At 47.1% G+C, this 117,353-nt stretch overlaps 9 protein-coding genes across 9 annotated transcripts in view; 3 read left to right on the plus strand and 6 right to left on the minus strand.

Annotated features, from left to right (window-relative positions):
- Window positions 1-5,706: 5,706 nt before the first annotated feature.
- Window positions 5,707-44,747, minus strand: LOC128721489 (homeobox protein Hmx). Its single transcript, XM_053815246.1, has 7 exons — window positions 44,744-44,747; window positions 40,329-41,387; window positions 39,963-40,247; window positions 39,686-39,874; window positions 34,840-34,842; window positions 28,524-28,711; window positions 5,707-5,910 (listed from the first exon to the last, which is right to left on the minus strand). Exons 1-7 carry the CDS (start codon window positions 44,745-44,747, stop codon window positions 5,707-5,709), a joined length of 1,932 nt encoding a protein of 643 aa, XP_053671221.1.
- Window positions 44,748-51,771: 7,024 nt separating this feature from the next.
- LOC128721493 (general odorant-binding protein 69-like) lies at window positions 51,772-52,437 on the plus strand. The gene has a single exon (XM_053815249.1). It carries the CDS (start codon window positions 51,772-51,774, stop codon window positions 52,435-52,437), a length of 666 nt encoding a protein of 221 aa, XP_053671224.1.
- A 3,981-nt stretch (window positions 52,438-56,418) lies between these two features.
- Window positions 56,419-58,589, minus strand: LOC128731354 (zinc finger protein 287-like). Its single transcript, XM_053824470.1, has 3 exons — window positions 58,443-58,589; window positions 58,254-58,372; window positions 56,419-58,179 (listed from the first exon to the last, which is right to left on the minus strand). Exons 1-3 carry the CDS (start codon window positions 58,587-58,589, stop codon window positions 56,448-56,450), a joined length of 1,998 nt encoding a protein of 665 aa, XP_053680445.1. The 3' UTR covers window positions 56,419-56,447.
- Window positions 58,590-59,845: 1,256 nt separating this feature from the next.
- LOC128721844 (centrosomin) lies at window positions 59,846-79,624 on the plus strand. Its single transcript, XM_053815641.1, has 8 exons — window positions 59,846-59,937; window positions 73,174-73,214; window positions 73,634-73,896; window positions 74,012-74,593; window positions 75,567-75,758; window positions 75,866-75,901; window positions 76,459-78,658; window positions 78,732-79,624. The coding sequence occupies exons 1-8, from the start codon at window positions 59,846-59,848 to the stop codon at window positions 79,013-79,015; spliced, it is 3,690 nt and encodes a 1,229-aa protein (XP_053671616.1). The 3' UTR covers window positions 79,016-79,624.
- A 121-nt stretch (window positions 79,625-79,745) lies between these two features.
- Window positions 79,746-83,220, minus strand: LOC128731723 (ubiquitin-associated domain-containing protein 1). Its single transcript, XM_053824856.1, has 8 exons — window positions 82,916-83,220; window positions 82,216-82,514; window positions 81,982-82,142; window positions 81,706-81,911; window positions 81,296-81,626; window positions 81,021-81,185; window positions 80,815-80,953; window positions 79,746-80,731 (listed from the first exon to the last, which is right to left on the minus strand). Exons 1-8 carry the CDS (start codon window positions 83,218-83,220, stop codon window positions 80,553-80,555), a joined length of 1,785 nt encoding a protein of 594 aa, XP_053680831.1. The 3' UTR covers window positions 79,746-80,552.
- A 1,285-nt stretch (window positions 83,221-84,505) lies between these two features.
- Window positions 84,506-86,157, minus strand: LOC128721318 (40S ribosomal protein S8). The gene is made up of 4 exons (XM_053815060.1): window positions 86,122-86,157; window positions 85,716-85,822; window positions 85,228-85,627; window positions 84,506-84,895 (listed from the first exon to the last, which is right to left on the minus strand). The coding sequence occupies exons 1-4, from the start codon at window positions 86,123-86,125 to the stop codon at window positions 84,786-84,788; spliced, it is 621 nt and encodes a 206-aa protein (XP_053671035.1). The 5' UTR covers window positions 86,126-86,157; the 3' UTR covers window positions 84,506-84,785.
- An 849-nt stretch (window positions 86,158-87,006) lies between these two features.
- Window positions 87,007-103,391, minus strand: LOC128721655 (tyrosine-protein phosphatase corkscrew). The gene is made up of 10 exons (XM_053815430.1): window positions 102,653-103,391; window positions 97,213-97,375; window positions 95,127-95,454; window positions 92,456-92,772; window positions 91,896-92,378; window positions 91,726-91,816; window positions 91,470-91,659; window positions 90,041-90,160; window positions 89,638-89,702; window positions 87,007-89,576 (listed from the first exon to the last, which is right to left on the minus strand). The coding sequence occupies exons 1-10, from the start codon at window positions 103,159-103,161 to the stop codon at window positions 89,512-89,514; spliced, it is 2,331 nt and encodes a 776-aa protein (XP_053671405.1). The 5' UTR covers window positions 103,162-103,391; the 3' UTR covers window positions 87,007-89,511.
- A 13,194-nt stretch (window positions 103,392-116,585) lies between these two features.
- Window positions 116,586-117,100, plus strand: LOC128720309 (uncharacterized). The gene is made up of 2 exons (XM_053813974.1): window positions 116,586-116,611; window positions 116,683-117,100. The coding sequence occupies exon 2, from the start codon at window positions 116,697-116,699 to the stop codon at window positions 116,919-116,921; it is 225 nt and encodes a 74-aa protein (XP_053669949.1). The 5' UTR covers window positions 116,586-116,611; window positions 116,683-116,696; the 3' UTR covers window positions 116,922-117,100.
- Window positions 117,101-117,160: 60 nt separating this feature from the next.
- Window positions 117,161-117,353, minus strand: part of LOC128731931 (cdc42 homolog) — a 7,021-nt gene continuing 6,828 nt past the window's right edge. Inside the window, exon 5 of the mRNA XM_053825089.1 lies at window positions 117,161-117,353. This exon is cut by the window's right edge and continues 2,774 nt beyond it. The gene's annotated coding sequence lies outside the window, so the exon portion shown is untranslated.

The following is a 117,353-nucleotide window of genomic DNA, read 5'->3' on the forward strand; positions in this document are numbered from 1 at the left end:
CCGGTTACCCTTTTCCAAGCGAAAGAGCCCACAGTCCCGGGAGGGCAGATTAATTCTAAACGGTAGCAGCTCGCCTGTCCAACGCCGGCTGTCCAACACTCGCTTGTCCACATCAAACCTGGAACCCGCCGGGACCCGGACCGGCTATCAACTCGTTTACGCGCCTTTGGACATAATTAAAATTGATATTCGCCGCGAGAAATTAAATAATTTCATCTGATGAATTACAAAGTCCCGCACCTCGCTTGGGTCAGGCTCGGGAAGCCAGCAAAAACCCTACCCCGATACGCTTTCAGATTTCCGATTTTTTAATACGCTCGGTGAGTGACTTTGATTCCTGCCGGGTTGGTTGGATTTTGAGCCTGCGTCCTCGGTGTGTGCTGGTGTCGGGTGGCTTCAAAGGTCGAGCGTCACGTTTTTCCGTCAAGGTTCGAGGGCGTCCGAGGGCATTCCATTCCTTTCTGGTGGCCGTACATAATGGCAATGTGATCGCTCCTTCGTCCGATCGCTGCGAGCTCCGAGTCGCGGCATGTCTGTCGAGCGTTACATTTTCTCACGTTTAATTGCATTAGCAGTTAATCTTGTTGCCCGATTGATCGATTAGGCGGATTGGTTTCAAAAGGTCCCTTGGTGGGGTTTCAAAAGGAGGTGAGGTCGATTGGTAGTGAAGGGAGTGATCGCGCCAACAATCGCGATCGAACGAATGTCGGCTTGTGGTGGATGAAACGCGGCAAACCAAACACGTTCCAGTGGACAATGTTTGTTTAGCGCTTTTTTTTTCAATCGTGAAGTTCAATAAACGAAAGGTGTACCGTTATGTACAACCAAAAGAATCGGTTGCCTAAGCATAACGAGTAGCATAAAATCACACCACAGCAACGCCATCTTTTTAACATTATTTTAAAATCCAACTCCGGAACCTGGGGAGGGCTAAATTAATTAACCACTCCCGGACAAAAGTTGTTCTACAACTCCAAAATCACACGAACACGAATCAATCAGCGAACCTTCTCGCGGATGCCCGGTTGTGTCGATTCCTCCTAATGCCGACCATAAATCGGATGATTCCTAAGCAATTTGTATGTTTACACCAAAAGCCTGAGCCGCCCGGACACGCGTCCTCAGAACACGGCTTGAAACACGCGGCCATTACATCCCTCTTGCTCGGAAGCGCCTTCGAAACGTTCGCATAAGGCTCGCTCTACGCCGGAAGCCCGACGGCTGTCTCTGAGATGAGTGATTGGGCCGGGAAAAAGATAAATCGGTGATGAATTGGGGTGTAATTAGAGTGACAGCTTATTAAATCGCCCGAATGCGGAAGCCGTCGAGGCGAAAGATTCCCTTCCGTCGGAGGGATGAGACACGGCGCACTTAATCGCAGCCCACAACCCGATGGGGTGTGGAAATCCTCGGCCACAGCGCTGGAAAAACTGTCTTTCGACGTGGGTTTGGGCGCCGAAAACCACCGCTTCGGTTGCGGGAAATCAAAGTTTTCCGCAAATTAATTGAATACATTTACCGGGACTCGGGGTCTAGAATAAAAAAAAAATGTATATACCCCAGAAGGCCATGAGCCACATGTTGGAGAAGCAATGGGCGTTTCCATCCAAGCAGCCCAGTCCAAAACCGAGCGGCATAAATAGGAGGCCAATTATTTTCTGTTTAAAAATCGATTATAATTTAAATGAAATGACGAATTTGCTCTTGTTCGGTGTGACTCATTGAGCGATTGGGGTCGGGGAATTATGATTTTTATTCATTTTTTCTCCGCCCCTTCGCTCGGCAGTTTTTCTCGCTCCGTGGGCTTAGGCGGCTTTGAAGGGCGGACGTATTTTAAACGGGCACCCGGGTCTGTTCCAGTGCACCGTACTCCGTATAATTTACTCCACACACGACAAACGAGCCACCCCAAGGTAGCGCACCCTTCTGTGCGTGAGTCAGAAACAAAGATGGCCGTTTTTTCGCCGTGCAGCTAACAAACGCTCGAATGGGGCTGATTTCACCAGTGTGAGAGAAAGAGAAAGCGATAGCAGAGGAGAATGTTTTAACTTTGGGTAATCCCATTCGCGTCGTAATTAGGCCCCCACTGCCACCGGGCGGGTGACGAGTTTGTCGTGTTGGAGTCTTTTCATCGACGGCCCTCAACGGCCATTTTGGAAAGAAATACGCAAACAATTGGGCGATCGTTTCCCGGCAAAACATTAAGCACCTGCAACAATGGCACCTCAAGCGCAACTGGAGTTGACATTTAGGGCTTCAGATGATTGCATTTTTTTTTCTATCGTAGCCTAGCCCTGCCAGGCCGTTTTGGGCCGTAAATCCAACCCATCAGCTAATCGATTTACGGCATTGAAGCAAGGCTTAAGAGCCACTCTCTCTCTCTCTCTATCGGTGGGTGGTTTTGGCTTTTGGGGGGTCACTAATCTGGCTGTTTTAAAATAAGTATCATCGAATCAGCTTCTCCCACCGAACGGGAAGCAATCGTTGGAGATTACCGTTCACCAGCAATTGAAATTAGATGGCGATTTAATGGGCTAATGGATGGCTTACCGTGCGTAGCTAAAGTTTTTGGCAGTTTTCGAAATTGCTTTGCTTTCTTCTTTTTGTGTGTGTGTGTGCGTCTAAATTAGCTTCTTTACATGGCTAGAAGCATCAATGGGGCGAAATGCAAACAAAACAATAAGAGCAATAACTCATTGCGTGGAATTGTCGGACACGAAAGTACGATGAAGAGATTTTAACGTCGTTTGGAGACATTTGCTGGTGACGTTGAGAATATAAATGCAATATTTTCGACCGTATTTACCTTCAAGAGCTTCAAATAACATAATTCTCAAAACACCTTGCGGGGCCTTCTTGATTATTCCACCCCCAATCAACCCCTCAGTGGTGGATTGAACGCGACAGGAACATAATTTAAATGCGTGTTCGATCGCAGATGGCTCGACCAATAGCTTTTGCATCAAAAAGTTCGATCGCCAATGGCTCCGGGGCACACAAAAACTACACTAAATGGACAGCCAGTAGGGAAAGAAATAAATCACCACACCGATTTGCATTTGAACGGGGGAAGTGCAAGAAATAAAATAAAATCAGAATAATCAGAAAAAAAAACAGCAAACCCGCACCCAATCGAGAACATGTTCGAATGATAAGTCAACAGCCGGTGGAAGCAACAATGTGTTGCAACATATTATCATGGCGAGCGGAGAGATCAAAATATGTATATACATATATATCTCCACATGGGTGCAACTTTTCGATGCGTTCCATATTTATCAGCCGTCTCGAGCCCGCCATGAGATCCATCATCCGGAAGAGGGTTCCCTGCTCAAGATGACCACTTCACATTCCGTCACGTTTCTGGCCGGCAACGCTTCGGTTTCGTGTCACTTGAGAAAAGCGGCCCGGGAAAACAAAACCAACCCCGTCTGCTATGGAAATGAGGAACTCGTGACGTGCCGGAGAGCGATCCTACTGCCAACAACGGAAAGAAGATTAAAATGTGAGCTCAACAGACCTGAAGCTGAACCGGCGCCGATCGATTATCCTTCGAATCGGGATATTGATGTTCGATATGCGAACGGATGGCAGATGTGTTGAGTGATACGAGGCGACTCACACAAAAAGTCAATCAGGATATAAATATATATACATGTACATACACATTTTTCGGTGGAAACTCGTAAAAACGGGGACAAATCAAACCCAGCGGTCCCTTTTCGCAAACGTCATAATGAGATTCGACAAATCCGTCCGCCACCTTTTGGTCCTTTTGTTGCGAAACACAAGCTTTGGGATTTTGGGGTGAAATTTGGGATTTTTCGGTGATACTCTTTTTTTTCTTCTTTCGCTTGCCCTCCTCTTGCAATCCTTCGATCCCATCGGTATCGGTGTGGCTTGGGTCCGCTCATCCACAACAGCCATTTGTAGCACTTATTAGTGCAGTTTAGCAAAAAAGATTAATTTATAGCGTCCCTCGGTGTTACGGGTTAGGAGTTACAGGAGTCAACAGCGGAAAGGCTCTTGCATTTCTTGCACTTTTTTTGGTTGGCAACAATATCGAACAGATCGTTGATGCGGATATTGATGCGATCGACTTGGATTTAAATTGCTCTGAATTTGCTGGCGAGGGAAAACGTGACATTTTTTTCTCGTGTCTTTACATCGCATAACAATTAATTAATGTTTGTGACAACGGAGCAATTTATTGGGTAACGGTTAAGTGTAATTACATTAATCATTGCCATTGAATGCATCTGCCTTGCAAAACCGTGTATTTTAGCTCAATTGGATGCAATGAACAACGCTGCTTGAACCATAATAATCGAGGGCACTCGTAAGTGCTGCGAACGATAATAATGTTTTCAGCCCCTAAGCATATGAAACTGAAATTGGTTGCTCAAGGATTTGAATTATGAGGATATTTTTAACTGGCCCGTGTATCTGGTATTTCTGTAGATTTTTACGCTTTCAAAAATGTATAGTTTCGTTGATGAAGAAAAGTTTCGGAATCATCGGTAAAAGAAGCAAACAAACTCCAATGCATGTTCATTATCGTCCAGTGTCTTTATTAAACTTTTGCGGAAATTTATTATCGACGTACTGCGTACAGTTTTGCTTTGCTTAAACCAATCGATCCTGCTCTTGACTCGATCCGTCACTAGATTCCTTGAGTAGAGCCCTCGTGCCGTTTGTCGACTAACGAGTGATTCCGGAGCAATGCACTACGGTTTGGCCTTTTAAGGATGTCCTTGCCATTGTTTCTTCAGCCAAAATTGCTTTCCTCGGTTTCGTTAACGGTTATAGGGTTACATAAGAGCGATAGAGTGTAAAATTATGACTATTACTTTTTACACTGGCTGCTTAGCGTGCGTTACGAGGCGTATTTTTTATTCATCTTTCGCTCGTCAAGGAATGATCATCGTGCCGATATTTAAATGAAAGCCCCAAACAAACAAATCAAACCACCCGAAATCGAAGGTTCTCGAGGTTCTCAAAGTTAGGTGAAGGGCAATGTTTGCTCAATTTGCAAATGCGTTTATTAACGGTAATGGTTACTCCTCGATCACGGTCGCTAGTGCAGCCGGGAAAGCTACTGTGGCTGAACTAACTAAGAGCGATCTATAATGCCTCACGAATTTGTACACTTCGAACCGCTACGGTTCGCTCATAAATAATGTGGAATGCCTCGTTGCGTTATTATTACACGAAACCTAAAGTACGGAATGTGCCCTATCCTACGCAAAAAGCAGCGTCTGGTTAATTACTTTACGCGCGTAAACGTGCGAAACATGCGGTTCCATTCGCCATTCCCGCTTCGTTCCGGGCTGTCCTTGCGTTCTAAAACTACTTCTACTTTTGTACACTAAACCCCACGTGGATGGGGAGGATGTGCTTAGGAAAAGACCTACGGGAATAGCTATGGTTTCACTTTAAGTACATTTACATACAGTCCCACCCACCACGCACGATCCCGCACACACCGAACAGTCATACAAATACATGTACATAACGCGCGCCGAACTGCCGAACTCAAAAGGATATCACCTCCGCCGTGCCGGATCCGGTGTCCGATCGCCACGTGTGGCAAACAAACTAACGTGTAATAAATTCGATTTTCCACTTCCACGCGCTAGTTCGCGCTGCAATTCCGCTTCCACTTCTGCTTCGACGGGGCTACGAAGAGCTGGTTTTGCCTCCTCGCTAATGGCGCATTTCGTCCTCCATTCGGCAGCGCTTCCGTTGGCTGCTTCCGGTGTCGACTAGATCGAGGCTCTCGGAGTCGGAGTCCATCGGTTCGCTGCAGTCCCCGTCACCATCGCCGAGTTCCTCCTGTTTTCGCTTGGCCGTTGCCATTTCGGCCGCGTGCTTTTTGCGCCACTTCGTACGACGATTCTGGAACCACACCTGGCGGGAGAAAGGCAAACAAAAAAAGAAAAACCAAATGCATTACTCAAAACTGCGATCATTTTTGCAAGCAATCGTTGCGATGCAATCAGATGATTCGTACACGTTAATTAAAAATCTTCCGGAGACCGTTTACGAGATCAGGACTGAAAAAAAGCGCCAATCCTCAAGATCATTTCCCTCACATTCAGAGCTCTTTTTCTCTCGCTCACCCATGGCACGATGCTGCCGGAAGTCTTAAACACCCGCAAGAAGCCCCTGACGGGCATGATGCCCAAAGTGTAGCAATGACGCACCGTTTCTTAAAGCTTTCCCCCGTCCAATGATCATTATCGGCCTCATCAGCGTCATGTTTTGATAATCCGCTTAACGTGTCCGGAGCAGGCGCGAAACATTTGCAGCCGCAGCCGAAAAGAGGAGCAAAGTGAAGAAAAAGCTCGTTTTCTTCTCGTGCTACTGCCGTGAACCGACAAGAGAAGGCAAAAGTAACATAAATCTTCGATCAACACCGATGCTTCCGTCGACCAGTCGGCCCGATGAAGGGCAAATTCCGGCAGTAAAGTGAACCAGAACGTTCATTGAACGATGGTCCCGAGCCGTTGGAATTGGGAAAATTTCGACTCAAAACGGCTCATCTTCATGGCACTTTGTGCGATAGGAATTAAGCCCGATAACACAGATAAAAGAAACAGCAATTTTATAATAACCATCATCAAACCTGCATGATTGTCGATCGCAAATGGCGGAATGATTGCGCATGAAACACGGTAAAATAGCATCTGTCAATCGAAACGATAAAAAAAACTGCACTAAAAGTGCGCCCGCGTCGTGTTGAAAGGATCAGTTTTAGCTAGAATGTTGCGGCCCCATATATGCGCCGAATGCAATGGAGCCGGAGATTGCACGGATGCAACAGTCATCGATCAAACGCCCGATAAGCCGCTTTTGGTGTTCTCTCGCTCGAGCTCCTGTGAAGTGACAAAAACGTCAAAAGCGAGGGATGAATAAAAAAACCCCTCTCGTGAGGAACATAACCTCAAAACGGGGTCCAACCGGCGTGTGTGTGCGAACCCGTGTGGGTAAATAAATGCTCATTAATAATAAATTTTATCCCACAAGAGGAGGTCATCGTCTCCCCTTTTCCCCCACCCGAAAAACCCGGTCAACCCGTTGACAGATGACACAGCGACGCTGACACAAGGAGCAGCGCTCGTAATGACAGTGACAATCGGGTTGATCCGCGCGTTTTCAGCTCACAGCCTGCTGCGATGATTCCAGCGGCAGGTGCGTAAGCTGCCGTACATATGTATCGGTTACGGGAGCGTATGCAAGGCCGTGTATCCAGCGGATGGGGGTTGGCATAAAAAGGGGGCAGCATAATTAATCATTCTTCGTGAAAAGCCCGGTTCGGAAGCGTCGCCCACGGGAAATTAAGTAAACGGTGGACTATAAGGGAGGAAACGAATGGCAGCATCGGAATGGTCAGGCTCATCGATTGACAGCGAGGCATTAGCGGTTTGGACCCTTTGGGGTGGCTCAGATCGAACGGCAGAGCAGGACCGAATAAAAAAACGAGTGAAAAAAGCCACGTCCAGAGCAACTGATTTCAATGAACAAACCGACAAATGAGTTCACGTGTTCCCCCGACCGGAAATGGGAGGATGGGCGTGAGTCTGCCATCGGGGTGGATTTCTACAATTTAAACACAGAGTAAACAATAATTAATGGTATTTTGCTGTAGCCCGGCATTGGCTATTGGTGGTAAAAAGTGGAAATGTACTTTTCCAATTCCAGTGTGTGGGGTTTATTGGGAGGAGAAAGGCACCACCGATGTTGAGTGATTTTTATGCGCAACCTTTGCACATAACCTAGCTTTTTCCTAGTGCAAGGTTTCCCCGCACTCATGAAGAATTTTTAGCAGTACTTTACATTCGTGCCTTCGGTTCTCCAGCATCCTCTCTGCAACGTAGTAAGGCGCAGTATTTTATTTCACTCGTCATTGTCGTTGTCTTGTTGCGATATGGTCCGTCCCAAAAGGCAGCCGGAACGAATGGCTTAATTTAATTAAATCCAACACGTTCGCCGGCGCACCATCGATGAGGCAATGTTCCGTTGGCTTCCAAAAGGTTGGAGGTCACTTCGTGCAATGCGCCATCGCTATTTGACGGGTGGAATTCTGGAAAATATTTCACACATTCCAGCCTAAAGCCAGCTCTCACGTCATCTACACGCGCAACCCAATGTACAGTGGAACGTATCATCTTTTATGACCCCGGACCTCGCAGCGTTAAACCCTTACTGGCATAAACCACAGCGGCTTGTACCATCCGTCCACCCGGAGCAGTGAGTGATTGATCGTCCCGGAAGTGAACCGTCCCGGTAGTGAACCGTCCCGGGCAGATACGGGACAACGCGTGCAGTAATGTTGCGGCATCTTGGACCTTTTTCGGACCCATCCCAGGACGCTGTGATCCTGATCCCCAAACCACCCAAAAGCAGCCGGTACAGCTGCCGGAGGATGCCGTCAGTTTTATGATTTAATCAAGTGCGATGCATGGTGCGTATTATTTTGATCTCGCTCGCATATCTACGTCATCCGCCATTGTAGGGTCTCTTTGCGACGCATGTCCTGCGAGTCGCGCTTCAAGCGATACGAACGAATAAAAGCAAAAAAAGCACGTTAAATGCCTCGGGAAGCTATCCACCCAAACCCATGGTTCCACTAAATTATTCCCCATCCTTTCTCTCTTTCTCGCTCTCTCTCCACGACCGAGACATTCCCTGGACGATGGTGCAACATAGCCCACTACTAATTTTCTACCATTAAATCTAGATTATATCGTGCACCTTGGGAATTTGGCACGGCTCACGCCCACCGACCTGGTGGAGTTGGCTGTAAATGACCATTAGCAGAGCACGCGGAGACCTGGGAAGGATGTTTATGCTTGCGGTTGACCATCCAGCCGGATCCTAGCCAGTGGACGTCACCGAGACACACCTAATTAGTATGCAATACTCGCAAATGGCACAAGCACCGGTGTTCCGGTCACACTGAACGCCTTACGAGCTCGCCCACACCTTCCCCGTGTATGTGTGTGTGATTGTGAGTGGGTGTGAGTTTTAATTTACTAGCTGTAACACGTGCAATTATGTGGGCCCGATGTTCGATGGTGGCCAGGGGCAATAGTAGTCTCGCATTCAAAGAACATTACGCCCGTGATACCGGTGCCTGGGACGGGTGAGAGGTTGGAAAAATATAAAGATGTTGGCGGAAAAACCCAGCTGAATGCCGTTGGATTGTTTGGTCATTTGGCCTCCTGCACCGGATCTCGGCCAGGATCTGCGTCATATGTACGTCGCCTTTTTTTCTCTCTCTCTCTCTCTCTGCTTCGTTCTCCGTGATGGTGCACCGTCTGTGCAAATCCAAAACCCCGAAATGGAGCCCGAGGAATGGTTCTAACACCCCCACCACAACGGGCACTGATTTATATTAATATAATCTTCCATTTCCCATTCCCATCTGCGAAATGCGGGTCCACGGAAAAAGACAACCCAACCAGCACATGTGTCTAAACCGAGCCAACCTGCTGCTGCCCGGTGTACGTAGAACCACTCCACACGGAAAGCTGGCGGGATGAGTTTGGGCGTCGGGAAAAACAACCAAACAGAACAATACATCCGGAAAATAGACCGCTTGTTGGGGCGAACCTGTGAGAAAACGCCCCGCCGGCTGGCTGCACAGTTGATCATCGGTTTCCTCTCGCTCGTAATTAAAGCTAATATAATTAATTTCCTTTCCTTTCAGTGGATAGGTCGACTCGCGGAACCGAACAAATGAGACGCGGTCTTGCAAAAAAGAAAGAAACTCCATCTCGGAACGACAGAAAGGACACATGATCGGAGCTTGTAAGGCATAATTATTACTTTTAAATGTGTGTTTATTAATGAAGATTCATTAATAATCGTCAGGCGGAATTAATGGGCCTCCTGTGCGAAGGTTGGAAAGGACTCGAAGGAGCCGAGGAACGCGCGATGTAACAGCGAAAGGGTTCATGTTGGGGCTGATAAAAGTTGAACAAATTGATTACAAACGCTCGCGGGAAGAAGCACCCATGGTTGTAGAGGGATTTTATCGTTCTTCGTGCCGCAACCATGCTAGATGAATTGAGAATGGATTTTTTCCTTGTTCCCAATTTCATAATTTCAATAACCAAAAGCTCTCTCCAACACCCACAAAAAAAGCCACATTTGTCACAACACGAGCGCAATCGAATGTAATGGTAGCAACAAAGCAGGCCATGCCACGCCTGAAATGCCACGTGCCAAATGGAAAAAAAGAACAACAAAAGAAGGTTGTTTAATTAAAACAAAGTTGCGTTTCATTATTCAGACAATTGTACTGCGTAACGAGGCGGCCTGAGGGCGGCGTTATATTAATTACGGGCGCGTTGTTCTATTTCTGATTTTTGCCTCTTTCCCACCACGGGACTGAAGGCTACAAACTTGCCAAAGTTATGCATTAACCGTTGGTGGCCACATCGAATGGGGGCGGCCCGAAGCATAATCATCACGGAAAGCATAAAACAACACCACGACAACGAGCCCACCCGCGTCTGTTTCTTTTTTTATGTTTTGTTTTATACGATATGACATCGCCTCTTGCGTGATGTTTTTCTTTTAATTATGGAACAATTAATTTCGCTCCATATTTTTTTGTTGTGGTGTTTCCGCCCCTTCCAACTGCTGTTGCCGGTTGTTGCCGATGTTTTCGAGGCCAGGTGCCGCGTTGGGTGGGACTTCTGCGCCAGTACCATTAAACCCTGATGGTAGCATTTTTCTCATTAAGTTTCACGCTGTCTCCAGCCAGCGAAAGCGAGTGAGAGAGAGTGCAATTGAAAACTGAAACAAAAAATGATCTCCATCTCATTAACTCTGGGGCGAAAAGAAAAAGCTTTTCCCCCACTTATGGCTTTGATTACTCGTTCAACTACTTGCACCATTTGATGGCCGCTCGATCACGAAGTGATTAATACGCGGCAAAACCCCATCACGATGAACTCGTTTATGAAGATCAAACCAATAAAAATGGGCTACATGGACGCGCTTATCTCGCGATGCGCTAAAGGGCACACGTGTGCGATCGTAAAGACGATTCAATTGAAATGCGAACAGCGCCCTTTTGGTCGTATTGGCCAACGATTCTGCTGCCGTTTCGCATCGCATCCCTTCCGGCACTCGGACACAGCTCGAGCTCGTAAATAGAATGCAATTTCTTCTTGGGGAACTACCCTCTGGCTGGGTAGACTGGTAAGAGCCCCAAACCCAGCACACCGTTCGCTTCCACTCCAGGGAATGCTATCAATTTAAAGCAAACATGCTAACCCGCGGTGGCACCGGTGCCGATACCGTTTGGTGTCCCTTTATCTTTTTTTTTTGCTCCCAAAGCTCAGGAAAAGAAACGAAAACATCCCGGAACCGTCCAGCGTGCACTATCGGATCATAAAAGCGATGCATGCGCGGTACATACGAGCCACGAGTCACCAACCGGACACGGGTTCAAGTTGGGGAAAAACGTCCGATGGAACACCGTGCGATGACCAATGGGGAAATGGTTGTCAGTCTGATGTGAGGATAAAATGCACGAGTCGCAAAAAAATACTCACACACACACATACGTTGAGGAGTGGCGCACATTTTTCCCAACCCGGAGCCTCGACCGGAGGGGGCCATTTGGAAAAATCTTCCTTTTCATTGCGCCGAGTCGAGGCGGTTTTATTTCTTCACCCGGTGGACTATGTACGAGCCACTCGGGAGGCCATTGCAATAGATGACTTCTGTCTGCCGAGTTCTGGTCCCAGTCCCGATCCCGGCGGTCCCCCTATCCCTGCCACCCATCAAACCCATTAGGGACGCTCGGGCAACTGTTTCAATTTATTCTGCTGGCAAATTTCGATCAAGATATGCACCGAATTTTAATTGGTTTATTGCTCTTCATTCCCGGGAAGACCCGTTTTTGTTCGTTTTCCTCTGATCCCATCCACAACTGGAGGAGGTGCAGGTGCAGGGAAGAAGGAGAGCCACTCTTTTCCACCCTCAGAATCGTGCTCCTTGCAGCGTTATTGCAGGTCCTGGTCGTCCTGCTGCCCAACACCAATCGCTCGCCTGTGTCTCGCCGGGTGTTTCTAAATCGTTATTCATTTTTATTAACGACGACTTATTCGATCACCGATATGCGAACGGACACGCCCGGATGCCATTTTGGGTCGTTTTGTGCTTTTTTTCTTCTTCTTCTTTTCGCTTGCTCCTTTACCTGCCATTCCGTTCCTGTTTGGGGCCGTTTATTGTGCCGTTTTTTAGCTGTCCAGTGAGCAGTTGATTGCAATTTGCATATTCGTAATCGAAAGGAGAAATTTGGCTCGTGTACAATATTATGCAATTGTAAAAATCGATTACTTCCCATGGCGCCACAAGATGGAATAAATCGTTCAGCAATGCAATAACACGCTCATGTTGGGGAGAGGAGGCTTTTTCCGTCCTTTCTTTGGCATCCTTTTGTGGCACTATGGAGAGATTAATTCACTGGTGTGGTATGGTTCTTTTTGCCGGACGCTTCCACGTGGATTATTTCGTTCGATTTTCCCATGTTCTCATGGTCGACAGCTTTCAGCAGAACGTGATTTCAATGTTCCTCTTTTTCATGCGATAAATTCCTCTCTACCTACCAATATTATCTCACTTTTTGAGAACTGACAATCAAATACTCTGGTTAAGCCTGTGAAACGTGTTTTTAAACAGGAACTGGAACATTTTAATTTCGTCCTTCACGAATGCAACGCCGATTATTATTTTTAAACGTACTCAAATATGTATACATGTCTGCATCCCGAAAGGCTCAGAAATCATTCAAATTTTAATTACGGTCGCGTAGAAAGACCTCTCCGTAATGCCGTAAAAAATGACGACAAATGTAACGCAAAAAAAATCAGTATCTTTACGTCCCACCTACTGTGGGCTCTAATGGTGATTTTTGTTTTATGAAATGTGCCGAATGAGATTAAGAGTAGAAAATTAAATAAAAAGATTCCCTGAGATGGTGAAGGCGCTTCGAAATGATAAACCATCCCGCTTCCTTCACGGTCAGTCACCAAACAAAGGAAAAAAAGCGTGTCTTATGTGTTCGAGAGTAAGCGCTCAAAAAAAAAATACCCACAACGGTGGAACACGAAAAAAAACTAATCTTCATAACCCCTTTTCTCTTATACGCCCAGATACGCCTTTTTTACGAGTCCGCTATCATTACGCAGTCGGACGGTCGTTTTTTTATCGTCCACTCGTTGGCTTGAGGAGGTGTGTTTTTTTTCTCCTCTCCTTTGTTCGTCCATATCTTAACTCCTTGAATAGCTCGGTATCTCATAAAGCAAAAGGATTCCAACCGGAGTCCACTTCGCCATCGGGTGCCATCGTGAAACAAATTATGACTGCCGAAAGGAGGATAATAAAAGCAGGGGCGAATGCCGCCATTCCGGTCGAGGCCATCGCAAGGAGGCGTGCGAGCGAACAGTTGGACGGGTTTTAATTAAAACATCCTTCTATCCTGTCACCACTGGTCAGCGCTACCGGCTTCTTCAGGGGGCGACAGATCCGTGACAGTCCCAATTTCAAGATTGTGGTTTCGAAGAAGAAGAACCCTCCGAAGGACCTCTCCAAGGAGCGCCCATGCAAAAGTCTTTGTTTATCTTTAAGCTCGAGGTTTGGCTTCAACAGGAGTGTATGAAACCAGCACATCCTGCGGTTTGATCCTAGCGACCTGCGGCCTAATTAGCAACCAATAATCCACCGCCCAAAGCCCACAAACTGGTGGCGAATTTAGCGACCAAACAACCCACTCTGGCTCGGCTACATTTCGCAGTCGCGGTCGTACTCGCGATGCCTTGAAGTTTCACCTGAAATCCTGAAGCTCTTTGTTCGCTCGGACACACGGAAACAGGATGAAAAAATCTCGAAATAATCGAACCAAACGGATGACTTTAGATGCATTTGAATGGCGTCCTGATTCGAAGCGAAATATTTAACGACAAGTGAAATGTCGCTTCCATTCACTCTTTCTCTCTCTCTCTCTCTCTTTCTCTTACAACCACTCGAGCGTATTTATTGCCACCCAATAACACGGAAATAAACCGATCCCCTCGACTCGAACAACGTCACAACCCGCCTATCTCTATCCCCAACGAGCTCGCCATTTCTCACACCAGGAACGCATCATCCATCCCGATTGCGCACAACCACCACCACAACTACCATCAACAAACAACACCAGGCAACCAGAGCCTCCTGCCATCAGGGATTTTCCAACTCATCCGCAACGGTTTCCAGCGCCTCCTTCGATCCGAGCGTACTTTCCGGTGCGAGTGTGCGCGTGCTCACACTTGTAAAACATCGCAATCTTACAAATTTGGCCCTTTGTACAACATCCTGTCTACATCCGTCTTGGCACGTCCTGCCGACAGGGGGGACCGTTGCCATTCTTCCTGAATCCTGTGCCCGATCGCACGGAATGGCGGCTGCCGTGTTGCATCTCGCTCACTCACTCGCGTGTGTTTTTCACTCTCTTTCGCTTTTCATCTCCCTCGCCCGAGGAAGAAAGAAATCGCGCGCGGGCGCAAAATGGAAACGGGACGGTTTTTCTCTCCCGCTGCGAAGGCGTACGAATTGATGAACGTATTTCCACGCGAGATGTAAGGGGTGGGAAAACTCGCGGCTATATCGACTCGTTCGTGGTCCCCCCTGCATCGTAATGATGTGATAAGGATGAACACTCGGCACATTCGCTTTCGGTGGCCAGGATACGCGAACTGGGCGTATTTCACGGCTTCACGGCTCACCTCACGAGAAGGGAAGAAAGAAAAACCAAACGCACCTGTTCGAGTGCGCAGGAAAAATCATTTACCGAGCACGATTTGCAAAACGTCAAAGCTCGAGCCACTTTTCCGGGTGACCCCGGGACCGATACACCAGCTGGTGTCGAATTACATAATTTGTCTCCAGGAACAGCGGCAACCGTACAGGGCAAGGACATTTGCCAGGCTCTAGTGGCAGAAATATGACTCCGATGGCAGACTGTGGCTCGATTTGTTTGGCGCACTTTTCACACCGAACGCGTGATATTATTCTCGCATCACCGATGGAACCCGGCATTTGCTTCGAACCCCTAAATGGACCCCAAATAGAAGCGAGCGAGCTGACAAAGAACAGTATGTTTTGCCGGTGAAAATGCATGCCAAGACGCGGGTGTCCATTTAAAGCTGCTCGATTCTTCCCCATCGCTGCCAGCTTGCGGAAATGATGCGGCAAAACTTTCCCAATCGCCCAAAACCGCTCCATTGGACGCCAGAGGACGATTAAGCCCGGTCGCCGGTCCATTCCGAGTTGTCCCCCGAGACGCGTGGTCCTGTGGAACAAAATTAGTTCCCATCCAGGCGAAAAGAAGCCCCCTTGGAAAACCGATGAAATGTAATTGAAAAGACACAAACTTTTCCTCCAGTTTTCCACCAGAACACACGCCGGTGGCCGATGACGCGTTCGAGATCATCGTCATCTTCATCGTTTCGTTCGCTTCCGGTTCCGGCAGGACGGTGGGCACAATTTTAAACGCAATATAATGTACCGCGCTTCCGTTTTCCTCGCTCACCGACCGTTCGATATCACTCCTGGGGCACATGAAGCCTGGGCATGCGGAACAAAAAGAACCCGAAAAAATGGCCAAAACCATCCATTCGAAATCCATCGTTAAACCGAGCCCGCTTCGGCATAAAAAGCCAATTTTAAAACATTGACTTTTTATTGCCATCCAGAGATGTCGGTTCCACCGACGGACGCTTATCGCATTCGGCCCGGAGTTTATCCCTCCTGTTGATAATAATCGTGCCCGCCAATGGTTAGGATAAATTTCTTCCGCACGACGACGAGCCAACTAAAACCAAAAATATGTATATATTATATGCAGAACCGAAACCGGGCCGGGCCTTGCCGTCGCTCCTCGTTAAGGGATGTGGGTTGAGGGTCCATCGTTGTTTTTTTTTCTTTGGGTTTCCAACCAGTTTCCCTCCTCCCAGACGCAGCGACGTGCCAAATTGAGCCGGGACTATCAGCTCGCAAATAAATCGTCCTCAGCGCCACCACTAACTACATCTATTCGAATGGTTGTTTTCGTGGTTGTTTTTTTCTTCGTCCCTCAAGCTGATCTGTAGTGTACGAAACGTTTCCAACGCATGGCTTACCGATAAGACCGCTTTAAAGATCATTTCCCATGTTGCTAGCCGAGCCGAGCCGAGTGGGGTTTAACGCATTTTAAAATAACAACATTGACACGCGACCGAGAGGGTGGTGGCTTTTTTCAACTCCCAAAAACCCGTGCCTAAGGGCTTCAAACTAGCGAACGTTACCACGTGTTAACGAGCCCGACCACACGCCTTCGGAAGGGAATTGCGTAGATCGAGGGCCAACCCTGGGTGAATGTGGTGAATGACTTGTAAGGATGCATGCAATCTGGAGCTTATCTCATAATTCTCATCGTAAATTTACAACAACAACAAAACACCACCAGCTCGTTCGCATGTGGCCACGTTTGATAACAATAATTCACATTTCCCACCCGAAACTGACGGACCATTTGGCCTCTGAACTTCTCCGACGATGAAACCGGATGTGCAGACACACACACACACACATGTGCCATCATGAACGAGTGATGACCAGCGTGGAAATAATGGCCAAATCCGAGCACAAAACGACGTCAGATACGACGAGCGACGACGACGACGATGATACGGTTGATTATTATTTCCTACCATCGTGCACAGAACGCAGGCTGGGAAAATGCCCCGGAAAAAGCGGACGTTCCGTGACGAAACGTCACGACCCAGCTAATTTTCCCCAGCCATCGGCCAGGCGGTTTCGATTCACCTAATGATGACGACTAATGATCTCGTCGGTCTGTCTTTGGTGACTTTTTATCGGACCCTAGCCCTAGTCCTGACCGTGGGAGTTGAATTCTTCGCCGGGCTGGGGTTTGATTTCATCGAAAACTCTCGGTCGTCGAATTTGCATTTGGTGTTTGGGTAACTCACAAAAACCCGTGTCCACACGGTCGAGTCGGACTGCGGAACGAACGTTCGTTTTTCCGAAACCCAGTTCCACCTCCCATCTGCTGAGGGAAAGCTAATTATTGCGTCAAGCGGTCGTACGATTCGCCGGATGAACCGTTTCGACGACTGCATCAATGCAACTGCATCCCGAATCAATGCAGCGCGACTCCAGCGATCTTGGGTCGTCCTTTCGCGTACGATTCCAGCGCCATCGAGGGCTTTGGTCGGAAAAATGGCGCTAGCTCTTTAGCTGGCTGACCTAACGGATGGATGCAATAGTGCTTTGAATAGTGATGAAATTTTATTGAGTAAACCAACTCCGGGCGCATTTTCCAGCATCGGTTTCTTGCACTGGCCACAGTGATTTATGGCTTCGATGGCGATTGAGTGGTGAAAAGACGACATTATCAACTCCCGACTCGAGCACGAACTCGGAGTCGATAATCAGCCTCGCCGATCGGTTGTTTCGGTGCTGTCTTATCAATTATAAATCATGGCTCTCTTGGCTTTCGGGGTTTGATTTTCCGAAACCACCCACCATCGGGATCCTGCGACGTCATTTGGCACATGACACAGGATTGCATTCACCCGCGCAAATAGCGCACTTTCCGCTGATCGCTTCATTTATCCTAATTAAATCGTTACGGAATCGAGCTACGGGCACAAAGATCGCAAGGTTCACATTCATGGAATGACAATCCGAACGTTCGGAGCGCATCCTTTTCACAGGTCCACGAACCCTTCTCGGGGGCTAATTCAATTGACTGCTCGCCTAATTCGATAAAGAACCTTGAAAAATCACTTCCAACCCTCGTAACGCGCAGGGGAGAGCACTTTCCACGCATTCCATGCCATTAGACCGACCCTCACCCACACTGAGGGCCCTTTCACCAGCACCGGCACAATTTAATAAAGGAACCGTTTAGCTAAATTAAATCCGGCACCAACGGCACCCCAGGCGAACGCGCGGTCGACTCATCTCGAGCGGAGCCCGAGGACCAATGATGAGCATCGGTTACATTTTGCATCTCGCCGGGAAATGCTTCATTTCCCGCGAAACAGGTTCCTCGAATGTTTGGCTCAAGCTCGAGAGGGAAAATTGCCCAACACACTCGACGCCACACGCACACCCCCTACTACAAAAGGACACACACTTCGTGCCGGAGTCGGCGGCAGTAAGCCGTCAATTTTTCACGAGCCTTACCGACCGTCCTCGGGAAAATCCGGGGCCGTTTGTTGTCATTGCCGGCGACACGGAACGGACAAAACAAACGGCGAATCGGGCGTCCCCTGCGATTTTCCGGGCGATTTTCTGGGCGATTTTTTTTTTTGATCATCCCCTTTCTTACGGACCACATGGACGCGCGCTAGGACGACACCCGGTCGGAATCGGTGTGTTTGTATGTCATAAATTAAAAACGATTTATCGGAAATTAGGGCGATAACAAGGGCGAACGCGAGCAAAAGTCACTCGGCGACGATAGAACGAGCGCCGCGCAAATAGAATCCTTTTCATCTACTTAATTAAACACACCCACACAGCCCAACGCCCCAAGCCGGAGCCCTAGGGGATGTGCTCGAATACGGGATCCAAAACACCGTTGTTCGAAAGATCGACTCGAGCCACCAACCGATGGGCCGTGAATCTCCGTCGTGGGCAAATAGTTTAATCATTATTTATGAGTGACTCCATTTCTTTATCCTTTCGCTGCCGGTCCGAAGCTGGACACCGCGAACCGAGGGGTTTTCGCGTCCTTCGGGCGAAGCCAATTTTTCCGCCCCATTTTCCCCGGAACCTCCGGATCCGATGCGATCGTTGAAGGGAATTTATTAGACGTCGAAATGCCAGCTGCAAACACCATGAAGCATGTTTGCGAGTTGTATCGTAAACACACACACACACGCAAACACATGCGCGTGTGCTAATCGGAATGCATCGCAAGTGGACGTTTTATTGAGTTGGGCGGCACATTGTACAACTTTTCCCTGCCAACGGTACGTGGGGGAAATGATTTCGATTTTAACGGCCAGCCCGTCCAGCTGCATATGCTTTCGCGGTGGCTCAGCAAAAGGATCGCTTCCAGCCGTGCTTTGGTTCGTTTTCTCCATACCACACCACACCACAGCGAGTGCCATCAGCCTGAAATCGCCCTTTCGCTGCCAAACGGTGGCCATTTCTAAATTGATCTCCATCCATCCCTTGTGCGCACCCACGCCCGGGCACGCGAAAGTATTTACATAAATGCTTACAAAGTACTTCGAATGAAACACATTGGAACACAAAGTGCGCACAGATGCAACGGTGCCGGTTTCGCTGGCAACGCGACTGCACGATGGTGTGGCTTTTATTGGAACCGTTCGATTGGAATGCCCGGAAGCCGAACGACGTGGCCAATCCAATCCCCGCATCCGGCGCTCATTGTAGCGAGGATCGGAAAAACAATCGTTAAATCATGAGCGGAAAATGTAATGACCATCTCAGCCCGGTGTGCTCGATTTGATAATGTTTTTAAAGCGAATTCTCATGGGGCTGGAAACAACACGAAACAAAACGACAACTAAAACGATCGCGAAATAATTCATGCAATCATAATTCGAGTAAGCCAACGCGGTGAAAGTCGAACGTCGGTGTTGGAAATTTATGCCTACTTCGATGGATTTGCTATGCGCAGCTGTACGGGCTGGCGACGGATCGCTCGTCGATACCCACGTTAAAACAAGTCCCCGATTATTATCCTTTCACAATCACACCCTTCGGTGGAAGGGGAAGGAGATACAGAAGAAAAAAAAACAATCTAATGAAAATGCACACAAATTGATCAGGAAAAAATCGCCTCCCTCCTCTCTCTCTCTCTCTCGGGAGAATCTCCCTCTCGGTCTGACAAGCGGGATTAATAAGGAAAATCGTAACAGACACCTCGGAGTTTCGGTAGCTCAAAACAAAAATCCCATCCGAAATGGAACCGGAAAACCGACTACCGAAAACCCAACGACTACCACAGTCGCTGCCTAACGAGGCTTAAATTGAATTCTGCATTCTAATATTCAAGATTTATGTGGAATTATTTCCGGATTATGAACGCATATGTTACAATAAACACCCTCTCTTGATGATGATGATACCCGATGCGTCGTCCGGTTTCGGCCGAGAAACGGCCCAAGATGGAGTGAACCTGTGTTGGAGTGGTTCTGGGTGTTTGTGTGTGAAAGGGAACGGGAAAGGAAAAAGAGAAGCTTCCGCCCAGGGCCCGGACTAAATCACGCTGTTAGATGAAAAATGTTACTTTATTATTTTGCCTCTCACTTTATCCTGCCTGGAATTAGCGCAGCGTTATGTTTCGGTTGCTCCTTTTTTTATTCTGCGAAAAGTTGCCCACTTTTGCACCCAGTTTAAAAGGCAAAGGGAAGGCATGTGCTGTTGCTTCGGCACACGGACAATAACACAAACACGCACACATACACACAATCTCACCCCAAAACCTCCCTCCCATCAGCTGCTCGAGGCAGGAAGTTTATCCAAAAGATTTTATGCCGCTCCTTCGCAGGCAGCAAATTTTCAGCATCATCATTAATATCGGGCCCAACGGGCATTCCGCTGCCGACATAATCGTCGTAATAATCCCCACTGCGTTCACGGTGCGGCCGGAAGGGCCGGAGAAATAATTATTGAAAGTTTTAATACACAATTTACAAATTATAATATTGAAGTGATTGAAGTGAATATATTTGCCCGACTCCCGCCGGGGTTTGTGGCATCAGATGTTAAACAAAACCCAGCAATTCGACAACCCATCTCTTTCTCGGCCTTCTAGGACGTCTTGTGTAGTCATGGCGACGAAAGCATGCCCAAGCCTGACACGGCACGAGAATGACAGGTTGGCGCTGATATTGTTTCGTGTTTTTACGCTCACTTTCAGGGAACTGTTCCGAGATTCATTAGCACGTAATGGCGCGCTCGTACAATATTGTTTTTGACAGCCCTTAAGAAGGCTTAAGCCGCCGGGGACTTCGCTGCGATGGCAATAAATTTTATGCGCCTAGAGCCCGTACATTGTCGCCCATAAACAAGCTGATTATGGTGCGCATATTGATCGTTAAAACACTCGGTCTGTTTTTGAGGACGAAATTAAGAGCCCCTGTCCACTGCGGGCTGATGCAAAGGTAGGATGGATTTAATTATTTGTTTAAAGTGCGACACGGTTCGGAAATGAGAGTGGGAGGTTGTAAAGTCGTTGCGATAATTTCACTCACCAGGCTGCACTTTCTCCCCCAAGAAAAGACCTTTATCAAGCAGCCAATGTTGACGGAATCAGGCTCGTTTAGCTGTAAATTAAGGACATCACCCCCCGGGAACGAGGGTCACTTTCGAAACAAATCGGACTCAATCGATGGTTCTCGCTTCCTGCAAGGACCTGCAGCACCTTGACGACTTTTCATTTCGATTCCAGTTTATCGTTTCGGGCCGTATCAAAGGTGACCTATTCGGCCATCGACCAATCGAGCCACTGGTGGCATATGTTACAATTAACATCCGAGAGCGCCATTTCGTCACCTCATCAATTTTACACCAAAGCTAATGTGCGCACCGCATGGCGTCCAGCTGCACATTGGAGGGTGGCTTTTAATTGTGTTCCATTTCCGGCCTACTTTTAAATATGACAATACGAAGCTGCCTGTAGGGATTTCAGACTCATAGCCACAGACTCACAGACAACAAATAGCCATACGGTATGATTTCTCTTGCGCATATTATCTGCTAAACGGAAGTGATAGGAAGCACCGCACGTACCGAACGGATCGATAACACCGATATACCCCGAGCACGGGAAAAAACCAATCGATAACAGCCATTGGTAACGCTTCATTTCGACTTTATCAGCAGAAAAGTAATAGATTATCATGGGATATTGATTCAATTTTCTCCGATTTTTATAGCGCCATCCAGAAATTGGGATGATGCCGTCGGGATGCCTCTTCGTTCTTGTCCTGAAGCCGAGTGCAAAACACTAAAAGACGCTCACCAACACTCGCATCCTTGCGAATGGTGGGTGAGAGACAAAAAAAAGCCCTCCACCAAACTGTTCCTTCCTTCCCGACATCGCTTGGGCTGAGAGATGCTACATTTTTTGTGTTTTCATTGTATTTTGTTACGCCTTGTTTCATCGCTTTTTTTGCGTGTGCAATTTCCATCCCTCCGTTTACATGGATTACACCGATAGGGTGAATTCGCCTGTGGCCACCCTGACGAGAGAGCACATCCTCCCAGAGGGCCTCCGGTTTGGAGATTTTTCCTTTGGCCTTTCGGTATTTTTGTGCCGCTTTATGTTTAGTCGATTTTATGAATTGCCATCGAAACGATATCTTTGATCATGAACATTTACAGCCTCACGATTGTCCCCGTGGCGTGCTTCATGTTTGTCGCACTTGAGCTAAGCCTCGGACGCTGGTGTGGCTTGTAAAATCATCGCCAAGCACGCATCCCTGGACTTCGGAGCTCCCTTTTTGGCACATTAAAATCTTCTTAAACCAACCGGCCCAGAACGGATTGCGACCCGCCAGATCCCGACGTTGGTGAGGAATTTTTACAACACCCAACTCAAACTCCGCTCAAGGCCGGTTTATGAGCCACCGAACCCGGGAAGGATGGTCCCGGTGGAGTCTCGCGGACACCTCGAGGGTCTCTCCCCGAGGGACTTCAACGAGCGTCGATTTATGACGGGTTTCAAATTGATTTTTCCACTATCATCGCACCGAGTGCTGGCTGTGGACGACGAGCGTCGAGTCCGAGCTTTATGGCCTTTTATTGCACGCCCTGGTCACGGCTGCCGCGAGCCTGGACCGGTGCAAAGGGTGATTTTGCTGGAAAATGTATTCCCGTGGTCCATGGACGGAGCAGACGATCACACACAACGCAACATTACTGGCCGGATCGTTTCGGATGCGTTTGATTGATATATGATGAGAATCATCGTCGGTGATGGCCATAAAATCACCGCACCATCCGACTCGCTCCATTCGGTCGAAGAAATGCCCTCTACCCCGTCGAGACCTCGATCGATCGAAGTTTATGGCATCGCTTTAAGATGAACCCATAGAACGAGCGAGGGCTGGCGAACGACGACAAGACGATTAAGCAGAGATCGAAGAGAGATCGATCGGATGGAAAGTGCGCGATGTAGCCTGATAAATAATCTTCCTATGGTGGTGTTTTCTTCCCCGGATCGAGCCGCTAATGGGTTTTGTTTTTTCGCTTTCCATCTCGACTAATTTGCTTATTGATTTGTCGTGTTTCATCAGTGTTTGATCGCCTATCGGCTGCTGACTCGCGGTAGAATCACCGCATCCTTACCGCAGCACTGCGAAACGATCGATTCACTCGACCTGGCGCCAAACCGTGCTTCATCACCACCCAGTTGAAGACGCGTGGAAACAGGTTAATTGACTAAATGCATCATGATTTTTATGGCACGTTCATAAAATGCTTAAAACAACAGCTCAAAGCACCCAAGAAGGTGGATGATGAAACACCGATTGGCTTTCGATTTCATCGTCTGTCCGATAAGGATGCAACCAAGAGCTGAAACGTTTCATTACAAGCACGGATGGCATTATCAATCAGCAGAAGATTGAAAGCCAAATGAGCCTCATAAAATCGCGCTTTCAAACATGGTGACATCGATTTAAAAAAGCATCCGTAAAACGTGTGTTCAGTACTGCGAAATAAATGCGATCTGAGGCCTGATGGCTTTTTCTCCCGGCATCTAGCGGAGGCAAACCCTTTTGCCAACCCTTTTCGATGGTCTCCATTCCAAAGCTTCGAAAGAAACGGAGACCCGGAAGCGTAAGCCCTGTTCTTGTAACGAAATTATCATTTTAATTGCCATTAAATCCTTCTCTGTTACAATTCCCGGCCTGGGCTTAGCATTTCCCGTTTGGAATAAAACGAGTCAACTCCGAAAAAAACATTGAGCTCACCAAAAGTAAGGGGGAAACTCCATCAAAATCCATCCTCCTGTCTGTCGGAGGAGTCTTTGGAGTGTCTTGGAAATCCATTTTTTATCCCACAACCATGCAACTGTGGTGGTTTTATCGTGACGTCTCGTGCGAATGATATCCGACAACGACGACGATTTCAGAACCTCCGGAACCGAAGGTTTTAATGGCGTTTTGATTGAATCTATTAAACTTTTGTCGCGCCACCGATTCGCGGTACACCCTGTGCCAAGCATTGGACGCTACAAAGGGGTGGGAATTGAGTGTGACTTTTCTCAACCCCTGCCACAGGCTAAACGCGACTGGCCTCGTAATAGACCGTAGCAAATCTCATTGCACCCCTAGCAAGGGGTTGAACGGTGCGTCAGGCTGTGGTTACCGCACTTTGGCATCATCGGCGGTCCTGAGCTAGGCTGAGGAAATTTGCATCACAAAGCGACCGGAATCCGGTCCGTCCCCTGGCGCATCCCTTCACGCTCACACTCTATTTGATGTCCCTTTTTCGTGTCACGTTCGCAAACGGCAAGGACATTACTAAGTGATTAGCTATGTTTTGAGTCAGATCATGCTCCGGAGCAACCCTAGGGTTTGCTTCCGGAAAAAGCGACTAAATGACTAATTATGGACGCTGTTATCCTTACGTCTAAGCGTTAGGCCCGAAATTGATGGATTGGGCGCTTTTGTGCGACCGTCAGGAGTCAGGATGTAACTGAATGGATATAAAAATAAACACCCAGAGAGATGCACAATGCACGACACACCTAGCGTGTTTGGCCGTGCCGAATAAAAATGAGTTCGAGCGTTCGTCCCTTCGAGAGCGCTAAACCCGCAATACCCGTGATCCAGTTCCCTAGCATGGGGTGGCATTCAAAGGCGACGAGTACCAATCGAAACGTTGTTCTTTAATACGCAATCCCACCGGTTTCTTTCCGCTTTTTGTCCCTTGGAATAGCAGAAGTAGAACAATCATCCTCAAGCTACCATCGGCACACTTAATCGTAGCAAAACATGTGTACGTTAATTAATTTTCAACTGGAAACCATAAGCCACCTGCAGCAGCGAAACCCTTTTTCAGTGTCTGGAAGGGTGGTAAAAGTATTTCAACGCCATCGTACCACCCCCGGATCGTACGTGGGGATATCGACGGGGATTATCTTTGCGGTGCACGTATGCTGTTCATAATTTAATTAGAACGCCCCCGGTCGGAGCCCCGGTGAGCATGCAAATGAACAGCACACCACACGCCATTCCCGCGTCGATCTAAAGATTGCATTTTGCGATCAATTAATTCGAGATCAAAAAGAAAACGAAGGTTCAATTGACGAAAAGATCCTGAAAGGCGCATAAGGTTCGTTTAAACACTTTGGCGTTAAACACTGGAACAAAAGCTCGAAAGCGTTCGATCTCAGAAGGCTATGAAAAAGGATGTTACTCGCTCACACTCGCACACACACGTGCTTCTCGCTCGCACACTTTGAACAACATCGTGTCGTGTTTTTTAGGCGTTCCGTTGAGCGAAACGATCCCACTGCGACAACTACGTTGGAAGCTAGCGTACGGCACACACTGTGACGCAGGGTCATTTTCCACCAGCAAGAAAAGGCACCGTCGTACACCGAACAAGACTCGATTTTCCACCATACATGACCCTCGGGTACAAGTTTCCCCGTCCCACGAGTGGCGCGTTTCGCGCACGGGTTCGGGTTTTTCGCCGGAACACATGTAGTTAAATTAAGAGGGTATTTAGGGAAGATGATACGGTTTAAACGTTTTCCCTGCGCTCCCTTTCGTTCGCCCTGTTTCGTTCGGAAGGGTTGCCGGTCGACCCTCTCATTGCCCTCGATTGCTCGAAGAAAAGGAAACGTCGTCTTAAGCCCGCCGTCGAAACCTCGAACCTTCGAAGGACACCCGTGTTCCCCAGGGGGCGGGGGCGATGGGTGGGGGTTTTTCCTTCGCTCGGCCCCCCAATTAGGGAAATTGCACGATTATATAGCGGCAGATACAACCGCCTCGGGAGCAAAACACCCCATCGACGGAGCCCGTCAATGTGCGAGCATGTGAGGACAGATTTGCATTGCGTTTTCCACGCTCGTTGGGGGTGGATGGGAAGGTGGGTGGACGTAGGGGTTGAACAAAGGATTTTCATTTGTTCATTTCTCATCCCAGCACGTGTCGCGGGACCGATGTTGGGATGATGATTCTCGTTATTTTCGCACCACGTTCCAGCCCCTGAGCCACGCTCGACATGCCGTTTTGTTTGTTTTCGGGTTTTCTTTGGAGTGGTTTTGGTTCTGTTCTGTTTTTTTTTCTCTTGTCCTTTGACGACTCTCACTGCGGGATACTTTTACCGCCGTCTCCGGGGAGTGGTAGAAATATGCAGCAACGTTTGCTCAAGAAAGCACATTTAAAGCGTTTAACTCGACTCCGAGGGCTTTCGACTTTATTTTACGAAATAACGCGGAATTTTTTAGTAGAAAAACGGTGCATTCTACGGCGAATGGTAAATCACTCGCATATCAAACACACCAAATATTCAATATCTTCAGACCCAATGCGGCTTGATCTATTTCGAGCCACCGATTTCGCCTGGCCACGTGATTTGACTCTGCCTTACGCACGCTCGCCACCCAAAATCCCTCGTAATGCGTACCCTAATCCCCTATTTTGCAGAAATCCTTACAAATCGAACCGGTCCAACACCCGACCGACCGGCTGACAAAAATTGTACCACCGGAGAAGGCTGTACAAATTGTGCGCCACCGATGTAACCGATGCGCCCAATCCCTTGCCCGCGTGGCACGGGAAAACCAAAAGCCTCAGCCTCAGCCTGTCAATCAAAGGTGCTAAAACCTCAATTGAAAAACATCCTCACCCAATTACCCAATTTGTAAACACGGACCCGGTCGTCGTACCGGCCAATCGGAAGGACAATCCCCTTTTTAGGCGCTTGGGGTTGGTGTCGAAGAACCCTTCCTTAGTGGCTGCTACGGCACGGTTTCATCCCTTTTCGATTTCAACCGATTGCCAAGGGCCACAGCGAGCACGAACAAAAGCGAAAAAAAGGCCCAAAACCCCATCTAGGGTAGCCTTGAGAGAAAGCGAAGGTTTTAATTCAATTGACCACCGTACGGCCGCAGACAGCGTCACTCGTCCTCGCCGAAGGACTCGGCAAGGGTGTTGGTTTGACTCTTCGGAAGAAGAACAAAAAGTATATCGACAGACCGACCCTCGGACGGGACCAGACGGAACGATCAAAATCCCATCGATTATCCTTTCGAGCCTTTCCGTGCCATGGCACAGTGGTGTGGTTTTGTGAAGGTGGTGATGGTTGTGGTTCTGGTTGCGACAGTGCGGCGACTTCACCAGCGACCGGCTATCGAACGATTCCCGTACGGGTTTATCCCTCGACGCTGCACTTTTATAAATGTATCTTCTGGTTCCGTGCGAGAATCGTCCTTCGAATGGCCGAAGAACAGATAGCTTTTGGAACAACCCCTTTAGTCAGCCGACACGACGACGAACCACACGTACTCAAGACTTTTGCTTCAGACTCTAGCATTCAAGCACCGTGTCTAATGAAATCGTGCCCCTAAGGTATGGATAAGTTTAGTGATTTTTTGCGAATAAAAATACTCCCACGTGGTAAACAAAACTGGTCGCAGTACGAGCTGACACCGTTTCTATGGTGTTCATTTAGAGCAATCGCGTAGGCACTGCTTTTAAGTCCACTAGAATCCGCAAGATTCCAAAAAAGGACAGCCAAAAACACGGCTCTAACATCGTCCAGATTCTGCCATAAAAATAATAAACATTTTCCATCGATCAAGCACAGGAAATGAATACAAACGGGCCAGATTTGATTGTCCACTCCGCGGTGGATTAAACCATGATTTGGGGGCTTTCAAAAAACTTACAAAAAAAAGAGTAAGCCATGAAAATTCCGATACCCGATTTCAACCACCGGCACCACATTCACATGCAATAAAACACGCGCGCAAGCTGGAGGGCTCCGGAGCACCGTAATAGCAAACCGAATCCAATCCGCCGATCTAATATCAATGATTTATCGCCCGCACCGTACGGTTTATAGGCTGTAAAATTGGGTGATTGAAAATCCGGCAGCTGCGGTGGGAAACCCGCACTCGAATCGAGTCAACATTTCAAAACCGCTAGAAACACAAACGCACGGGTGGGCAGTGCGCTTGGACAAGGGTTAAGAGCATCCCTTTCCGTTCAGACACTTTTGCGCAAGGGATTGCGGTTGTGGCCGCCATCAGAAAAATGTGTTACCTTCTTCTCGGGTGCCGCCTCACGAGCGACAAGGGCCAAACGGCCGGAATTCCTTTGGCCAATGTAAGCGAAGGGTGGTACGCTGCGTACCACGCAGGACCCGGGACACGGGAGGCAAGTTATGATTTTTATGAGCTGCAATAGATGTCCGAAAAAAGGGGGAAAACCACCGGAAAAGCCACCTACCTTCACTTGTGACTCGGTCATGCCGAGGGCGTACGCCAGCTTGGCCCGCTCCGGACCGGCCAAGTACTTCGTCTGCTCGAACGTCTTCTCGAGGGCAAATATCTGCTGACCGCTGAACGTTGGCCGGGTGTGTTTCTTCTTGCCGTCCTTATCCTGGCCGTGGTGTGACTGGGACAGGCTGGCGGACACTGTGGAGAAAACACCGGTGAGGAGAATGAAAATGGAAAATAAAATGTCAGCAAAAGTGTCGGGTCGAGAGCCAATACCAGAAATTGAAGATAATTAGACGTGTGTGTCCGAACCGAACCCAGTTGGGGTTGAACTGGGTAGAGCGTTCCGAGGAAAAACTCCCCAGCTCCCAAAATCTAGCATGCGCGGTTTGCATCCGGCCCAGGAACAGCAACACGCCGGCATCGAAGCAGCTGTCACCGACCGACGGCGCCAACCGGCGGAGTTTACGTGCGCCGCATACGCAAGCAACCCGGGCGCCTTGTTAGCAAGGTCGTTACAAGCTTCTCGGTATTTTAAGATTATTGCCCACCACTACGGGTGGCATATTTTGGAGCATTTTATAACTTCATCTCGGGCGACGATGAAGCAAACCAAAGGACCCACAACACGCCACAATGACAGCCCGCGGTGCGTCTACATGTGCAATTTCGGTACTTCGCGTCGTGGTATCGTGGAAAAGTTATTAGCAAATGTTACCGATTCCGGCGTGATTTGTTGTGCATTCGCAATCGCAATGATTTTCGGGCCCACTTCTATTCCCAGCGACGCCGACCGGCTCCCAATGCCACCTGTTTCCAGGGGATGAACATTATTTTATCACATCATTACTTTGCAGTCCCTCTCGAGCGGAGGGAAAACTCGTCACTCGCGCCCCTCCTTGGCGGGCGTTTGTAAGCCGGGCTTTATCTTTGCCACACTTTTTTCGTTCGTAATCGATCGGAGAGGACATTCGCCGTGCAACCCTGTGGATCGTGGACGGATGGAAATCCCTTTGGTTCGCGAAAAAAGCCACGACACTCGGGAGTGGCATAACGTCTGCGAAAATCGTTAAATTAAAGCCGCCTGCAAATCCTTTAAATCTCATTTTTCACCACGCGTTTTCACCACCGGAAACGGGCCGCGTAATGATATGCAACGGCTCGCAATCCGCGCCCCACGTCTGTCATTTAGGGCGTGTGTATGTTTTGGCCCGTCGGATAGGGGAACACAAAAAAAAAACGCTTGTAAAGCTGGTGGAGAAAGGAAAAAAAGTCAGCTCCGTCGAGCAGCGACGTTTGGCACACGGGTGAAAAGCAAAAATAAATTGGCTAACAACGAGAGAATTCTACCGATGATAAGCGGACGGCAGCCGACTCCACCGTGTTTGGCAGCCGTAGGCCTTGATGAGGATAAAGACGACGACGATGATGATGATGATGATGATGCTGTTGTGGAAAGACCGTCGGTGGTCGGTCGTACCGAGCCGCCTAGAGAGAACCACGCGTTTACGTTTTTCCACCGCATACAGGGCACGAGCCAAGTGGTCACATCTGGCGACCGGAAATAGGCAACACTCAGCTAGGTTGTGGCCTTGGTTCGCAGGGGAAAAGCTCGTGAAAATCGTGCCACATAATACCGGATGAAATAATACGCGAACATGAGCATGGGATTTTTATGGTAAAGAAAATCATCTTCATCCTTGCGTGGGGGTTTGAATAGCTGAGAAACATCGTTGATCAATATTTTTTATGCAGCTTGATGTGGTCGTAAAGAAAATCCCACTTCGATGCATTCAATACAATGCAATTCATCGCAATCGCTTCTCCAGCATTCAAGCGTTTTCCAATCCCTATCGCTATCCTATTAGCGTCCTATTAAGTCTCTGTCAGGCGAGAACAACGCAACAAGCGCACGATCGATCGGTGGCACCATGTTTGAGCTTCTAAATGGTAATGATATTCGAACCCCGATTTGAATATTGCCGAAATGATGTCGATCTGGCGTAACGTATGCCGTGCGGCTGAATGGAGTGATAGAAGCCCCCTCGACGAGCCTGTTCCAGTGTTCCTCCATCAGCCACTCACTCTCGCAGCCAACCCAGCCCACTGACAATGATACATTGTAAATGACGATCCCGGCCGGAGCGTGTTGCAGTGGAACAGCGTGGCGGACGAAATAGAGAATTAATATCTAAAACTAATGAAACTCTAATTAATGTCCCCAAGAGTTTTCCACCACCGGCTGGTGTCAGCCCCGACGGTGGCCTCGAACCAGCAAAATGGCCGCGGAAAATTGTCTCTCGAAATGGCGATTTGGAAATGACATCCGCCGGCTGGATCTCCCCCAGTTCCAGTGCTCTCCGTGCCACTCTGGTCGCGATCGGGTTCCAGCGCCGATAGCGCGCGAGGATGGAATATAATTAAAGCGAAATAATTATGCCTATGACATATGAATGGGTGGCCAAGATAATGAGAATCCGCGCCGGGTTTGGGAGGGCTTGAACACGCGGAATTATTGCGCCATCGGTCGCGTCATTCGATGGGGTGTCCTTTTGTGGTTTCGCCCGCAGTATCTGATCAAATCGGCAGTGATGGCGGTGGTGCGAGTACGTGGACGATTGTTTCGTGTCACGGAAACGCATAAAACATGACCCTCGGATATAATTATAAAATAAACGTAACATTTATTACAATTAAAACAACATAGATAGCAGTGGCATGGTTGCGATAGTAATTAATTGATTAGTGCATTCGGAAGGGATCGCAACTCTCCACCGGGTACCGACGAATCGGGTTATCACCGTATCGGGAAAACGTCGGGACATTGGTGATAAGGATTTATTGGGCGTTTGGGAAACTCGTAATATATAATTTTATGCCACCATACGGTTGGTGCCGAAATTAGTCGTACATCGAAAGTCTCAAGAATTTGGTAGCATAAATTATGAACCTGAAACGATTTGCACGATCATTTGATCAGCAGCAATGTACATTCAGCATATGATCTCTCGGAGGACTCTCGAGCTCGTGTAAATCGTTTTCAACACAAACGTACCGCGGAGATTATTAATTTCCTAAAGCAGATAATTAAACAACACTGCTCGGAATGAAATAGTGGACGTTCTTTATGCAGCTTTCGCGTTTCCTACCCAGAAGGTCGACTCGCAACGAAATCACGCCTCGCCAGAATGCCGTAGCTTAAAAAAGGGGTTCCCGAAAATTATTTTCATTCAAAGTCCCTCCGACACGCAAGGGTAGAGCACACGGATGGATCGGCGCGTATGGGGCTGGATTAATTATTCATATTTCCACCATTTTAACCAACCATTTGTATGTAAATTTTTGTGTACCTTCTTTCCGAAGCCAGCTTCCTGAGCCAGCCTGGGGTGGCAGGATTTTACAAACCAATCTACGAACAGGCACCGAAAGGACTCTCGGAGGCGCTGGGATTGAGGTGTCGGGTTTTCCCGGGAAGCCATTTCCCACCGGGAAAAAGGATGCGCCTTGAACGGGGGCAATTAAAACGGCAATCATAATTAAAGTAATGAGTGCGATAAATATTTTACCATCGCGCCTGTGCCCTTTCCACCTCCAGTGTGGCGAAAGTTATGCTACCGACCCCACTGAAGGATGTCACGTAAATGGAGGACGCGCTCCGAAAGGACCCTTTCTTTACGCCGTGGAAAATTAATTCCACTCCGCGTCAAACCCCAGACTGGCGTAACGACGCTACGGATCGGTTTTTGGGTAGCGCAAATTTATCGTTTTACGATCCGCGCGAGTTTGGCCGCCCTCACCATAAACGCCCTAAAACTAACGTCGTCTTCGACCCTAGACGGACGACACTGGACACTGTCCATTGGCGAACGAAGGACCGTGGGCCAATCAAATCCTCGACTCTTAGGCGGAACCAAAAACCCCATCGGCTTGATGGACTGACCTACCAGCGTACGCGAGCGCCACGGTGCTGCTGACCAAACCGAACAAACCATTACAAATGGGTGATAATTCTTTTACGACCATTACGGCCCACTCTTAATAGGGCACTTTTATTGGCTTTTGAACGGGCACGACGCAGCGCAATAATTAGCGAGCAGCGAGAAAGGTCCCCCGGCGTCGTGAGGCTTCCCATTTCGAGGCTTTATGGATGGATTGCTCGCATGATCTCTTGGGTTATGATGATGATACTACTGCTGCTGCTCCTGCCATTGTTTCACCAGTTAGCAAACTATTAACTCGGCCGATGGTCAGCAGGAAAAACAAATCAATTTTATGGGCCCTCCGCGGGAATGGTTGCGTCGTTTCCACAGGAGCTTTTCCCACCATCGGCAGTATAATGGAGTGGGGCAATATTTGGGAGACCACAGGCCAGGAAACACTGGATGTGTAAATATTTGTGGGACCCACCAATGAAGCCTGTCCGAGCAACAGCAATAAATATTTGGCACTATTATTTTCATCAAGTACAATGCTGTTGACGTTGGAATATATTGCCTCATGATTATTTACAAAGCCGTTTGCTCGAGTTATGGGTTTGGTTTAGTGTCAACAAATCAGCTTCTTGTGGTTGGTATACAAGATCACACAATTGGTGTTGTGATAGTTAAACTCAAGATCCATTCGTTTTGTTCTTTCGAACATGTATGTTGTTCTTCCAGAATCACAAGCATTAAAAACCATCCGCGGTGTGTGCATGTTGGTGTAATGACAATTAAAACGAAAAGAACACCCGAAAGACTCTTCGAAGCACAACCTCGGAGGTATTTCGCCTGGAAATCGCCCAAACACAACCACATCGTCGCGACTAAACCAACAAACAACATCTTCGCTGGCCAAACATCATTAAACAGTGTAAAGTAACTGGAACGATAATGATAACGATAATCACCACCAAAGCACTGCTCACGGTAGCAACCCACGAAACCGGTGTCCGATTCCCGGTGCTTCGAGCCCGAGGGCCCATTAAAGCTCGCGAAAGCCGCCACATCGCGGTGAAGTGAGCCATAAACATAAAAATGCGCCTCTCAAATCCGAGCCAACAAACACCTTCGCACCACGCACCAAGAGGGGTGATATCAGCTCCCTGTCGAACGGCTCGGCACAATATGTTGAACCAAGCCGCAGCAAGTGGTATCACGGAAGGAAGGAAAGCGCCATTGCTTCAAGGAAAAACACCCCACCCACAAGGACCTTCGCTCAGCAGTCGGTAGCATCAGCCGAGCGGCACCATTCTGCTGCATAATGGCCAGCAAATGACGAAAATACTGCGGAATTATAACATTTAATGATCATTAGTCTGGAAGGTGGAGCGTCCTGGTATCCTTCCAACCTGACAGCCGCGCTGTAGAGCGTGTCGTTGCACAGGCGAACACAGAAAAACGCCACCCGAAACGGCTGCGTCAACTTCATCATCAGCGCAGGACGATCGTCGAAGAATGGCACGCTTTTTTTGTTCGTGCTACCGTCCATCAGGACATTCCACTCCCTGGCCCTTGCTGGCAGCGCGTCATTATCGACAGATGGCGCTTATTATATTAACGACACATCACGTGATGTACTCCCGACGTTACATCCCCCGCGAAAGCCGGTCGAACGAGGATTTGCTAACGTTTGCTGACGAGTATGATGGTTTTGGGGTTCCTTTAAACGTTGGGTCCTCGTTAGGTTGCGAATCCTACAGCAAGGATATCACGCAAGGTTTATCACGTTCATACGTGTGTTCATGGCGACTTTTAAATCAATTCTTAAACGAAACGATGATGGTGAAAGAAACGTTAAACACCTCTCATACAGAGAAACATCATACAGTGAAGGAATTTAAAATAGTATTTGGAAGTGTAATTTTACTTCCTCATTTTCAAAATCCATGTACGCCAAAAACCAACGACTCCGGTTGTAAGGAAAAAGGACCTCTATCTGCTGCATTTCCATCAGCTCTAGTGTTTTGTTTTTTTTTGTAAATAAAGCATCTCTGCAAGCCTTTACAGCTAGGAGGGGAAAATGCTCACTCATACACACATACACAAATTTCCCAAACGAGATGAAAACTGCCATTGCCGCCCGATCCAAGCAAGCGCCATCCTCAACACAAACGCACACGTCCACGCGAGATGCAGTCATCTCGCTCACACTCCTTCGGCAAGGACGACGCTCTTGCCGCTCCACAATCATAATCATCATCGAGGCGTCCACGGACACACACACAGGGTGCAGGGTGCGCATGTATGAGTGGCATTTCCCGCGAAACTCTACCGCCCGTCGAAGGATATGCGTGTATGGTGGCACATCCAGATTTGTGCTCCTGAAGTTCGTGTTTCTTGCACCACTTGCTCGCATCCTTCGGTGTGGTGGGGATGGTTTTTTGAAGACTCCGTGATTGGATGATTATGGAGCAACATCATTATGGAAACAAAGGCGCCCTCCCCGGCAGCTGTGGAAGTGTGTCAGCATCGATCGGCTCGGTGTTGGCGTCTCAACAAGAACAAGTCGGCGAGGCACACCGACCTCCGAGAACGCGGCGAACGGAGATACTGAATCTTCGCCACTATTCACCGCCGGTTTTATGTATATTTATGAGTGCGCCTCGTCGGAAAATGAGATCTTTTTTCCCGGCCCGAAAAAGGCGGACCAGCTGCCATGTCGATGTGTATGTGTGCGTGTGTGTGTGTGTGCGAGCTTGCTCTCGTTTTTGGTGTGCACATGTCGGAATGGATCCAAGTAGCCATAGCCCTAGCCCAGGGTTGCTCAGCATTGATACAGTGATAGCAGTGGCTGCCTAGGATGGTGGAGGCGCCTTTTTTCCTGCAGCTAGGCGTATGGTGGAAATGCTTCATCCGTCCATGAATGTATTCCATTTTCTTCAGCCCATTCGCACCGTGTTTCGCTTTCCGGATGGGCTCTCCGGATGAAGCTGTGGGGAGTTGTTTTGTCTCTCTTTTTTTCCGATGCCCTCCATTCGCGTTTGTTCATATATTTTTCCACGCGTGGCATTTTTCACAGCTCGAACACAAAACGACCACACACTCGCAGCGCTGCCGAATACATGGCTCGCCTTCATTTTCACCAATAGAACACACATTTCGGGGCGGACTAAACGGCGTCGTATAATATGCGTTTATGGTCATCAAATTTAAATCGAATCTCATCAACAAGCCGGGCTGCTGGGTGGAGCTTTTCAGGCCGTGGCCATAGCAAAGGGAACCCGTGGGAGGCGGAGGAATGATTTGAGGGCTCGCCGGCGAAAGGCTCGCAGGTCGGAACCAAGGGTCGCCCAGGGTCCGTGCATAAATAAGCCAGGACGTTTGTTCAAAAAATAATCAACAAGGTATTTATGAACAAATCGGCACCGTATGCGTGTTTGGAAATGATGATGATGATGTCCTGGAACGAGTACGGTCATGAAAATCGAACGCAGTTTTCTCACGGTACGATCTGATAGATGTTGCGAATGTTTGTGTGTTGTGCCAGCGTGTAGCAAAATTGCAAGAAAGCTACAGTTTTATACAACCCAACAAAACATCCCATCTTAATGATGTTGTCTTTTTTCTCTCTCGAATATCGAAAAAACGAATCGAAGTACATTATAAACAGAAAGCAGATTCCTTTAATTAACATATTCCAAACGATCGAGTGACGGGGGCTCTCTTCGTAAACCACGAGAACAACGAGCACTGCGCTTGTATAAAATTTCCACATTTTCTCCCATTTACCCCGAGTTTCCATTTTTCACAAAAAAAGGAAAAATAAATGCCCTTTCTTCCTAACAAAGAGGAACGGCTACAGTCCAAGCCGCGAAACCCAACAAGGCGAGCCATTTTTCCCCACCAATGCACCAACGTGGTCGGTGGCACTTATGCATGTGTTTGTCGGCGCATAAACGAAAATCCGCTCCATCCGGCGGGACCGTTATCCTTTCGCAGTTTCAACCGTAGCCGTGTACACCACACCGGGTGGTACATACTGCGGTCGCTAGTGGTCGTGAGTGCTGCAGCCATTTTTATTTAAATCCCCACACAAAGTGCATCGATTTTTTAGCCAACCAACTCCGCTGGTGGAGCACTGCTTTCGTTTCGTGAAGGTCCTTTTGTGCGAGATTGCAGCTAGTCGCATGTAAGGATGCTAAGCTTTTTTAATTGCCACCGGAATGGAGTTCGTCGAACTTCGTCGATGTCGTATCTCGAGCGTAGAACAAAGGACGAAGGACGACGAAGGCACCGGAATAAACAAACCGTTTCGATTATCAACACCACATTACAATGCACTCGCCGTCACCGTCATTGCGCCCATTCCATATGCCGTGCGCGAATGTAATCGTAATTACTACAGATGTTACAATGCGCCGTGTCGCGTGTGGTTTTTCACCAACTCGACGACCCCTCGGAACGGGAAAAGCTCCGGTGGAAATTATAATCCATTTCTCGATCCACAATCGCGGGGTTAAAGAGTTTCCTCCCAGTTTCGGGGTGAATTTTCCATGGCCTACTTCCTACATCGAGACATCACCTAGGCAACCGTGGCACGTTCGATCGTTAATTGCATGTAATAGAAATGTTTGCTCGTCACCAAATACTTTCCTAATCGCACGTCACACCGGCCGTATGCCGCCGAACTCGTTCCACTCTTACGCAGGACCACAACACATGCAACACATTGGCCGGATTCCTCGTAACGAGAGAACGGCTGGGTGGGAAAACCGCGACGAAGCAACGGTACGGTTTAATTAAATGCAATAAAATTCCTCCCGTCGTGAAACGGGGAACGCTCGCTGCATGCCTAAACAAACCGATTGGGTCACGTGCCGGTTACGTGAAGAGAAGGTGTTCCAAGCGAACGAAGCGGTAATCGTTGATAGGCGACGACTCTGATAAGCAGATGCCGGTGTAGCCTGATCGGTGTTTGCGCGTCACGCGTGGGAATTGAATGTTCGTGGGCTTATGATTTCATATTTCCCTACTCCGATGGGATCCCTTTTTCACCCTTGCAATTACATTCAGTAAACTTCTGCAACTTCTTCAACCATCCGGAGCCGAGGTGGATCTGTAAATCACGCAATTATTCCACCGGCTGACTCATAAAACGGGTCTCCTACGCGTCGTCGTTTAATTTGATCGATTTGAACAATATTTATTTTTATGACCTGCCATCACTATTGACAAGATACCGGGCCCGATATCGCGCCTGATAAAGCAATATTTATTTGCCAACTCCCCGAGCTCCGGTGCTGCAGTTAACCTTCCCAGCTAACCGCCCCAAGTGCAACGATTTGTGGAAATGAACCCTACCACACGGAATCGACTCAAATGCTCGAGTGTAGAAAGCCCTTTTTTTACGCACTCACCAATCGTGATTTTACATCGTTGAGTGGTAATCAGATAATGAATCCAGAGCCTTCAACACCATGCCAGTAGGTTGAAAATGGTCATTTAAGACGAAGAACAGGTGCACCTTCGCCTACCGATGGCACAGACACACACCAAAATGAATCATTCGGACAATTCCACCCATCGTACCGTAAGTACTCCAGATCCAGAAGTCAACCCACCGCCCCATTCAAAGTCCAACGTCGCATTGAGAAAATCAATAAAGAAACAATTTAACAGCTGTCTATCGGTCAATTATCTCTGTCAAAGCATCGCCACCCACCATTCCCGGATCCTTATTTCCCTCCGGAACGCGTCGCGACGATTAGACGAAGCACCGACAGACAGGACCTTCGGGCTTCCAGGACAGCCAGCCAACCAGCCTGCTGCTGATGCTGCTGCTGGTGGACATGTTTCGAATAATTGATGATACATGCGCCCCACGGGAGCTATGGTATGGAAAAACTGCCGTCCACCGGAACAACCGGCTTCAGTGCAGGTTGGTTAGGCTCGGTTTGAATCACTCCACTCCAGAGGCATCAGAGGCCTCCGAGAGGGCTTCTCGTAATTTCCACATCGTTCCAAGAAGCGACCGGTACACCGGCTGTCCGGAACTGGAACCGCTTGCCTGCGTCGCAATAAACGGCTGCATGCGACTCCCAGAGAAGGATCCTACCAGGTTCCAGGATCATCATTATCCGGCTATTGACATGCAATGGACGACTTATAATAGAGAGCCAAAAGTCTGTTAACGTGTGTGCCACTGTGGGGTGCACTCCGGGAGCAGCCTCTTCGGACGTTTTGGACATCGCTGACCATTAGCCTACAGCTGACGGTTGTCCGCAGTTGAGTCCGGTGTGTCCGGTCTTCAGAAGGACGGCCATTCCACCATCGGAGCACCTAAATTCAGGCCAAACGGCTGCTAATGCGCTCTCGATCCTACCACAGGACGGTCTTTGGGCAGATTTATAAACCGAGCCTTCGAGGGGATCCGATTTGGCCCCAATCGAGGCTGATGGTGGTATAATGCTCTCGACGACGAGTCTTTGGCGAACCGTGCCTAATAAGTCCGATACGCCGGTGATTGGAATCGCAGTGACCTCTTTGGTGGAATCGCGATGGGGATGTGCCCAATGGATTCTCGGGTCGAAGCGATCGGTCGTCCTGGAATAATGGCCCAAGTTGGAACGGTGCCCGATGCGTGTCCCGTCGTTGGACGATGCGAACGAGATTGTCACCCAAAAAAGAAGGCGAACACGGAAACAGCCCTTTTTTTATGGACAGACCACACACTCACACGTGCATAAAGTGCACCTCGTTGCAGGATTTCCGCCAGTCGTGAAAGCAGAAGATGTGGAGTGTTCCATCCTGTGCCTTAAGGACATACATCGAAGCACGTACTAACGGTCTACTCATTAATCCCCGACATGTCGCATTTCATGAGCTGGAATACCCGTTCCCAGATAACGCACAAACCCACACTCCCACGGACACTAGAGCCCTACGCCTACAGGTAATTGATGCCCCGAAAAACAGGCCAAAAACGCACCCACCAACGCACCTCGTATCGCGTCAAAAAGCACCCACCATTAGGGAAGAGGCCCAATTACGCACGCACATTGCAGCTTGTAATCGGGCACCGTATGGCGCACCGGTTGACACGCAGCCGACGGCATTTTACGACATTCAATCATCGTTTTTACGGCGATCCATCAAATTTTCGATGATTAATTGGATCGCCGTCGGGAGGTCGGTCACCTAAGGAGCGAAAAGGGGTTTCGCAATGGACATCGCGGAAAAAGGGAATACTCACTGGAACCGAGTCGGTCACGCCACGCCATCGGATTGGCCACGAGACCCTGCAGTCCGGGCCAGTAAAGGTGCGTCCGGTCGACGAGTGGCCCTGCGTGAGCCTTCATAGGACCGTTGGCGTGGTTCTGGGACAGATATTGCGCCATGTTGGCTGCCGCAGCTACGGCCGCTGTAAAACGGGGCATTCCTCCTGCAAAATAAAACGATGGACGATGGCCACAAAAGGACGTTCAGCTCGTACGTTTGTCAAAAGACCCTCATCATCTCAGCGTACTCACCTCCTAAGGCATTCAATTGAGCGGTGGTAACTGGCGGTGGTCGGGAAAGGATTGTGTCAATTCCGTGTGGGTTGCTGACCGCCGGTGACTGTGAAACGGCCGTTTGCGAGAGTCGATCGGGGCTGCCAGGATGCGTGGTGGTGTGAGGACCCGATCCCGGGGGTTGTTGTCCTGTGGGGGCGTGTGAGTGTTGGTGCTGCTGGTGTTGAGCCGCTTTCATCTCCGTCATGGAGTGCAGCGCCGCCAGTGGCGGACCCAGGAAGCTCAACTGTAACTTATGATCCAACATGTCCGAGATCGTGTGTGTTGGTTTACCCTTTGAACCCACCGGAAGCGGTTGGTTGTGGTTTATCGCCCCACTGCTGTTGTTGTTGTTGTTGTTGTTATGGTGTGGGTGATGCGGGTGAAGCTGGTGATGCAGCGGGTGTTGCTGAAGATGTTGCTGATGCTGGTGATGATGGTGCTGTTGATGCGCTGCCAATTGCTGCCCGACGGAAAGTGCAAATGAAGCCGCACTTCCGGACGAGCCGGCGACGATTCCGGAGTTCGACGATTGGGGATGACACGCGTTGGCCGAACCGGAAGGACCGTGGGAGAGGTTTTCGGGGCTACGCGAGGATCCCACACTATCGTGGGGTGAACCGGACAAAGGATATCCTCCTAACCCACCGAGATCACCCTCTTTCGTTTGGCTCGAGTACGATCGGGCACTTCCGAGCGGACTGCCACAGGACTCGTCCGCCGGTGGTCGATGTTTGTGTCCTGTCGGCTCCGGACTGGCCGGTTCTGAGGTGTACCCACTGCCGTTAAGCCGCCCACTCACGGGACTGTGGCCACGAGGACTCCCCGGAAGAACGTGGATCTCGTCGTCCTGATCTGCCCGATCCGAATCCGTTCCGTAAGCCGCTCCGAGGCCAGCCAAATGCTCAGAAAGATGCGCCGGAAGTCCTGTGGCACCGTCCGTCGCAGGATGATACGGTCGCCCGTACGGACTGTCCGGAGGAGCAGGCTGGTCGTGGGAGTTATCTCTCGAAGATGGACCTCCTCCGGTACCGAGAAACAGATTCACCGGACTACCGCCGGTGTCACCGTGCTGCGGATGGAGCTGGTGGTGATGCGACCGGAAGTGACCACCGGCGGATGTGGCGTGCTGGGAGAGATTCAGCAACGAACCGGCCGCAAGATGGGCAGGAGGCCCGTCAAACGAGGACGCCGCCGTTGGTGACGTGGCCGAAGGATCACGGAAGCCGAAGTTGCCGCCAAAGCCAAAGCCATGCGTTCCGAGCAACCCGGGAGATCGGAAGGCCGCCAGGGTCAGCGCTTGGTACCCGGTGCGCACCGGGTCGTCGGAACCGTACGACTCCGTGTCCTCGAAACGTGGTAGGCGCTGGTCAACTTCAGCGCCACCGAATCCCGAACCGAATCCTGAAACGTGTGGTTCCGCGAATCAAAGGTCGTATCGAGTTGGGCTTATCTCCGTGCCATATTGCGGCGGATAGAAACGAAAGGACACACGCGAAAGGACACACTCGACACAAACGAACTAGAGATAACGTCAATCGAAAGCTCACACTTTACACTTGGGCGACATTTTCATGTTCAGATCACAACCATCGCCAGACGACAAATTCACACTTTTTGGGTAACGTTTTTCTTAGAATCCTCTCTTCAAGCGGATTTAGAAACCGAAACAACAACACTTGATCGCACAATCCCTACGCACTCACGCATCAGTACTTTGCTCGAGTAATTTTATCTCGTTACTTGTTTCTTTGTACACGTGTTTCGTTCATTTAACCACGACTCACGAATCACTTCACTTCGCAGGAGCATTCATCACAGAAGCCTTTTCACACATGCGTCACAAAAATACGCACTAATGTTCACGCAACCACTTACGCCAGGATCATCACGTGTCCGGTTGTCACGACGCAACGTGCTTGAATGCCGCAACTCTTGCATCAAGGTAGGCTGTTCACATCAAAGCCTGTTTATCAACTCGCCACGGGGCACTATCAACACTTGTGCACGCGCACACACACGCACACTGATCGGTTGTGAAGGACTCGCTTCGAGGTCCTTGCCACTGTTCACTCGCTGTAACTACGTCGTCGACGTCGTCGTCGTCGTCGTCGTCGTCGTCGTCGTCGTCGTTTGGGAAGGCTTTCCGTTTTAGACGAGCGGCGAACGTGTTCACCGTTCCGGCCAGTTGCTCAACATCTTCTCTCGATAGCAGCACAGCATCCCTCCGGTTCAACCTCAGCGAAGGGTCGATCGCTCCGCCCATCGATTAAAAAGGGATAAAAAGGTGGAGCACCGAAGCCGTAAACGGTGCGTTGAAGCTGCCACACTCATACACGCTGTCACGCGACGCCATGCTTCTACCTGGCTGTGAGAGCGAGAGAGAGAGAGAGAGAGCCAGAGAGTGAAAGGATGGCGTGCAAGAGAACGACAGAGTCCAGAGCGAGATGAAACGAAGAAAACTCGTTTTCCTTTCTCGTTGCGCCGGCGCACTTACGCACTTACCCACACAACCACATCGCGAGCAGGACAGCGTGCATGTTCTCGCTCTCTCTCTCTCGCTCTCTCGCACTCTTGCATACGTCAAACAAAATGCCCACTCACGGGGATGGACGATGGCGCATCCAAAGCAGGGTTGCTGTAGTGAGGCAGGGTTCGCCAGTCGCAGTCAATGCACAAGTTCATTAATTCTTCGCTCTATCTCGCTCGCACCTCGTGTGGGGGAAATTCGTGCTCTTTCGTGCACTCGCGCTCCTTGGCGAAAGTGAACGGAAAAAAGGACTCCCATTTCACACCAGCCCACGCACGAACTCACACACACACGCGCTCTCTGGTGCAACGTAAACAATGTGTCGGGGAAGCGCGCGCGTTCACCGTCGCTAGTTCATATGTGCAGCTAATCCTTTTTTCGTCTTCTTTATCGCCCTCGCCCTTACCACGCCCCGGGCCAGGACAAAGGAGGGAGATCCTTTTGGCCGGTGGGGAGTTAATGTGCCTCGCTGCCTCCACATTTTCGATTCGTTTTTACTCATTTTCTATACAACACAATAATGATGTTCAGATTACATTGCTGGCTTACGGACACGAAACGAGGCATCGGGGGCCAGAGACGGGGTTATAATTTCGTAATTTTTAGCGTGTGGTTTGGCGGCGAGGGTGATGAAGAGAGCCACCAGCTCCCCCGGTTCCGGTTCCGGTTGCAGCTGCTCACTTGCTGACGGGGAAAGATTATGCCCAAAGGTGACATTCGGCAGGGACGATTGCGCATAGGGCACAGCAGATCACCCAGTGGTCCTAGACGCGTAGGATCATTGTTATCCTTTCCTCACTCCATTTGCATAGGTCATTACATGCTGGCTGCTAGTTTGATAACTAGAAGAGGGTTTGATTCAAAGAGTTTGATCTCCGGAAAATGGATCCTTATGCACTAATGATGTCGTGTGTTTAATGCGTAATAAGCAACAGGAGTTTCGAAATAAAAATGTTCAGTTACCTCATGCCTCGAATTCCAACACGATCAGGATCGTTGAAATATTTTTCCAATTAGCATCAACGGCAGCATAACCGAATTGTTAATATACCAAGCTCATGCAACGAGTGCAACATGGTGCATGTCGGTTACAAGCCAGGATTGTGTGTGTGTGTGTGTGTGTTTATGCGGAAGGAAAAACCTCAAACACGCAGCGGAAAATAAACTTTGGTTACCGGTGTTGCCTTATGCCAATATTTTTTTTTCTTCCTCGTTTTATTTCGCTTCCAGTTTCCCATACCTGTGCTGATAAATTTGAAGCGAAAATGTTTGCGCAGAAAAGTTTCGTGACGGGCAGTTTGCAGCTGCCGTTGCAATTGGAATTATTATGGGAGTTTCCGCCCGAAAGTTGCATTATTGCCAAATGCCTCCTCACCGGGTCGATGTGCAGCGATGTACCGGGTTTATATATTTATTTATTTTCCTGCGTTATTTCCATTCTTTGACAGGTGATATTTTAGGCAGCTATCCGAAAAATGTTGTATTTTTGTTTGCTTTCGGAGCTGATAATTCGATGCTCAATATCTTATTTCCCAAAACAAAAAACACCAGCAAATGAAACGATTCACAGAAGAGAATATGGCGTTTAACACAACGCACTTCATGATGGGATCATTTTGGAGCATAATCACAAGGCTCACCTAGTCCATTAGTTTTTTCTCCGGTTTATCGAAATGGCTCATCGTTTCGAATCGGCCACGGTTATAATGGAACGCAATAAACGTCCCAACGGGATGCGTTCGTCCCTCGGTGTCCTTTGAAGCACGCACGTCCCAAAAGCGCAACCGCATCACAAATTAAACTGCCGTAAAATTATCACACCTTTCGGATTGAATCGGGTGCACAGTTTACGGGTTCCGGAGGCCGGAAAAACGGCCGGACGCCCGGAGGGCTCCGGGATCTGTACGAATCCCTTTTCATCAACAATGGCCTCGTCGGATAGGTGACAGAGTCAGCACTGGGACGTTTTGTGTGCGCGTCGAGTTGACTTTGTGCCTTGCCCGTTTTTCTAAACATCGAAGGGAGTCCTTTTTCGAGCCAAATGAGGATATCCGGTGAGCTTGGCTTCGAACCATGAGAAGTCAAAATTCTCTACCATTGCTCATCATTTTACACAGGACATGTACACAAATTTCATATTACTCCACTGTTAATGCATGTAAAGTCTTTATACTACATTGTTACAAGAGTTGCTTAGCTTACAAATGTAAGGAATAATTTAACTTCTTACCCATGTGGATTGTTACATTCCACTTTCGCCTACCTGTATTCAGGCACTTCCTCTCGGATCCTTGCTTTTCCTTCACCAAATTTCTTTTTTGTTTGCATAGCTGTGAATCGTGTCTCATGAGATTGATTTTCCCAATACTGCATTCTATGCCCATTGTGTCCTATCACGTACCTGATGCTCGTTCAATATGTCACATGTTTGTATGCACACGCACGGGTGTTCGTATGTGCTTGTGTTTGTTTCCGTTCCGTTTTCCCACAACCAGGACCCTTTGCAATCGATGCTCGATCGGGCTCGTCGTAGTCTATAATATTCAGCTAAAATTTTCTACGCCTCATCCTCACTCTATTGCCTCAACCATGAATGGCCGGACACGTTGTTTATGAGGCTACGTGAGCCACAGAGAAATAGGAAAAGAACCAAACGTTTGAGCAAGTCAATGGAATGGTTTGTCACAGAAGCTGGCATAGAAATGGCACATGGGCCTTTTGACAGAGGTCGTAGTTGAAACACATGAATTGGAAAGAAAGTATCGCGACTAAATGAACTAGAAGCTTAACGCAAGTCAAAGATATTCGCTAAAACAACAGTTTTATTACGCATAGCTGCTTGAGGCTTACGGAAGTAGTAGAATAAATGAACCTATTACGCCATTTCGATCATTTAAGCGCTTATCTACGACGACGTCACTTCCGCACACTCGCACACCGACAAATACATCATCAACAATGAAAATGAACTCGCCGAAACGAGTTGTGGCATAATTTATGAGCTTCCAAGTAGCACCTCCTGGCCATCTTTCCTCTGGCCCAACACCCAAATGAACGCCAACAGGGATTCAAAGGGATAGTTTTTCATCGGTTACGGTTGCAGTTTAACTTTTTGTTGTGATAACTTTTAATGATTCTCCATTTCCCGCGCGCCAGCCATGGCCGTTTTTCAGCCCAAACGCAATCGGAACCTCAAGCCTTTTTATCCCTCCGATATTGCGGCACTCTCGGGCGCGAATGCTGCCATCACAATCGAGTTGAATTCCCTCGAGGGCAATCTTCCGGCATTCGAGGTGATGCCCGCCGGAATTGGTTTCCAGTTTGGAACTATTTTCCCCCTTTTTTTCTCGCATTTTTCCCCGCTTGTCCCCATACGCGCCATCATCGGTTTCGTTGCGATGGTCCTTTACCGCCAATTATTACCCCCGGTGAGCCGTTCCGGATTCGCTCCGCCCGTTCCTTCGACCCCTCGACCTAGCCGGAAGTCCGCTTTTCTCAGGACTCTATATCAACACACACACACACGACCATTCTCATGCATGCATGCGTACGGGGCATCACCGGTTGGGATAATAGATTAATAGACGTTATTTATGGGCATTTAATTGCTACAAATAAGTGACACTGCAGTGAAAAATTATTATTGCTCCTATTTTAAGCGAAGTGCGCACCGTTTAGTGAACCCTCCTGCTGGGACCCTCCTTTCGGGTCTCTGCCTTTCTTTCTGGGGTCCTCCTGCCAATGCCCTTTTTAGAATAGGCTGCCGAGAGGCATTCGGTGCGGGGCGCATTTTCTTTACCTGCCTTTAAAGCATCCACGAGACAGGAAAAATGGAAAAGGTGTGTCCTGGCGGATGCTCCGCTACCGATGTTGTGTCATCAATCTGGCCAATGTTGCAACCCAAGGTCGGCCCTCAGAAAAGCTGCAGCATTTGCTCGGTTCAGGTCGGATCGATCGACGCAGTCGGAAGAGTCCCTGAGTCCTCATCGGTCAATTATGTTGTCCAGGTTAGAGCGACGAACGGTCAGCGGCTGGCAAATGGCGAAACTGCGTCCTTTGAGTGGGCCATAAATCACGCTCCTGTACCATCGCAGGACACCATGGGATGTTTCAATTCAAGCGCCATCGTTACACGGATCAAAGCAACCCATTGTCCGTGGCTACTTGATTATTTTACCAACAGCAACAACCCTATGTTTGGAGCAGCATTCAGCTGGTCATTTTTTTGTGTCCTCAATCTATCCTACAATCCCATGATTCATATCTTAATCGGTTTTTATTTCCAACAATTTTTGAATGCCATTTTATGAAGCACGCCCTAGAGCATGATGAATAATACATCCGTTCTACTGCACAAAACAGCACACAGCGAGCGAATGCAATCATTTGCGTAATGCTTATTGAGCTTTATATTGACCACGCGAGCTTTCTCACAAACCGCACCTCACAACAACAGCATTCGTCCTTCCTATGACCCAGATTTGCGAAAGTACTATTGCTAGCTTTTTCTGTAATAAAATCCACCCTTTCTTCATCCACCACACGCCCTTCCCAGCCCAACAGACAACAAGCGCGAATAATTGAATCTGGAAAATATGGTAATAAAGGTGTATCCTTCTTTTTACTACCCCACCATGTGTGAGCAGGCCCACTGGCCACTGTCGTGCTGTCGATGCCATAAACCGCAAGACCTTGCGTTGTGAGCGTGGTGGAGGAGTATTTTGCCCTCGATGTTTTTTCCTCGATTTCGTGTTCGCTTCATAGTGTCACCCTTTGCCGTTTGTCCCGACCGACAGGCGTTTTGGCTTTTATTTTCCACGCCGTAATCCTTTCACCCGATCACGAGCTCGTGCACCCGAATCCGCGTGTAAAAGAGCGCCAGCTAGCGCACGTTGTCCATTCGATTCACGGAGCCGAGGAAAGCTATCAAAAGCCATCCAAAATCAAAGCCACCTTCGAGGCCACGTACCACGGTAGTTTGTGCGATCGATCCAATTTTGCGATGCCAAAGGACGATGGGACGGTGCTGGGGTTTTATTGGGAGGCAAAAAAAAAGAAATGCACGACACAAGCATCATTGCAGAAAGAATCGGACCTTTCGAATCGGGGCTGGGTCTAATCGATTGTGTGGTCGAGATGCGGAACTAAGCCTTTTTCGACACTATTTTGGACAAAGTTGGAAAAAGTCTATGTTACTGCAGGTCTATAAATGCACTCTGAAACACGATATCACTCATTCTTTGACAATGAAAGGAAACCCACGGTATCAGAAACATCGACAACAACAATTCTCCATCCCTCTCAAATCATTCCGAGCTTTTTCCACACCTAAGATAGGAAAAAGAGGAACAAACACTTTCGCCTACAAAACTATTGCCATCGATGTGCTCGCAGGACGCAAGGACAATTGCAAAATCGGGGCGCGGTTTGGAAAACGTCGTAAAAACTCCGGCGTATCCAAAAATCAAAAAACCGCATCCACTTTTATGTGCGTCGTATGAAAAGCTGCCACTGCGGCTGGTTCGGGATAGGAAGCCATAAAAAAGGTATTTCAAAAAACCTTTTGGCCACGAAAAAATAAAACATCAACGCCACCCAAAAACCAGCGCAGACCATCGCAATCTTCGATGCTGGTGGCAGCTCCAAGGGGTACAATTTTCCCGTGCCCTCGAGTGTCAACCCTTCCCGGCGGAAGAAGGTAAAAGCAAAAAAAAAATACACACACCCACACTTCCGCCCACTACTGCGGTTACCACTTGCGCTGCAACGAAAGCAATCAAGCGGCTGTGGAATCGGTTGTTATTGTTATTATGATTGCCGCACATCGCAATATTAAGCCCTTTCCTTCGCAAAAGGGCACTGGAGTCGCGGATCTACGGAGCGCACCTGAGAAACCGGGAGGCATTCGCAAACAACCCCAAACCCAAAAATGGTGAGGGAACTTTTCGAAAACATCACACGAACGCGGCTTAAGGGCGAACGAAGGTTGGAGGTCAAATAACGAACCTGAGCTACAAACATCGAGGAATATATTATTTATATATGAACACCCTTTCCTGGGCTCGTCGTTGCGGGAGGATGCCGAATCGGGGGCGCATCGAAATTGCCATATTGGAAACGGCTAAAGGTGCCTGCGGACGACGTTTTTATGACCGATGAAGCTGTTGTCGTGATTGCAAAGGCCGTTTCCGCGCACGGCAGGGCTAAATAGAATTGCGATTTTTGAACGAGCAGTCGAATGTCTTCGTTAGGACAAACGTGTCGGAGTCATGGTAGCTTCTCATCCAAGTAACCGGAGAAGTGTCACTAGTGGTTCGAATTTTGAAACAACGCATTTGTAACCTCAGCAATCCATGCTTGAATTAGCCAACAAGCATTCAAAATGTCTAAAATCAAGACTAATGCTATCACGATGATCCCAATCATCGTTGATTGAATTAAATGCCGAGGAGGATTCGATCAATTTTCCCGATTGAATTTAGCGTTCTAACCCATCAAATCTCGGTTGCTCTACGTCCACACATCCACCGACAGCGCTAGAACGTGCCGTTTTGCTCCTCCGGACGCATCTTCGGGAAGATAATCTGGTGAATTATTATGAATTTGCAACATCTGCATGCAATAGCATCAGAAAGTCAGCCGCTGGTAGTCGCGGAAACTCCCGTTTCACGGCAGCTATCGTCCGCGTGAGATCTGATTTATTTATCACCACATACATTGGCACCCCTAGTGCATCCGGGACTCGCGTGGCAGCGTGGAAATTTATCGATATCCAGTTTTCCCAGTTTTCCACTGGAACCCTCGCGATCGAGTCTCCTTCCCGAGGGCTTTGCTCCTAATGCGTGACCTTGCTCAATCAATTTTTACCGCCCATTCGATTAACTCTCCTGCCCAAATGCCGCCGAGCGATAGATTTTCGATCGTAAAATTTATATTTAAATTTTGCACAAAACTTACACTTGCAACGGTGCGTCCCCTTTTTGCGAGCACCAGGTTTCGGCCGGTGACCAATTTTTCATGCAACACATGCCAAACCTATAACAAATTATTATACACATCCCGATTCGGGTGTAGCTCGGAGAGATGGAATTGAATCGTAAAAAAAACAAGAAACAACCGCTCACTGTCGGTGCAATATTTTAGCACGCAAAAACCCAAAAGTTATAGTTCGCCAAGCCAAATAAGCACGACACCCGCCCACGAAGGTGACACGGTGTGCGCATTTGGCGTTAACATACGGATTAGCATATTTTTTTAATTAATCAAAGTACAATCGTTAATTAAAATGTCCACCGGTGCGCGAAAAGCGAAAAGGAAACAAATATTCCTCATTACAGGATGAGGGCCGCGAGGGAACCATCGCGTGAAAACTTCGCCTCCTTGGCCGCGGTTCGGCCAGTAACGGCTTCGAGGAAAAACTGTCACCAGCCTACCGGGCGAGCCCAGCTAGGGGTGCGCGAAAATTAAGACCAGAGGCGGTGGAATGGAAAAAAATGTTATTAAAAAAGAAATCACTGCCCCAACGTGGCTCTGGGTGCAAAAGAAAAAGGGAGCACAAAAAAAGGCACGTCCTGCCAGCGCCATTTGTCAGGGCGCTCCCGTTTGACAAGGAAATGAAAATTAAAACACTCGCCCAACGGATGCAGGACGTCTTTTTTCACTTCTCTCCACCAGCCGGGGTTCTGGGTGGAAGTAAAAAAAAAACAGGAGGCATCAATCCCCCCGCCGAGGACTAAAAACTAAAACACGGCACAAATATTTCTTTTCCGGTTTTCCCCGGCAAACGAAATCCAACGGCGCGAACTCGTTGGGTAAGATCTCGGTGACGAAAATAACAACCAGTCTCCGGAAAAGCGAAAACAACCGACCAACGGATGGAGGAAAAACCAGCGACGAACGAACGAACGAACGAAGCATAATATCGGGGAAATCTGTTTTTCAACGCTAATGTATACTTGCTGTATTCATAATTTATCATCCAATAATGACCCATCGTTTCGCATCGCAAATGGAACCGCCACTCGGAACCGGGGGCCCCATCTTGGAGCAGGACTCGGGCGCTCTCGAGACGGCCTCTCGAGATTGCAGTCCTTTTTTCTGCCCGAGCGCCAATCAAAAGGCCACTTTCGTCCATTATTCAAATTCGATTTTCGATTCCCCACGCCAACCATCCCATTTTCCCGCTCTCGACGCGCAATTGCTACAAGAAAAATCGTCCTCGGGTCTTCCATTTCGGTTCTTTTTTCTTTGCCCCAGCCAATTGGGTTTCATTTTGAATTGACTTTTCCTTCTTCGTCGCGCACGCCAACCACAGCGCCACCCTGCGGAACCGTGAGCGGGTCCGTTGATAAATTTCCCATCGAAGATGGCGGGGAAAAAGCGGCCGCTGCCAAACTGTCAATTGATGGAATTGATTTCGCTGGTGCAATTTTCATTCCCGCCGGCCGTTGATGGCCAAAGTTTTGCAAATCTTATTTCCCGGCTCCACCGGCCGATGTCGGTAGTGGAAATGGAGCCGAAAAGTAAAGGTCGATCGACGATAATTCTTCATTACATTTGGGCACGTTTGGGGCTGTAAGGCGGGTTTTCACATATTTTTTTTGCTCTGCTTTCTGGTTACGCCTGCTATGTTTGCAAAAAAACGCGTTACGAGTTTCACCCAATGCGCCAAAATGGGCGCCTGTTCGCCACCCATTGCTGCCTGTCGACGAAATATGAATCGTGCCAATTATGAGATTAAAACGCATTTATCATTTCCCGATTCCTTGCACACGGGTGAACGGGGGGGGGGGGGGGCGGGATTTCCTTCGATGGGTGGGATTTTCTTATGAACTCACGCAGAAGTACTACAGGAACATTACGTAAGCGCGTCGACGTGTCGAGAGGCTTCGTTATGTTTCATAAGACTTATCAAAATGCGCATCGAACGATGCCGTTTAAAACAAAGCGAAACGTTTACATGATTGTATTTACATGATTGTAGCGTGTCGCTTAATAAAAAATTACCAAAAACCGGCCCGGTGAGTACATGGGAATGAAACTGTCTTTCACAAACCACCGATGTTATCGAGCGATGCACGGATTGTGCCGGCAAACTTTATCCAAACCATACCTTCCCGGTAAGGGTACTCGTCGATTTTTCATCAGCACTACCAAACGCCCTTAAAGTTCGAGGGTATAAGAGCGCATACTTCAACCGAACGGGAGTCACACGATCCGCACTCGATTCGCGCAAACGTGCACGCAAGCGAAAATACGATGAACCACGTGGTGTTTGCGTTGTGCGTTGGCGCTGTGTTGGCACTGCAAGCCGGGGCGTTTAGGCATCACATACTATCCAAAAGCTGGGACGATGCACAAGCCGACTGTTTCGAGTATCTGCGTATAGGAAAACCACGTTCGGAGCTCTATCTTGCGCATCGATACGAGGACGATCAGCCCACAAAGAAGCTGCTGTTCTGCATCGCACTCAACCTGCGTGTGTACGATCCGGTTCAAAACTCACTGCATCTCGAGGCGTTCCGACGATTCTTCAAGCCAGATTCAGATGACAAGGGCTACGTTAATCGTACGAACGAGTGCTTGCTGAGGGTTAGTGCACCTCCTACAGAAACGAACAGCATATCCCAGTGTTCCCGACCGTATTCCGGAGCGCTCGATTCGGTTTACGGAACGTTCCGGTGCTTCTATCATTACTACGGGAATCTCCATCGAAACACCACCGAACTGTCTCCGACGGTGCTCGAACTCGACCAGGTACTGCAGGAATGCGCCCTGATCACCGGTCTCTCGCTTAAGGAGCTGAATAGCGTATCATCCTTGAAGGATCACCCGTCGTATCACAACCTGGCACGGTGCGTCGTCCTGCGGTGCGGATTTGCGGCCTTCGAGCATGGTGGAAGCAAACTTCTGTCGTTTGATTAACTGCCTCTGGCTGCCCTTCACATCGGTTTATAATTGTATTGCGTTATTTATTTTATTATTTGTGTAACAAAAGCATGTTTTAAACGACAGAAGCAGATAAAATAATCCTTGCTTTTGTGAGATAAACAACAGACACATATTGTTGAAGGGTTTCATACTATTCTACAACAAGTTCTTCAAAACCGATTCTCCCGTAAAAAGTCAAAACTCCCACACCATCTCGCTCGCAAAAGCACATTCTAGTCGGCGGCATTAAACATAGCTTAGCATTTATTTGAAAATGATAATTCGGCTTCATGTTTTCCAATCGAAGGTGGAAGGTACGATTGCAGTGCGGTTAGAACCTAATCTCACCTTTACCAGGCAACCTCCCATCGTCCTCCATGAAAGGTTAGGCACCTCGGAAAAATGAGAAGAAAAAAAGGCACCGCTTGCAGCTCGAGGGAGTTTCATTTTTTCCTACCCACACTCAGCGAGGACGTGTCAGTTTGGAAGTGCAACATGCCACTGCGTTGGAATCGTCCAGGGGAGGCTCTAATTTGGTTGCAACTGCTAAACACCGCTCCCCAAACAATGGTTTGGTCATTTAAATTTATCAAAAATAGTTTTGCAAGCCGGCCACAAAGTGCAAACTAATGCCGCGGGGGACAATGTCGGCAATAGAAATCGACATTTTTCCGACCCACCGCCGGATGGTAGGGAGGTGATTGGAAAATTCCTGCTTGTGCCGCATCAATCTAATTGCAGTCTGTCGCAATTCGATTGATTTGCTTTGCAGGAGGTGCCTTCCCATTCCTTCCAATCGGTTGATGATTGATGCTCGGTGTCACAGAGCGAGAGAGAGAGAGAGAGAGAGAGAGAGAGAGAGAGAGAGAGAGCCAAGGGATTATGTGATAATGCAGCTTAGCGAAGCAGGTCTTTTTGATTAAACAACACACTTTTACTAACTACACGCCAGTGGAAGCAAAAGGGAGTAAATTTAAAAATGTTTTCAAAAACATTGTTACCAACCATTTACAGTACAGTTAGGAGCGTAAAGGAGTAGTTTAAAATATTGTTATTATTTAAAAGTCTACGACAAACGACGGTCTCGCTCGTTTAGCGTTGTTTTGCACCCACTTCTCGCTCAACGAACGCCCCTTTTAAGAGGGGAAGCAACGACTTTGCTCAACATTTCGTGATGATATAGCATTTTAATTGGATAATTAAATGGTGTAAACTTCTTGTAAACATCGCGCCCAATCGCATAAAATCCGACCGGCGTCAGAGTAACGCCTCCACGCCACGTGCCCGACACGTGCCTCGGCAGCTGTCCTGTCTCGCGTGAACAGTATCGAAAGTCTTTCAGAGTCTGTTGCCGGAACTCGATTAGTCGGTGGGCTCTCGAGACTAAATTAACCATGACCGGCCACAAGAACAAGTGTCGCCGGGCGTAAATGTGCTGGGGCACCCTTTCGGAAGCGCGTTTTGCGAGGCCATTCGGTGCATCGGCGCGTGTGTAATGCCGGGATTTGGCCGTCGTAAATCTGCATCAACAACGCATTAGAAGAAACCGACACGCTCGGTACCGGGTCCCCTTCTCGCTATCGCTATTGCTGTTGTTGTTATGGGTTTTCCCAACCCGTTTCACTAACGGAGACACAAACAATGGTTGTGCTTTGAAAAAACACCACCAACCGCAACGCAAACAAACAAACAGCGAGCCCGAAGTGGTTGCGGTGATGGCACACAACTAACGAATTCGATTTCACTCGTTTACAGCGGTCAGACGATTACGGACCCTTCGCAAGGACCAACAAGGACCTTGTGCAGAAGACGTTTGCTGCGGGAGGAATGAGGAACTTAATTAAATTATAAACACATTTCCCACCAAACCGATGGGAAATGGCAAACGACAAAGTTTTCCAACGCCAGCCAGCAAGAGGGTTATCTGCATGGCGGCTTCTTGACCGCGTGTACTCTCGAATCGTCGAGCGGTTCGAGAGATTTTCTTCCAATCCGGACGATTTTTCACGCATTCCGCATGGGCAAGAAGGGTCGTTTGGATTTGGCGGAATGCAAGCGCAAAAAGAAAAAAATGGCAAGTCAAATGGGACACTTCCTTTCCGCGTGGTGCTGTTAATGCATCCTTGCACAAATTGGAATTTATTTTGTCTCATACGTGGAAGAAACCACAACCAGTTGGCATTAGCCTAGGGCCAGGGTGTTTGAATTTTGCTGCGGTTTTTCCCCAGTCACCAGGACCGGCCGGAGATTTCGATTTACGGGGTTGTCTTTCCGGGCAAATTTATGAACGGTTTTTCGCTCTCCCTGTTAAGCCAGCCAGAGCAGGCGGCCCGAGGATGCGCTTAAAAGTCACCCAGCCGCCGAAGGGTAAATGGTGTCCATTACCGGAATGGAAAGAAATTGCGGTTCCCATTGAAAGACGTCGGCGCGGCGAACTATTTTGCTTGGAAGCGGGTTTTGCGGTCAGAATATGCTAACCGGGAACGTTATGACTCATGTATCAATTGGCGTTTGGCAAATCCTGCTACCAATGAATCACAACCGAATGCGTAGCAGTGGCAATGTTACATGCCTTCAGCTAGCGTAACGAAATTACCATGCTTAACATCACATGTAATAGGTGTGTTTCTACGCGAGGAAAATCGCAAGAAGTACTTCACTATTTCCCCGCTGTTTTCCACGTTTTTTGTACAATAAACCCAACATTCTTACGCTTCCACGAACCTAACGATTGTTACCCTAAATGCCGGTTTGTGCTGTTCCACCCGACCGGAGCGAAGGACGTCCATTCTACACCTCATCAAAATGTACATACATGATCAAATGTTGCTCAATATATTCAGCAAAAATATTTATTATGTCATGTGTGTGCCGCCAACGAAAGAAATCGCAAACGGATCGGTACCACGGGGTATCCTTCGGGCGCATAAATATGCTCGCTACAGTCAGTGGGCATGCCGTAACGTTAGCAACCGGTGAGCGGCATCGCCTACGCTATACGTTCGCAACAACCCTCGATTCGGATTCGTCGAGAAAATCCCCATGGGTTGCATGGTAGAAGCGGTATAAATTACATCGTTCTAGCGAGTTTATACGGACGTTCGACGAGTGAGATGGGCACAATTTGTATCGGCATTCGGAAGCAGCCCTTGCGGCATGCCAGGTGTTGCGAGAGTGAGAAATATACCCAAATTTGCAAGCCCATATAAGATCGCTTCCAACGATCGATCCTTTGACGATGACACGTGGTGGAACACGTGGAAAGCACGGAAACATTACCAATCTTTTGCTCATATTGTTCCCATCTATTGTGCACATTGTTTAAATGACATATTCTAAAAAATTTAAGCAAATAACATATCTTTGAATGTTCCGTGTTTGTAATACATCAGTGGAAGTAGTACACAACAAAAAATACTTCAAAACTATTGAAGGATGTTAGATATTTCAGTAACTTCATTTATGAAATAACAGAATTAATGAAAATAGATAATTGCCATTATCAAGAACGTCTAGCATAAACGGAATTGCAACATGTATAATGAGTATTGAACAACAAACGAACAAAACGACACCAGACGACACCAAACGACACAACGCATCAACACCATCATTCCAATTCACTTCATTGGCATCTTCAGCACAAATGGGCGGCTGTAAGAATTTAACAGTTTCTCTCTAAATCCTAAAAAATCTCTGGTACGCCGATAAGAAAGCTTCAGATTCCGATTCCAATAAAGTCCCATGTTTCAAAGGCATCCAGCTGATGTATTGCTTGGTATGCGTAATTTTGCACATTTAATTAAACTAAAATTCAGCAATAAACACTCCATAAAAAATTAAAGTAAAATGTATTTCTACTTTTATCTTATGCCTATCGCAAGGACCTTTCCAAGCCAATCCTTCATCGATATAAATTTATATACTTAGAATGATCCGAGTAACGGCATGAGGAGTGACTGGAACTAACCCGATTTGATAGCATTCTTTAGCCCACTGTTTTTTCACTCAGCAGCCTTTGCGTGGACCCGTTGCCGATGCTTGATCAGCGTGCTGGAATCAATGAACCGCAGATCGCACGGTGTGCATAGGTACGGCTTCTCGCCAGTGTGTATCCGTCGATGAATCACTAGCGTGGTGTTACGCTTGAACGTTTTCTGGCAGAATTCACATGCGAACTCCTTCACATCGCTATGAACCAGGGCGTGACGATCCAGACTATGTTTGTGGATAAAACGCTTGTCACATATCTCGCACTTATACGCCGGTGCCCCAAGATGTTTAGTTTCATGGTCTTTCAGGGTCAGCTTCTTTTCGAACTTTTGCCCACAGTGCGAGCACACGTACAGTGTTTTATTCTCGCGATGACTATTGTATTGATGCTTTCGCAGCTTCAACTCCGTCGAGAACTTGCGCCCGCATTGATCGCACTGGAACAACTCCAACGATAGGGAATGCACTTCTGCGAGATGGCGTAGGTATAGATAATCAACGCGAAACTCCTTGTTGCAGATGGTACAGACGTTTTCGGACTTCTCCTTCTTGTCGGGCTTCGATTTCGCCTTCGAGCTACGATGGAAGGACCGATGACGAACGCATTTCTCATATGCCGTGAATTTCTTCGGACAAATATCACATGTATACAGGGGGAAATTGAACTCGGCATGCTCTCGGTCCATATGTCGGGCTAGATTTGAATTGCTCTCAAACTTTTTACTGCACACCTGACAGACGAGAAGGCTTTTCATCCGGTCATCCCAACTGTGTTCTGATCCACTGTGCTGATTCTTACGATCTTCTGCAGATCTTCGACCACGTTTACGCCTAGGACTCATCTCAGATGAACCACAGGGATGAGATCTTAGGTGCCGCTGTAAGTTACACGCTTGCGTGAACGTTCGCTTGCAGGTCTTGCATTGGTTCATCGCCCGAATCTGAGCCATATGAAGCTTTTTGTGAGCGGTCAATTCCGTCATCATCTCAAACTCCGCCATACAGAACGGACAGCGATGCGCGCGACAGGTTTTGTTGTGGTTTAAAAGTAATGCCTCACTACAATACTTCTGAGGACAGTATAAACAAACGAAGGGATATTGGTGAGATATGAGATGCTGATTTACCGCCTCGATGGCATCGAAATATGCCAAGCATTTGTCGCAATGAAATGGTAACAAATTTTTATGCAACATCTCCAAATGACTTTGCAGCTGCTCTAGCGTTTCCATCGTTTCCATACAGATGTAGCACCGATTGAGCGTTTTGTCGAAGTACCCTTCGTCGTCCTGGAATGTTTCTTCCGTATCTGCAGCTTCATTACTTTCGTCAATTGGGAGTTCCATCTCATCCTCTGTCCCATCGGGCAGCTGCTCGTCATCTTGTTCCACTATATGCTCTTCAATCATTTCCTCTTCAAGCTCATCTTCTAACATTTCCTTGTCTTCTACTATGAGTTCTTGTTCATCGAGTTCGTTTTCGTCTAGCGTCATTTCCTCGTACACCAGTTCTTCCATCACAGGTTCTTCCGCTTCGAAGTCTTCCTGCTTAACCAGAGTAACGGAATGATCGACTTCTGATTTAAGCAAAACATCCGGTGGTACAATTTCTACCTCGGTTTTCTCCACCAGTACTCCACTAATGATGAAATCGGAGTTAACATTGCCTGCTTCGTCCTCAACAACGTTCACGCTGTCTGCGGCCGCGACAGAACTGTTTCGTAGATATATACGTTTGTATTGCCTGAGTAGGATAAAAAAAAGAGTTATTCATTAAATTTGGCATACAATATTCAAAAAAAACGTTCGTTTACTAACGTCCATAACACGTCGAATATGCGATTTTTCTGGTCAAAGCTAGAGCGTATGCTTTCAATCAGTCGTATCTTCATGATACACTTATGGCATGCATTTTGAAATGGCCAATTTTCATCCAACTGAAAGATAGAAACATTTTTGTATGAAAATATCTGAACAGTGAAACACACATTCTCACAGGAAACTTACATCGATTTTCAGAAACTCATAGATGACGTTGATGAGCTCGTTTGCCGTCAGAGAACACTCCAACGGCATCAGTTTATCTACATTTCCCAGGCATAGGCGACATGTTTGGTTTGTTAGCTCGATAGTGGGACTAGCTTCAGGAGGCATTTTGATGTAATTTGGGTAATTCACTTTCTCCATATATTTTTGAGATGCTTCTAGTTATCGATATTTCAGCATTAATATTGATCTTCTTAGTCTTCTTACTCTTTTTCGTCTAGAAGAAAAGATAAGGGTTTTTTAAACTGCAAAACACAGCGCTTCGATGTAAACACATTGAGGCACGTAACATTCGATTCACCTTGCATAATTCATATAATAATTAACAAAGTTCCATTCAATTTTAAAATAAAATAGCTTAGTTTGCCAGCGACAACAATTGCGACCAAAATAATCACACACACACACTTTTTGACATACCAAACATCAGATGTCATTTCGATGCCACAGTACAAATTAACCACAGCATGAGTTAGCCGTTGATGTAATTTAAAAATTAATATGATTTAAGCTGTATATTCATTACAGAAAAGTTCATGCTGGAAAAAGTAAGCCCAAACATTTTTAATTCTTCTAGTTTGATCTATTTACTTTTAACGCAAAAGAGCTTATATTGAAAATGCAGTTGATTTCACCACATTACATTTTGCCGCTAGATGTCGCGTGGTTCTTTATTGTTTATATTTCAAAAACTACTTTTAAAATTGAGACTTTTACAAATATTTTATCATAGCAATAGCACAAATATTTAATGCGCGATGGTTTGTTTTTGAAGAAAGAAATTGTTTTTTTCTTTAAAAAACATCAATGATCCTTCACTAAAATTGATTCAATTCGAACTTACTGCTAAACACCAAACTGAGTATTTCTTCCACTTGCTTGTATTTTTTATCGTTCCTACATGTTTATTTAATAATTTGTACCACAATTCATTGATTTACAGAATCAGACGCTATAGGAATCGAATAAAATGAATTATTTAAATGATTTTATATTATATCGATCAACTGTCAAATTATTTCAGTTCTTCCTAACGTTTAGGTCAGTTAAATTCAAACGAAAACATAAACATCACCACGAAGCCAAATAAACCGCCATTCTGTCTGATCTTTTTGTTGCTGTAGTTCGTAATCTGTGCAAAGTAATTTATTTTTCGTGCCAAGTTTTCTAGTACGTGACGAATCAAAATTGAGTACATTACGCTTGAGACTTGAATGCGTTTTTGAGGATAGTTTTATTTTCGGATTTAAGCATTAGTGTGAGATTAGACCCGTGTTAGCGCACAGTTTGCCTACGGTCCCGGCACGCCATTTCGGTTAGCAGTGCGGTTTACCCCGTTGATCCAGCGCAGTTCCTGCACTAAGATGAGCTCTGATCGGGCCAAACTTAGCACCTCACTGGACGAAAGTCAACTAAGCCAGGTTCGGGAGTGTCTGGCTAGCTTCACTGAAAACACGTAAGTACAGCACATTCGTACTAGTTGCTCCATCCATTACATTTATATGTATTATATGCTATCATCAATTCGGTCAAATAGAGTGTAGTTTGGGGAAATACGTTCGGTTTTAATATCGTGCTCGCCCAACAGCTGGTCGCACCGAGAGCAATGCAAATACTCATTGCTTGGCTCGGAAAGAAACCACGACAGACAGCACAGCGGCCAGCTGTACAAGAAACACGACGCTATCGTTGAAGACCAGGTCACGCTATTTAAATGCGAACGAACTACCGGTATCTGCTGAGCACCACAATTTGGGCAGCAGATCGGTTGACCTCCCGGGCGCCAACTATTCAATGAGGTTTGATAAAAGACCGATCGTTGCGATGCGAATAAGTCCCTCGAAGGTTTCACAGGTTTCATCGTCAAATGATCGCTATCTTCCGCTTCAGTACTACAGGAACTTCCATGCGATTCGGTGTGCCATGAAGCAATATGAACATGTCGTATTAATTCCTCTGTTTCTGAACCAGAATCGTCTGAAGATGAGCAGCTCTCTTGTTTTTTGCTCCTTGCAGTTGCTTGAGTTTTATTCGAAACCGGGGAATTTGATGGGTTTGTCTTTTCTTGAAAACGTTCCATTTCTGGATGGTCGTGTTGCAGGTGTTCCAATAGCTTAAATGTGTCTTCGTGCTTACAATCAATTATCAAGCCACATAAAACGCACCTTACTTTCAGCGTGGACATCTCCTCGTCTGCTATTGACAGCTGGTAATTTCATACGTACGTGTCCTTTTTTTAGGCTTGGCAATATTCGAGCTAGTAGTAGGCTATGAAAGTGTATTTTAATCAATTCGTTATGATGATTTGCCACCCGTACAATCCAAGACAGTTTGCTTCAATCTATACTGATTTGTAAAACCTAATGCAATGCGTCGGCATTTTTCTAAACAATGACTCACAAAATGCAAAGACGCTAGTCGAAAACATCTGTTGTGCAAAGGCATCACATCGGTGTTCAGTGGAGAGTAATTTCCGGATGGATGCGCTACCTGAACCGAACAACAAAATCCCTTTTCTTTCGGTCTCTTCTTTTTAAACGCTTCCAGCGCACGCTTGGATTCTCAACGATCCTTTGGCTATTATCGTGGAAAGCATCCGATGTCGGCAGGATGCGTGTCCTATTACCACGTGCCGCCTGCAAAGTCCGCGTGTCATGTCAAGGCAACGCACAAAATATTGCTCACGAAAGAGACACCCCCGTAAACGCACATGTTTGTCTATGCTCTTTCACTCTTATCGGAAGGAACCGCGTTTCCTCCTGCAGTATGCTTCGATGTCAGGATCCCCGTGGTATGAGTGCGCTGCACGTCCCTATGCTCGATCACATCTGTTGCATTGTTGCATCGGCGCCCTTTGCTGTGTTAGGCTGTGTGGGGTTTTTTGATGTTTGAACATAGCACATTGGAGTGTAATGCTCTCTCATATCCCATCGATATAGAGCATAGATAGCATGCTGCCTCATAAACGCACTCACACGCGGACGTCGAAAGTGGCCAAGATGCGCCATGCTGTGGTGTTGTACACCCTATGCCACTCGGGAAGAGACGTCTCGTTCTTACTGGCGGTATCGCCATCCCAGTCATTCCTTTACACGCCCGTGCTCCGTCACATGGCGATGCTGGTCTATGCGGTACCGCGTGCATCGGATCAGTTTAGTATTCTCGTGAAATCTCTCCGTGGTAGTACGCGTCCCGGAGCGAAACACGCGCGTGCAGCTCGCGCTACAACCAGAAGAAGGCACCCTTTGGGAAACGCTCCCTCTGCCACGGGCCTCGCTTTTCGCGGATTATTTTAATTTCGTGTGCTCCGCTCGCTTCCCAAAACGTTGGTGTGAGCAGTTAGTTGGCTTGAATTTATTACGTCGCGGCATTGCATGGTGGGATGATTTTTACAGCCTGTTCGTGTTGTTGCATTGTTGTGATCTGCCTGTGTTGTGTGGTCGAATTTGAGAAGTACATAAATGTGGTGGCCTCAATGGCATATGCTCATTGTGTCGCCGCTAATCAGGCGGAAATTGTGGATGTGGTTTGATTGTGAATTCAGATAAATCGTTTTCCGCGCTCATATGTTGTCCACGAACGAATGCTGCCACGCGAATTCGAGGGGCCTTCAGATGATGCTCAAGAATCTAATGCAACGCTCCAATTCGTGCGAGTTTTCCAACAGAGCAGCTCATTGTTTCCGTGGAGTCACTCGAAGAATGAAGAACTTGTGCGAAACGAATCGCTGCAGATGGACAACAGCTCCTCCCTTGAGACGCGTGGGACACGAGGAAAAAAAACTTCCAAGCATGCATAAATCCGTGGAGCACTCTTAGTCCGTCCATCCTAACGTGAAAGGAAGGGTGGTTGGAATCGGGTGGGTCTTCCAGCATATCGTCATCGTGTGGCCAATTGTGGATCGCAGTGGTGGCGTGGTGATGGAATAAGTACCAAATGGATGCTAGTGGTTGTGATAAAGGAAGGATGCTGTGTCAGAACGGTTAAATGACCGGATAGGGCTGGGATGGGATGGGTCCGAAAGGGATGTTTTGTGTGTTTCTTTCACTCACTCTCTCTCTCTCTCTGGGTCACTCTCTTTGGTTTGCGCTTTTGCTTTGTGTGCTCTCTGGCAGCATCCCATCGAACATGCGCAAATGATAAATTTCATCCCCCTTTCGTTTGGGCCACCCGGGGCCAATTTCATCTTCCCACCCGGGGGTTTCCATTTTCTTCCACCACGCTAGAAAAGTGTCAGCAACACGCGAAAGTTCAGACAAGCATGCCATGCCATATTTACGATGCAGGGAGCGAGGATATCTTACGAATAATCCCTACCACAGGGTGGCGCCTTGTTCCTCGTTTAACGCTGAAGCGAGACAGAGACACGCCAGCTAGTTTTTTTGTGACAAAATGTTTTTGTGAGTAAAATACGAACAGTGTTTGAATGAAATCCCGCTAAAACAGGATGATGTGACCTTCGGACTGTGCGAATGAATTGTAAACAACAACACAACAGAACGTTTTCTGCATCAACTGCGAATGATCCCAGAGAAAAGTGTGCGAGCACAAGTGTCTCGTAAGCGAACGAACCAGGCATGTTAAGTTAGGGCACATATTGATAAACAAACAGTTTCTCGACATTCCCTTCACTGTGAACTGCCAGAGATGTGCATCTTTTTGCATCAGTTTAAAGATTCTTTCTCTCTTGTTCGGAGGGGATTAAACAGTGTCCAATTAACGTGTACGCGAGCTCAAGATAACAATTTACATGTAGACCTAACACCCCTTATCGTACGGATAGCGCGAGTAAAGAAAGCAGATAAGGACTTGGGCGCCCACTGCAAAGACATCCTCGCGAACGCATCTGCGACTCTTCACCTTGATGCGGTTTCCGTGACTCAAGTCGGGTTTGTTATCGTCGAATGAGTGCGTGCTAAAGCGCGCTGGTATGCGTGTTTATCGATGAGTCATCGACAACCGAGCTCGTCTACACGCCGATTACTCGCCCTCATCCCGTTTCCGATCAGCGCACTTCTGCTCCCTGTTCTGGGGAAAAAGGAAATCGCGTCTAATCCCAAATCGGTCGTACGTGCTCGAAGGGCATGGGAAATGCACAGCGAAAACAAGTTTCGTACGCAGCGATGGAAAATAAACCTTCGCGCGTAGTAATTTCGTAGGTCTTGAGGGTGATGCTGGGGTAGCATTGAGTGGGTGGTGGTGTATTTGTACGCTACTGGCACGCACGTCGTATTAGTGGTCAAGGTTCTTCTGCCATTTGCCGGAAAATGTGGAACAGTCCCGATGAGGATTTGAGGAAATTTTAAACATCCCCACGACAGATGACCCCCACGTGTGGAAAGTTCTATTTTCGGTTTATCGAATAACAGATCTGTCCATCGGCATCGGCGAGTTGCTTAATCGCATGGGATTATTTTTGTAGGTTTCATTCAGGCTACTTCTTGCAAATCATACCTCTAAATGATGCACTTTATGGGCATCACAATTTAAACTGTACATAGTTTTGTTTGGCAACAACAATACAGATGTATATCTTGCATGCCTTTGCTAATGAACGCTTGCAAACCGAATTACAGTAGTGCGCAGTATTTGTCTAGAAAAGATCGCACCAACGATCAGTTTCTGTGCCGAAACAAGCGTAAGATTCTTTGTCCGCATTCGCAACCCACATGCTCTGGCTTTGCCGGTTGGCTTGGTAATGGTGGACGTGGTAATTAATTTGGTGTGATTTAATTAGAACCTTCAAAGAGCCGAGCTGCGCACGATCCAGGGGAAAAAACGAAAACCAAAGACGGACATATATCGCGCACACTTCCCGTGCGATCGTGTGCGGTCCGTTTTTCTTCCATCGGGTTTTCTCCACTACGACTAACAGGCAGGAAAATGCATATCCGATGACGGACGCTCTGGCGACACCGAAAATATTACTTCAGTTTGAAGGCAAAAATTGGAAAAGGTTTTTTTTTTGTTGAGTGTCTACACTCGTAGCTGAAACATGTGAAGGAGTGATGTACCGACAAGGCACCCCCAAAATCTCGACACACCGGCTACAAAACGGCCTCAAACGGGTTCAAACAACCCGCATCTCTTCAGTCGCATGAGGCGAAAAAGATCGAGAAGAGAGAGAGAGAGAGAAAAAACGAACACCACCATCGCACCGTCGAAAGGACGTTGATCGACAGGGTGGGACTTTTTGGATTTTTTAAAAATAACAACACCATGTGCGCGCCTCCATGGTGGGCCGTGTTTCGACCGTGCTGGTGATCTACGTTTTCCGCGTAGCTCCGAAACCGGGACCGCCACATACCGGAGGCCATCCGAACGGCACCGGATGTATCTCCTTCTCCTCTGTGCCCGGGAGACACCCTACCCGGTTGCGGATTGATTGCGCCTACGTGAGCTCTCGTCGCCTACGAATATTGCATCCAGCGTCAGCGTCAGCTCCGTTTTCGGTGCCAATCACAACAAACTATAAATTATGCGTCGCTATTAATGCGTTGGTTACAGTGAAACGTTCCAATTCCCTCTCCCAGAGCCGGCGGGAGTTTCAATTTCCACCAATTCCCGCAGGATTAGACATTTTACGCGCCACCCTCGCTTTTCGCTCAGAGTGTATAAATATATTTATATATGGGAAAATTAAGCCTCACAATTTGATGCGATTTTACAGCTTTATTGCGTTCCGTAAATTGTATTGTAAACATCGGTGTTTCAGAGTGATATTTATGGTACGTGCACTGGGCCACATCTGCTCCAGGCGTTATCGGGCGATTTAGGCAGCCATCCCAGAAAGATGTCCCAAAGCTTCAGTTAATGCTCCGTAATGGATGCTTTTTCCCCTTGGAAAAGAAAATGTTTATTGGGCAACCAGCTATGTTTAGCACACGGCACCGAACGCCTAGCTTCCCTTAAATCAAACTTCAACGGCTTCCGTGGATTATTTCTGGCTCGCTGCATCCAGCCTATTCGGGATGATGCACTTAAGACGGCACTCGCCGAAGCGCAATTTTCTTCATCGCTTCGATCGAGCTCCCCAAAAATTCATTGCCCGTTGAAATGTAATCCCCACCATCAACTATGCCGCCCGCTTGCGTTCTTCACTGGAATGAGGTGAGAATTCTAGCCGGGATTTGGCAGATAATGGACGTTTCTAGTGATCCGATCTTATCCCTCTCCCTTGGGCGGTGTATCGCGGATATTGGAGATCGGATCAACGCCTAGATCCCTTCGTACGAGCGGTTGCAGTTCGTGAAGTGAACGAGCTGTTTATTGCATTTTTCCAACCGGGAACGGCTTTGCTGGGTGATCTCGCACTCCTATAGATCACAGCTTCGTACTCTGGCTGCGTTGTGCGACGTCGTCGTAGTCTCGACGCCGGGCAGCAGCAGCAGCAGTAGTCTATATGTCCCGCGGATGTGCGTGGACGCGCGAGATGGTCGTGTGATGTCTAAATTTAAAACACCCAACCAAACGGCGTGCATTCGTGCGTGTTTCGTCGTTCTCCTGTGGGCCACAAGCTCCTATAACGCGTCCACGACCTCACCTAGCGTTGCGTAGCTTGGGTTTTTTGGGGCGTGTGTTCTACCCCCGTACGATGTGATGCCCTCGTTCGCTCGTGTGGTACACGTTTTTCGATTGATACGCGTCCAACTCCCACCGGTGGAATGCACTCTGCCATGGAGGCACGGTGTCATCAAAGGCGAGACCCGATCGGACGATTTTCCGGCCATTTCCACCCGGTCGGCTCGACACCCCCTCGAGCTTGGTTGCGTAATCGGTTTGCGCGTGCCACGAACCGCGCAAAAAGTATCACCCGAGAAGTCACTGGAACGGCGTCGTTGTCTTGTCACCGATGGAATGCTAATTGTCCATCGAACAGCGCCATACCAGTTGACCTGTGGAGGGCGTGGATGGCGCACTAATGGTGAAAATCGCACGACTACGCACCCACGTGGCCCGGTTAGTTATCTCTCTTCTGTTCAACGAGAGCTCACTTTCATGCCCAATAATTTTGGTGTCTCTATGCACACGCAGGCACGTCTTTAAAGTGTCAAAAAGCCGAGACTGAAACGGCGTTGGAAGGAAGATCATCTACGACCGGGCATGTTAATTGACAGCCAGTTTGTTCTCTCGTTCGTCAGTAAGTGCGGAGAAACCGTGGAGAGCTTCTAGAACGTACCGTCGATCGTGGATGTCGCGTTGGATGCTCGATTAGAATTATAAATTTTATGCTAATCAGGTCAGAGAGGTGCCACTTCGCGATCGCGTCTGATCGCACTCAACGCCTCGAACTCCACGGGGATAAATTGTTAGGTGCCGCTTGTTTCTAGAGGTGTTGAGATATAACTCCTATCTTACAACGGGTTCACGATGCTTTATTCTAACCCCAACCGAAGTACCACACACAGCAGGAATGGATGCGAGTGCCAAAATGCTTCGACTGCGCCAAAGCAGAAATAGTTCAACCGGTAATCGAGCGGGTCGGTTTCAAAGTTTACACGACAACGTGTCGCCTTTCTTATTTTTTCTTATTCGACCACCTCTGTACACCTCTGGGCGGTGTTGCGTGTTTGTTTTGGCCGGTTTTGGCTTGTTAAACCACGGGAATACGATATTGCACCGTGCAATGCTTTTTATGCACTCCAGTTTCACGCCACCCAGAAGGAATCGGATCGGTACACACGGCGTTGTAAACAGTGGCGCGTTAGTGCGTGTCTGCGGCAGCCAAATCGAACGTACGATTTTCAATAAATTGCATTTTGTTTACTATCAAGCGGGAAGGCATAGTACGAGGGATCCTTTGGCGTCTAGACGATGTCTCGACGTCTTCATAGAACGCTCTGTTGGTGGATGGCGTAAAATTCCGCTTGTATTGCCCGCTGTATAACGTTCTCTCGTGGTAGTAGTTGGGTAAAGCAATTCCACTGTGTGCAAGAACTCATGAACCGGCATATTCGTCTATTTTTGAACTTCAATCCATTTTATTGTTACCCACCAAACGTGCATGTAAGAGAGAAAATTGCATCGCATTTGGCCACCGAAAAATGCATTTTGATCAATCAAAATGACCATGCATAATTTACGATATTGAAAACTCGTTGCAACAAGACAAACCGGACTGGCCTGTGTCAGACAGCAGAGCCAATATTTGGTTCAATTTGCCCACACGTTGGCTATTTTCGGCTCATTGAAATGCCACATAACCTTCACCGTTATGTCCGCGGTGTGAATGTACGAAGAGTACGCCGACTTTCCATGAACGTCTTGCCAACTCTCTCGTCGAATCAATACCACTCCCATGGTCAACGAAGCCCAGGAAAACCGAAACACGTGGCATGAGATTAGCTGGACACTGGTTGAGATCAATTTTGAAGACACTTTTCTCGTGCTTGGATGAACACAGGCTCTCTACAAATCCCCAGAATTACGTGATTTCGGTGTCTGGCCTATGTTGCGTATCGATCTCCGTCAACAGCAGCACGTTCACTTTCTCGTCCGTGCCAAGGTGGAATTAAAAGGTGGTCCTTGCCAAACGCCGGACGTCTAAATGTCCTCCCCAACAGCGTCTGAGAAGCAGCTTTCGACCGATTCGTCGAGGTTGGGCAGGATTGAAAACATATCGGTTACCATGGTTTTGGCGCAGGGTGTAAACAAATTCCGACACCACACCGTCATCGCAACGACTGCTCACGGCATCCTTCGATTGCGTTGAAGCACATGCAGTAGCTCTCGGCGACCCTTCGAGGACTCCTCGGTCCTGAGTGCAGTCCTCACTGTGAAGACTACTCCTCCTGGCGGGTAACTCAACGTTTTCGTGGATCTCCCCGTGGGAGACCACATCACTAGCTGAGTCTCGAAGGGAGGGAACCTGGTTTAGTACTTGTTTTACTGTGATGTGACCCAGTTTGGCGGCTGCACGAGAGCCAACAGCGAGAACCACAATCCTTTGTGTACACTAGTCGCTGGTCCAAAGGGCGCACGGAAGTACACCAACCGCGTGGGGTGGCATATCCTTACACCCGTAGGCCTCCCACCGGCTGCAGACGTCCTCGCTGTCTACGTCGAACCCCGACGTCCGCAAAGGGCAACGGCGGCGCATATCATCGTCCCTTCGCGCGCGCCTAGGAAACATTGTGCACCGAAAATAAACCACTCGCCCCATCGGGCCCAGTACGCGGTCGAGCCAAACAAAACGGACTCCTCCGACAGCATAACAGCAGACCGTAGGTATGTGCGCACAGATTGACGGTTTTTCGGGACCGCAAACAGTGTGGGGCGTCCTTCGTTGTATGCAACTGAGTGCCCCCCGTTTCGTCATAATTGTGCTTACATCAGTCTGAAAGGGATGACCCGCGATGGATTATCGGCGTTTTTTCTGGGGATAATCCATCAACGAGCTTAAAAACTATCCCACGTGGGGGGCTTGGTCAAACAGAAGTCAACAGAAGAACGGCAGGCGATGTGTTTACTTAAGCGCGTATTCAACTAACTAAATCGACCGTTCCTTGCCGGAAAAGCTAGAAGGTCAGAAAACGGGATGGATTGCACCACCCGTGAGCGGTGCTCCGGTCGTCGTTAGGGTGTAATTTGATGGCGTCTGACTGGCAAACTCAGTACTTCGGTGAGTGCAGCTAATTGACCGGCCCAATGCGCGTGGTTCGGTCCATCATTCCGGCTCACCACAGGGTGTCACTTGGTCTATTTCATCGACGGTCACAGAGCACCAGTGGAGCAATCCGGGACGCGGCAGTTTCATCTGTTTCGATGCACCATTTCCACCATCGAACTGGCCAAACAATACGAACACAGGGCGCCCATGGGCTATTGAATAAATGTAGGCCTTGAATTTGTCCGACGTGTCCAACGTTGATTGAACAACCGAATGTTATTGCAGCTGAACTGCACCGTTCACGCTACAATGTGCCTTTGGTGGGTTCGTGTAAACGTTTCTGAATGTGTTGAAACATTCCACGGCGGAACAACGGTGGGTTACCGTGCTTCTGTAGGCTGGCGTTGAGTTGCGCGTAGTTTGGTCGGGATGGAGTTTTTCCCGATGAAATCATCGCGTGGCATGTCCCGTCATCAGCCCCTCGGAACACCCATTCCGGTAGCCGGTATTTTGCATTTCCGTTCGTTGTTTTCCCTTCCATACATGAGACGATCTGAGGGAGCAATTTCCCTGATCCGAGATCTCCCAGAGGCACGTCTTCTACTTCGCCTGTACACGATCTCCGATTCACGTTTGTCCTGTTGCCATGTTTCGCGATTCACCAAACACGACGTTGATCGAGCGAGCTTTACATTCTTGGTTGCTATTTCAGATCGTATATATTTATTCGCAACTGTTTGTGGTTTATGTGTCTGATCGTGTCGGGATCGTTCGCTGCTTTTTACTCGCCGTTTTGTGCAACTCGTTTCCGGCGCTGTTGACAATAGACGCGCAGCAAATGAACGTGGCGTTAATTTGTGGAAACACACACAATGTATGTGTGCAGTTATTTACCCCACGAACATGTAATTATTGACACAACACAGCCGATTATTTATATTGGGAGCGGATTTTTGTGTGTGTTTTCGTACCCAAGCAAACCCCAATGATTGATGCGACTCAAAACACATTAAAAGCCATGTAGCATAAAGCTTAGCGACCCCTTTTCGGCGTTTATGATACAGCAAAATATGATATCCTCATTTCCCGACTAGAAATCCTAACTCTTCTACGCCGGCGACAATGTTTATTCCCGCTGTCACTTTGATGGCTACCATTTGTCACGGGCGTTAGGCAATGGATGGATTTACGATTAATAATGCGTATGCAGCATGCACTATTGCCTGTATATTTAGAACTACAACTACAGTTCATCGCTATGGTAGTTTTTCATCGCATTATGTTTTATATCTTATCTCTTTTATATCTGATTTCTTATTCGCTGAAATCATTAGTCAAAAAAACTGTTTTTCCTGCCTGTTTTCTATTACATTCCTCACCGGTCGAATATTTAACATAAGATAAATAAACACCACCTCATCCGCTAGCCATTAAGGTTGCCGCGTGTAGCGTTAAGCAAATAATCACCTCCAAACCACATCCACCAGGCGCCTCCATCGTCCGGCCACGTTGAGTGACTTTCTTCGATCAATAGTCTCAAAAATCGGCACCATTTAACAAAAAAAAACTCTCTCTATCTGTTTACGCGGTGTTCTATTTATAGCACGAAAGCTAGCCGGTGTCATTTGCGGAGTGCTTGTGAGTGTTCATATGCGGGTGGAAAATGTTCGAATTTTGAAGTGAAATAAAATGAAAAATGATTTCCTACTGGGAACCGGGAACCGCCACACCATCGTCCAGCTACTTCCTCACGCGGTGGCATCCAAAATGATCGTTAAAAACTCAGTAGGAACCACGCCTGTTGCTGCAGTGTAGTGGCGGGGTGTTTGTTAGGTGGAAAATCGAAGATCCTCCCCAGAGCAGAGGGTGGAAAACGTGCGCGTGCCACTAATATCTTCCAGCGGGCCTCGGTGGGTGGTGATGTAGGACTAAACAACACCCACTTTGATACCCACCCGCAAAGGTGCAGCACAGGAGTGGTGTGTGAGACGGACGGCGCATTTTCCGCCAAATTCAAACTCTTTCCGGAAGCAAATTGATCTCGCACAGGGAGGGGGCCGTTTCCGAAAGTGAGAGCGTTTTTATGTGCCAAAGAAAAGTGACCAGTAACCAAAGAGCGCAACAGGGTGTTACAGCAACAAAACGTACGGTGATCATCTGGAGGAGTACACCCACGGTGCAGAAGCAAAGTAACAGCGAGAAAAAACAGCAGAAGCAACAGAAGAAGCAGCAGAAATCATCATGTCTGGTATCTTCAAATACACACCCAACCGGACGGCTTCGTCCACGCCGAACAGGCGATCGGGGATGGGTACCGGATTCGGGTAAGCGCGCTGTACGGTGGTCAATGGAACCGCTTACTCAAAAACCAGGCAGTTTCGGCCACCAAACTCCCATCGAGCGCAAGAAGTGGCCCTCCTGGGTGGAAGCCTGTTTCGACGTGACGCAGAGGGAGCGAAACGTTCCTGCTGTTGTTGCGTTATGATTGGCCACAAATTTAGATATCGAATGTAACCAAGAGTTGCTGCGTGCGGAGATCAGTAACGGAGTTTCCTAACCGAAAATTATGATAAGCGTAAAATAGGCGAAAGGTTCATGGTTTTTCGACAGCCGAGACCTTATGCTGCTGGTACTTATGTTTATCGGCCTCCTAATATCTAAGCTCCATTTTGGTTATCTTTAATGGGAGAAGAGTGTTTTTGGGTCAAAACCACTCACTATTCCAAGCTGTTCGCAAAGCCTACCGACTGATGCAACACGCAATCGGTCACTTAGTGGTTGTGGAGTGTTTTTTTTTGACTAAGTTTGTATGTTTTTAGACCTAGGTCCATAGCGAAAGGCTTGCAATTTTCGTATTTATGTCGAACAAACGGTACAATCTTCAATCATCATTTGCTTTAGATAGCATTGCAGGATAGCTTCTGCAGCAAAAGAAAATTGTTTGCGATCAGTTGCTATTCCATATTTAGCATCAATGGCAGAACCGAACTCTGAATCTGCCACCGTCGGGCTCGTTTTAAAAACGAACAATAATTGGCTCAATTGGACGCGCATTGTACGTGCGCGTGATGAAATCACATCTGTGCCATGATGAATGTATTGTTGCGGATCTTGCACTCTGGCACATTCATTCTTCCGGAATGACCGCATCTACTATCGCAACCTCGCGAAGAGTGGATAATTTCGCTTCACGCCACGTCTACCGAAAGATATGTTGATCCCGGCAGCCAATAAGCTTAACATTTATTTTTCTGATCAGCATCACGTTACCAAAGTTGACTGAATCTTCCTGCGCCCGAGCTCGTCCTTGTTTGTCCGACATTGAGACTGGCCAATGGCCTAGGTTGGCTCTCCTAATGAATCCGACCATGCGAAACAGGAAGAACCATATGCGCCATAATTATAGCATTTTTCCCACCCTCAGTTGACCACGACTTGGTCGCAAAAATGCCCTCTTGTTCTTGTTGATCATTTTAATTAGGTTAACAAGAGTACACAGTACATTTGGATCGCCTCGTTGCTGTAATAACAATGATTCAGACTGGCTCGGAGTATGTTCCGGTTGATTTTGTCTGATACTGATTGTACGTCGTGGAGGCGAGGTCATAAAACGTTGTTATTATACAGTTTAGTCACCACCCATTGTCTGCTATTTGGCATGATCGTGTGGTTGTCTAACAATCAGGCTCTATATCATTGCTATTGCATGAGCTGCTTTTTTAACCCACCTACACATAGGTTGTCGGTTTACGGACGTCTTTCACGCCCAAATCCAATCAAGAGCGCTAGATGAATTATCGGCATCAATCAGAACGTGGAGGAGGGTCAATTTATTAGGTGTCGCCCATCAGTGGGTAGAAGCGTTGGGTTTGATTTAAAGTTCCACCCATGCCTACGCCCACCGGTATTGCTGGGTCTAATTTTAGACTTGGATTTGGAACAGAGCGGTTGCTTATGCGTCCGTCCGTCCGGCATTTCGTGGTTTTACAGCTAAACCGTTTATGCTTCAAACTGATCACCGACAAAAGCCTACTATGTTGAGTATGATTTAAATTTGTTTTTTTTCTTCATTCTCTTTTCTAGAAACATCGGTTTGCATCAGGATGCCACAATGGACAACTCCTGTAAGTACAGTTTTAAGTAATAGCAATTTAGCGAGAGAAGACAATTTTTAAGAGAAGTTAGCATCAAAAGCGCCTGCTTGGAAAATATCATATCAGGTATAAGCTTCAGTAGGCTGCAGTTTAAGCTATGCTGACAGTTGAATGTTGAATAGTAACATCATTGAAAGGCAGGCTGCACGATGGATAAGTCCAAACGAAAGTTGTCCTGGGGCGATGAAAAATCATCTGCTCAGCGAAAAGAAGAATCATCAAAGTGTCCGGAAGTGTCTCCGTGCCAAGTATCGCAGAACAGTACGAATCAAAGCTATAGTTCAAGTAAATCATTCCAGGGGATTTTAGGATTTTGTCGTTGAGATTGAAAGTGGTACAACCATGGACATAAAATGGTCTCTTTTTTCATACAATCGATTCGTTCGCAGATGCGATGGGATTCCGTTCTCCATCAATAAACGCACTGGCGGGTCACGGTTCGCCGGTTCAAGTGCGATCGTTACGCGAGAATGAAGAGGAAATTTCGACGCTTCGCAAGGAGAACTTCAACCTTAAATTACGTATATATTTCCTCGAGCAGAAGGCAGGAATATGTTCCGACAGCGACCTACCCGCGCTGGGTGTGACTACGGCGTCCTCATCGGGTGCGTCATGCGACGGCAACTATCTCAAGCAGAACATCGATCTGAAGGTAGGTTGGTATTGGGTGCGTCTCTGCTTCGGTGTAATTTTCCACGGATCAGTGGCCCGATCCCGACATGGGCACAGTTTCACTAGCGCTGCTGAACGCTCGATTAATCTTCCAGGTCGAGGTGGAATCACTTCGCCGGGAGCTGCAGGAGAAACTAGATCTACTGCGCCAGGCGGCCAAAGCGATCGAGGTGCTCGAGGAGGGCCATCGTAAGACGGAAGAGAAACATCGCGAGATGGTGAACGATCTGAACAACCGCATCGAGATGCACCAGCTCGAGATTAAGACACTGGAAAAGGTAGCAGGAGAGCTGAAGCAGCAGCATCGCGAGCTACAACTATCGACCAGTCGTACGGCAAATGACGCGGAAGATGATCAGAACGTCGTACAGTCGGCGGAGGCAACACCGAGGACGCCACGGGACAACGCCGGGGAGAGTTTACTCGATTTCCTCGACACGGTGCAGCAGCATAGCGAGCTAAGCGTCCAGGAGAAGCTGAAGGCTCTCGAGATGGACAACGTCATCCGCCAGTGCCAGGACCGGAACGAGGAGCTGAGCCATCAGCTGGAACAGCTGCAGGCCGTAATTGACGAAAAGACATCCAAAATTAGTCAGCTGGAGGCGGAGCTGGGCGAACTTCGTTTTGAAAATGCGGAACTGCGTGAGGAAAATGAAAAACCGCAGGCCGATGTCGAGGTGAGTTTCGATCCGTTCAACTTTTTGAAGGCTGAATCTGCGATTTGGCCAGAATGTGAAGTTATTTGATTTGGCCAGGAATGTGGACATATTGATTTGGTTTTGTAACTTTTTTTTTGCTTTATGGATACATAAAGATAAATTTTAATCCTGCCCTTATTGGTTTTTTTAAAGGGTTTTAATCATATGCCACTGAAGCCGGTGATATGTGCATTGATCTTTGATTTTACTAACACCTCATTTTCATAAGAAATTGTCTGCTACACGTGAAAGCGAATGTATCGTACAGTGCCGAGAAGCCAGCTCGAACACGAACTTCTCACTGACCAGTGGTTGGAAATCGCACCAGTGCTCTGCTCCATCAGAATATCGTTTGGCGCATCTGGTACAGAAATATTCCAAATTTTTCATCGTGCAGTATGCTGGTTCCAACAATTGGCCACAAGATCCTTACGCTATTGTTATGATGAAACAGCAAATGGAACACATGTATGAACATTTCGTCCGTATATCATCCAACCGGAAAAGACGCAACATAAATTCGCGAATCACCCCCCAGTTCATGTGTCGTCGCCTCATGAATCAGTGGGTAAACAATTATTTCATCTTGGAATTACGATCCACAGATCGACATAATGGCGGGAATGGATCGAATTACTGGAATGAGCCGATAATAACCGATGAGGCTGATTCTGATCTCTTGAACATATGGGCCATCATTGTAGAGTGGTTTCAACAAAACAGTACAAAACTTTGGCATATTTTATTGGATTTGTAAAACCGCCAAAGAAACGTTGAAAATTGTTATACTTTTGAACCTGCGAAAATATGTTTTTGATGTGCTGCTTACTCAAAGCTACGCTTGCTCTACTGCCTTTTGAAGTGTCAAAATTTGGATGTTCTCAATTTGTGATAGTAAAATAAACAAAAATCATGAAACGCGCATTTACGTTGATATTTTTTTGTCTTCTAGATTGAACGACTTAAGAAACAAATCTTCGATGTCCGATCGGAACTCGCCGAGAAGCTATGCGTCCTTGATGATACTGAGTTGAAGCTGAAAGAAAAAACGGCCGAACATACCAAATCCTGCAAAATGGTCGAGAAACTAGTCAAAGCAATAACGGAACAGGACAAAGAAATTGCCAAACTGAAGCGCAATTCGGTAAGACATTTGTTCGACGTGAAGTGATCCTTTTCCAATGTGCATTTTTGTTACATGTCCCCTTTCTGTTCCCTCCTTGATGTTGATGATATACTGCCCAACCATAGCCGACCGATTTAAATGGTCGTGATGCCATACGAAAGGTAGCTAATAATGCTTCGTATTTTATTCACAAGGCACCTTACCTATCTTGCACATTTATCAATGAGCGATGTTGTATTATTTAAGTATTTTTATTTGTAATCAATATTTTTTGTACATTCAATGATATGCTGATGAAATCCTTTAGCAATCGTCCGTTCGTGGGGGGAAGTCTATTGCAAACCCAGTCAGTTCTAGCCGTCGCTAAATCTAGCAACCATAGCGACTTAAGCTTTGTTTTCGTAGATGCCCTTTTCCACCTCCATCAATCCTACGCTACAAGTACATGAAAGTACTAATAACTCTATAAATATGTTTCATATGACCGTTGAGCATTTTACTGTGAGTAATATTGTTACAAAAAACCAAAGTATAAGCTCGGTGGCGGAGGGTATTCAGGCTTTTTTTGTGCTAACAACCTACAGTTCATAAGTCACCACCAAAACAAGTACCATTCCTTGCACTCGTAACCACCCGCGTGTGTTTGTGCTTGACTCGCGTGCGTGTGTGCCGTGTCGAAATTCGTACCGAATCTGATCATTTGTTTGTCCACTTGCAGAACATATCACTTCCTTCCGAGCACGGCACCGCCGGCAGCAGTATTCACGAAGTGCAAGAAATCTTAGATCAAGACCGGAAACCCGTGAGCCAGTCCGAGTATGACGCGTTGGTACAGCGATCGAAGCTGCTGCAACAAAAGAATGATACGCTCATCCACAAGCTATGTGGCAGCGGAGGAAACGCTGACCATCGGAATGACCGCAACATCATCATTAAGCAGCTCAACGACGAGTTGATTCAGGCACGCGAGGAAGCAGAGAAGGCGCAAAAATGGCGCAAAGAGTGTGCGGATCTGTGCGCAATTTCGACGTTGCGGCTGGAGGAGCTGGCAGGATTTCTGGATTCGCTGCTCAAGAACAAGGAGCTGGTGAGCTCGCTGTCGATGGATCGTCGCAAGGCCATCCGGAAAGCCGTGGATCGAAGCCTGGATCTTTCTCGCAGCCTCAATATGTCGATCTCGGTGACTGGATTTTCGCTCGTCGGCAACAACAGTCTCGCGCAGCTTAGTTGCCTTACCGGGCTCCTGGACCAGTCGATGGGAGACACCCTAGCGCTTGGGGAGAGCGCCAGCGAAGATGTTGAAGAGTACGACAAAGAAAACCGCACGACAAACAACGCTAAAGGACAGGCGTCCTGCAACGGGACGGCCGTAGGAGGCACACTCGGTGGAGGAATAAACCAAACGAAGCAGATGATCGAAACGTTGCGAGCAGAGAACAAGGCCCTTCGAGGGGAACTGCTGGAACAGCAGCAACAGCAGTTGCGCAGCAAACGCCGCGAGAGCAAAGAACGCAAATCAATGCCCATCGAGCCGATTTCGGACTCCGAAGCGTGGTCCGAACCAGACCGGGGTGTGTCGCTCGCCCGCATTGGGTTGGAAGATAGTGCGGCGCTTAAACAGAAGGCCTCTCCGACGGGTTCTGGGGGAGCAATAAATTCCTCAGGACACCACACAGCAGCCATGGGGATGATGGAGTTGAGTTCGACCTCGGACAACGAGTCAGCGCTGCCCGGAGCCGGTGGGGCCAATTTCGGCGGTACGCAGCGAAAGTCGGGAGGATCCGCGGCAGAAATCAAGCAGCTCCAAGATATGGTATCGTCGCTTAACGAGGCGCTTCGGGAGAAAGACGGCACTATCCTTGCGATTCAGAGTCGACTGGTGGATCTGGACAGCGAGTTGCAGCGTGAGCGCATACGTTTGGCGACCGTGGAGTCGAATGCATCCGGCAATCGGCAGTTATCCGAACGATGGGAACGCGAAGCAACGGAATCGAGAGAAAAGGCTGAACGTGCGGCGGAGCGGTTGGTGTTGCTCGAGAGTGACATCCGGCAGAAAGACGCTCAGATCGAGAAGTTGCGGAAGGAGCGCGAGCAAACCGCGGTGGACCTGCGAGTGGCGGTCATGAAGCTGCAGACAATGCACACCGAGTACGAGGAGATGCAGGAGCGGCACAAGCGCGACATCGATGCGATGCTGGTGAAAGAGCAGCAGAAGCTGGAGGAGCTGCGCCGCAGCCTAAACGAATCATTCCGCAACGAACTGCAGCTGAAGCAGCAATCCTTCGACACGGCCCTGGCGCAGAATTACATCTCCAAAAACATCCACCAGGAGAAGCTGCGCGAGCTGGAGGAGCTGCACTACCGGTTGGAGGATGCGCACAACGATATTTCCACGATGGCACAGGCCGCAGATGCCATGCGGAATCAGCTGACAGACCACGAGCGGTCGGTGCTGGCGATGAAGAAAAGTTTAGACGATGTGACCCTGCAGGCTTCCAAGGCGGCCATTGAACGCACGAAGGCCCTTAACGAAAAACGACAACTGGAGAGTGAGCTTGGGCGGGCACGGGATGACGTCGAACAGCTGAAGGCGGAGAAGAACGAGCTGAACGAGCGATTGCAAGTGGTCATGCAAGCTTCGCGCCAGGTTTCCACGGGTGCTGGAAATGCTCGCCCGGACACTAGCGATGGGCGTCATTCTGCATCTGCCACCGACGAGGAGCTTACAGGCAGACGCCGGCTGGAGAATTCTTCTCCTGATCTAGGCATCGAAAGCGATCCGGGCCGGCTGTCGAATATGGAGCTTGGCCATAGTAGCGCGCTGAAGGTGTCTGCCTCGCCGCAGCAAAGACCGCTGCTAAAGACCCTTGAGTTGACGAAGTCGATGTCAAATCTGCTGTTGAATCCTACACTGGAAAGTAGGTGGTCCTTGAGGTTTACCCCATGGACAATGAGACACTAAAGTTTTGTTTCTTTTGCACTTTCTTACAGTCAAAACAGAGGACGGCGACTCGTCGAAGGGAGCTGGACAGGAGATGTTGCAAGCAACGACCATTGTGAAACACGACTGCGCCAAGATTGAAGCGGACTATGGAGAGCTGAAACGCCGGTACAAGGAAACGCGTCGCTGCCTGTCGCAAGCTTACGACAACATCAAGTCAGCTAACAAGCGCAAGGAGCAGCTCGAGGTGGACATCAAGCAGCAGATCCACAAAACGCGCGCCGTCCTTAAGACGGTGCACAATAACATGGATCCTGGCAACGACCGGGTGTAGTTGGGAAACTTGAGATTTCGCGCCCGGCAAGAAGACAGCACAACGACACCAACAGTAAAATTTGTAATTGTAAATGATGCAAGTGATTTTGTACATATATTCACGCGCGTATCGGAAGGACGAGAAGAAGCTGATTATTTATGATCCCAATGTTTTATTTTTTGTTACAACGTATATTCTTTCGGTGAAGCACGGCTGACAATGCGTGAATAACCTTGTGTAGATTTTTACTGAATGTGAGCCTCTTACATCCACCCGTCCCGGAAATAGTTAACCACATGGTGAACACAATGGAAACAAGTAGGACTGTTAAATGCAAGCAATTCAATGCACAAACTGTACATATAAAATGAAACGAGTGAGACAGGATAGATGAGATAGGAAGGAAGGAAAGTTATATATTTTAAATCCGTGATGCGACTGTGGAAAGTAGATGACGCTAGTGTGTGGATTGTATTAGACGAAGAAGGAACCGTGCGGAAGAATGTGAGACTACTAGAGTAATGAGTATTTTGGCGAGTGCCAGCAAATGCGTGTACGAAGTAGATCAATTCATTGAATTTGTCCATTCAGAAGAGAGCATTTGAGATAAATAAAACCAACAATGTTTGATAAAATATATGTGTAGCCTCCTTACGTGTAGTACTCGAAGCAAATATCACACCAGTATTGCTTTTCAATAAAAACCAAATGAAACCAGACGATGTTGATTGACAATCGTTCCGTTTATTACGCTATGGCAAATAATCGCTCCGTTTTTCTACATCTCTTATTCTGGTCTTCCACCAATTGCTACCATGTACGTTCGTTTCACCATTTGTTCGTTTCGTGAATAATTCACATCGTTTATCATACTCTTTAAATCACAAATCTTCGTTGAATTCTATAAAATATCTTTTACGTTCCGTTTTTTATATAGTGCATCTTTGGCGTTTACCATTTTGTTTCGTCTAGCTTTCAAATCTACCCTTACCTAAACAGGAATAATGTTATGAGCGTGTCCGTGGTAGTGTGTGCTACAGAGTGTAAAAGTTAAGATGTTCGATCCTCTGGGATCTTCCTCATTAATTAAATTTAATGCTCCACCTGTGCGGCTACAAATGGGTAACTTTGGTAAAGCGCAACGCATAACTTAGTTTATTCATACGCCAAGAATCTTCCACCGGACGTATGCGAATCTTGAGGCCAAAACGGTAAACTACTTGCAATACAACATTGTCCAATACTTCCTATACCTGCCCTGCGCCACCAGGGTTGCGCAACATTCCAGCAATTCGTGTTAAAGCTAGGTTCTTGTCCTTTTCTTCCCATGACGAGCCGTTTGTAACGCGTCTGTTTGTATCTCTATTGCTTTTTCTGTGCTACACGAAGCCTCTAAGTTCTGCGGTGTACGGAAAGCCAGCGCTAAATGCAAGGGTCGCTGTTGCCCTTGGCGTGATTTAAACTTCGGTAACATAGCAGCTACACACCGCCAAAAATACTGCCTCCCTTGGTCGATAAAGCGAAGCCTTTGTACATGCCTTCGTCCCTGCGTCATCTACTGCTGCTGCTGGCTGTTGCTACTGCTACTTCCTTGGGCGTTGTTGAATCGATTGATGGCGACAATATGCTTCTCTTCGTGGTACGTACGCAAGATGTGTCCTAGTACGGCCGACGTATCGTTGTCGCTAAGCCACATGGTCATCGTAGATGAGTTTTCGAGCATGGAAATCAATGCTGATATGGTGAGAATGCGGAAAAGCAAAAAAGGACAACCATTAACGGTGGCAAAATAACCAGGGTGTTTAAACAGCACTTACCAATAAACATTTTCGGGTTTCCTAAGCTAATTTGTACTTGTGGTGAACCCATCAGAACTCGTAAAATCGGCGACTCCTCCGGTAAGCCATCGTTTAGACCCTGCACGCTCTTGGACCGATTTCCGAGAAGCCACTCGCACTGGAATGAAACATAACGGGCGTTACAAAAAAAAGAGTCGAAAAGGAAGCGGATTCCTTTGCCATACCGCAGCTGTTTGATTGTTTTGAGTTGCTATCAAGGCCTCGCGGATGCTCTCCTCCTCGAAGCCCATTTCGGCGATCGATTTGACGAGACCGGGCATCGGCACAACGGTCTTCTCCGAATACATGCGAACAATTTCTAGCAGGGCGGTAATGTTATCACGCTTCACCTGTTGAGAAATGATGGCAGACACATTCAATGCGTGCATGTCATCGCGACCCGTTCTCTGTTAAGAGGCATAAATTATTCATGACCACGTACCGCGAAAGAATCGTGCGCTTGCAGCGAATCGGTTTGTTCCTCGTCTTCGACCCTACCGTCCTCGTTCTTCTGCCGGTCATCTTCTCCGTCAACCGAGTTCCCAAATGATGACGCCGAGGAGCCGGATCTACTATCACTGTCGTTGTTTGATTTTTTTCGTGCACTATATAAAGTACCTCCAGCGGTTGTAGCACTAGAGCCAGGCTGATCGTTTGAACCGGGACTTGCTGTTTGAATTTGATTCGTTGTTGCAGAAGCAGACGCACCAGAGGTGTTCTTATCACAGTTAAAAAACCTAGCTGTACTATCATTTTGTATTAGCCAATCTAGCGCTGCCGGAAAGACATTTCTGAAACCACAGACGAATAAGACAAGCGAAATTACAGCTTAATGCGAGCTACAGTATGCGAAATGCCTTTAAAGCTTACTTTGTAACATGTAAGGCTTGGTTGATTTTGTCTAACGAAAATCCCATCTCGAGCAGCGTCTCGACCGAGCTGATTTGATGACGCTTTCGATTGATGAGCCGCTGCTGAAACAGGGCAATGAGTTTCTCAGCGCACGGTCCTGTCCCGTGCACATACGCGGATGCCTTTGATAGCGATATCATAATCAGCCGCAGGTCCTGCTGCAGCTGTACGTGAGAAGAGCGGTAGAAAGCAATCAAGTGAATGAAAAAGGAGCTAATGGATTGGCTTACTCACATCCGATTGGTATCTGCCGAGGTTGAAATTGACTGATGCTTGGTTTATTCGGGACAGCGGAATGTGACGCGTGGCGGCCAATATCTCCGCCGGAGAGGGTCCTTCCAGGCTCTCATCGGAAGTTGTAGCATCGATGCGCTTAGCAACGAGAAGAAACTCCTCTGTAAATGAAACAAAATGTATTAGGGCCTTCACACCTACAGTACTCATTTTCTGTATTGAAATGAAACTTACCCTCGTCGCGCACGTTACTGTTTGCCAGTTGATCTGTATCTCGGAAAATCTGTCTATTGTGGGACCGTATCATCCGATACCGATCGGCCAGCCCGTCGAGATCCGATGAAAAATGCGGCATCGTAAATGCGTTGCTCGCGAACTTTTCCAACGCGTACATCTTTAACTGCCGACCGGAAAGGGTGCGAAGGACTTCCACATCGACCATGCCTCCCCTGGGACTGATGATTCTCAACGACACGGTTTGAGCGGAGCTGTGGTCGGATTGGCCTTCCTCTTGCGCGCCGCCCTTAACCGATCTGCTGCAGGAGGAGAAAAGAAAGATGGAAATCCTGTGAGAACTGAGCAATCGAATAGAAACGGTTTTGATAGAATTTCACCATCGTAAATACATAATGTTAGCACGGTTCCTGCGGAATATCTTGCAGCTATCTAGCGGATTCGATCGATGGAATCAGGGAACGACTCGAGTTTGGAGCCATAAAAACCGAAATTTATCGTTCGAACCCTCCATAGCACCATCTCGGGGAGGGATGAATATTTAAAGGCCTTCACTGACCTATCGAAATGCGCTCGTCTACCGCACGGAGGAAGTCGGACGACTCGGTGTTGTCGGACAACATCACTCACCTGCCAAACCATCGCCGGAACAGCTTATCCATTCCACTACGCTTATTTTGTTACGTTTATCCACACTCACCTCGATCGCCATGACCCGCTGGTCGAAGGAGACTGTTGCTGCAAGGAATGTGGTTGCTGCGATCGAGACGCTCGTTGCCCGGGGCGATGTTTGTGGCCATGATGACGCGATGTCTGCTGGTGCACTGGGGAAGCGTTTGTGCCGGGTGTCGTCGTACCGGAAGACGGTTCACTGGAAGGAGCACCAGCGCTGGATGACGCGGAACTACAGCTGGACGTCCCGTCGCCTATGCCGCGTGTTTGCTTGCGTGACTGCTGCCATCGAGCACGGCGTTCGGCGAACTTCTCACGCATCCATGGTATCATTTTGCACCCCTTTTGCCAACCAAATGGAGCCCTTTTCGTGGCCAGCACGATGGCGACGGACTTCCGCCACAATCAATAACAGGCGTCCGTCCGCTCCGCCGCAGGATGAACTAGGTCAAGCGCCATCCCGTCGGCGCAATCTAACGCACTGTACACTATTATTCCATCGGTTTGGTTGCCCAGGAACACTCTGCTGCTTGAGGTAGCTCTTTGCGGTCCAATATATTCAGGATTCCCTGTCCGACTACGGATGCTGCGTTTCGGAGCACTCGTTGGTCCCGTCTTCTATTGATTTGCTCTAACTTTTTTTTTCTTCACCCATTGACAACCACCAAGGGCCTGGCATGGGTTTTGGTTTATGTTTTGGTTCTGCGCGATAGCCACTTTTTGGTTTTCTTCCTCTTGTTCATCCCTATGCGTGAAGAAAGCTTGCATGCTGGAGTAGCACGTGTTTCTCGCGTAAACATGGTCAACGGCGTTAAAATTCTTTGTCGATTGTTCGATTAAACAACACCCTCCTGCGCATAAATACAACTTCCAAAAGATTACGATAGGACACGTTAATGAAAGGTGTGCAGTGTTAGAAGTGTTGATAATTTATGTTATGCTTTGTTGGAGGTTCATATGGCAAGCAGATGGAATTTTCAAATCGTCGACAATGGATCTAACTATTCCAAACATTTCTTTTACAGTATTGTTGCAATTAAATTCATAACATATATGTTTAAACACTTGTTTTGTAACGGACGACTCAAATAAAGAGTATGTAATTTGAAATTTTATGATCTAAATTATTATATATAAATTATACGTCTTGTTGGATTTATACACTTTTTTCAATTCCATTGCACAATCTCATTTTAAAAATTTTTAAAAATAGGACAGAAAAATGTATTAAAAGTAAAATTTGTTCAAATAAATAAAGAGTGAGAGAGAAAGAGAGAGTATTGCAGGACTGTTGTTTATGTTTCTCACGATGACGTTTATCCGCCCATTGAAAAAGCTATTTCAATAGCAACTTTAGTTGCATGCAATTGATTATATTCTGTTGTCCTTTGAGTAACTGATCATCATGCTTTTACATATATATATGGTTGCAGGACTTGATTTTCTAAGCGAATTATGAATCAATTGAAGAATAATTAGGTGCTCCAACAAAGTAGCACATTTGTTGGTTCGTACTGAAACCGTTACCGATCGTACACGCGCGCCCGGCTGGAAGCAGCCTTTCTCAATTGATTTTCCACACAAGAATGCATGCGTACTGAAAACAAACGGATTTGTTGTTTAATGAAGTTTTATTCCTTCCTTTCCTCGTGGTTTTCTCTTTTCCACATACACTTCACTTGTTGATCTTTCTGCAGATTGATTGACCTGCATCGCTGGCATTTGCGGCACTAGATTCGACGAGAAACGGATCGAACCCGTACCACACACACACATCGTGTTTCTTCTGGACATCGATTATGGACTGACAACCGGAAACCAACGCAAACACCAGCTTCCTCTCTCCTCTTGCACAGCCGCACCTCAAGAGAGGTCACGCGCACATGATGGTTCGCAGCTTACTTGGATTTCTTGTTCTTGATCTTCTTAAGGTAGAATTCCAGTTCCTTGCCTTCCAGGATGTAGCCATCGGCACGGCCAACCTGTCCGGGGCGGGAAGCGATGCAGGCTAAAAGCGAGAAAAAATAATAATGTATCGTCAGCATTCGATTGCACATTTACAAATCCACCGCACGCACGTATTCACACTCATCGACAATCGATCGTTTACGGACGAGAAAGATCTGTTTCAGTGTAACTATGACAGAATAGGATCATTTCCCACTACTCCCAGAACCGGCAGTTCAAAACGAACATATACCAACTGGAAAAATTCTCACCGAAGCAAGAACGTGAGTCTCGACTAGAAAATCATCATCGGAGACCTTTATCGTCCGTGTCACGATACAAACCACGCGCACTAACCGTCGACGTTGGAAATCACTCGCAAAATGTACGTACCGAGCAGACGACCGGCGTTGAACTGTTCTTCGACCGCGGGATCGATCTTGGCGGTCTTCTGGCGCTTGAGATACTTCTTCATGTTGCCCTGGCTGCGCTTCTTCGACAACACATCCTCTTCGCCGGCCTTCAGCTCACGCTTCTTGCCGAGTGGTAGCAAGTAGTGGCTTTCGTACCACTGGCGGAACGGAGCAGCATCGATGACGATAATGGCGTTCTTGACCAGCGTCTTGGTACGGATGAGCTCGTTGTTCGAGGCGTTGTACACGACATCGATGATACGGCTCTTGCGTGCCATACCCTCCGAGCCCCAGGCGAAGTTGCCGGAGTCCAAGCGAAGAGCGCGGAACTTCCTGTTTCCACCACGGGTTCTCACGAAGTGGACACGAGTGGCACCAATCTGAAAACGGTAATTCGCAATACACGATTACATGGGTGTTGCAGCCTCAGTTTTCCACTGGGGACCGTGAAAATGGCCATATATTTACCTTGGTGTTGGCGGCTGGGCGTCCTAACTCATACTTCCTCTTCTTGCGGATGGCGGCCTTCTTGCCTCCGGTGGCCCGCCTCTTGTGATAGCTATCACGGCTAATACCTAAAAGTGGTGGTCAAAAGGGGAAATGCATGAAACACGCTTTCCACTGACCGGTGCCGCGATGCACAATAGAGCGATTGCTCCCCCACCGTGGAGCCATAACACAAATATACATCGGAAAACGTGGACATTTGCATGGGCGAAAAACACTGCACAATCGGTTGCATTCCAGGCATTCGCACTCACTTCACTCAGCCAGCGCTTTTTTCAGCCATTGCGGCACACTTTGCACATAATCCGATGTATTTTTGTACGGTTCCGGGCTTATTTTCGGCGGAGACGAGCAAGCGGCAACTTACCCATCTTGATGTGTTGATCGGAAAGAAAGAGAAAGAAAAAAAGAGCTAAACCGGAAGAGCCATAGTGGCAAGCTTGCTTTTTGACACTATTGACGTACGAACTTACGGAGCTACCAACATCGCGGCCGAGAATGACAATATCAGCATAATAACAACGAAATAATTGTAATTTTATCGTTAAAACACTTCAGAAGAAGCATCATTTTCATTTGAGATTTTTCTCATTTTTTGTCAGAATTCATGGCGCATAGTTTTCAACTTGTTTATCATGCTTCTTGAAATTTTTATCGATCACATGGTCAGCGTTTGAAAAGTTTCAAATTTTTGAAACGCTTGCAGTTCTTGAAATATTTCAAGCGTTTTAGTAGCGTCATCTATGGGCGAGTACTTACTTAACACAATACGCGCCATCTATGGGAGAATATTTGAAACATATTCTCTTTAGTACAGTTAACGGCATCTGTTGGTCGGAGAAAAACGGTGCTAGCTCTTAGCTGGTATGCTCTCCTGTTACTTTTGTGTAAAATTTTCACTCGTTTACCCGTACGGTGGGCGAGATAATTTCTGCTTCCCAATTCATTCTCGTTTCGCGCGAATGTTCTGTATTAGCTTTTAATGACCATGTGAGTTCTGTTTTAATTAAACGACGTATTTAGCAAGCAGTACTGTGTGTGTTCGATAATATAAAAATTTACCGCATTCTTTTGCTTGTACAACGGAGAATCATCAGAACATGTAACAAAAGAAAAAGATTTCGAATCATAGAACGTGGAAATCAGTTCAATTTTCAATGATAATTGAAAAAACCACACGACCATTTGAATCATAATATTTGATGGAAGATTTCTTTCAGTTTTATTACCAAAAATCACCACGCGCAACAAATCGGTTTCATACAATAACGTTTATTGTTTGTTTATTGTGTAACTTGTGGTGCTTATTTATCTGTCTATTTTCTTCGCTAGCGATTTTCATCAATTGGCCTTCGATGAGTACAACATTATCTCACCCAACGTTCCGGGGTTCACCAATAGGTCACAAACGTATTTGAAAGAAAAATTTCATTTCGAACTGGGTTTCCGGAAGTAAGTAGTACACTCTACAGGTTCTGGGACTGATAGGCAAATCACCACGTTCTTCTCCTTCACCGTCACCGGAAGCGAAAAACGTAATTTTCTCGAGCTCCATTGTTCCATTTCAAAATAGTTCCTACTATTGAGAAAAATTGCAATTTCCCCTGCAACACAACACAGAATATAGGATTCTCGTTTTTTTTCCTCGTTTCTAAATGTCTCTTGCCGTTTCAAATTTAACGCTACATCACATTCAGCTTTTTATTTTGTGTTTTCCGTCCGCTTTATATTGTATGCTTTTCGAGGTTAATAATGACAATGTCCTAACTTTCATAAAGTTCTCGCATCCTGATACAATTATTGAGCGATGATTGGTTTGTAAAACTGACTAAATAACAATTATAACAAAATCGTAAGCATAGAAGAAGGGAAACATGTCTGAAGCAAACGTTTTTAGTCGGTTAGGGAAAGATTCGCACAACGAAAAGGACACGCTAAACGCAAGAACGCTGGAACAGGGTTAATTTGCCACAAAGCACATTCACAAACAGCATCATATCACGTGCGGGTGTGCTCCAAGATGCTGTTCCATTCTGCGTTCACTAAACGGAGAGTCATGTAAGAGACTGCTGTAGCAATAAATTTAGCAAACGAGACGAAGCGAACAAGTCTCGAAGTGCTCTCTGCTAATGTGCTGCTCCAAACTCCCAATGTAAAGCTAAATGTTTGATTCATAGACACATGATTGTGATACTACTGGTACTTTGCAGAAACAAACTATACATACAACTCGACACAACAAAACTGATCTTTCTGCTTTGTGGCGCGCGAGCCGGCATGCCGGGTTTTGTCTTTTTGTTTATTGTATCTGGTCCTAGTTTTTCCCACCCACCTGTGCGCCTTTCGTACGCATGTACAACAATCTATCGCCATCCTTGCGCGATGATATTCGTCGCGTCGTCTGTTGCGATTCCTGTATTCTGTTATCATCATCATAAATCTCATCGAAAGGATCCTGCTCTCGCTCTCGATCTGTCTCCTCCGGTATACCTCTGCACTGGCTCGCTTTCTTCTCGCTATAAGAAATTTGTCAATGTACAAAAATAGACTTCTGGATTTCTGGTTAAAGATTTGATTTGCGAATGGTTGACTTGACACCATGGACTTCATCGATTGAGAATTTGTTGTTTCGTTCTATTCTATGATTCATATATATATATTTTTTAGGGAAGGATGTACGTTGCACTGCAGAACGATTCTACTTCGGTTGTTTCTGTCCCTGCAGACGTAACAGCTCTGGTCTACTTGCGCGATAGTCTAGCAAATGGGAGAAAGGTCGAGTAAGCGCTACACATTTATGCACATTGAACGTGAGGATGTATCTCGCGCTTTACTAAACGCCTCCGCTGGTCATTGGAAAACACGCGACAACGGCGACAGCTTTTAGCGATCCTGCTTCCTGACCACAATCAAAGCTTTATAGCACACTCACAAACACACACACTTACTAGGAGGAGTTGGTTTAGAGTTTAGTATTCCACACCCGGTACACGTTGTGAAACATATAAATGCGTCTTATTCCGTAAGTTTACGTGTGTGTTATCACCATTTGCGGATGATAAAATGAACCAACAAAAATCAAAACCACGACGCATTATACAAAAAAATGAGCCCTGTCCTGTTGGAAAACGTAAAAAAAATTAAACCCCTCAAATGGAACCTATACAATTACCCTAATATAGACTCTGATCGTTCGAGTATCTCCTCATCCAACGATCAACTCCATCTCGCATTCGATTCGTCCTCTATTGTGCAAAGCACCTTTGTCTCTGGTGTACTACCGTAACGTATCCGCTTTCCCCCGGGGGTTTGTTTTGTTCCCGCAGATAATCAGTTAACAAGAAACGGAAAACAAACGCATCACATTGTGCCTTTAATATCAAACTAGTATTGTACATAACTACTAGAAACTAAACAACGCTTGGGGTAGGGAACGCGTTCCCCTAATAGACGCTTAAGACTCTCCTTTGCGTGCGTGTGCGCTTAATCGGGGGGCTATGGAAAACAAATTCTTTGTCTTTCTTCGGGGTGGACACGTTCGCCAAACTTGGGCACACTTTTGTTCACCTTTTGCGCCGTTTCACAACATAATGCAATACAGGTAGACAGGTTGCCTGTGTCATAAGGAGGTTAGCGTAGATTTTATGGAGAATTTTTTTCCCGCCCGTTAATAAAGGGTGGTTTTCACATTTCCATGGTTTTTCTTTTTCACAGCATTTTTTTTTCTTTTTGCCTTACATATTTAAAAATCCATTTGTCATGATTTTCTCGGTGGTGTGGGCGGTGGTGCTCGTACAGCTTCCTTGCGAATGTTCTCATATACTGGAAAGGAGAAACACAAAAAATTAACCAACCAACGATGCCGACGGTGCTCAAACCATACCTGATAATGAGTTGTTCAAATCATTCACAGTCCTTGGTAATGGCAGCTGCGAGTCAGATGTTGATCTGCAAGAAGGGAAAAAATAGGGTTAGCTTATGATCCAACATCACTAAGTACAATCGGGCGCACACGTTTTAACATCTAGAGAAATCTTAACATAACAAGCAAAAGCCGCAGCAAAGTGGTTCTCATTACGAGGCATCTCAACGAAAGCAAATGAAAAAGCTCATCATGCACGAAAGAATGGCATTATTGAAGCAAAAAAAGAATAAAACAAACCGCATGTAAGCAAGAACGTGAACATGAAACATGAACTTAAAAACACCTAACCTAACACAGATGGCCATTCGAACAATAAGAAATCACAACGCCAACTGCGATTGATTGTCGCAGTTAGTTATACCTAATAGTATGGTTGTGCTGCATTCGACTGTTCTGCAACTCGTGTCTTGTATTTAAGCTTAATGTGGACAGCGAAGGGGGTAGCTGGGATCGCTGCAGATCATTCGAGTCGCATGCATATCTGCTTGAGTGCGGTACACACCGTTGGTAAGATGGGCGAAAGACGTAATTGAAATAGCGTTAATTCCATATCAATGCACAGGATGCAGGGTGGGAAATAATGTCTCATTTAAATGGCATACTAGCTCCGTTGCGCTGTGATCTGTCGGGCGAATTTGCTACTGCCAGTTAATAATCGTGTCTTACGTACTGGATGATAAATAAGGCTACAACCTACGACAATGATTTTAAGCTAATCGAATCGAATTATGGATGTAAAAAATACAACTTTTTATAAGAAGAAAAAAGGTGCTCGCGAAATAGAACGGTATTCTTTCTTTGGTGATATTGATCTCATCTAAGTAGCTCGGTTATTGCGAAATCGTCTGCAGGACATTTGTACTTTATGCTCTATCTTGCCGTGTCGCTCCTAGCATTGCTGTTGGTTTGTAAAAACAAGGAAAACGAGCAACTGTTGCCATAAATGATATCCCGAACACATTTTCGGATGCAACGGGTTATGCCTCGTCGACCAAGGATGTGAGGAACCTGCTGCCTGTGATTTGAGTTCACTTCAGTGTGTGTCTGAGTGTGTATGTGTTTGTGTGCTTGTTTTTTGCACCAAATTCCTAATGTAGCAACATCCCAACAGTAGTGGAAATTTATTGTAAACGTTTAAAATTACATTTAACCTTCCTGACGTGCTTTTTTTAGAGTACTTTATTTTCTCGTGTTTGCTTCTGCCTTTCGAGAGTTTCCATGTTTTGGGTGAGAAATATCTTGCGAAATGCTATCGGAACAACGAACACCTGGTGCATGGTTGCCACCATGATGTGTCTACATGGGTTTTAACGATCGCTGTTTCCGGACGCAAACAAAAACCGCAACGACACTAATAGTACAGAAAGAACTGCTAATTAACTTTAGTAGAGTAATATCACAACGATGTACAAGCCGCAACTCGCAACGCACACGTGAGCGGAATCGCATTGTACGATATTTACAGCGTGATCAACATCGGCCTTAACCCGCCCGCCCTAAAACATTCCGTCCTACAGACTGTGTGCGATAAATTCTTACACGTTCGCAATGAACGAAATACAATTGCACGCGATATAAGACATAAAGCGGTCGTCTCGGTGACCATTTGGAAGAGAAATAGAGGCGTGTAGCTTAGCTTCTAGGAATGCAGTTTTGGGGAACTATGGCGCGTATGGCCAGCAGACGCTATTTGTCAGCAGGTCGACCGTGCTGTAGTAGGAAGAGGTGCGGAGGACATTGGCCGACATTGCGGCGTAATGAGAACCTAAACATAGATTTCGTCGACGTACTTAATGTTGGTGTACTCGCGGCCAACCTGCAGGCTCTGCTGCTCGGCCTGCTTCCGCTGGAGTAGCGTCTGAATGTAGTGTTGGACGGCGAAGTAAACGAACTTGTACTGCGCCTCCGTCTGTACCATGCCGGACCGTTGCGAGCGGACCATCTGAATCGTCCGCTGGATGTCAATTTCACACTCGTGTCCTACAAAGACGAACAAACGCATGTCACTCGAGTCCTACTATACCCCAACGGGACCAACGTGCTCACCTTGACGCAGAATTTGATCCAAAATCATGTCGATTACGATGAACGTACCGGTTCGGCCAATGCCCGCCGAACAGTGCACACAGATTGGGCCCTGCAAAGACGCCAAATGAAACGTCGGGTGGAAAATCATAAGGAAACTTCACGGAGACGGCGATGGGACTAGAACTTACGGGCTGCAACGCTTCTAGCTGCAGCTGCGCCTGACGTGTATTCACGTCCTGCAGGAAATTCAACACACATCCCGGATCAGCCGGAACGCCATGATCCGGCCACACCTGGAAGTGGTACTGGTAGATCTTGCGATCGTCCTGTCCACGCCACGACAGCAAGAACTCACGTAGCGTGTAATCGGCCGTGCTTGTCTCGCTCAGACACCGCACACGGGCGTGACCCCACTCCTTGCTTTGCTGCGGATCGGGCCAGTACTTTTCGCACTTTTTCTTGCCCCGCTCCATCTCTTTGGTTGTCATGACGATGACGCGCGTGTTCTCCTGCCAGATCATGTTCCAGAAGTCCTGTATCGTGTTGGTGAGGCAGCCCTGCGTCGCAATGTACGTCTTAAACATGTCCTTTTCGTCCCGCTTGTGGGGCGACTGTTGCTGCTGCTGCAACTGCATCCGGGATGTGATCGATTCGTTGCGCTTGTGCTTCATCTGAACCGGGGATAGTTGGAAAACGGGGATTAAATACCTGCAAACCATTTGCCACCCAAGGAACCACAAGTGCTTACCTCGCTCGATGCCTTCAAGGAGCACTGGGAACACGGTTTGTTGAGCAGCTGGCAACTGGAACAGTTCTTCGTCGGTTGCCCACCCAACCCACTGTAGCTCGATGAGGTGTTGCAGTTGTTCGTGCTACCGTTCGTGGCATTGTTGTTGGCCGCGTTTCCGTTGTTCAGTGGTCCACCCGATTGGGCCAGGTTTTCCGACGATGAGCTCATATCGTTCTGTTCCGCCTCCGTCGGTTGGCGGATGTAGTTGGCATTGATGTAGTCCGCACCCGGCACCGAATTGTCCACGTCTTTCAGCTTCACTCTGGTGTGGTCAACTGGTGAGAAGAACGAGAGTAATCAGCTAATTTCACGACACACTTCTCATCAACGGAAGAACACAAAAAAACCTCTACTTCCGGAAACCTCACGCTCCTACGCAAATTCCCCACATGACAAACTACGAAAAAAACACACAAGAAAGCCAACGAACAAGGGGGAAGACATTCACCAAGCATGTTCTGCCTCGTCAAGGCAGGATCGTTTCGCTTCGCACGCCGGAAATTGTCCGATGTGACAGCAAGATGTATGCGCAATGTCGCAAAAGAAACAGGTTTTTTTCTGCTCCCCCTCAACCCGGGGTGGAATTAATGCCAAGAGGTGTCGGGTACAATGATTCGATGATTCCGACTGGCGCCAACCGGTGCATTCGGAAGCACAGATAGCACGCACGGATGACGACAAGTATGCACATTAATTCGCTTCTTTGTGTAGTTTGCATCGTGTGTCTGCTGAATAAGCTCTGAATAGTCGAGGATCGTGTGCGTAAAAGAAAAGCATCCCGCGATCAATGCAAAGATCAATGCATTGATCCATCTAATCTCTAAATCACGTCGAAAACGGTGCATCGTTAGTTCACCTTGAAGGAGCACAGCATCATTTCCGCGTTTGCTCGTCAGCACATCATAAAACCAGGCAGCCGTTAGTTCTATCGCCACCACGACACCTCGTCTATTAGAACACTTGGCACGTTCGCCAGTGCACGAGGTGTTGGTCCCGCACTTGTTGCAAACTTGCCCATCGATCGAATACCCTTTTTCGGTGTTCGGTCGAAGGGGTGCTCGTTCGTGTTTGATCTCAGAAGTTATAGTCATGTTCGAGATTCTCCGATATGCGCAAAGCTACATGAAGGGAATAGCCTTTTCTGGTCGGTTTAAATAGTCGGATTCATTTGAAAATGTTGTGAACAACCATCAGCGTTTTACATTTCACAATTGTACCGGAGCCATCGGGGGGCAGGGTTTGCGTTTATATAATTAGCTGGAAACATTACACCCGCAATTTGCATGTCCGACGCAGCATATCTACATAAAAAAGCGCTTCAACCTTTCCGTCCCTTTGTTCGCACAATTGGACGCTGACGATTCTGCTGCTTTTGACGACGTTTGATTGGCAATCTAATTATCGCACCTGAATGCGAGGGAGCAACGGGGTAGCCAACTTGGCCCATTTGACCATCATTTACGTAATGCTGCGGTGTCGCATTGGATTGCCCTATTTTTCAACCCCCATCGGAAGTGGGTGACAGTGGAAATCGGTCGCTGGAGTTGCTTGGGGGAAAAATGCACCCACGGGACATGCCTACAGGGTGCACGCGCACAATGCACCACCAGTTCGCGATCTCCACCGAGCAGGGGGATGATTTTATTTGATTGGACATCGTCATCGTCACACGCTGTGACCTTGACCGTTCCTCGTGACCTTGAAGCGAGGGAGAATGCAGCAGCAATCGATTGGAAGGGATGAAAGCTCGACGGCTCCATCTCGCGGACAAACGTCCGAAGCATGTTAGCTGCTGTTAGTGGATCGCAAATTGCCTCCCCCTCCCCCTTCCCCTTCTCCCTTTCCCCGCAACCAACGTGTGGCCACCGGAGAGGCGCAAAAGGCACACCATTAATGGCAATCGATTGACGACCGCTTCCCGGTTCACGGAGTGCGCTTGTGGTGTTGTTTTTTTTCCTCGCTCGCTGCTTTCTTGCTTTTTGCGGCATATTATGCTGCATTTCGCATCGGGCGGTCGCGTTCGCACGCGATAACATTCCTGCCACAGGGCGGTGATGGCGGGAAATCGATAAAATCGTAGTGTTGATTTAATTGCGCTCGTTAGCGCGCGCGTTGGAGGGATCGATACCGTGTGTCGAAGCGTAAAATATGATGCCACTCGCGTGGATGGCCGATACGACCGTCGAACGATAGAGATTGAAATATTGGTCGATCTAGCTGCTGTATACGTGCCCCCTTTTATCGAGGGAGTCGTACATAGACAGGACCGCTTTCCGGGTGCACGTGTTGGAGGGTTGATAAAAAAAACCGTACCATTTGTTTTTTTTTTCACTTCTCCACCCTAACACGCATTGCAACGTCACGAGGCAGGGGCAAAGCGTCGGAACGGATCGCTTTTGCGGAGGTTGTGTTCCTGCGTGGGTCTTCGCTCCAACTCGTTTGATTTTAATTACGATCCCGTTCGCTAGAACGCAAAACACGTCGTTGAGTGGTCGTGACGATCAAAGCCGTCCTCTTTCACAGCCAGTTCGTTTGGGTTTCGAGCTTTTTCTCTGTGTGTGTGTGTGTGTTTCGACGCAAAATTTGTCCACATATCCTTTGCTGCCGGTGGTTTTACAACAATACTTACATGGTAAAATGTTCTTATATCTATTCTTGGCGCGGTTCTCGTTCCGTTGGCCCTCACGGCGTGAAAACGTGTGCCGGCATTCCTGCTGCTGCAGAGATTCAAACTCCTCCCAAAAGCCACCCTTTCCGTACGATTGGCCACCATTTTCACGCTGCAGCTGCTCCACGCGATCGTTGATGCCTGCGGCCGTGATCCTCGTCGCATTAAACGGCTGCCGCAGATGGACGACGGTGCCACAGGTTTCCACCATCGGGTTCCGCTTGTAGTACTCGATCAGATCGAACAAGGTTGCGAACTTTTGACCACCACCGACGTCGTACATTTTCTCCTGTGAAGATAACAACGGTGGGGAAAAAGTGTGAGTAATCACCATTTCAGAGTGAGGAACTGAGGAAAGTAAAGCGAGAACCCTTTACACATAACCGTCTTCGAGCAGGAAGGAAGTCACATCCGGTTGGCGTCATTCGACCAAAGGAAGACGTTCTTACAAACGCGGAAAAAAGCTAGCTTACCTAAACCACCACCCTCTGGGAGCTACTCAAACGGGGAAACTACCCAGCCAGGTAGGTAGCACACCAGAACAGTCTAATGGCGCACCGCTTCGACGATAAACGATTTAATTATGACTAATTCGAAGGTTGGCTACAACGACGTCAGCTTTCCTCTTTCTCGTGGTGTTGCTTTACGTGACAGAGATGATTTCACCTTGCACAAAAAAAAACCGCACTGCATGCATGTCCGACCGATCGTCGTATAACTTAATGATCTCCTACCTCCTAAATAAGCTTTGTTCCGTTGCGGTGTGTGACTAATGGGGGTGCTTTGGGGTACATTACGGGACACAATTACTCGGTTTGCGGTGGTGTGCCTCAACGATTGTCTAAACGTTTTGGCAAGGAATATCCAGCCACGAGACGAGGTCTTCCTTTGCTAAGCTTCGACACGGAATCCGTACAAACGAGCGCTATCCTATTAGCAGCCTAAACTCCGTTTGTCTCGGATGTGTTCTGTACTACTGCTTCTGAATTCCGTTTTCCGTTGGATTTGTTAAAAAAGAGGCTCCAATTTCTGCAGCGCACTCTATCGATTCTATCCACCCGAGTGGCCTGTTAGTGGCTTCTATTTTTTGTTTGCTGTGTCGCCCTCGTGTTGTTCTACAGCTAATTGCTTGCCATTGTTCACCTTGATCCAATTTTGGGAAGGTTGCTGGTGGCATTGTAATGAAGTAATGGGACAGTCGGCGCCATTAGAGAGAACCACCAAGGGCTACTCCACCTAAGGGGACGCGTTGCTGGATAGAATACCATTCTCATGCATATTCGTTCGATTAAACAACCTTTTCTTGGGTCTTTTCTGAACAAAAAAAAAGCCTCATGACGCAGTTTCCTCGCTTTCGACACTCTGCCTCCTATAGACGAATGCACTGCTCTCTCTGCCAAAACACAAAATCCATAAAACCGAAAGATATCGCACACGGTACACCCTTTGGTGTTTGATCGAAAAAAAATTAAAACAAAAAATTGCTAACTTCAAGCCGCAACGCATCGTCATCATCATCACCAACCGTCGTCATTTTGTTGCCGGTTTAAATCACTACAAACACGGCGCGTAAGACCTTCGACGGGCGGTCCATGTTGGGCAGTTGGCTGACTGGCAGAAGGGCCTGTACTCATCTCACCCCTTCCCATCGCTCGTTATCCATCCTTGTCCGCGGGCCTCCGTCCTCTATCGCCTATGCGTCACTTGTCGTCGAACCGTGCCTAGAGCCATCCAAGGTCATCCGGCCGTCGCGACACGTCGGGAAGGAAGAGCATTAACATAAGCGGTTCGTCTACCTCCCCCGTCACTTTACCACATGCCCTGCAGACACGGTTGACGTCCTGCCGACATGGTGGCCTTTTTGTTTTTGCAACCCCTACTGGGTCCTTGTAACATCGGAATCGGTTAGTTAGCAGAGTAGGCAGGTAGTTTGAATTTTCCCTATTACTAATCGGCAAATCGGGTTCTCTCTCTCTCTGTGCGCATGAAAATTAAAGCGAGGTGCATAGATGGAGGTGGGAAGATGGAGACGCATTGCGTTACTTACATGCCATCGAATCATGACGTGCGTCACCTTATCGTCCGCTCGAACCGACAGCACGAAATCACTGAGCTTGCTTTGAGATTCTCGCACTAGAAACGAACCATTCTTGCCTCGTTCCAGGATAAGCTTTTCCGCCTCCTTAGCGGACAGATTGCCGTGGAACCATCTGAAATCACAGAACAGAAGAACACAAACACAGTCACACACACACAGACCGCAAAGATAGTACGTTAGTTGGGCTTTGTAAAGGTTTCTGCTATCGTGCACTCGGCGTTAGACCAATTCAACGGCAATTAGCTGTAGTTGGGCTCGATTGGGTCGCTATATCAGAGAGGTTAGAAATCACCCTCGCCCAATTCAAGGCTGTTTTTCTCCCCTCCTCGTTTAAACCTCCACTTACGTAGCGCGCTAATCGATATATCCGTAAACAAATTCGTCCCACGTAACGAGACACGAGCACGAGCAAGACACAATACTAATAACGATCCAACTTTTCTGCTTTTTTTTTGTGCGCAGAGTTCCGCAGGAGTTCAAGTTCAAGTATGCTCGGTTCTACCGATCCACGAGGTGGGCGGAGATTTTTTTTTGTACCGCAAGTGGGCGCCCGCAACCGTGCTGGCGTGTTAGAACTTTCGCGTCGTCTTTCGACTTGACGAGGTGCACAAATGTTATCCCTAAACAGGCCGCGTGTGCCGTTGAGTAGTAGACGATGGTTTAACCGTCGTTGTCGGAAGCGTTCTGACGAGTGGTTCAAAAATAGCCGAGAATGAATATGTGGCCCCTTCGCTTTGTTTTGTCGCACGGGACAGTGTATTCATGACGCATGAAGCTTTCCGCGGTGTTGCGCTACACCGAGTGTGCGAACAAGATTTTTTATTCCAGCATCACCATATTTGGAGCCATGCTCTACGAAAGGGTAGACCTGTTTGCCGTGGACAGACCGCATCGAACAATCGACGTCAGCGTGGTTGCACGTGTGGGCTTCACGAGAGAGCTTTCCTCACGCCATTGCGCAACGAGAGTTCATGGAGAGCTTTCGTGTAGCGGAGCTTTCGTGTGCATGAGCTGCATTTGAACGAACATTTGTAGTGTTTCCACCAGCAGGCAAGTGTTCGCCTGCCTTCTCAACGTGCACTGAGGCCCGGAAGTGTTGACTTTACTGATAGGAAGAGCGTGGATCCCCAATGCGCTTTGCCATGTTTTAATCGCCGTCTGCCGGATGCAATAAACATTACATTTTTGGGTAGGAAAAAAAAGAACGTTTTCACACTTTCGTGCCAGTGGTACGTGTACACTCATAACCAACTCGTTTCTCCTGGAATCTTGGAGGCAAAAGTTGCGCAAACCGAACAAATTAAAGTTTATGGTAATGTTTCGTTAATGAAATTCGGGGAATCACCATTAACAGACGTGCTATATGTGACTCATTGGGAACCTCTTGTGCATGCATCACCTTCGATACTTCTTTTATTGAAGAATGATGAATCAGCTTAGGTTGTTGCTTTTAGAATCAAATGTCCATACATGGGCTCTCTCTCTCTCGGGTTTCACATCGGCGATGGTTTTATACTGAAAACGCAGCTCTACAAAACAGCTCAGAAAACAGCTCAACAAATTTTGGACATAGTGCTTCGCTGTTTTGAGCTGCTATTGCGATACGACACTGCTCTTGTCGACCAGCTGTAGGCTCTAATGAATATTTATCTTTCATAATTCGACATAGTTTCGACATGGTTATACTACATCACTCCTTTCCTTCGACCAGCATATATGTTTCAACAATTACTACACCTGTTCCGTTTGGTGTGAAAACTTCCACCGCTTCCACAACGTACCCCAAGAGACGAAAGCATTGGGAAGGGTGGTATTTTACACGAAGAATAATCTCGCCCCGACACGACCAGAGACTGAAAAAATATACCGGTCACGAAAAAAAGGGAGCTCGTATGCGGGAACCGACCCGCGCGATAGAAAAAGAGAGTATAATACCATCAAAGGGTTTGCGTAATTTACCGGTTTCTATATTTCTTGGGTTTCACGATGGCGCATGGCTCAGAAGCTTACACATATATCATTCATCGCCCTACACCGGAGACGATGATCAAGTCCAATGTGTGCGACGGCTCATGTGTACACGCGTCTGTTATGCATTGCTCAATCAATAAACTGTTCGTCTCAGGCGTGTTACACTTTTTTTAGTCTCACTTCCAGTTTTAGAAAATGACTACCGGACCATCACACCGTTTGTAGCATATTTTCCTTCCTTAGCCAACAAGCACACACTGGTTTGCTGAAAAGTATGTGCTACCGAAAGCTCTCAAAACAGTCAAGATCGAACATTGGGTTAAGGAAAACAAACAGTGGGAGACTAAAGCTTTTAAATGGGGGCTCGTCCCAACATTATCACGTTTAATCGGTAGTTTTCACGATTTCGTGTTACATTTATTTGTGCTGATTTTATAATTAAAAACAACGCCCTAAAGCTCAATATTGTTCACAAGTCTCCGGCCTAGCAACCTTTTGTGTGTGAGCGTGTATGTTTGCACAGCAAACACCGTGCGATGACAATTTGTTGACATTTCCAATAAGCCAATGTGGACTTTTCAAAAGCATGAGATCATACGATCATCACGATCATTCATTTAGTACAAGGGACAGAGTGTGGATGACATCGAATCATCTTTTCGTAATTATTTAAATTTTTATATACAAACTCCCATACCATCATCGCTACAGAAAAAAAAAACCCCAAGCGTTACGGCAAATTATAATCAGTCACCAGAAACGTTGAAAATACGATTCCCTTCAAAACGTTCTGGCATATCGTATCTTGAACAACTGGAACAGATGGTTCAACAGCTTCGTTTTTTTTAAAGCGAATGTCTTAACATTCAAATACACATTTAAAAGGCTGGAATGCTTCCCATGCATTACATGCGGAAACAATTGGCTCTGTGGAGAGCAATTTTTTAACCATACGTGCTATCATTTGCACAAACAGATCACAATTGAATATTCATTATTTAAGCAGCCGGTTGAAAGAAGGAATTGTCAAGCTCGATCATCTCCTGCTGGCATTTGTTCAATCATAGATATAATGAACGTGGCGTAGTCATTTGTTTTTATAAGCTTTCAGGATGTGTGAGCTTATTCGCATGTATCCAGATCGCATTCCGGAGAAACAATAAATTAACCGAGTAAAAATTAGCCACGAAAACAATCAAGAGCAAGCGGTTGTAAACGGTTTGATCAATAGGAATATTATTCTAATGGCGTTTTATAGTTTGACCCTTTTTTTGGACACAAATGCTCAGGAACCGGTTCGATTCATATGCAAACAAGCATTATGAAACCCTTTCTTTTGGTTCTGTGTTATAGTTTTGATTCTGTTCTCATGGATCAACACAGAATTTGAAACAAATATAGTACTACGAAGCATTGATGATCACGAAAAGGGATATATTAACAAAAACTATCGTAAAATGATTCTCCCATATCCCCTAGATTGCTCGCCGAATGGCGTCAAACGACGAGAAATTAATCTTGCTTATAAAATTCAACACAAACCACCCGTAGGAGAAACAAAGAGAGATACAGAGCAGTAATCTTGACACTTTTGCATTTGGCATTTAACAAAGCGGATTCAAGTGAAGACGCATGCAATATGTAAAACAGCAAAATAACCGCACTATCATGGAAATTGAATGTCCTATTCTAGAAATTACGTTTGCTGTCGTTCTCCCGAACAAATTCCTACCTTTTCCATCACTGTCGATCGACAAGCATCCCCAGGGGGGGATTAGCGGATGTGTGATGACCAAACGACCGCTAGGCTGGCGTCACGTTTATGGAAATATCTTAACGTCCAGGTTCTCCCCAGAAACTGATCCCCCGGTTGTTGCATAAATGCTTTGAGGTGCCTGCAAAATGACGGGTGCCCGTGGGATAAATAATGCTCGCGTGATATTTTGAACTCTTTGAAAAACACACAGGTTAACTCCGTTTCCTCAGGTTGGGAGGGACGATCAACACGATCCTGCGTTGAAGGTCACAGGGAAATGTCAAACTTGTAACATGGGGTCCTCAACTCCTCTGGATTACCTATAGATCCTTGTAGGTTAGGATCCAAGACACACACATTGGTTCATTTAGAACGCTGATCTAGATACTACATCAAAAATCACGCTGGTTCTTCGATGATCTTTACAGTATCAGGAATAGTTAATATTGTGCTTGGAGCACCGCATTTCAATCTGATATTGCCAATTTACCAGTATTGAAGACCATTTTATCGCTATTGCTTCGCAATGATCCGAAAAGCCTACGTATGCAACATGATAAGAGCCCTTAAAAAATATCCCATTAAATGGCCAACCAATCAACAGAACTCGAGGTCAAGATCCCTTAACACCTAATACGTCACTGCAGTCAATCGATACTTTGGTATGACGAATAGTACACCTCCTAGATTAACGATGCCACACTGGCGTCGGAATGGTTTCCAAAAGTCGTAACCATAAAATGCCATTTCTACGTGATCGTCGTGTACAAAATGTGTTTCCATCGCCCGGTCTCGTCGGATAGGTTTGCTAGTTCGTCCGATCTAGTCCTGTAGGGGGTTCGTGTTCGTACTCCACCGAAACTGAAAGTTGTCGCGTGGGCGGGATATTGTTGAGGTGCAAAATGTTTGGCCACAGCCGGTGTGCCTTTCGCACAAATGAACCAATTTGGTAGAAGAAGCTTGTGCCAAAAATGGAGGCATCACGTCAACTACGACTCCGGGGCTTATTGAGACGGGCATACAAAATCGCTCCCAAACAAAAGCCACGACTTAGCTGGTAGACACGCGGCCAGGAACATAACCGGTGCTCCTTTACGCACTACTCGGCGTTACACACCCACAGCTTTTACGCAGTAAAATGCGGCGCTCGGGTGACTCGGCCATAAAAGTGTAATATTTATCCAACAATAACAATACCACCGCCAATGGTAACCCGCGCGACGACAACGGGGTCGAGGATAGCAAATGATTCGACCGCGGTCCATACGCCAGGACGACGAAAACAAAGCACCGAGGGAGAGGAAGCAAAAAAACAAGACTTGTCCAAGCTTCGCACTGCGTATTACCCTGGGGGTGCGTAATTCGAACCATACCGGTGGAATCGGAGGGATCGAGTGCCCACAATTGCCTTGCAGCCAGCCAGGCTGAACTGCTGTGGTTTAGCGATGCAGTCCTCGAAACACTTCCAGCCACGATTTGCGAATTAAGTGATCCGCAAATTGGTTAATTGTACTTCCCGCGAACAAACAACACGTGGTCGCTTCCTACCACCTAGGGCGTGCGTTACAACCCTGGCCTATTAGAGATCGAAGGCTGAACGCTTTTCTCGATCAATCATTTACACGAGCGACGGGGTGAGAGAATGCGAGACGGGATACTAACGGGTAGAACAGAAGCGCGCTCCGAAGTTCCGCGATCGCGGTCGATATAATGATCTGCGCCACCGGTACAGCTAGCAGGGCCGTATCGAATGCCGGAGGTTGGAATCGGTTGGAACCGGCACTTGCCGGACGATCACCGGAAACGTCACCGGCTTCTTCGGACGTGGGTGTTGCTATGGCCGAATCGAGCTCTTGTTGTTCCTCCAGCAGCTGCGTTTGCTGATGTTGCTCCTGACGTTGCAGCATCTGCGCCTGTAGCTCATCCTCTTGGTCGATCTCTTCCAGAATGCCACTGTCGGCTGAGGAAATGCTCGAGAACCGGCGCCGCAAGCACTTTCGGCCGGTACGCGTGAAGTTACTCGAGCCTTTTTGCGTTGCGGAACCATTTTGCTGCTGCTGTTGTTGCTGCTGTTGTTGGCGGATCACTTCCGTCGGGGTGGACGATCGCCTTTTGAGATAGTCCACCGTACCGATCGTGTTGGTCAACTTAAGCACGTACTTTTTCAGCATTTTCGTGCTGATACTGTTCGCTTTTTGTTCTCTTTTTACTCACTGACGGAGGTTTAGTACGGCCGTCCGCCACACTACACACTAGACGCTACCCAGAGGGCCTGTGCACCATCAAACACCGATCGTCTACTTCTTGATCACTGACTGACTGAGCAGCTTCGCCACATCGGCTTTCTCGTTGGTCTCCTCTTTTGGGAGCAGGAACTCGACGATGTGCTCGAAAAAGAATGCTCCACTCATGATAACGTACGCCACAAGCCGGTTCAAACTCTACACTGAGATGCTGCTTTCAGCAAATGACTAGTTCAGCCACCGATCGGAAGGTAGTTGACGTGCGTTTAAGCCTTTTAAGCGTATCGTTCGGTTGACTCTAAAAGGCGTAAAAACTTGGTGTTCTTCTTCCTAGGTAGATGTCACCACTTCAAAATCCGCACTCAGAAATGCCCCGGAATGCGCAACGTATGCTTCGAATTGACTGCGAACTGTCGCCTCGACTTCGAGAGATGCCTATTGCTTGCTGAACTTGATCCACCGCACTAAGCCGATCGCGACCGATCGCTTGTCATTTAATATGAGAGGACAGGGCACGTCGACGACCATGTATCTCGGTATTGGTGTGACCGTCGTGATAGTAGCGTCGATCTGTAGAGCGCGAATTCAAGTGGGCTGAAGGCGATCGTACTCCGTCCGAGACTGTGCTGCCCCTTCGTCTCTGTCCTCTGACACCCACTGTCACTAACCGATCGACACGCAGGTGTGTACGCGTACACATCTAAGAGCAGCACTACACCACCACTACTGACGGACACGATCGAACACCGGCAGGGGTAGTTTTCGGCGAGCTTTTAAGACGAACATGCCCCGCCAGGGATGCTGCTGGACGCGTTGGTGGCGCAGCAGAATTAGGCAAACACAACGCATAAACAACCGAACTGGGGGATCGTTCCAGGCGGGCGGCGAGTTTCGGTGATCGCATTAAATTTAAACTGGCTTGAAACGTGTGGAACGTGGAAAAATATGCCCCATCTGCCGTCATCCTTCTTTCTTCCGTCGTCTTGGAACTCGGGAAAGGAGGTGTAACACACACTTTACACCAGCACCAGGCCGGCGGGCAAGTTTGCAGAAGTAATTTGAGCGTTTTTTCGTGCGATGCACGCCTGATCTTACCACCGAGTAGTGAGATGCAAATGATTGCCACAGAAAGGTGTACAATGCGAAACGAGTGAACAATTCGTCGCAGGCAAAAATAACCTTCAGCCGGACATTTGGAACAGGGGGAGCTTTTGACGTCTGCTAGCAGAAAGCCGACCGACATCGAGCCACGATTGGACGCATCTGTCGCCAAGGGGCACGTCTTTTCTTTCTTTTTCCCCGTTTTTCAGCGGATCAATTCGCACATGTCAAAGTCACCCCTCCGGTGATGGTGGGCGTTTGGGGGCGAGAGCAAGTGTTATACATTGTTCGGGAATGCGAGGGCTGAAGATGCCGCAAGAAAATATGATATTCGAGGTAAGGGCATTGATGTTTTTCGGTAACCGACACAACCTTTGGATGTAACAGGTTGTATCTGGAACACATTGTACCGAAAGCACATAAATGATTGGACCTTGAACTTGCTCGTACCACTAACTAGCTGCTAATGTTTTCCAAAATGAATAGGAAATTTTCAAATAGTCACTAGCGCCCACTATATGCTCGTATTGTTTGTCACGCATGTGCGACCATAATAAACGAACTCATTTTAAGCCAGCATCATACTTCATTCATAATGTAGCCTAGCCAGAGAGCTATCAGAGCAAACTCGTCTCTGTGAAAACTCACAGGTTCTAAAGTTTCGACCTGCGAGAGGAAAGGTGTTCGTTTGTTTAGTAAATTACGGTTCGATCGTGATGTGCTTTTTTTATTCTACCATTTTTTCTTCTTATTATAAGAGCGCATCATTGTGCTGGAATTCTGCTAATACACGCGGCCACGGGGTGATAATGAAAATGTTTGTCCATTTGGTGCGATTTCTGAACCGATGGGACGCGCATTTGTTAGACGGGAACCATTTGCTCTTCAATTTTTGTTTGTGACTGAAAATTGCTCCAATTGAGCGTTTCTTTGTGGTTTACAATTGATGGTAGAACGCAAATGAGCTTTTGAAAGAAAATAATGAATTAAATACACATCCCTTTTCATAGATTCTCTGAGAGGCCTAATATGAACAAATCACAGTTCATCTGACGTAGTATCGAGCCATAGAATCAGAAAACATTTAAAACACTCTACTATTGTGACAAAAGTAATCTGTAACTGTACGAAACGGCGTTCGAACACCTTTCTCGTTTAAGGATTTCGTTGGGGCGACTAGATTGCGGATCAGAGCGATTCCAAACCGTCCTCTCAGCTGGACATCTGGCTCACGTGTTGTGGTAACGTGCTATCTTGCCTCCAAGCGGAAATCGAACCGTGTCGGACGTGGACATAATATGCCTCTCCATTTTAATCGATATATTTGAAGGTACACCCTATCGCAAACAAGCCGTACATTTTATCTGGCAGGAAAAGTCATTAGCGGGTATTTCAGGCCAGGAAAATCTTACCCAACCACCGGGATGTGGCTCGGGTGCTCCCATCTTTCGTGTCACCGATGACATATGCCTCATTCTGCGCTGTGTAACGCTTTTTTAACTCTCTCATCAACTTTGATTATACTTCTCCCCGTGGTTCATTAAACGGTAGTATAATTCAAACACCCCTTGGGACTGTTCCATCATCGACATTGTATGCGAACGCCATCGACGATCGGTTCATCCTATTTATAGGGTGCCTTGAAAGGTGTTGGGTACCACGTTTGCACTCTCGTTGCAAGTCATTCCCGTGCACTTTTTGAAAAATACCGAGTGATTTACGGTGCGAGCTTTTAATGTACACCACACAAAACTTCTGCTTAGCCTAGTGACTTAGAGCAACCTTTTATACTAGTGGAAATACCACATTCGCGCAAAACGTGATCTATCTGGCTGGTGTATGTTTAGTCAGTCAACAAATCATCGACCTCTTCCGAAATGGCAGTGACAGAGAGAGAAAGGCAAGAGGAACATCAAAACTGGAAGAAAAAAATGCACAAATAATCTAAATTTGTCACCCCACAGGCAATGTGATCGTCATCAATCAAAAAAGTCACCCTATTGGAGTGGAAAAGAAAGGAAAAAATCTGCCTTAACATCAACGAACGTAAAGTTCTCAAACTATTCATTAGCGCATATTTTTTATTATTTTTGCCAGATTTCACCATTCAAATTCCCTCTTCGTGTTCCAATACCTGAAGTTCCGGTATCGGTTTGAAGCTAATCTGTGTTCGTCCTGATTTTGTCGTCTGGCAGGGCTCTAATAATAGAACTCGCGCATTTATACGAGTTGTGCTGAAGCTATGCTGGGACAAGAAAACAACTCCAAAACAAAACATTCCAAACATTTTCCATCGAGACGTAGGCACGAGCAACAACAGCACAACCTACACGTGCCTACCATTTTTTGAGTGGATGGTCTGGAGTCCCCAAAATCCCCGGGATGAAATAGCAAAGAACAGAGGAACAGAAGCAAAGACACAAAGCTGTTCAGCGAACGCCAGCGAACGAGAACCGCACGATCCCGATCTCGAAAGATCGCTTGTGCTGCTGCCATAACGCCCACGCTCTTTCAGGGTGGTGTCACATCCAGGGCTGCTTCGGAAACCTCATGACAAATGGACACATTTAGAAACTGCGCAAAAAAGGGGTCGCAACCTGAGGGAGCTTGCGTTGTAGGACATTTCGAAAGCTCTCTGGAACGTCTTCCTCCAAGCACATGACTTAGAGACTATGTCGCAGATCCAGGAAACAAAATTAAAATTTGGAAACGCGTACGTAACACATGTATTAAATTCGTTCATAGGCTTCCATTACACATGTCCTGAATTGTCTCCCTCACGTACGACCATGCAAAGGGCGATGTATTTACGATCTATCAAGGTCAGCAAGATCGGGAACGTGATCTGAGATGTTAGTTTGTTAGCGCAACAGTGCATGAAAAGAGCCTAACTAGAATTCGCGGTCTAAAGCTGCCTCAACCGTGTGTTCTTCACGATTCTCACAAAGTAAAGATCCTTACCGCATATTACATGTAAATATTAACAAGAACCGCACACAAACAATGGCGCCATTTCAAGGTTTCTATTTCGCGACTTTCGCGTGTACTTCCCGTGTGCGTGCGTTTGATCACGTCCTTCGTGAGATGGATGCACGGAAGACCCTGCCGTCCAGAACATGCGACACAGTGTGCGATTTTATTATGCAGAACACGATGCGCGGTACGTTCTTGCTGGCGGTCGTTGTCAATCGCACGTAGACCGTACACGAATCTTCAGCATGCAAAAGGGGTAAAATTAACGGTAATCAGTTGCAAATTTCAAAGCAATGATCTATTCCAAAATACCCAGGTTTCTGCTACTCACGGTGTAAAAAATATAAACTTGTGGTCCATGTGAACGGAAACTTTAATACAAATGGATCATTGCATCGAGGTTGATTCTGATCAGCAAGCTACTATATCAATGTTTCAATAACCTCAGAGGATATTCGATAAACAGAGATGTGGACGTTAAAATATAATTATTTCAACTAATACATTGTATTATCATCCTCATTGCTGTTCAATTGACAATCACGTGTACGTGTGCGGCTTTCCATGAAACACCATCATTAGAGAGTGAAGAAACTATTCATTTTTCATTCCTTCAGCGCTATCACGAGCCATTTAAAAGTAGATCTCAAGCTCGATCACATCTGTGCCTTGCTAATGTCTGTGATTTCATTTCTTTATTCTCAAGCACGACGAAACCGGCTCTTCCACAGTCCAGCATTATGTGTAACCCTTTCACGACCTTGATATGTTACAACTTTTTTTTTGTAATACTGAAATGCTGTCCTTTTACACGGAACACTCTTTCCGTCAGCTGTGGAAGGAAGTGAAAGTGAAGCCCATTGCCTGCATGCTGGGAATCACCAACATATATGTGAGTTGTCCTTTCACCATATGCTGGAGAATGGCAGAACAACGTCGCAGCGCTCTAGCCCAAGTCGGCATCCGACAGACAGGCAAAAGGAAAACCATTCTATCGTCTCACATTTGATCGGAATGGCAGCGCCCTTCTACACGGAAGGAAGTGACTACTTAGCGATAATGACCCCCGCGATCGTAGCCATCAGTTGAGTCAATAATCCTAACTTCCGCAACATTGATCATTGTTGGCGCATCTTCCTTCCTTCGTTTGTGCGCCGCATGCAGGATGCCAAGGGGTGTTGCTGACGTTCATATCGACGCAGCGGTCAGATAAGCGCCTATCTACCTGCAGGCCGTGTTACTCAGTCGCGTAAAATGTCACTTTCGTTGATGCGCGAGTACGGACAGGCGCGGACGGGTTGTGCGAGTGCGAGCAGCAAAAAGGTTGAATCCAATTCGCGTTGCTCGAGTCCGCAGGATGAATGCAAAGTGTCCAATTTTATTGTTGTGTTTTGCTTTCCGCCTTCGACACGGCCACGGGCGTGATATGCAAATGCGCACACACACAAAAAACACACACGCACACAAGAAATCAAATTCAACTCGATGTACAGTAGCGTTGAATTCTAACAACCGCCTGCGTAGCGATAGAAGCCCGTCGCCAAGCGGTTAAAAGCAAGTTTGCAAGAGTGCACAGTACATTGCACGCTTTTGCGCATCTCCATAAATCGAATAAGTATGCCTACACGTACAATATATTATATAGGGAGTCGCCGTGGTGGGAACTCAAGCCGATTCATCGAAATGAGGCAATTTGTATGCCCGAATGAACACGGACGACCAGCAATTTGTGACGTCATAAGAACTATAGCATCATGCGCGATGCACTTTCAAGGATCCACAGGAAGACGGTTCATTCTCTTCTGTACCTCTAGTGATTGACACAATCCCTGCGATTAAATTGGCGTTAGTGACACGAATATTGGCAATGACTTCCGTCAATATGAAGAAAATAATTATGAGAGTATATGAACCTTATGTTCCTTATTTGATTCAACATATATTGATCATCATATAATGCTAATTACGGGTAGTATAATACGATCTATAATAAGGCAACGTAATACTTCTGAACATTATTCTGAAAGATGTTGCACGTTTACGAGTGAACAAATAAAATTTGCTATAGTCGCTCAATATACAGCTGACTCATGCAGAAGGTTATTTAATTGGCTCATCAATAAGGCTGCCTTTCCCAGTTTAGGCTAGTTCGTTGAGGGTTGTACCAAAAATATGCAAATGGCGCCCACCACTCGAAACCGGTTAAAACTGCCTTAACTAAAACATTTTCAGCGCGGTCAAAAAAGTTCAATGACGATTTCGTAGGATCTGCTCAGGCGACAGTCGGTCTCGTGACATATCAGACAAGCAGGTACCATCAGCCAAACTTGGGACACGCTGACTAAGCTAACCTTCGAAACACAGTGGCACTGAACAGCTATTTCCTTGATTAAGTGGAATCTGTTGACCTTCTGAAAGCACAAACAAAACTGACATAATTTTTCCCACCCCAGGCAACATAAATAGGACCATGCAGGCTACACATTTGCATAATTATTAGCATACGAAAAGATTTTATATGATGTCGCATATTCACATTGACACCATTTCAGTCGCTTGATGGAACAAAAACCATCGAAAGTTAACCATCCTTTTTTCATCACCGCGTATTTTGTAGGACAAATCAGTGGATATATTTTTCTCGTCTTTCAAATGCATTCTCCAAAATTAGTGCCAATCATGTCAGCGTGCTTATATATACTATTTTAATGCTAATTGTACCATCAACATACACGATGTACTATTTATAATAAATATCAATATACCCATCATGTTAGTTTCCAATTAGATGTATAAAATATTGACGCTAGAGCGCTAAATTAAAAAAGCTCAGATTAGGGAATATAGCCTTCTTCGTCAGGATGCGCTTATTGACAAACTACATAGCAAGCACGTGATTCATTATTCTAACCATATGTCATACTCGTATGCGGCACAGAAGTGATCTAAAGCACATACCGCACATATACGGAAAATGCTGATGTATCCTTCAGAAGGTAGCACATAGCTTCATAACAAAACTCGCCTACCATCTAAACATCATTTTCATTTACTGATACGCTGCTATGTCACGATCAGAGCTATCTGCCTAATTTGGGACTCGATTCCTTCCCCATCAGGATCAGGAGAATCAGAAAAAGACCAGAAATCAGCACAAGATCTGCATTTGGGACTGGGGTTTGTAGACGGCGTAATGAACTGAATTTGCCAGCAAATAAGTGCAATCAACAGGTGCATCAACAGGTAATGGCAAACCAATTGCAAATCGTCACATTACAAACACCTACCGAATGGCTTGGAATACTTGAGTTCTTGTTCTGAATTCCGTTGATACTCGCTCAAGAGACCCCAGGTTTTAGTTGAAATCATAAACGTGTACTACGTTTCAACCTAGCAATTTGATCTAAACTATCATTAGCAATAGTAGTTTGACGAATTTGTTCTAAGCAAAGCATTTGTTAACGACATACGAAAGGATTTGTCGACAAAAACCTAATGATTCGAAGATTCCTTTTAATTGGGGGAAACGAGGAATTGAAAAAGATGCATAGCGCCTAGTAGCATCATACAGTGAATCATTTTTGATTGGCGCATAGTCTTATCCTAATATTTTTGCATAGTACAGAAACGGCGCGATGCAAGTTCATCTTCTTGCGCTACATTGATACAGCAAGCTGTCTGTAGACAACTCTACAGTTTCTACAGCTCGACTAAGACCTTACCGCTCGGTTGTAGGTTCGGCACAAACTAATGGTTGTTTCAGCTCGATGATTTGTCCGTTTTTCTCCTTCAACTGATCACCATTTTCCATATAATACTGTACAAGCTCAGAGAGAGTGGCAAATTTTTCACCTAAAATGAAAAACAAAATGCAACAGTGCGTTAGCAACATTATTTCTTTTTAAATACATAAACACGCTGCGCGAAATTCAACTTACCACCGTAGAGATCGAAAAAATCACCATTGTTCTGGATCTTTATATGGGTCACCTCTTGACCTCGTCGTACCGACAATGTGAACGCTCCCGGACTAGAGGAGGAATGTCGAGCCAGAAACGAGCCATCGAAGCCACGCTCCAAAAGCATTGTTTCCGCTTCCACGCCGGATACTGATCGGTGGAACCACCTGCAAATCGAAAAAAAAGCAACGAATTTTCATTAGTGCTGCTGAATTGCTGAATTACACGATTCCGCACTCGAATCAGAACTACTGGAATCCATGATGTAATGCAACCGAACAGAAACTTTTAATATTAATAGCTAATAGTTCTTTATTTATTCATTAACATTTAATGTGCCATTTCGAGCTTTATCTATTGCTTATCTCAACAAATAAACGGATTTTATCTGCAACCAATCACACCCAACAGTCACATTGCCAATTAGCAGCAGCCGCAGCGAGAGCACTTTTAAAAAAGTGGAAGCATTCAAATAAAAAGCATCCGTCATCATCGCTTCAGGTGAATCAAACACGTGCCAACGATGCAAAACGTTTTCCCCGGCCCGGTTGCATCGATGATTGTACATATAATGAGAGCTTGCGCTTGCAGCTGATCAATCCATCTGCATCGTGCCCATGCAATGCAATTTTGAACCCCAGCCAAACGTGTCAACCAAGCCAGGCCAAGCGAAACAACGCCTTCCGTCCGATAGTCGCTGCGGCGAAGTTCAATCAGCACATCGGACCATCGTAGGGTCTTGTAATCTCGTGATTCATTCACCCGTTGTTGCGCTGTTTCATCGCCATCATCGCTAAATACTATTGATCTTCTCACAATTCGAGCACAACACGTGGCGAGGGCAGAAGTTCTTGTCAACGACACAAGGCGGATTGCTCATCCACACGATTTAACTCACGTACAGCATTCCAAATGCATAGGGTGAATTGAAAGAAGCTAGAATTGGACGTCTATTTAAAACGCTCAGACGCATCAGCAGCAGCGATAAGGAAAACCCGCGAAATGCCTATTGATAATCGTTGGCTTCAAGAGCACAAGCCAACAGCTGCTAATGGTAGTCATCTCGGAGACTGCACTTATGGCGAATTATTTAGTCATAATAAGGCTTGTGACTAAGCAGGCTCTCAAACGTTGTTTCGAATATGTGCTAGAAAATCTTCACCACACACGCATTTGCTAGACCTAGTACAATAGTAGTCAATACTACTGCAATGTCGCATGGGGTTTTCAATATCCCTTCACGCGAATCCATAAGAGCGCTATTTACAGCCAATAACCGCGAATGTGCGAGACGTTTTGTCTCGTAAAATCGGTGCCATCCAGAGGTACAGATGATTAAAATGAACCCACAGTCGCTGTACATGTTTGATTGCTCAGCAGTGCCACAGTGTCTATCGCTGCTTCTTCAATGCGAGCCTTGTTCACGGCACGGCAGCTGAGAGTATATTCTGCCAAGGCAGATTATGTATTCTATCGAAAGAGCGCTTGTTCGAGAATGTCCTTGTTTGTTTAGCTGGTTAAGCACCGCATGTATGTCTTCCTGCCTGCTTGTGGAATACCTATTCCAAAACCTAACCTCCAAATTCCACATTGAACGGAGGGCACTTACGGGACCAAGCCAGGTGGAAACGAATGGATTGGGTCGTTGTCGGTTGCTTAGCTCACAGAAAAGCATTAGACCTTTAAGATGGCAACGACAGCCACACCCGGTACGATGGACGACAACGAGATTCTTCCGACCGATGTTTCCCCATAGGGCGGAGATTTTTCAAGGGCAATTGATTCCTTCCTTCCCAGTTATAGGCCCTAGGAAAACGGGGAGTCTTCCTTCTACATCTCCCGACCTCGATCCTAAACCGCTCAGCTAATTCCACCACAGACAAAGGGTGTCAGTGTGAGTGCGTTTGCTTTCGCTCTCCACAGTGTTGATGACATAATTAAGTACCAACCAGCAAGTAGGGCTAGTACGGCAACACTTGATGACTCCCAAGGAAGTGTTACTCCAGCCAATCCACCCACAGCAACAGCGCGTCACGCATAGACGCGTCCAAGGCCCGTGCCCGCTTGGGCTGGGTCTTGGAGTTTGCGTCATATATTATGCTCCCAATGCTCGAGATGCTGGGGTGACACATGTTTCGCCTGCGCGTATCGATAACGAGGAAAAGAAAACCCATTATCAGAGACCGTCTCCACATAGCTGAGCATAGCTTGCAGCCCGTTGTGTGATCAGATTCCGGTTAACCGACGATGTTAAAATCGACCAACCGTTTGCATCTCAACTCACACCCAGGGGATGGACTATCGATGAGACGACAATGTCGCCATTAGTGGCAGATTTTCACCTACCATATGGCACGATGGGAGGAAATTCAATTTGAAAACGTCACGATGTAAATGGCCCACATTCCACCCGTTTGCAGCCAGTTGACATGTTCATTTTAATTAATGCAATTATTTCCAGTCTTTGTCACTTGCTGCGCTGGCTCAATGTCTATCTATCATGCACACGCAGCGCCTTTACGCCACCACGACAAATATAACCAAGAATCGCAAATTCTTCTGCTGTCTGGCTATCAAAGATCTCGCTATTTATGAACATTAAGCACATTAAGCGTGATTAAGTCATTAAATTTTATGCTCTTATCGTCATCCGCTCGGCCACTGGGTGGGGCAGAAAACTCACCGTATACCACCGCCAGCGGTCGTTGTGGTTTTTCTCGATTCGGACGAAGCAAAAAGCCACGTTTTGGTGGCGTTCTCAATTATGATTTTCGGATGGTACCAACCACCTGCAATTCCGTACGTTCGCTCGGCCGTTCCTCGTCCGGAATGGATCCGGTAACGGTCCTGTAGCCCCAACGGATTGAAAAACAATATATGGGAAAATTATACACATTGTCACCATAAATTGTGCCATTGTGCGAGCGCATCCAAGGCTTTCGGGGTCACTTCTAAAACCTACGCACGGGGCCAATGAAACATGTTTTGAAAGTCTCTATCCCTTCAACGGCAAGAAGACACGAGACGTTTATTCCCTTTCTTATTACCGTTGTACGCTATTTCGGGGGTAAAAAAAACCTTTTCCATTCATTTTCTAAAGTGGGAGCAAAACTCCCGACTAGCTTAGCTTACTTGGATGCGCTTGAAAGCATTTGCAACCCTTCGCTGGGATAAACGGTGCACCGAAGGGTTAAGCCAATGACCCAACGGCACGCACAGGCCCATGGGGTGGCGACTGTTGTCAGCTGGCTAGAGGAACGTGAAACTGACCGTTTAATGCACTTTATGACCCGTTTTCATTCAATTGACCCCCACAAACAGTTATTCCCGCGACTCCCGCTAATTTTGCCGTCCAATTTCTCCCTCAACAATGTATTGCGTGGGCCGCAGCACGGACACGGGGGAAGTTTTGATGTAACAGAGCACCGTAAAACGCTGTCTTGTCGTGCTCTTCACATAAAAAAATACACCACAGCCGGAATTCACACCGTGTAATGGCTGCATCTTGCGATTAAAATCGATGGGAGCAGCAATGGGAGGCACCAAGCTGGCTGAACATGCTGAAAAAAACGTGGTAATGCTTTGGAACGCGCTCATCAGTTACATGATATGCTCCCTCGCATGGTTTTGGCGACTCCAGCGTACACTCCCCGAAAATGCGCGAGCATTCAAGGACGGCGTTTCCTTTGTCCAGCTGCATATGCCAGCGAAATTACGCGGCTTGGACGGGGAAAGAGCAGGCAGGGATTTTCGCTCCCGGGGTCGTGTTCCGCCGGAACGGGAACCGGATCCCGGACAGTTACATGAATCCATTGTAAACACCAGATGAGACGCAGATGATGCGGATACGGATGAGAACGGGGCAAATGCATTATAAAACTGCTCTGTTTCTCTTGCACTCTGTTGCTCCGTCTCGCTCGCACGGACGCTCCCTTGCTCTGTCTCTATCTCGCTCTCTCTCACCCTCTCTTCCTCTCAGCTGTTTTTATTTCTGGGTGTAGCAAGAACGGCAGCACGTCCTTCGGACGACGTCACTGGGCGGGGTGGAGTGGAGTGGCCAAAAAAGTGCACCAAAGAGCGGTGGAGGAAGGGAGGGGGTAACCAACGGCACCACACAGTGAAGGTGAACGGCATAAACCAGCGCAAGGGGCCAACTTTACTATGGAATCCATTAAAAACCCGAAATCGTTCCGCTTGCCACACGTACACACACGTACGCGCACACCCACTTTGGTGGTGCTCGGGTGGAGTTCGAGCGGGTTCACATTATCAGGAATATGCTCATTACGGCTCGGACTCGTGATAAGGGGGTGTGAGCGGGGAGAGGGCTTTTCTTCGGTTGGTTCTCGCATGTCACCCCCAGCGTGAACCCGTATCGGGTTTGCTGGGGCGATAAACCAAGCCCTGTCGAACGATATACCATACCGTACCTTCGGGAAGATAATGCCGCCATCTATGTTGATGCAGGGAAGGACACGGGCACTCGAGTCACGGTTGGCTTGGGCGGAGGAAACTATGCGAGCCGACGAAATCACGCACGAGCACATAGAACCTGGCACTAGAGCACTAGCCACCGACACTGGCCACAGCACCCCGACGTCGATCGACGGTCCGATCCCGACCCTAGCTACACCCTGAACACGCACACCGCACCCGAACCGCACCGACTCGCAGCACTATCGATTTTCCCGTCACGCGAGTTCCCACGCCCTGTTGGTTCACCGCACAAATCCCGAAATTCGCACGCACGGATCACGGCTTCAGACGGCTGGCCACGGGAAAGGCTTTCGCGATCTTTCTCACTTGCGTGTTGCACTATTTTGCTGTTTTTTTTACTATTTTTTCTTCCGTTTCGTTGCAGTTGTGACAGCTGCTTGACATTAGTAACGCCATTTGTTGATGAATTCGCCTGGCACGTTTGAAATCGAGAAACGCTCCTTCAACTTCTTTTGGTCGCATGGAGTCAGTCTTTAACATCTGCTTAACATACTAAGCAGCTAAGAAAGTGACATCACTTGCTGATCTCATTTAAATTTCATTTCTACTGTTCCATTGCTGATTATAACAAAACAGCAAACTGAAGAAATAAGCAAACTGTATTAGTAGCAAAACGAACAACACTGGAAAAGTGCAGCGTAACATTTGCAATGAATTGAATACCCACAAGGAAGATTTGAACTATAACATTACGATTCTTTTACAAAAGAGTGATAAAAAAATGTTCCACCAGAAATTGTTATAATTCGTTATGAAAAGAAAAAAATAGATTTCGTCGTTTCCCAGCTGACTACTGTCATATTGACACGCAAAAGCGCTGCAGGAAAACAAAACATCGGTCTCCGTAGGTAGAAAGCAAACCAGGATTCTTCAAAATTTCAACTTTAATTACCGGTTTGGGGAATCATTTTCGTTCCAGGATATTGATTTACCATGAAGAGACAGTCAAGGAATGTGTTACTTGATAGACTGCACCGTGGAGTCGTGTACACGTGCATGGGGCTAACGTTGTACGGCACCTATATGCTGGGGGCTCGTGTTTACCGGTATTTCACCGTGATAAAACCAGCTCGACAAGCGGAAGAGCTAAAAATGTTGGAAACTGGTGCAGCAAAACAGGCACCCTCCTTGGATACTGCCCCGACACTTACCTCGTAATGGCGTGCTGTCCTCGCAAATCTAGTTTGTTAGCGTTCGATTTACAAATATATTATATAATTATCCATCATGCTTAACTAAACAACTTGTGCTAATAAACCGACGACACACATCCAAAAGTTAAAAATTCATTTGAAGCTTGAATAAATGTATTACAAGTGCATCCAAGTATCGACAAGGGACTACTGCACAATCAAAATATCATAAAATAAAAAAACGCAAAGCCTTTATCTTAGCTGTATAAAAATGTTTTTTTTCATTTTATATTAATGTTTATTTTCCGTTAAATATAATTATTCCGCTTTTTCTCGAAACATGCTTGTTATCGAACACAATGTTTAAATAAGGGAAATAATGGTATAAAAAGAAGGCCTTAACCAGTGCCAGCAGCGCTTGAATGGTAAGCGTTTGTGAAATCGTTAAGTTTCTAGT

Source organism: Anopheles nili, chromosome 2 (genome assembly GCF_943737925.1).
Source record: "Anopheles nili chromosome 2, idAnoNiliSN_F5_01, whole genome shotgun sequence".
Taxonomy (NCBI): Eukaryota; Metazoa; Arthropoda; class Insecta; order Diptera; family Culicidae; genus Anopheles; species Anopheles nili.

Excerpts from the sequence above, each read along its gene's own strand:
- LOC128721489 (XM_053815246.1), bottom strand. Across the intron at positions 39,875-39,962 it reads TCAATTGAATGCCTTAGGAG|GAGGAATGCCCCGTTTTACA; the intron begins GTGAGTACGCTG and ends TTTATTTTGCAG. Across the intron at positions 5,911-28,523 it reads TGACCGAGTCACAAGTGAAG|GTGTGGTTCCAGAATCGTCG; the intron begins GTAGGTGGCTTT and ends TTCTCCCGCCAG.
- LOC128721493 (XM_053815249.1), top strand. The coding sequence starts at position 51,772 with ATGAACCACGTGGTGTTTGCGTTGTGCGTTGGCGCTGTGTTGGCACTG.
- LOC128731354 (XM_053824470.1), bottom strand. The coding sequence starts at position 58,589 with ATGCCTCCTGAAGCTAGTCCCACTATCGAGCTAACAAACCAAACATGT. Across the intron at positions 58,373-58,442 it reads ATGAGTTTCTGAAAATCGAT|TTGGATGAAAATTGGCCATT; the intron begins GTAAGTTTCCTG and ends TCTATCTTTCAG. Across the intron at positions 58,180-58,253 it reads ATATTCGACGTGTTATGGAC|GCAATACAAACGTATATATC; the intron begins GTTAGTAAACGA and ends TATCCTACTCAG.
- LOC128721844 (XM_053815641.1), top strand. The coding sequence starts at position 59,846 with ATGAGCTCTGATCGGGCCAAACTTAGCACCTCACTGGACGAAAGTCAA. Across the intron at positions 73,215-73,633 it reads TGCCACAATGGACAACTCCT|ATGCGATGGGATTCCGTTCT; the intron begins GTAAGTACAGTT and ends ATTCGTTCGCAG. Across the intron at positions 75,759-75,865 it reads CCAAACTGAAGCGCAATTCG|CCGACCGATTTAAATGGTCG; the intron begins GTAAGACATTTG and ends GCCCAACCATAG.
- LOC128731723 (XM_053824856.1), bottom strand. The coding sequence starts at position 83,220 with ATGATACCATGGATGCGTGAGAAGTTCGCCGAACGCCGTGCTCGATGG. Across the intron at positions 81,912-81,981 it reads TCGGCAGATACCAATCGGAT|CTGCAGCAGGACCTGCGGCT; the intron begins GTGAGTAAGCCA and ends TCTCACGTACAG. Across the intron at positions 81,627-81,705 it reads CAAGCCTTACATGTTACAAA|AAATGTCTTTCCGGCAGCGC; the intron begins GTAAGCTTTAAA and ends CTGTGGTTTCAG.
- LOC128721318 (XM_053815060.1), bottom strand. Across the intron at positions 85,628-85,715 it reads GCCCAGCCGCCAACACCAAG|ATTGGTGCCACTCGTGTCCA; the intron begins GTAAATATATGG and ends TACCGTTTTCAG. Across the intron at positions 84,896-85,227 it reads CAACGCCGGTCGTCTGCTCG|CCTGCATCGCTTCCCGCCCC; the intron begins GTACGTACATTT and ends TCTCGCTTTTAG.
- LOC128721655 (XM_053815430.1), bottom strand. The coding sequence starts at position 103,161 with ATGCTGAAAAAGTACGTGCTTAAGTTGACCAACACGATCGGTACGGTG. Across the intron at positions 91,660-91,725 it reads GGATCAAATTCTGCGTCAAG|GACACGAGTGTGAAATTGAC; the intron begins GTGAGCACGTTG and ends TCGTCTTTGTAG. Across the intron at positions 90,161-91,469 it reads CGCGAGTACACCAACATTAA|ATATGCATGCGACTCGAATG; the intron begins GTACGTCGACGA and ends GCACTCAAGCAG.
- LOC128720309 (XM_053813974.1), top strand. The coding sequence starts at position 116,697 with ATGAAGAGACAGTCAAGGAATGTGTTACTTGATAGACTGCACCGTGGA.